This window comes from Ranitomeya imitator, chromosome 7, assembly GCF_032444005.1.
Source record: "Ranitomeya imitator isolate aRanImi1 chromosome 7, aRanImi1.pri, whole genome shotgun sequence".
Classification (NCBI taxonomy): domain Eukaryota; kingdom Metazoa; phylum Chordata; class Amphibia; order Anura; family Dendrobatidae; genus Ranitomeya; species Ranitomeya imitator.
Window position 1 is genome coordinate 215,573,694 of NC_091288.1, and position 131,935 is coordinate 215,705,628.

Below are 131,935 nucleotides of genomic sequence, written 5' to 3' on the forward strand. Positions count from 1 at the left end.
GGAGACCGGAAGGAGGGGGATAGTCGAGACCGGAAGGAGGGGGATAGTCGAGAGCGGAGACCGGAAGGAGGGGGATAGTCGGGAGCGGAGACTGGAAGGAGGGGGATAGTCGAGAGCGGAGACCGGAAGGAGGGGGATAGTCGAGAGCGGAAACCGGAAGGAGGGGGATAGTCGGGAGCGGAGACTGGAAGGAGGGGAGTTGTTGAGACCGGAAGGAGGGGGGGGGGGGGAGTCGGGAGCGGAGACTGGAAGGGGGGGAGTCGGGAGCGGAGACCGAAAGGAAGGGGGGGGGGGGAGAGTCGGGAGCGGAGACCGGAAGGAAGGGGGGGGGGGGAGAGTCGGGAGCGGAGACCGGAAGGAGGGGGGGGGGGAGTCGGGAGCGGACACCGGAAGGAGGGGGGTAGTCGAGAGCGGAAACCGGAAGGAGGGGGGTAGTCGAGAGCGGAAACCGGAAGGAGGGGGGTAGTCGAGAGCGGAAACCGGAAGGAGGGGGGTAGTCGAGAGCGGAAACCGGAAGGAGGGGGGTAGTCGAGAGCGGAAACCGGAAGGAGGGGGATAGTCGGGAGCGGAGACCAGAAAAGTGGGGCGTTGATTGTCAGGAGGGAGTGGAGGCCGGAGTTTGGGGTTGTCGGGAGGGAGTGGAGGCCGGAGTTTGGGGTTGTCGGGAGGGAGTGGAGGCCGGAGTTTGGGGTTGTCGGGAGGGACGGAGGCCGGAGTTTGGGGTTGTCGGGAGGGAGCGGAGGCCGGAGTTTGGGGTTGTCGGGAGGGAGCGGAGGCCGGAGTTTGGGGTTGTCGGGAGGGAGCGGAGGCCGGAGTTTGGGATTGTCGGGAGGGAGCGGAGGCCGGAGTTTGGGGTTGTCGGGAGGGGGCGGAGGCCGGAGTTTGGGGTTGTCGGGAGGGAGCGGAGGCAGGAGTTTGGGGTTGTCGGGAGGGAGCGGAGGCCGGAGTTTGGGGTTGTCGGGGGTGAGTGGAGGCCGGAGTTTGGGGTTGTCGGGAGGGAGCGGAGGCCGGCGGGGATGGTTGGAGGCCTCTTCTCGCATGATTTTGCCTTTTCTTCTCTCCCCTCACCTCCATTGCTCCCTCATCCGTCACCTCATCATCTTCTTACTGGGCCCCGTCTGTTCTTTGCAGGCCGAGACAGGGCCGACAGTAGAACGACCGTGTGTGAGGTTCCCCACCGCATCCCAGACTCGCCATCAAACCCCATCTCCATTGGAGCGAATGACTGTATGTAAGTGCTGGTCCTGACCATTCATGCCCCTCTGTGTCCCCCACCACCATCATCCCCCCGGCTGGGAAGGTGACACATTGCACACGCACAATCCGGGGGCCCCAACACCCCACTAGTGACAGCCACATATGTCCTCGCCTCTCGTTAAAGTGGTTGAATTACATCACGTGATCACCACCCCTTTAAGAAGCTACACATAAAGAATCAATACTCGTGACAGCTGATGGTTTGTTACAGTTGTAACCAGTCAGAAAAGTGTCACCCTGATACATTATAACATAGGTGGCCCCTTTAAGCCTAATGTGAAGCCATTATCCCCCCACCCCTTATTCTGTGGTGCCGCCATCTTGTAGGCGGAGTCTGTGCGTTATTAATTCAGGGCTACCTCCCTGATTGGTCGTTTTTTTTTCCCTTGCAGAGGCGGCCAGCAGCCGTAACCCTCCCCCGCTGCCTCCGCATCCATTATCCCGTCACCACAGCGCGGAGGGGACGCTGCAGCCCCCTTGGCCTCCGCTCAGCACCTCTCCCCCGGAGGAACCATCGGCCAGCAGTAGCAGACCCCCTCCAGAGCCCCCCGTCGCTCAACACGAGGAGGGTCCGTCGCCTGCTGAAGATCAGGAAGAAGCCGCCGTCCGCCTGCAGCAGCTCCAGCCAGGTAGCGCCACCTTGGAGGACCCCAGTGATCCCAACGCGGCCTCCAGGGCTCGGGCCGTAAACAACCAGTATTCCTTTGTATGAGCGGAGGTCGGGGGTCACACATCCGCGATGCTGGGGGGGCGGACGTGGGGGCTCCTGACCGGTGAGGCCGGTGGGTTTGTGACGCACGGATGTGTAACTCTTCCTTCTTTTTTGTATCTTTTCTTGATGGTTCCTGCCCCGACACACTAAAACGGAAGCCCAGCACTGGCCCCTGGGTGATCCTGGCAGCAAACACTACACGTAACGGTCACACTACAGGAGAGGGACGACGCTTTCCTTTAGGTTTGGCCCTCATCACCGGTACTTGGTTCTGCTCGGACCCCCAATAATCCTCGATGTCGCCCCTCTGTGTAGACGTTGGGGGGGATTGCGCTCTGATTCCTCCATAAAGGAGGTCACTGACCACAATAGGAAATGTGGGATTGTCTCTTGGCCGCCTCATGGTACGGAGCAGAGGCGACATGGGGCACGTCCGGGCAGAGCCCCCCACCACACGGGTGCGCTATATACAGGGGACTGATTACTGTGCGCCCACCCATTAACCCCCGCGTTGCTGAGAAGCGAGGTACGGCCCGGGGATGCCCAAAAGGTACTGGGACGGGACCAGCTATAAGGACATTTCCACGTCACTTCATGCTGAGATTCATTGATTTATACTGACCTGTGTTTCTCATCCTCTAGTCACAGCTAGAGCTGCATTCATAATTCTGCCTTCCCGTCTGATCTTGGGGGGTGGGGTTAATATCTCATCACCGGAGGTGAGCGCTCCGCCGTGACAGGGTGACGGATGCCGCTGCAAAGCGTCCATTAAAAGTTTTCTTTTTTTTAACCAGCAAATATGAGAATTTGGCAGTGGAATTGCGACCGCAGCTTTGGATGTTACCAGAGTACTTTGGTACAAGAGAAAACGAATCGTCTTACCCTGTACGAGATCCTCGGGGGCGGAGTCTGCGGTTTCCACCAATGACTGCGACAGAAATGTAATCTTTTCAATTGTTAACGAAACGGTACGCGAGATAATAACGGGACGGCGGGGGGGTCCGCGGACCCCTCACTATAGGACGCTGCGACCTGAGACTTCACACCCTAAAGGGCCACATCCATTTTTTATTTTTTTATTTTCAGGCCAGTGTTAAAGGGGAAGTATCTCTTTTTATAAACTATAACCTACCATCCCCCCTCCGATTCTGGAGTATATACTTTCTATTTTTATTTTTTTAATACTTGCCCCTAATTCTTAGACAATGCCAACTCGCTATGTGATGAGCTGCAGCACAGGGCCCATACCAGTCACTGCCACTAGAGGGGGCACTATTCCAGGAGCAGAGATCAGGGAGGCACCAGGTTTCGGACGTCACCTGTGGCCCCTGGACCCTTTGATTTAGGATCTGATGGTCGCCGTGATGGGTAATCAATGACCCGATCCGTCTGCCCTTTCAGTGGGATGTGGAGTCTCCATTTTTTGACAAGGTGCGCATATACACCCCCCTCCTGGCCCCTGACACTACAGATATATACATATATCCCTCCCCCCCCCCCACTTTTTATTAATCCTTTTTTTTTTATTATTTATTTTTCTACTGTGTATTAGAATAGGATTTTTTTTTTTTTCTCAGAGGTTTTTCTGTTTGTTCATTTGGCATTTGTAAAGCGTATTTACCTTTTAAGATCTAAAATATATCTTTAAATTATTTATTATACCAAGAAAAAAAAAACAAAACGTTGTTGAATCAGTTTTAGATACAAAAACTAAAGAAAAAAAAAAAAAAGGAGAAAAAAAAAAAAGACATTTATTTCTCCAAAAATATAAAAAATTGTATTGTTTAACAAGATTAAAAACACTTAACTAAAAAGGGGTCGGCGTCCTGTGGTTACTTCACCGGTGGGGGGAAAGGTGGGGTTTAAAGGGGAAGAACGCACCTTGGGGGCGGAGACCCCGTAACGTTACGGAGCGGGGTGCCAAGGAGCCGAGGGCAGAAAAGTCGCCACCGCTCTGCTGACGCCAGACCTCCGGTATCAGCACAAACCCTGCGCCCCCCGCCAGGAGCTTCATGGCCGAGCAGCTGCCGTACATCACCAAGCACAAGGCCGAGCGTCGGATGGAGCGGTGTAAAGCCGCCATGTGATTAAACACCCCACAGACAGGTAAGTTTGGGCCCAAGTCCCTGCCGACCCCTGTACTGCTCAGGAGGGAGCCCACACAGCAACGCTGCTTGTCCACCCTTCCTGGGGGCATCTCAGCTGAGCTATGACCACATTAACCCCCGGAGGTTTTTTTTTTATTTATTTTTTTTTCGTTTTTCTCTCCCCTCCTTCCCAGAGCAATTTCTTTTTTTTTTTTTTTTCCCGTCAATATGGCCATGTGAGGGCTTAATTTTTGCGGGACGGGTTGTACTTATTGGTTTTTAACATATTGTGTACTGGGGAAAAAAAATCCAAGTGCGGTGAATTTGCAAAAAATAAAATAAAAGGGGCAATCCCATACTTGTTTTTTGTTTGGCTTTTTTTTACTAGGTTCATTACATGCTAACACTGACCGGCCATTGTGATTCTCCAGGTCATTACGAGTTCATAGACACCAAACATGTCTGGGTTATGTTTTATGTAAGTGGTGAAAAAAAATTCCAAACTTTATGAAAAAAAAAACAATTGCGCCATTTTCCGCTACCCGCAGCGTCTCCATTTTTCATGATCTGGGGTCGGGTTAAGCCGTAATCATCAACATTAACAGAAATAAACACGTGGAGTAGATCACTCTGTAATGACTATAGAATATAGGAGAAGAACTGAGATAAATTCACTTCAATTTAGTGCGAAGCCCCTATGTGTGTGTGTGTGTGTGTGTGTGTGTGTGTATACAGTGTGTGTGTATACAGTGTGTGTATATATATATATATATATAATTATATAATGTGCACAGGCTCCTACCATTAGTGACGGTCCCGCTCCCGGCATACTGACCCCACCGCCCCGGTCACTACTGATCCTGGACACAAAGTGCCGCAGATTCATCTCTACAACCTGAGATCAGGAACAGATCAGACATTTCTAGGACATTTCAGAACTTTCCTCATTTCCCGCACGTCCGGCGTTGTACTACTGCACCCACTGTGTGATACGATGGGAGTCGGAGTCGCTCCATTTTATACCGGACTCCACAGCTCTGGTTAAAAATAACAACAAAAAAAATCTCTATAAATCATAGAAGGGAACAGTCAGTGATGAAGAATAATCACAAAGAACAACAGCGAGGCGGAGACCGGGGACGTGAGAGAGGAACAGTGAGGACTCTCATCATCCACAGTGTAAGAGAGGACTCTCATCATCCACAGTATAGGAGAGGACTCTCATCATCCACAGTATAAGAGAGGACTCTCATCATCCACAGTGTAAGAGAGGACTCTCATCATCCACAGTGTAAGAGAGGACTCTCATCATCCACAGTATAGGAGAGGACTCTCATCATCCACAGTATAGGAGAGGACTCTCATCATCCACAGTGTAAGAGAGGACTTTCATCATCCACAGTGTAAGAGAGGACTCTCATCATCCACAGTGTAAGAGGACTCTCATCATCCACAGTGTAAGAGAGGACTCATCATCCACAGTATAAGAGAGGACTCTCATCATCCACTGTATAAGAGAGGACTCTCATCATCCACTGTATAAGAGAGGACTCTCATCATCCACAGTATAAGAGAGGACTCTCATCATCCACAGTATAGTAGAGGACTCTCATCATCCACAGTATAAGAGAGGACTCTCATCATCCACAGTATAGGAGAGGACTCTCATCATCCACAGTATAAGAGAGGACTCTCATCATCCACAGTGTAAGAGAGGACTCTCATCATCCACAGTGTAAGAGAGGACTCTCATCATCCACAGTATAAGAGAGGACTCTCATCATCCACAGTATAAGAGAGGACTCTCATCATCCACAGTGTAAGAGAGGACTCTCATCATCCACAGTGTAAGAGGACTCTCATCATCCACAGTGTAAGAGAGGACTCATCATCCACAGTATAAGAGAGGACTCTCATCATCCACAGTATAGGAGAGGACTCTCATCATCCACAGTGTAAGAGAGGACTCTCATCATCCACAGTGTAAGAGAGGACTCTCATCATCCACAGTGTAAGAGGACTCTCATCATCCACAGTGTAAGAGAGGACTCATCATCCACAGTATAAGAGAGGACTCTCATCATCCACTGTATAAGAGAGGACTCTCATCATCCACTGTATAAGAGAGGACTCTCATCATCCACAGTATAAGAGAGGACTCTCATCATCCACAGTATAGTAGAGGACTCTCATCATCCACAGTATAAGAGAGGACTCTCATCATCCACAGTATAGGAGAGGACTCTCATCATCCACAGTATAAGAGAGGACTCTCATCATCCACAGTGTAAGAGAGGACTCTCATCATCCACAGTGTAAGAGAGGACTCTCATCATCCACAGTATAAGAGAGGACTCTCATCATCCACAGTATAAGAGAGGACTCTCATCATCCACAGTATAAGAGAGGACTCTCATCATCCACAGTATAGGAGAGGACTCTCATCATCCACAGTATAAGAGAGGACTCTCATCATCCACAGTGTAAGAGAGGACTCTCATCATCCACAGTGTAAGAGAGGACTCTCATCATCCACAGTATAAGAGAGGACTCTCATCATCCACAGTATAGGAGAGGACTCTCATCATCCACAGTGTAAGAGAGGACTCTCATCATCCACAGTGTAAGAGAGGACTCTCATCATCCACAGTGTAAGAGAGGACTCTCATCATCCACAGTATAGGAGAGGACTCTAATCATCCAGAGTGTAAGAGAGGACTCTCATCATCCACAGTGTAAGAGAGGACTCTCATCATCCACAGTGTAAGAGAGGACTCTCATCATCCACAGTATAAGAGAGGACTCTCATCATCCACAGTATAGGAGAGGACTCTCATCATCCACAGTATAGTAGAGGACTCTCATCATCCACAGTATAAGAGAGGACTCTCATCATCCACAGTATAGGAGAGGACTCTCATCATCCACAGTATAGGAGAGGACTCTCATCATCCACAGTATAAGAGAGGACTCTCATCATCCACAGTGTAAGAGAGGACTCTCATCATCCACAGTGTAAGAGAGGACTCTCATCATCCACAGTATAGGAGAGGACTCTCATCATCCACAGTGTAAGAGAGGACTCTCATCATCCACAGTGTAAGAGGACTCTCATCATCCACAGTGTAAGAGAGGACTCATCATCCACAGTATAAGAGAGGACTCTCATCATCCACTGTATAAGAGAGGACTCTCATCATCCACTGTATAAGAGAGGACTCTCATCATCCACAGTATAAGAGAGGACTCTCATCATCCACAGTATAGTAGAGGACTCTCATCATCCACAGTATAAGAGAGGACTCTCATCATCCACAGTCATCCCCTCTATATACTGAGCACAACCGCCATAGAGAAGAGCAGCTTTATTCCTCCACAGCAAGAGCGTCTCCCGTCTCTATGGTAGGTGGGAGGAAGGAGGCCATCAACATGGCGGCGTGCAGAGCAGAGCAGGGGGGAAAGGTGAGAAAGGAACGAAGCGTCAGCGGTGTATGGAGGGAGGTAATATGTCCTATGTATACATACTTCTGAGGAAGGTATCACACAGGATAGGATTAGATACACGGCTCAGCAGTCAGTATCACACAGGAGAGGATTAGATACACAGCTCAGCAGACAGTATCACACAGGATGGGATTAGATACACAGCTCAGCAGTCAGTATCACACAGGATAGGATTAGATACACAGCTCAGCAGTCAGTATCACACAGGATAGGATTAGATACACGGCTCAGCAGTCAGTATCACACAGGATAGGATTAGATACACAGCTCAGCAGTCAGTATCACACAGGATAGGATTAGATACACAGCTCAGCAGTCAGTATCACACAGGATAGGATTAGATACACAGCTCAGCAGTCAGTATCACACAGGATAGGATTAGATACACAGCTCAGCAGTCAGTATCACACAGGATAGGATTAGACACACGGCTCAGCAGTCAGTATCACACAGGAGAGGATTAGATACACGGCTCAGCAGACAGTATCACACAGGATAGGATTAGATACACGGCTCAGCAGTCAGTATCACACAGGATGGGATTAGATACACGGCTCAGCAGTCAGTATCACACAGGAGAGGATTAGATACACGGCTCAGCAGTCAGTATCACACAGGAGAGGATTAGATACACGGCTCAGCAGACAGTATCACACAGGATGGGATTAGATACACGGCTCAGCAGACAGTATCACACAGGATAGGATTAGATACACGGCTCAGCAGTCAGTATCACACAGGATAGGATTAGATACACAGCTCAGCAGTCAGTATCACACAGGATAGGATTAGATACACAGCTCAGCAGTCAGTATCACACAGGATAGGATTAGATACACAGCTCAGCAGTCAGTATCACACAGGATAGGATTAGATACACAGCTCAGCAGTCAGTATCACACAGGATAGGATTAGACACACGGCTCAGCAGTCAGTATCACACAGGAGAGGATTAGATACACGGCTCAGCAGACAGTATCACACAGGATAGGATTAGATACACGGCTCAGCAGTCAGTATCACACAGGATGGGATTAGATACACGGCTCAGCAGTCAGTATCACACAGGAGAGGATTAGATACACGGCTCAGCAGTCAGTATCACACAGGAGAGGATTAGATACACGGCTCAGCAGACAGTATCACACAGGATGGGATTAGATACACGGCTCAGCAGACAGTATCACACAGGATAGGATTAGATACACGGCTCAGCAGTCAGTATCACACAGGAGAGGATTAGATACACGGCTCAGCAGTCAGTATCACACAGGAGAGGATTAGATACACGGCTCAGCAGACAGTATCACACAGGAGAGGATTAGATACACGGCTCAGCAGACAGTATCACACAGGATATGATTAGATACACGGCTCAGCAGTCAGTATCACACAGGATAGGATTAGACACACGGCTCAGCAGACAGTATCACACAGGATAGGATTAGACACACGGCTCAGCAGACAGTATCACACAGGATAGGATTAGATACACGGCTCAGCAGACAGTATCACACAGGATAGGATTAGATACACGGCTCAGCAGTCAGTATCACACAGGAGAGGATTAGATACACGGCTCAGCAGTCAGTATCACACAGGATAGGATTAGACACACGGCTCAGCAGTCAGTATCACACAGGAAAGGATTAGATACACGGCTCAGCAGTCAGTATCACACAGGATAGGATTAGATACACGGCTCAGCAGACAGTATCACACAGGAGAGGATTAGATACACGGCTCAGCAGTCAGTATCACACAGGATAGGATTAGACACACGGCTCAGCAGACAGTATCACACAGGATAGGATTAGATACACGGCTCAGCAGACAGTATCACACAGGATAGGATTAGATACACGGCTCAGCAGACAGTATCACACAGGATAGGATTAGATACATGGCTCAGCAGACAGTATCACACAGGAGAGGATTAGATACACGGCTCAGCAGACAGTATCACACAGGAGAGGATTAGATACACGGCTCAGCAGTCAGTATCACACAGGAGAGGATTAGATACACGGCTCAGCAGTCAGTATCACACAGGAGAGGATTAGATACACGGCTCAGCAGACAGTATCACACAGGAGAGGATTAGATACACGGCTCAGCAGACAGTATCACACAGGATGGGATTAGATACACGGCTCAGCAGTCAGTATCACACAGGAGAGGATTAGATACACGGCTCAGCAGTCAGTATCACACAGGAGAGGATTAGATACACGGCTCAGCAGACAGTATCACACAGGAGAGGATTAGATACACGGCTCAGCAGACAGTATCACACAGGATGGGATTAGATACACGGCTCAGCAGTCAGTATCACACAGGAGAGGATTAGATACACGGCTCAGCAGTCAGTATCACACAGAAGAGGATGTGGTGGATTTGTACTGTCAGGGTCTCAGTTACCCCGGGGGCAGTGTCAGGAGCTCGGTTACCCCGAGGACAGTGTCAGAGGCTCGGGGGGCAGTGTCAGGAGGTCAGGGGGCAGTGTCAGGAGCTCGGTTACCCTGGGGGGCAGTGTCAGGGGCTCGGGGGGCAGTGTCAGGAGCTCGGTTAGTCTGGGGCAAAGTGTCAGGAGCTCGGTTACCCCGGGGGCAGTGTCGGAAGCTCGGTTACTCCAGGGGGCAGTGTCAGGGGCTCGGGGGGGCAGTGTCAGGAGGTCAGGGGGCAGTGTCAGGAGCTCGGTTACCCTGGGGGGGCAGTGTCAGGGGCTCGGGGGGCAGTGTCAGGGGCTCGGGGGGCAGTGTCAGGGGCTCGGGGGCAGTGTCAGGAGCTCGGGGGGCCGTGTCAGGGGCTCAGGGGGCAGTGTCAGGAGCTCGGTTAGTCTGGGGGGCAGTGTCAGAAGCTTGTTACCCCGAGGACCGTGTCAGGGGCTCAGGGGGCAGTGTCAGGGGCTCGGGGGCAGTGTCAGAAGCTCGGTTACTCCAGGGGGCAGTGTCAGGGGCTCAGTTACCCCGGGGGCAGTGTCAGGGGCTCGGGGGCAGTGTCAGGGGCTCGGGGGCAGTGTCAGGGGCTCGGGGGCAGTGTCAGGGGCTCGGGGGGCAGTGTCAGGGGCTCGGGGGGCAGTGTCAGGGGCTCGGGGGGCAGTGTCAGGGGCTCGGGGGCAGTGTCAGGAGCTCGGTTACCCTGGGAGGCAGTGTCAGGAGCTTGTTACCCCGGGGGCAGTGTCTGTGGCTCGGGGGGCAGTGTCTGTGGCTCGGGGGGCAGTGTCAGGGGCTCGGGGGGGCAGTGTCAGGGGCTCGGGGGGGGCAGTGTCAGGGGCTCGGGGGGCAGTGTCAGGGGGGCAGTGTCAGGGGCTCGGGGGCAGTGTCAAGAGCTCGGTTACCGTGGGGGGCAGTGTCAGGAGCTTGTTACCCCGGGGGCAGTGTCAGGGGCTCGGGGGGCAGTGTCAGGGGCTCGGGGGGCAGTGTCATGGGCTCGGGGGCAGTGTCAGGGGCTCGGGGGGCAGTGTCAGGGGCTCGGGGGGCAGTGTCAGGGGCTCGGGGGGCAGTGTCAGGGGCTCGGGGGCAGTGTCAGGGGCTCGGGGGGCAGTGTCAGGTGCTCGGGGGGGCAGTGTCAGGGGCTCGGGGGCAGTGTCAGGAGCTCGGTTACCCTGGGGGGCAGTGTCAGGAGCTTGTTACCCCGGGGGCAGTGTCAGGGGCTCGGGGGGCAGTGTCATGGGCTCGGGGGCAGTGTCAGGGGCTCGGGGGACAGTGTCAGGGGCTCGGGGGGCAGTGTCAGGGGCTCGGGGGCAGTGTCAGGGGCTCGGGGGGCAGTGTCAGGTGCTCGGGGGGGCAGTGTCAGGGGCTCGAGGGGTAGTGTTAGGGGCTCGGGGGGCAGTGTCAGGGGCTCGGGGGGCAGTGTCAGAAGGTCGGGGGGCAGTGTCAGGGGCTCGGGGGGGCAGTGTCAGAAGGTCGGGGGGCAGTGTCAGGGGCTCGGGGGGCAGTGTCAGGGGCTCGGGGGCAGTGTCAGGGGCTCGGGGGGCAGTGTCAGGGGCTCGGGGGGGCAGTGTCAGGGGCTCGGGGGGCAGTGTCAGGGGCTCGGGGGGCAGTGTCAGGGGCTCGGGGGCAGTGTCAGGGGCTCGGGGGGGCAGTGTCAGGTGCTCGGGGGGGCAGTGTCAGGGGCTCGGGGGGTAGTGTTAGGGGCTCGGCGGGCAGTGTCAGGGGCTCGGGGGGCAGTGTCAGAAGGTCGGGGGGCAGTAGCGCTGGTTCTGGCTGTTCTCTTTTCTCACTGTCTCTTTTTCTTGTAGTGGATTTTCCACCATGGCGTTCGCTCCTCATTTTTCTGGATTTCTCGCCGCGCCCTCAGCTCTTCCCCGTGTGATGAAGAGACAGCGCACTACAATGTGGTGGTGGTGGGAGGAGGACACGCGGGCACTGAAGCTGCTGCAGCCGCGGCGCGGGCCGGAGCCAGGACCCTGCTGCTCACACACAAGGTGGAGACAATAGGTAACGGCTCCCGTCGCCCTCGCAGTCTGGCGTCACCGGCCATCGCAGCACCCTGATCGGGGTGCTCTGTACGCTCCATGTGTAAGCCTCATGTCTGTGCGCCCTGCAGGTCAGATGTCCTGTAACCCGTCCTTTGGGGGCATCGGCAAGGGTCACCTGATGAGAGAAGTGGACGCCCTGGACGGAGTTTGCGGGAGGATTTGTGATCTCTCTGGGATCCACTACAAGGTCTTAAACCGACGCAAGGGTCCAGCGGTTTGGGGGCTGCGAGCACAGATAGACAGGAAGTTATACAAGCAGAACCTGCAGGTGTGCGCTGCTCCCCAGGAGATGGCAGTATATATATATATATATATATACCCTGTGTACATGACTATCCGTATCCTCTGCAGAAAGAGATCTTGGACACGCCGGGCCTCACTGTGGCAGAAGGATCTGTAGAGGACCTAATCCTGGACCCCCCAGACTCCATGCACCCTGGGAAATGTCAAGTCAGCGGCGTCATTCTGGGTATGTATTGTCCACGTCTTCACACTGCTGCACAGCGTGGCGGGAGCAGGGGTAGCCTACTGCAGAAGCGTCCAGCAGCACAGTGTGTTTCCGCACAATATCCTCCATTATTTCTTTCTCCAGCGGACGGCAGTAAGATATCTGCCAGCAGTGTGGTGCTGACTAACGGTACGTTTCTGCGTGGAATGGTGCGGGTCGGTACGGAGCATATACCCGCTGGCCGCTGGGGTGAAAACCCGTCCGTGGGTCTGGCACAAACGCTGGAACGCCTGGGATTCGCCGTTGGGAGGTTGAAGACCGGGACCCCTCCTCGTATCGCCAAGGACTCTGTGGACTTCAGTGCTGTGACGAGACACGAGGCTGATGACCCCCCTATTCCCTTCAGCTTCATGAACGACCGGGTCTGGATCAGGGTACGGTATAAACAGTGCATCGCCCACAGCGCAGTACAGGCTCCGAACTAGCAGGGGGTGATGAGAACTCGCCATGTGTTTTTAGCCTGAAGACCAACTTCCCTGTCACTTGACGTACACGACCGCTGCCGTGGAACGGATCATTCAGGAGAATCTACACCTGAGCAGTCACGTGAAGGAGACCAGCGCCGGCCCCAGGTGAGGCCGGACAGACTCGAACACCGCCTGATCCATTACTGACACCTGTCGTGATCGCCCGACCTTCTCCTTCAGGTACTGCCCCTCCATTGAGTCGAAAGTCTTGCGTTTTCCCGGGCGTAGACACCAGGTCTGGCTGGAACCCGAGGGCCTGGACTCCGATGTCATCTACCCCCAGGGTCTGTCGGTGACACTTCCGGCCGAGGCTCAGGAGAGGCTTCTGCGGGAGATCCCTGGACTGGAGAAGGCTCGTATGCTGATGCCCGGTGGGTGCTTGTACCGAGCTGCAGAATATGGCGGTGCTCTATGGAGCTGCCCATCATTCTGATTCTGCTCTCCACCTTCTCAGGGTATGGGGTGCAATACGACTTTCTGGACCCTCGGCAGCTTCGCTCCTCTCTGGAGACGTTTCTGGTCCAGAGACTCTTTTTGGCCGGGCAAATCAATGGCACCACTGGGTACGAGGAGGCGGCTGCTCAGGTATGTAACGGATGTCCGCTCAGGTACAGTGGCATGTGAAAGTTTGGGCACCCCTGGTCAAAATTACTCTTATTGTGAACATGTAAGCAAGTTGAAGATGAAATCATCTCTAAAAGGCCTAAAGTTACAGATGACACATTTACTTTGTATTTTTGACTAATAAAAATTGTCATTTTTTTACATTTTAAAATTACAAAAGGAAAAATGGGCCGATGCAAAAGTTTGTGCACCCTTGGAGATTTATGTGCACAGATAACTTTGACCAAGGTTTCAGGCCTTAATTAGCCTGTTAGGGTAATGGCTTGTTCACTATCATCGTTAGGAAAGGCAGGGTGATGCAAATTTCCGGCTATAAAAACCCAGCCTCCTCTAACCTTGTGCCAAAACCAGCAGCCATGGGTTCTTCCTCGCAGCTGCCGAGCGCTCTGAATATCAAAAAGGTGGAGGCTCGCAAAGCAGGAGGAGGCTATAAGAAGATAGCAAAGCGTTTTCAAGTTGCCCTTTCCTCAGTTTGAAATGTAATTAAGAAATGGCTGTTACCAGGAACAGTGGAGGTCAAGATAAGGTCTGGAAGAACAAACAAAATTTCAGTGAGCTGTTCATAGGATTGTTAGAGAGGCAAATCAGAACCCCAGCTTGACTGCAAAAGACCTTCAGAAAGATTTAGCAGACTATGGCGTTGTGGTACATTGGTCTATTATTCAGAGACACCAGCACAAACAAGAGCTTCATGTGAGAATCATCAGAAGAAAACCTCTCCTGCTTCGTCACCATAAAATTCAGCATCAGAAGTATGCAAAAGAACATCTAAACAAGCCTGATGCATTTTGGAAACAAGTCCTGTGGACCGATGAGATCTCTGGCCACAATGATCAAAGGTGGAGAAAAAAGGGCACAGAATTTCAGGAACAGAACATCTTGCCAACCGTTAAGCATGGGGGGGTCAATCATGCTTTGTGGAGGTTCTGCAGCCAATGGCACAGGGAACATTTCACGGGTAGAGGGAAGAATGGATTCAATTAAATTTCAGCAGATTCTTGATGCAAACATAACACCATCTGTAAGAAAGAGGAAGGTGAAGAGGATCGTCACAATCCACAATAGATGACCTCAAAAGGTGCAAGATGAAAGTTTTACAATGGCCCTCACAGTCCCCTGATCTGAACATCATTGATAATCTGGCTAGACCTCAAAATAGCAGATGAAGCAAAACGGCCCAGGAATCTCACAGAACTGAAGGAATTCTCCAAGGAAGAATGGAGGAAAATCCCTCGAACAAGAATTGAAAGACTGGCTGACTACAAAAAATATATTTTACAGTTTAGAAATTACAAAAAGGAAAATGGGTTGATGCAAGTTTGTGCACCTTGCATGGTTAGTACTCAGTATCTCCCACTTTTGAAAGTATCACAGCTTGTAAATGCTTTTTTTTTGCCTAAACTACAAAAGAAATGTGTCATCTGTAACTTTAGGCCTTTTAGAGATCATTTCGTCTTCAACTTGCTTAACTGTTCACAATAACAGTCATTTTGACGAGGGGTGCCCAAACTTGCCACTGTACGCAGCGGGTGACTCCTCAGGTACGCAGCGGGTGACTCCTCAGGTACACAGCGGGTGACTCTTAAGGTACGCAGCGGGTGACCCATCGGGTACGCAGCGGGTGACTCCTCAGGTACGCAGCGGGTGACTCCTCAGGTATGCAGCGGGTGACTCCTCAGGTACGCAGCGGGTGACTCAGGTACGCAGCGGGTGACTCCTCAGGTACGCAGCGGGTGACCCATCGGGTACGCAGAGGCTGACTCCTCAGGTATGCAGCGGGTGACTCCTCAGGTTCGCAGCGGGTGACTCCTCAGGTTCGCAGCGGGTGACTCCTCAGGTATGCAGCGGGTGACCACCTCAGGTACTTAGCGGGTATCCCCTCAGGTGCGCAGCAGCGGGTGACCCCTCAGGTATGCAGCGGGTGACCCCTCAGGTAAGCAGCGGGTGACCCCTCAGGTACGCAGCGGGTGACCCCTCAGGTACGCAGCGGGTGACCCCTCAGGTACGCAGCGGGTGACCCCTCAGGTACGCAGCGGGTAACCCCTCAGGTGCGCAGCAGGTGACCCCTCAGGTATGCAGTGGGTGACCCCTCAGATGCGCAGTGGGTGACCCCTCAGGTACACAGCAGATGACTCCTTAGGTACGCAGCAGGTGTCCCCTTTGGTACGCAGCGGATGTCCCCTTAGGTACGCAGGGGGTGACCACCTCAGTTACGCAGCGGGTGACTCCTCAGGTACGCAGCGGGTGACTCCTCAGGTACGCAGTGGGTGACTCCTCAGGTATGCAGCGGGTGACCTCTTAGGTGCGCAGCGTGTGACCTCATGTGTGCAGCGGGTGACCTCTCATGTGCGCAGCGGGTGACCCCACCTGCCCTCTGTGACTTCTTTACCTCCCATTTCTTCATTGTGTTTAACTCTTACCTGTCCTTTCAGGGGATCATTGCAGGAATAAATGCCGCCCTCAGGGCTGCAGGTCGTCCTGCCTTCACCGTGAGCCGCACGGAGGGATACATCGGGGTCCTTATTGATGACCTGACGACGCAGGGTACGCGGGAGCCGTACCGCATGTTCACCAGCCGCGCAGAGTACCGCATGACGCTGAGACCGGACAATGCGGATACACGACTCTCGCTGAAGGGTGAGCAGGAGGAGGTGGCGGGCGATGGAGAAGGGGTCTCATGATTAACCCCTCCTATAAGGGAGGGTCATGTGCAAAATTGAAAATTCTGCGTCTTTCTAATATATGCCGTTTACTTGCCGTTTCTTCTTGCTGTCAGTGACTAGAACCATCATCGCTTGATACTAGTCACAGCTGAGGGTTTGCTGCAGTTGTGACCAGTGTAGATCAGGGTTGGCTGATCTTCATGGTTGTCACGTTCTTGTATTTTCTCAGGGTATGAAGTAGCGGGCTGTGTCTCTCGGGAGAGGTATGACCGCGCTCGGACCACCAGGGAAGCTTTGGATGACGGGCTGGCTGCTCTCCGCTCCCTCCAGTTTTCATCTGTCAAGTGGCAGAAGTTGGTTCCGGAGGCGGCCATCAGCAGTACCCGGGCCAGCGCTCTCAGGTACATGACCTACAGGGGTCCTGGCCGATGTATAGACTGAGCAGTGAGCCGGACCCCTCCAGACACGGCGCTCACATGGTGGTCTCCTCCTCTAGTGGCGTGGAACTGCTGCGATACTACGGGGTGGAGGTCCGGACCCTCGCCGCGCTGTTTCCTGACCTTCTGCGCAGGTTTAGTGAAAAGCAGGATGTGGCGCAGCGTTTACGGATAGAAGGTAAATCCAGGGGTGGTTATGGGGGGCTGCTGGGGGCCACGCTGCCGAAATCTGCATAGAGTCCTGCCCTTTCTTACCTCTCACTTCTTTATAGATTTTTATTTCCTTGTTAAAGATCTTTGCTCTCAGTCAATGAATATTGTTGTCATGGCTAAAATACGGCCTCAACTCGGGACACTCCGAGATCTGATTCCTCCGCGCCGCTAGATGATACGGGTTCTGTATTGCAGCTTTGTATGAGCTATACGTCACCTACCAACACAAAGAGATCGCGGAGGTCCAGAGGGACGAGTCATTAGTATTACCCGAAAACCTGGACTACATGAGCCTCGATGTCGCCCTATCTAATGAAGTCCGGGAGAAACTATCAGTGAGTCGCCCTGAGACGGTAAGAATTATACATGAGGAAATGTAATACTGCCCCTGTGTACAAGGATATAACTACTATAATACTGCTCCTATGTACAAGAATATAACTACTATAATACTGCTCCTATATACAAGAATATAACTACTATAATACTGCTCCTATGTACAAGAATATAACTACTATAATACTGCTCCTATATACAAGAATATAACTACTATAATACTGCCCCTATGTACAAGAATATAACTACTATAATACTGCCCCTGTGTACAAGGATATAACTACTATAATACTGCCCATATGTACAAGAATGTAACTACCATAATACTGCCCCTATGTACAAGAATATAACTACTATAATACTGCCCCTATGTACAAGAATATAACTACTATAATACTGCCCCCTATGTACAAGAATATAACTACTATAATACTGCTCTTATGTACAAGAATATAACTACTATAATACTGCCGCTATGTACAAGAATATAACTACTATAATACTGCTCCCTATGTACAAGAATATAACTACTATAATACTGCTCCCTATGTACAAGAATATAACTACTATAATACTGTCCCTATATACAAGAATATAACTACTATAATACTGCTCTTATGTACAAGAATATAACTACTATAATACTGCTCTTATGTACAAGAATATAACTACTATAATACTGCTCCTATGTACAAGAATATAACTACTATAATACTGCTCCTATGTACAAGAATATAACTACTATAATACTGCTCCTTTGTACAAGAATATAACTACTATAATACTGCTCCTATGTACAAGAATATAACTACTATAATACTGCTCCTATGTACAAGAATATAACTACTATAATACTGCCCCCTATGTACAAGAATATAACTACTATAATACTGCTCCTATGTACATGAATATAACTACTATAATACTGCCCCTATGTACAAGAATATAACTACTATAATACTGCTCCTATGTACAAGAATATAACTACTATAATACTGCCTCCTATGTACAAGAATATAACTACTATAATACTGCTCCTATGTACATGAATATAACTACTATAATACTGCTCCTATGTACAAGAATATAACTACTATAATACTGCCCCTATGTACATGAATATAACTACTATAATACTGCCCCTATGTACAAGAATATAACTACTATAATACTGCTCCTATGTACAAGAATATAACTACTATAATACTGCTCCTATGTACATGAATATAACTACTATAATACTGCTCCTATGTACAGGAATATAACTACTATAATACTGCTCCTATGTACATGAATATAACTACTATAATACTGCTCCTATGTACAGGAATATAACTACTATAATACTGCTCCTATGTACATGAATATAACTACTATAATACTGCTCCTATGTACAAGAATATAACTACTATAATACTGCCCCTATGTACAAGAATATAACTACTATAATACTGCTCCTATGTACAAGAATATAACTACTATAATACTGCCCCCTATGTACATGAATATAACTACTATAATAGCACCTGATGCTGTGACTGGTGATTTTCTGGTGCTTCTTTCTCCCACAGATCGGCGCTGCCTTCCGTGTTCCTGGAGTGACTCCTGCCGCCATTCTGAATTTATTGCGCTATGTCAGATCCGGCATCCGCTCCTCTGAGGCCAGTAAATGGCGCGGTGTTCGCTCTGAGGATGAGCGGCGGTCGCTTCCCGAGGGCCGGACGTGGCAGCAGCAGCGCACGCTGTAGGACCCGGCTCCGGGCTGTGACACGTTGCGGCTTCTTTCCTCTCGGTTTATAAATAACTGAGGCAGATTTGTGATTTATTTATTTTTTACTATTTTTAGTTTTACATTTTTTTTGTTATTTTTACCCTTTACCAGAAAGTGGTGACCGGGGGAATTCTCCAGTTTATTCCCCTCCGTGCTGTTCTTTCTTTGGGCGTCAGACCCCGCAGTGAATAACTTGTTACCATCTTGTTCTCGCTTGTTTTCATTATATGCAACTTTACAAATTATTTTATATTTTCTTCTCCACTCACATCCAAATCTGCTGTCAAATTTTTGCCAGTTGCCTAGGAAACGGTCAGCTTCCTGCCTGTCACCTGCTGTCAGTCATGTGACTTGGCCTCTGCCTCCTCGCCCCTGCCCGCACAGCTCCCTGTACATCTGTCTGGACGTCCACTCTTCGACCCGAGCCCCCTGGTCTGGACTTGACACCTTTCTCTCTACCAATCACAGTGCGAGCAGTTTGTGATGTCACACACCAGAACCAATCAACTGCTGACTTGTGGCGTCGGTGTGTGAAACGTCCTGGCAGGTCACTAGTGAAGCTTCTACAGACTTTTTGTACAAATAAACCCAGTGTGATGATTATATTTTCTGCGTCTTATTGTTCTTCACCAGCGCTGATCCCTCTGTGTTGTCATAAGGGGCAAAGCAGAACTTCTCATTTCAGATCCAGGTTTATGTTTTACTAGCTGAAGAGCCCGGCGTAACTAACTGTGGTTAGTTATACCAAATTATAATGATTATCCTCCATCCCATAGTCCTGTGCCCATACACCCATCACACATATCCTCCATCCCATAGTCCCGTGCCCATATATCCATCATACACATCATCCATCCCATAGTCCCGTTCCCATATACCCATCATACACATCATCCATCCCATATTCCCGTTCCCATATACCCATTATACATAACCTCCATCCAATAGTCCCGTGCCCATATATCCATCATACATATCCTCCATCCCATAGTCCCATTCCCATATACCCATCACACATATCCTCCATCCCATAGTCCCGTGCCCATATATCCATCATACATATCCTCCATCCCATAGTCCCGTGCCCATACACCCATCACACATATCCTCCATCCCATAGTCCCGTGCCCATATACCCATTATACACATCATCCATCCCATAGTCCCGTTCCCATATACCAATCATACATATCCTCTATCCCATAGTCCTGTGCCCATTTACCCATCATACATAACCTCCATCCCATAGTCCCGTGCCCATACACCCATCACACATATCCTCCATCCCATAGTCCCGTGCCCATATACCATATGTGGGAATAAAAGGACTAGAAATAGGAAAAACCCAATGTGGCTAAACAAAGAAGTAAGACAGGCAATTAACAGTAAAAAGAAAGCATTTGCACTACTAAAGCAGGATGGCACCATTGAAGCTCTAAAAAACTATAGGGAGAAAAATACTTTATCTAAAAAACTAATTAAAGCTGCCAAAAAGGAAACAGAGAAGCACATTGCTAAGGAGAGTAAAACTAATCCCAAACTGTTCTTCAACTATATCAATAGTAAAAGAATAAAAACTGAAAATGTAGGCCCCTTAAAAAATAGTGAGGAAAGAATGGTTGTAGATGACGAGGAAAAAGCTAACATATTAAACACCTTCTTCTCCACGGTATTCACGGTGGAAAATGAAATGCTAGGTGAAATCCCAAGAAACAATGAAAACCCTATATTAAGGGTCACCAATCTAACCCAAGAAGAGGTGCGAAACCGGCTAAATAAGATTAAAATAGATAAATCTCCGGGTCCGGATGGCATACACCCACGAGTACTAAGAGAACTAAGTAATGTAATAGATAAACCATTATTTCTTATTTTTAGTGACTCTATAGCGACAGGGTCTGTTCCGCAGGATTGGCGCATAGCAAATGTGGTGCCAATATTCAAAAAGGGCTCTAAAAGTGAACCTGGAAATTATAGGCCAGTAAGTCTAACCTCTATTGTTGGTAAAATATTTGAAGGGTTTCTGAGGGATGTTATTCTGGATTATCTCAATGAGAATAACTGTTTAACTCCATATCAGCATGGGTTTATGAGAAATCGCTCCTGTCAAACCAATCTAATCAGTTTTTATGAAGAGGTAAGCTATAGGCTGGACCACGGTGAGTCATTGGACGTGGTATATCTCGATTTTTCCAAAGCGTTTGATACCGTGCCGCACAAGAGGTTGGTACACAAAATGAGAATGCTTGGTCTGGGGGAAAATGTGTGTAAATGGGTTAGTAACTGGCTTAGTGATAGAAAGCAGAGGGTGGTTATAAATGGTATAGTCTCTAACTGGGTCGCTGTGACCAGTGGGGTACCGCAGGGGTCAGTATTGGGACCTGTTCTCTTCAACATATTCATTAATGATCTGGTAGAAGGTTTACACAGTAAAATATCGATATTTGCAGATGATACAAAACTATGTAAAGCAGTTAATACAAGAGAAGATAGTATTCTGCTACAGATGGATCTGGATAAGTTGGAAACTTGGGCTGAAAGGTGGCAGATGAGGTTTAACAATGATAAATGTAAGGTTATACACATGGGAAGAAGGAATCAATATCACCATTACACACTGAACGGGAAACCACTGGGTAAATCTGACAGGGAGAAGGACTTGGGGATCCTAGTTAATGATAAACTTACCTGGAGCAGCCAGTGCCAGGCAGCAGCTGCCAAGGCAAACAGGATCATGGGGTGCATTAAAAGAGGTCTGGATACACATGATGAGAGCATTATACTGCCTCTGTACAAATCCCTAGTTAGACCGCACATGGAGTACTGTGTCCAGTTTTGGGCACCGGTGCTCAGGAAGGATATAATGGAACTAGAGAGAGTACAAAGGAGGGCAACAAAATTAATAAAGGGGATGGGAGAACTACAATACCCAGATAGATTAGCGAAATTAGGATTATTTAGTCTAGAAAAAAGACGACTGAGGGGCGATCTAATAACCATGTATAAGTATATAAGGGGACAATACAAATATCTCGCTGAGGATCTGTTTATACCAAGGAAGGTGACGGGCACAAGGGGGCATTCTTTGCGTCTGGAGGAGAGAAGGTTTTTCCACCAACATAGAAGAGGATTCTTTACTGTTAGGGCAGTGAGAATCTGGAATTGCTTGCCTGAGGAGGTGGTGATGGCGAACTCAGTCGAGGGGTTCAAGAGAGGCCTGGATGTCTTCCTGGAGCAGAACAATATTGCATCATACAATTATTAGGTTCTGTAGAAGGACGTAGATCTGGGGATTTATTATGATGGAATATAGGCTGAACTGGATGGACAAATGTCTTTTTTCGGCCTTACTAACTATGTTACTATGTTACTATGTTACCCATCATACACATCATCCATCCCATAGTCCCGTTCCCATATACCAATCATACATATTCTCTATCCCATAGTCCTGTGCCCATTTACCCATCATACATATCCTCCATCCCATAGTCACGTGCCCATATACCCATCATACACATCCTCCATCCCATAGTCTCGTGCCCATATACCCATCACACATATCCTCCATCCCATAGTCCCGTGCCCATATACCCATCATACATATCCTCCATCCCATAGTCTCGTGCCCATATACCCATCACACATATCCTCTATCCCATAGTCCTGTGCCCATTTACCCATCATACATAACCTCCATCCAATAGTCCCATGCCCATATACCCATCATACACATCCTCCATCCCATAGTCCCGTGCCCATACACCCATCACACATATCCTCCATCCCATAGTCCCGTGCCCATATACCCATCATACATATCCTCCATCCCATAGTCTCGTGCCCATATACCCATCACACATATCCTCCATCCCATAGTCCTGTGCCCATATACCCATCATACATATCCTCCATCCCATAGTCTCGTGCCCATATACCCATCACACATATCCTCCATCCCATAGTCCCGTTCCCATATACCAATCATACATATCCTCTATCCCATAGTCCTGTGCCCATTTACCCATCATACATAACCTCCATCCAATAGTCCCATGCCCATATACCCATCATGCACATCATCCATCCCATAGTCCCATTCCCATATACCAATCATACATATCCTCCATCCCAGTCACGTGCCCATATACCCATCATACACATCCTCCATCCCATAGTCTCGTGCCCATATACCCATCACACATATCCTCCATCCCATAGTCCTGTGCCCATATACCCATCATACATATCCTCCATCCCATAGTCTCGTGCCCATATACCCATCACACATATCCTCCATCCCATAGTCCCGTTCCCATATACCAATCATACATATCCTCTATCCCATAGTCCTGTGCCCATTTACCCATCATACATAACCTCCATCCAATAGTCCCATGCCCATATACCCATCATACACATCCTCCATCCCATAGTCCCGTGCCCATACACCCATCACACATATCCTCCATCCCATAGTCCCGTGCCCATATACCCATCATGCACATCATCCATCCCATAGTCCCGTTCCCATATACCAATCATACATATCCTCTATCCCATAGTCACGTGCCCATATACCCATCATACACATCCTCCATCCCATAGTCTCGTGCCCATATACCCATCACACATATCCTCCATCCCATAGTCCCGTGCCCATATACCCATCATACATATCCTCCATCCCATAGTCTCGTGCCCATATACCCATCACACATATCCTCCATCCCATAGTCCTGTGCCCATATACCCATCATAGACATCCTCCATCCAATAGTCCTGTGCCCATATACTCATCATACATATCCTCCATCCCATAGTCTCGTGCCCATATACCCATCACACATATCCTCCATCCCATAGTGCCGTGCTCATATACCCATCATACACATCCTCCATCCCATAGTCTCGTGCCCATATACCCATCATACATATCCTCCATCCCATAGTCCCGTGCCCATATACCCATCATACACATCCTCCATCCCATAGTCCCGTGCCCATCATACACATCCTCCATCCAATAGTCCCGTGCCCATATATATACCCATCATACACATCCTCCATCCCATAGTCCCGTGCCCGTATATATACCCATCACACATCCTCCATCCCATAGTCCCGTGCCCCTATACCCATCATACACATCCTCCATCCCATAGTCCCGTGCCCCTATACCCATCATACATATCCTCCATCCCATAGTCCCGTGCCCATATACCCATCATACACATCCAATAGTCCCGTGCCCATATATATACCCATCATACACATCCTCCATCCTATAGTTCTGTGCCCCTATACCCATCATACATATCCTCCATCCCATAGTCCCATGCCCATATACCCATCATACACATTCTCCATCCCATAGTCCCGTGCCCATATACCCATCATACATAACCTCCATCCCATAGTTCCGTGCCCATATACCCATCATACACATCCTCCATCCAATAGTTCCGTGCCCATATACCCATCATACACATCCTCCATCCCATAGTCATGTTCCCATATACCCATCATACACATCCTCCATCCCATAGTCCAGTGCCCATATACCAATCATACACATCCTCCATCCCATAGTCCCGTGCCCATATACCCATCATACACATCCTCCATCCCATAGTCTCGTGCCCATATACCCATCATACACATTCTCCATCCAATAGTTCCGTGCCCATATACCCATCATACATATCCTCCATCCCATAGTCCAGTGCCCATATACCCATCATACATATCCTCCATCCCATAGTCCCGTGCCCATATACCCATCATACACATCCAATAGTCCCGTGCCCATATATATACCCATCATACACATCCTCCATCCTATAGTTCCGTGCCCCTATACCCATCATACATATCCTCCATCCCATAGTCCCATGCCCATATACCCATCATACACATCATCCATCCCATAGTCCTGTGCCCATATACCCATCATACACATCCTCCATCCCATAGTCCAGTGCCCATATACCAATCATACACATCCTCCATCCCATAGTCCCGTGCCCATATACCCATCATACATAACCTCCATCCCATAGTTCCGTGCCCCTATACCCATCATACATATCCTCCATCCCATAGTCCCATGCCCATATACCCATCATACACATCATCCATCCCATAGTCCTGTGCCCATATACCCATCATACACATCCTCCATCCCATAGTCCAGTGCCCATATACCCATCATACACATTCTCCATCCCATAGTCCCGTGCCCATATACCCATCATACATAACCTCCATCCTATAGTTCCGTGCCCCTATACCATCATACATATCCTCCATCCCATAGTCCCATGCCCATATACCCATCATACACATCATCCATCCCATAGTCCTGTGCCCATATACCCATCATACACATCCTCCATCCCATAGTCCAGTGCCCATATACCAATCATACACATCCTCCATCCCATAGTCCCGTGCCCATATACCCATCATACACATCCTCCATCCCATAGTCTCGTGCCCATATACCCATCATACACATTCTCCATCCAATAGTTCCGTGCCCATATACCCATCATACATATCCTCCATCCCATAGTCCAGTGCCCATATACCCATCATACACATCCTCCATCCCATAGTTCCGTGCCCATATACCCATCATACACATCCTCCATCCCATAGTCCCGTGCCCATATACCCATCATACACATCCTCCATCCCATAGTCCCGTGCCCATATACCCATCATACATAACCTCCATCCCATAGTTCCGTGCCCATATACCCATCATACACATCCTCCATCCAATAGTTCCGTGCCCATATAGCCATCATACACATCCTCCATCCCATAGTCCCGTGCCCATATACCCATCATACACATCCTCCATCCCATAGTCCCGTGCCCATATACCCATCATACATAACCTCCATCCCATAGTTCCGTGCCCATATACCCATCATACACATCCTCAATCCAATAGTTCCGTGCCCATATACCCATCATACACATCCTCCATCCAATAGTTCCGTGCCCATATACCCATCATACACATCCTCCATCCCATAGTCTCATGCCCATATACCCATCATACACATCCTCCATCCAATAGTTCCGTGCCCATATACCCATCATACACATCCTCCATCCCATAGTCCCGTGCCCATATACCCATCATGACATCTTCGTCACCATGGCAACCATTATGACAACCATCACCATTGCAACCTATTATGACATCTTTGCCATGGCAACCTTTATGACATCATTGCCGCCATGGCAACCATTATGACATCATCATTGATACACATCCGTTTTTATATATATAGATTTTTTATTTTTATTTTAGATTTTTAAACAGTTTTTCATGTTTTTTTTGCGATGGAGGTTCGGACGATGTTTTGGATGATACAAGATGGAGCTTTCTGACATTAAAGCTGTTATCTATAGCAACCAATCACAATGCTGTTGAAAAATAAAACCCGTACTGTAATTGGTTGCCATGGACTGACTTTTAGACTGTTGAGTCAATGGCAACCAATCACTGCACAGCTTTCATTTCTTGTAGTGCCCTTGAAAACTGAAAGCTTCACTGTGATTGGTTGCCACCGACAACTTTTTAGACTTAGTCCACAACAACCAATCACTGCACAGCTTTCATTTTCTGGCGTGCCCTTGAAAGCTGCACTGTGATTGGTTACCACTGGCGCCCTGGTTTGTGGCTATTATTACTTTGAGTCCCCAGGAATCAGTCACGGATTACACAGGGTTTCGTTGTGGCCCATTCATCACCACAGGATACGACTGCTCTCCGCCATTACCCACCCTTCCCTGTTCTGACGTCACTAACAGTCACCGCCTACTTTACCGCCGTGACATTCCACCAATCAACAACGACTTCACCATTACCCAATCAGAGCGCAGATGGTGGGCGTGTCTTTATCCCACGCACACGCAACGGAAAGAGGCGTGGTCCGGATGTAAAGAAAAAAAAAAGTTCGAATTCCTCCGTCATCCTCAGCCAATCGGATCGGTCGCTTCTGGCTGACGCATGCGCGCTGCGTGCTCCGCCTCCATTCACAGAAGTATCGCCGCCGTCTCCGGGGAGAGGCCTTGTCGTGCGTACGGTGACGTCATTAGCCGGCGGAGCTCGGGACCGGCTGCACACGTGATCGCCTCCTACTCGGGACTGTTGCGGCTTTCACTGAGACCATGGGGGACGGAGAGAAGCTGAACCTGGACTCCATCATACAGCGGCTGCTGGAGGGTGAGGAGCGGCGCCTCGTGTGCGGTCTGTGCTGCGGGGTGGGCTGCTCTGCGTGGGGGCGGTCTGCTGTGCGTGGGGGCGGTCTGCTGTGCGTGGGGGCGGTCTGCTGTGCGTGGGGGCGGTCTGCTGTGCGTGGGGGCGGTCTGCTGTGCGTGGGGGCGGTCTGCTGTGCGTGGGGGCGGCCTGCTCTGCGTGGGGGCGGCCTGCTCTGCGTGGGGGCGGTCTGCTCTGCGTGGGGGCGGCCTGCTCTGCGTGGGGGCGGTCTGCTCTGCGTGGGGGCGGCCTGGTCTTCGTGGTGGCGGCCTGGTCTTCGTGGGGGCGGTCTGCTGTGCGTGGGGGCGGTCTGCTGTGCGTGGGGGCGGTCTGGTCTTCGTGGGGGCGGTCTGCTGTGCGTGGGGGCGGTCTGCTGTGCGTGGGGGCGGTCTGCTGTGCGTGGGGGCGGTCTGCTGTGCGTGGGGGCGGTCTGCTGTGCGTGGGGGCGGTCTGCTGTGCGTGGGGGCGGTCTGCTGTGCGTGGGGGCGGTCTGCTGTGCGTGGGGGCGGCCTGCTGTGCGTGGGGGCGGCCTGCTGTGCGTGGGGGCGGCCTGCTGTGCGTGGGGGCGGCCTGCTGTGCGTGGGGGCGGCCTGCTGTCTGCGTGGGGGCGGCCTGCTGTCTGCGTGGGGGCGGCCTGCTGTCTGCGTGGGGGCGGCCTGCTGTCTGCGTGGGGGCGGCCTGCTGTCTGCGTGGGGGCGGCCTGCTGTCTGCGTGGGGGCGGCCTGCTGTCTGCGTGGGGGCGGCCTGCTGTCTGCGTGGGGGCGGCCTGCTGTCTGCGTGGGGGCGGCCTGCTGTCTGCGTGGGGGCGGCCTGCTGTCTGCGTGGGGGCGGCCTGCTGTCTGCGTGGGGGCGGCCTGCTGTCTGCGTGGGGGCGGCCTGCTGTCTGCGTGGGGGCGGCCTGCTGTCTGCGTGGGGGCGGCCTGCTGTCTGCGTGGGGGCGGCCTGCTGTCTGCGTGGGGGCGGCCTGCTGTCTGCGTGGGGGCGGCCTGCTGTCTGCGTGGGGGCGGCCTGCTGTCTGCGTGGGGGCGGCCTGCTGTCTGCGTGGGGGCGGTCTGCTCTGCGTGGGGGCGGTCTGCTCTGCCATGGTGGTCTGCTGTCTGCGGGGGCGGCCTGCTCTGCGCAGGTGGTCTGCTCTGCCGTGGTGGTCTGCTGTGCATCAGGGAGGTCTGCTCTGCGCGGGGGCGGCAGTCTGCTCTGCGCGGGGTAGGCTGCACTGCCGGGGGCGAAGGGTCACTGCTGCTGTCAGTCACTTTCATTGTGGTGCTCCTGCTGAGCTTACTCTAGGGCCCCCTATGACTTGATGGTGGGGTGTGCGTTGGTTTCCATGGCAGCCGTGCACCTATAGACCCCGCAGCCGTCACATTCCTGACCCCACTACAGGCTGTGACTTGCCCCTGCACCCTGGTATAAGCCTCCGTCCTCACGTCCAGCCCCTCACCGGTGTCCGTCCGTTTCTTACCCCGTTCCAGACCATCCATTGGCTGTAAACTTCGGACCGTCCACCGGTTACTCTGCACTGACATTATAGAACAGCGGCCCGAGATCGTGCAGGAGCTCAGACACAACCGGACTCTCCGCAGGAAGGTTTCTTGCCGTCTCTGCCTTCCTCATCTCTGTGTGCCCAGCACTGACCCGGCCCTCGGATCACTGACAGTGCTTCCTCCTCCGGACCCCACACTCACAGCTGTGCAGCCGGGGCCGAGTCTCCCCTGTAACTAGGACTTATACACCTGTCGGTTACAGGGGAAATCTGCAATAGAGAGCAACGTATTAAAGGGATTGTCCACTGCCCGGACGACCACTTCTTGAATGCTGTATTGAAATTACACATACGCCGCAGGTGGTCTTCTGTTTCTGGGCTGGTGGCTGGTCACCTAGGCAACGAGCTGTAATCTATGGAATAAAATCTCCCTCCTTTCTTGGGATTAAATAGGATTTTTAATAAGAGGTAATGAGTGCAGCAAATTCACCACTGATGATGATGAGACCCCCATTAAGGGGTAAGATGACTGGAATCAGAGGTTGTGCGCTACTTATACATTGATGATTAATGTTCATCAGTGTCTGACTGGCCGGGGTCCGACACCCAGCCCCCCGCCGATCAGCTGGTGCCGGCTGAGGCCAGAAGTGCGATCACTGCACAGAACACGTCTCCTCCAGAGTCCAGTGATGGCGGCTTTACACCACTCCATCCGACGCTCGGCATTGTGCTTGGTGATGTACGGCTGTGTGCAGCCGCTCGGCCATGAAGCTCCTGGCGGGGGGCGCAGTGCTTGTGCTGATACCAGAGGAGGTCTGGACCCTGCAGTTATGGGGTCAGCAGAGCATTGGCAGCATTTCTTCACTCTGCCTCCTGCTCTGTAACGTTATGGGGGCTCCTCCACTTCAGGATGGGTCCGGAGGTTATAGACCGGGGAATCTGGTATTGAATGGTTGACGTGCGGCCCAGGAATCTCCCTTTCCCAATACTGTGGATCCTCGAGGTATGAGGCTTCTGTATTATATGGGGGTGTAGGAGGACGGCCCCCATATTTGTTTTGGCTTTGTGCACACTGAGTCTTTTTTTTTTTTTTTAGAGTTTTTGGAGCAGAACCTTGAGACTTTGAGAAACAAACCCTGTGGGCACACAGCCTTATGGTTTGGGGTCTCCCTCGTGGATGCAGGTGATTCCCCTGTGCCCGGATGGTGACCGCGGACCCCGTGGGGCTGCGTCCTCCCAGGCTCCGGGTCTGTGCACGGACCATTGGGGGATCCACAATCTGTAATCGGGAGCAATTAAAGGGGATGTCCAGGTTTCTTTTTGCACAGAATAAAGTAACCCATAATGTTTCCCATTTGATAACAGCCCGGTGGTCCCGCCCGGCTTCAGCTGTCCTGTGGTGATGATGTGCTGCCTGTAGCAGCCAATCACAGGCCTTGGCCACCCATGACTGTGGGGGATGGGCACAGGCAGTGCCCCTTTGCTGCAGGAAAATTAGGCCGACAGGACCACCGCTGCAGCGGGGAATCACTGGGTGGGCATGTTTTATGCTCTTGTGCTGTGGACAGTCCCATATTACTGTACTGTGCGGGGCGCGGGCCCTGCCGGGTCCGTAACTCCTCGGGCAGCCATGATGGATCAGTATATGGAGTTGGTCATTTCACGCTCCGGCTACAGACTGCGCTGCACGGACTGAACGCTGCAGCCTCCTCATATGTGCCGGAGAGGCCGCGGCGGTCCTGGTGCCGCACCGTAGTCGGACCGCCCGGCGCGGATGTGACTGTGATGTCCGCTGTGAGGGGCCGGCGATGTGAGCGCCTCTGTCTGCGTCCGGCTGCCACCGCACCCTGCCCCCAATGATTAATGTGCGGTTTGTGCCTCCTGCTGACGCAGTACAGGAGATCCCGGGGGCACTTACTTATTGCCACGTGTTGCATCAGTCTGCTCCGCACTCCTCTAGTTGACCCTTGGGTTTATTAGAAAATATCAGAAAAACGCCAAATATCCAGGGAGCAAAGACTGACGGTAGAGTGAAGAGGCTGCGTACACGAAGCGGGGGCTTGTAGGGGGCTGCACATAGGAAATGTTATTTTATTCCTCTGCTGGTTGGTGGTGAATGGAATGTGTACAGTTACATCCTGATCATTGCACCGGGGTCTGACACACTGCGACGAGTCCTGCACCTGTGACACTTAGTCTGTGCTTTCCACAATTGTATTTAGTCACTGACAGCAAGCAGAGCGGTGCCTCAAGTAAGATAGGCCGGACCCCGTGTAATCCCACAGATGGCGGAGGCCAGATCCCGGCCATGATTAGAACCTAGGGGCTCAGCCTGACATCCAAAAAGAGAAGGGCCCGGAGGAAATGCTGAGGGTTTCCTGTCACTAGGGAGAGGTTGTGTGTTCTTAGCACCTCGGCCTCGCCACCTCATTTGCCCCTCATTCCTCTGCCTCCTTTTCCCCCCTTGATCCTCTGCCTCCTTTTTCCTCCTTCCCCACCCTCATTCCTCTGCCTCCTTTTACATACATAGTAACATAGTAACATGGTTAGTAAGGCCGAAAAAAGCCATTTGTCCATCCAGTTCAGCCTATATTCCATCATAATAAATCCCCAGATCTACGTCCTTCTACAGAACCTAATAATTGTATGATACAATATTGTTCTGCTCCAGGAAGACATCCAGGCCTCTCTTGAACCCCTCGACTGAGTTCGCCATCACCACCTCCTCAGGCAAGCAATTCCAGATTCTCACTGCCCTAACAGTAAAGAATCCTCTTCTATGTTGGTGGAAAAACCTTCTCTCCTCCAGACGCAAAGAATGCCCCCTTGTGCCCGTCACCTTCCTTGGTATAAACAGATCCTCAGCGAGATATTTGTATTGTCCCCTTATATACTTATACATGGTTATTAGATCGCCCCTCAGTCGTCTTTTTTCTAGACTAAATAATCCTAATTTCGCTAATCTATCTGGGTATTGTAGTTCTCCCATCCCCTTTATTAATTTTGTTGCCCTCCTTTGTACTCTCTCTAGTTCCATTATATCCTTCCTGAGCACCGGTGCCCAAAACTGGACACAGTACTCCATGTGCGGTCTAACTAGGGATTTGTACAGAGGCAGTATAATGCTCTCATCATGTGTATCCAGACCTCTTTTAATGCACCCCATGATCCTGTTTGCCTTGGCATCTGCTGCCTGGCACTGGCTGCTCCAGGTAAGTTTATCATTAACTAGGATCCCCAAGTCCTTCTCCCTGTCAGATTTACCCAGTGGTTTCCCATTCAGTGTGTAATGGTGACATTGATTCCTTCTTCCCATGTGTATAACCTTACTTTTCTTCCTCATTCCTTTGCCTCCTTTTCCTCCTCATTCCTCTGCCTCCTTATTCCCCTGCCTCCTTTTCCTCCTCATTCCTGTCACCTTTTCCTCCTCATTCCCCTGCCTCCCTTTTCTTCTCATTCCCCTGCCTACTTTCCCCCTCATTCCTCTGCCTCCTTTTCCTCCCCATTTCCCTGCCTCCTTTTCCTCCTCATTCCTCTGCGTCCTTTTCCTCCTCATTCCTCTGCCTCCTTTTCCTCCTCATTCCTCTGCCTCCTTTTCCTCCTCATTCCTCTGCCTCCTTTTCCTCCTCATTCCTCTGCCTCCTTTTCCTCCTCATTCCTCTGCCTCCTTTTCCTCCTCATTCCTCTGCCTCCTTTTCCTCCTCATTCCTCTGTCCTTTGCCCCCTTTTCCTCCTCATTCCCCTGCCTCCTTTTCCTCCTCATTCTCCTGCCACCTCTTCCCCCTCGTTCCTGTCTCCTTTTTCCCCCTCGCTCCTCTGTCTCCTTTTTCCCCCTCGCTCCTCTGTCTCCTTTTTCCCCCTCGCTCCTCTGTCTCCTTTTTCCCCCTCGCTCCTCTGTCTCCTTTTTCCCCCTCGCTCCTCTGTCTCCTTTTTCCCCCTCGCTCCTCTGTCTCCTTTTTCCCCCTCGCTCCTCTGTCTCCTTTTTCCCCCTCGCTCCTCTGTCTCCTTTTTCCCCCTCGCTCCTCTGTCTCCTTTTTCCCCCTCGCTCCTCTGTCTCCTTTTTCACCCTCGCTCCTCTGTCTCCTTTTTCACCCTCGCTCCTCTGTCTCCTTTTTCACCCTCGCTCCTCTGTCTCCTTTTTCACCCTCGCTCCTCTGTCTCCTTTTTCACCCTCGCTCCTCTGTCTCCTTTTTCACCCTCGCTCCTCTGTCTCCTTTTTCACCCTCGCTCCTCTGTCTCCTTTTTCACCCTCGCTCCTCTGTCTCCTTTTTCACCCTCGCTCCTCTGTCTCCTTTTTCACCCTCGCTCCTCTGTCTCCTTTTCCCCCCTCGCTCCTCTGTCTCCTTTTTCACCCTCGCTCCTCTGTCTCCTTTTTCACCCTCGCTCCTCTGTCTCCTTTTTCACCCTCGCTCCTCTGTCTCCTTTTTCACCCTCGCTCCTCTGTCTCCTTTTCCCCCTCGTTCCCCTGCCTCCTTTTCTTCCTCGTTCCCCTGTCTCCTTTGCCTCCTCGTTCCCCTGCCTCCTTTGCCTCCTCGTTCCCCTGCCTCCTTTGCCTCCTCGTTCCCCTGCCTCCTTTTCCTCCTCGTTCCCCTGCCTCCTTTTCCTCCTCGTTCCCCTGCCTCCTTTTCCTCCTCGTTCCCCTGCCTCCTTTTCCTCCTCGTTCCCCTGCCTCCTTTTCCTCCTCGTTCCCCTGCCTCCTTTACCCATCAGCCGCGCCGTTTCCCTCGCCTCTCGTACCTTTCTGGGATGTGGCGGACAGATGCCTGGCTGCGGTTTGCTCTGGCCCAGTGGCCATGGTTGCGGTTCTGGTTTGTGTGGTGCTATGGCCGCACCTGTCCCATAATGACCCTGTGTGTAGCTGCCGGTTTGAGGTGTTTGTACGGCCGGACTGACCTTTCCAGCCCGTGGAGGTTTTCTCCTCCCGTCAGGCGCGGTTGTGCGGTCCGTGCAGCTGACGAGTCCTCTGCTGCGTGTTGTTGAATAGCGGCAGATTCAGGAGTCTGGCCATTAATCTGTGTGTACAGGGATATATATGGGGCTTGCTAGCGCCCCCTGTGGTTTGTGCACTTTGTCACCTTCTTCTTTTCTCCCCTCCGTTCAGTGAAAGGCTGTCGCCCCGGGAAGAACGTGCAGCTGACGGAGAACGAGATCCGCGGCCTGTGTCTGAAGTCTCGGGAGATCTTCCTCAGTCAGCCCATCCTCCTGGAGCTGGAGGCCCCCCTGAAGATCTGCGGTGAGCCTGTCGGGTTCTCCTAAGTATTCTCTTAAAGGGGTTGGATAAACATGGCTGCTTTCTTCTGCCGTTCACGTACCAGGGCAGATGTAGGGTGAGGTCGGGGTGCGGTTCCCGCCGCCATATGTCGGGGTGCGGTTCCCGCCGCCAGCTAACGCTCTCCCTTCTCTTCAGGCGATGTACACGGTCAATATTACGACCTCCTCAGACTGTTCGAATATGGCGGCTTCCCCCCAGAAAGTAACTACCTCTTCCTGGGCGACTACGTGGACCGCGGCAAGCAATCTCTGGAAACCATCTGCCTCCTGCTGGCGTACAAGATCAAATACCCGGAGAACTTCTTCTTACTGCGCGGGAACCACGAATGCGCCAGCATCAACCGCATCTACGGCTTCTACGACGAGTGTAAGTGGTGGACAAGACGGGCGTGACTGCTGGAGTCGTCCTGAGCACACCGACACCGTCGGTCTTCGGAGCTTCACCCCCTTAGGCTAGGTTCACATTGCGTTAGGGCAGTCCGTTTAGCGCATAGCGCTACGGACTGCGCTAACGCAATGTCCCAAAAGGGATCGTGTTTGCCGATCCCGCTAGCGCAGATACCCGATCTGCGCTAGCGAGGAACGGACTTTGGACGCTGCAAGCAGCGTCCGCGGTCCGTCCGAAACTAACGGGACATCGCTAGCGCGTGCCGAAAATGGCATGCGCTAGAAATCTGTTAGCACATTGAGATTAATGGGTGCGCTAACGGATCCGTTGCATGGCGTTAATTGCGACAATTTCGCCATGTAACGGAGTCCGCTAGCGTTAACCCATTAACGCAATGTGAACCTAGCCTTATAATGCTTCTTATTGTGCAGGTAAAAGGCGGTATAATATAAAGCTGTGGAAGACGTTCACCGACTGCTTCAACTGCTTACCTGTCGCTGCCATCGTGGACGAGAAGATCTTCTGCTGCCACGGAGGTGAGACGCGGGCGATGATGCCCCCAGTGCTGGGCCCGTCCCCTCCCGAGGAGCGCGGCCGACGCTGATCTCCGTGTTATCTTCCAGGTTTATCCCCCGACCTGCAGTCTATGGAGCAAGTCCGACGGATACTGCGGCCCACAGACGTGCCCGATCAGGGGCTCCTGTGCGACCTCCTATGGTCCGACCCCGACAAGGACGTCCTAGGCTGGGGTGAAAACGACCGCGGGGTGTCCTTCACTTTCGGGGCTGATGTTGTAGCCAAGTTTCTTCACAAGCACGACTTGGATCTGATCTGCAGAGCGCACCAGGTGCGTGACGGGCGCAACGCTCTGCGGCGATACCACCTGTCCCCGTGTCCCAACCCCCTCATCTAACCCTTCTCTGCCGGCAGGTTGTGGAGGACGGTTATGAATTCTTCGCAAAGCGGCAGCTGGTGACGCTTTTCTCTGCGCCCAACTACTGCGGGGAGTTTGACAACGCCGGGTCCATGATGAGCGTGGACGAGTCGCTGATGTGCTCCTTCCAGGTGAGTCCCGGCCTCCATTTCCCTGCCTCCTGCAGGACTGTTACCAATGTCTCACGTTCTCGCCTTCTCTTTTCGTCCAGATCTTGAAGCCTGCTGACAAGAAGCTATTTGCTTACGGAGGGGTCAACCAGAGCCGCCCAGTCACCCCACCCCGAAACTCTGCTAAAAACAAGCAAAAGAAATGATGACCCCCTTCCTCTCCCTCCTTCCCCTACGTAGCCCCTTCCCCTTTATTTTCCCCCCTGACACACTGACATTGGCCTCTATTCCTCCTCGGAGGAGGACTCTGATGGGCTGGGAGACTTCGTGTTACCTTGCACTGACCCCCAGGGGCTCCAGGTGCATGGATGAAGACCACCTGCCGCAGGAGCCGTCTCTGCCTTAACCCCATGGACGCGGCGGGCAGGAAGCTGCCGGATGAGAGGTGCAGAGTCCATGCCTCCTCTTGGTGCCTTACTGCAGTGTGGTGACTTACGGCAGACGCAATCTCAGGGCTTTTCTTGCACCCAGACGCCATCGCGTTCCTCAGCCTTGTGTCAGCATTCATTTTACGTTGCCTTTTCTCTTTATTTTAATGTCTTGGAAACTGTGCCCGTCGTGGAGAGCGGCGGCTGAGGTCGGCACCCTGCGGCATTGCCAGTTTTAACCATTTAATGGCCCGGCTTGGAGCCACCGGGTGCCCACCTCTTTAGATCAGGTCTTTGTTCCTGGTGGTAAGGATTGCTCAGAGCAGCCCTGTCTGCCTCCGGCCCGGCCCGCTGTTCTACGTCTTGACCTCACTTGTTCTCCAGGAGTAAAAGTAAAACCACTTTGCTGGATTCATGTTTCCCCTCCGGTGACCCCACATGTGAGGCGTTTAATGTCTGCTACACGTGCGGGACCACCAGTGGGCCGGGTGGGGGGCTCGGAGAAGGTGGCATTGTACCCAGCTGTATGGGGACGGGGGTGAATCTTACTGCTGACATATCTTGCACTTGCGTCTGATTGTACGGATCCTATGTTTGGTGTCAGTCGCGAACCTGTAGGCCGGGTGATGCCCGCGGGGGGCCGGGGGTCCGTGACTGCACCAGTGAATGCTGGAGATACACAATCTGTCTACCTGAACCGCTGCTGGGAACGTTTTTTTTTTATTATTATTTTGGGGACCAGCTGTGCCCTCGGATCATGGCCTATAGTGAGGAAGGGGGAACTGTCCGAGTGCTGAAGTCGTGGCTACGGCAGGGACCAGCTGCGAGACTGGATTGTAGCAAGTAGGGGTGTCATGGGATTGTGGGGGGCTCGCTGCGTGCTTGGATTGGGTCAGGGGGAGTGCTGCATGCACAGATCATAGTAGACGGGGGGGCGTCTGTGCGCTTGGATCGTGGTATACGGGGGTCCTGGCAGCTCGCATGGATCGTGGCATGCTCGGATCCTGGCAGATGGGGACCAGCTGCTCGCTCGGTTCGCAGGATACGGGGGTCCCGACTGCTTGCTTGGATCGTGGAATGGGGGGGCTGGCTGCTCGCTTGGATCGCAGCATGCGGGGGTCCGGCTGCTTGCTTGGATCGCGGGGGTACGGCTGCTCGCTCCTATGGGTGTCACTTTTGCAAAGCTGAAATATTTGCTGGGAGTTCTGTTACTCGATCTGTAGACAATGTCGGCCATCCTCACTGCTCCTGCCGAGATTGATTTCCATGCATTCTGCTCCAGTCGCAACCAGAGCTGCACTCACAGTCCGACCTCCCATAGTGCACAACGGTTGAGACTTGCCCCTCGCCGAGATCCCATGATACTTTGCGCTTCATACTACTAGGCGGTCTGTAAACACTAAACGGCGGGGTGCAGTGCAGGACGGGCGCCCTTAGCATTCTGATTGCAGCTCTGGCTGTGAGCGGAGCATAAGCCGGGATGCAGCTCAGGATCTGTACATACGAATGATAACGATGTGAACCTACCGCTCAGGGACCAATAGATGCAATGTAGGGATCAGCGGGGGCCGGTGACAGTAGATGATGGGGGGTGTAGTCCTCGGTCTGTGGAGCCGCCCCAGAGTTTACATAGCGGTTCCTGTTAGGGCCCCGCAGGCAGCGGACAGGTGGGGGTGGGGCAGGATCGCCGTGTGTCTCTTCCCTATTGAAAAGCTGAATTTTGGCTTTTTAATGAGAACTTTTTATCTTGTCTGAAATGAAATGAATGTAGAAATAATGGCGGCTCCTGTCTTTCTTTGGATCGGGGGAGGGGAAGATGGCACCCTAAAGAGAAAAATACACTGTTAATGAACACCGCCCAAAGTACTGGTGGTGGAGGGATACAGGGCCTTGCAATAGTCTTCATACCCTGTGCACATTTCCACGTTATATCCACAACCTTAAATGTATTATTGTGATTTTCTGTGATACCGACTCGCGTATTTGTGACGTGAGGAGGAAATGATACTGTGGGTTTTCTAATTAATTTAGAAATATAAATCTTGAGAATTGGGCTGTGTATCTAACAGGTTTTCCTCCAGGATGGCCCTGTATTTAGCTCCATCCATCTTCCCATTACCTTTGACCAGCTTCCCTGCCCCTGCTGAAGAAAAGCCTCCCCACAGCAGGATGCTGCCTCCACTATGTGTGACGGTGTGGATGGTGTTTTCAGGGTGATGTGCAGTGTTAGTTTTCTGCCAACCATAGCCTTTTGTATTTAGCTGGAAAAGTTCTCCTTTGATCTTATCAGACCACAGCTCCTTTCTCCACATTGTACGGCTTTCAAAAGCGTCTTCTTGTCTCTTCCTTAAAGGCCAGATTTGTGGACTATACGACTAATCGTTGTCCTGTGGATCTCTGCAGGTCCTCCACAGTGACCATGGGCCTCTCGGTTCCTTCTCTAGTGCTCTCCTAGCTTTAGATGTCAGGTTAGGTGGACGGCCATGTCGTGGTAAGTCTGCAGTTCAGCCATACTCCTTCTGTTTTTGGCTGATGGATTGACCAGTGCTCGGTGAGATCTTTAAGAGCTTGGGATATTTTTTTTTATACAAAGAAAGTCCACCTCACCGTAGAAGACAACCCGTGGTGGTCGGAGCACAAAAACCGCGTCCGAGCGTAGGGCAGTTGAATAAACTGGAAAAGATCCAGCTCCACGGAATTGTGAACAAACTTTTTTGAGCGAGACAAGTTCCATGAGATGCGACATCGACGCGTTTTAGGTGACTGCGCCCCCTGAATCCTGATGTCAGACATTTTGGTGAGTAAAGGTTCCAGTGCGAACGCCGGTCTGCCTCCCCAGGACTCCGTCTCCCCCCGAATTTTCCGATTACGTCTCACATTTATCCATCGAATTGGCAAAATCTGAAAGGATTTTATAAGTTTGGCGCGACATTATGTAAAACTTGCAAATATTCTCACAAATGTCAACTTTTTACAGATTCCAACCACACAAACAGTTTTCCAATAAAAACGTTCCTCAACTGAAACCCAATAATGTAATTTACACGACATAGAGAATATCCAACTCCAAGAAGAGAGCGCCGCCTAGTGGGGGCTGCAGGGAGCACTTTACAGGTTGCAGCACGTGGTGCCTGGGATTGCGGAGGATTCTGCAGATAAAACCTCTTCATGGTGTAAAACTGACAACATTTATATAGAAAAATACTTTATTATGACGATTGCCATCACTTCTATACAAGCAGCGTCACCACTCCAGCCCCCTCCGGAGCCACTGATGAAGGTTCCCTGTGACCTCAGTGCTCAGCTGGTGGCCCTGGAGCGAGGGTTCGGGCCGCGTCTCGTCAGGTCAGTGAAGGTGACCCACGTCTGGAGAGCGGAGGTGTCGTTACACTGTAGAAGGGAAATGGTTGTCAGTACATAGCTCCACCCTGCGGGGTCACACCGGCTGCAGACATTCACGGCTCCACCCTGCGGGGTCACACTGGCTGCAGACACAGGGCCACCCTGCAGGATCACCCCAGCTACAGACACAGCTCCACCCTCCAGGGGTCACCCCAGCTACAGACACAGCTCCACCCTGCGGGGTCACACCAGCTGCAGACACGGCTCCACCCTGCGGGGTCACACCAGCTACAGACACAGCTCCACCCTCCAGGGGTCACACTGGCTGCAGACACAGGGCCACCCTGCAGGATCACCCCAGCTACAGACACAGCTCCACCCTGCGGGGTCACACCGGCTGCAGACACAGCTCCACCCTGCGGGGTCACACCAGCTGCAGACACGGCTCCACCCTGCGGGGTCACACCAGCTACAGACACAGCTCCACCCTCCAGGGGTCACACCGGCTGCAGACACAGCTCCACCCTGCGGGGTCACACCAGCTGCAGACACGGCTCCACCCTGCGGGGTCACACCAGCTACAGACACAGCTCCACCCTCCAGGGGTCACACCAGCTGCAGACACGGCTCCACCCTGCGGGGTCACTCCAGCTGCAGACACGGCTCCACCCTCCTGGGGTCACACTGGCTGCAGACACAGGGCCACCCTGCAGGATCACCCCAGGTACAGACACAGGGCCACCCTGCGGGGGTCACACCGGCTGCAGACAAGGCTCCACCCTCCGGGGATCACACCAGCTGCAGACACGGCTCCACCCTGCGGGGTCACACTGGCTGCAGACACGGCTCCACCCTGCAGGGTCACCCCGGCTACAGACAGCTCCACCCTGCGGGGTCACACCGGCTGCAGGCACGGCTCCACCCTGCGGGGTCACACCGGCTACAGACACGGCTCCACCCTGCGGGGTCACACCGGCTACAGACACGGCTCCACCCTGCGGGGTCACACCAGCTGCAGACAGGGCTCCACCCTCCAGGGGTCACACCGGCTGCAGACACGGCTCCACCCTCCAGGGGTCACACCGGCTGCAGACACGGCTCCACCCTCCAGGGGTCACACCGGCTGCAGGCACAGCTCCACCCTGCAAGGTCACACTGGCTGCAGACACAGCTCCACCCTGCGGGGTCACACCAGCTACAGACACAGCTCCACCCTGCGGGGTCACACCGGCTGCAGACACGGCTCCACCCTGCGGGGTCACACCGGCTGCAGACACGGCTCCACCCTGCGGGGTCACACCGGCTGCAGACACGGCTCCACCCTGTGGGATCACCCCAGCTACAGACACAGCTCCACCCTCCGGGGGTCACACCGGCTGCAGACAGGGCTCCACCCTCCAGGGGTCACCCCAGCTACAGACACAGCTCCACCCTGCGGGGTCACACCGGCTGCAGACACAGCTCCACCCTGCGGGGTCACCCCAGCTACAGACACAGCTCCACCCTGCGGGGTCACACTGGCTGCAGACACAGCTCCACCCTGCGGGGTCACACCGGCTGCAGACACAGCTCCACCCTGCGGGGGTCACACCAGCTGCAGACACGGCTCCACCCTCCGGGGGTCACACCGGCTGCAGACACGGCTCCACCCTGCGGGGTCACACTGGCTGCAGACACAGCTCCACCCTGCAGGATCACCCCAGCTACAGACACAGCTCCACCCTCCGGGGGTCACACCGGCTGCAGACAGGGCTCCACCCTCCAGGGGTCACACCGGCTGCAGACACAGCTCCACCCTGCGGGGTCACACCGGCTGCAGACACAGCTCCACCCTGCGGGGTCACACCGGCTACAGACACAGCTCCACCCTGCGGGGTCACACCGGCTGCAGACAGGGCTCCACCCTCCAGGGGTCACACCGGCTGCAGACATTCACGGCTCCACCCTGTGGGATCACCCCAGCTGCAGACACGGCTCCACCCTGTGGGATCACACCAGCTGCAGACACGGCTCCACCCTGTGGGATCACACCGGCTGCAGACACGGCTCCACCCTGCAAGGTCACACTGGCTGCAGACACAGGGCCACCCTGCAGGATCATCCCAGCTACAGACACGGCTCCACCCTGCGGGGTCACACCAGCTGCAGACACGGCTCCACCCTGCGGGGTCACACCGGCTGCAGACACGGCTCCACCCTGCAAGGTCACACTGGCTGCAGACACAGGGCCACCCTGCAGGATCATCCCAGCTACAGACACGGCTCCACCCTGCGGGGTCACACCAGCTGCAGACACGGCTCCACCCTGCGGGGTCACACCGGCTGCAGACACGGCTCCACCCTCCAGGGGTCACACTGGCTACAGACACAGCTCCACCCTGCGGGATCACAGCGGCTGCAGACAAGGCTCCACCCTGCGGGGTCACACCGGCTGCAGACAGTCACGGCTCCACCCTGCGGGATCACAGCGGCTGCAGACACGGCTCCACCCTGCGGGGTCACACCGGCTGCAGACATTCACAGCTCCACCCTGCGGGATCACACCGGCTGCAGACATTCACGGCTCCACCCTGCGGGGTCACACCGGCTGCAGGCACAGCTCCACCCTGCGGGGTCACACCAGCTGCAGACACTCACAGCTCCACCCTGCGGGGTCACACCGGCTGCAGACATTCACGGCTCCACCCTGCGGGATCACACCAGCTGCAGACAAGGCTCCACCCTGCGGGGTCACACCGGCTGCAGACATTCACAGCTCCACCCTGCGGGGTCACACCGGCTGCAGACATTCACAGCTCCACCCTGCGGGGTCACAGCGGCTGCAGACACGGCTCCACCCTGCGGGGTCACACCGGCTGCAGACACGGCTCCACCCTGCGGGGTCACACCGGCTGCAGGCACAGCTCCACCCTGCGGGGTCACACCAGCTGCAGACACTCACAGCTCCACCCTGCGGGGTCACACCGGCTGCAGACATTCACGGCTCCACCCTGCGGGATCACACCAGCTGCAGACAAGGCTCCACCCTGCGGGGTCACACCGGCTGCAGGCACAGCTCCACCCTGCGGGGTCACACCGGCTGCAGACATTCACAGCTCCACCCTGCGGGGTCACACCGGCTGCAGACATTCACAGCTCCACCCTGCGGGGTCACACCGGCTGCAGACATTCACAGCTCCACCCTGCGGGGTCACACCGGCTGCAGACACTCACCTGGACAAGCTGACACCTGAAGACAAACCGAGCCCCGACAACCTGGGACTGAGGATTGGACTGGAGGCCGACCCTCGCCCACAGGATCTGCATATGCAGGGAGGTGGGGATGAGACAGGCGGAGGCGCAGTCACCCTGAGGACAGAGGAGCGGCATCAGGATCATACACTACTCCAGTCACAGCCAGAGCTGCAATGACTGACATCACAGAGGTGCACTGTGGGAGATGCAGCATATTGCCATTGATGATGCCTGTTCTGGCACCACAAGTCTCGGCACACCCTGCCTGAATGCTGGCACTTGTGGTTAGCAGCAGCTATGTATGAGGGGTCACCTGGAGGCTGCAGTTCTGGTAGATGATGGTCGTCCGGTCCCCATCCTGTCCTGCGGTGACGTTCCCGAGCATGGCCAGGCTCCCCGGCGCTTGTCCCCCGAGCAGCAGCTGGTAGGCCCGGGCATGGAGGTCGTCGCAGGTCTCCGCATCTCTCCCGCTGTGGAGTGACACTGGTTACTACTTCATTACACATCGGGTAAGACCATGAAGGATGGAGCACTCACCGCATCACACAGCCGCTCAGAGCGTTCACCCCAAACTGCACGTCGCTGCGGCTGCAAGAGTCGCCCACCACAGACCGCAACATGGAGAGCTGCGGGAGTCAGGAGCAATAACGCCATGAGTACAGCGGGGGGCGCTGAAGAGCGGGGATGGGGCAGTGCCACATTGGGCAGGACTTGGGTACAAACATGGCACTGGGGTAATGAAGGATACGTGGCCGATATCACTCAGCACTGGGCGTCCAACCAGATATCCCGGGTTCCCGCTCCTCGACTGGGCAGGACCCTGCGACGCGGAAGCTGCCGGCTGTGGAAGAGAGAGAGACGTCACGGCGCACAGCAGAAGAGCAGCAAAGTGTCCAATACGGCCGTGATCTCCAACCTAAGGAACAACTACAAGTACCAGCATGACGGAGTGAACGGCTCTGTGTACGGCAAGCAGGACGCACCTTGTACACCACAGAGAAGGACTGGCGGAGGAGGGCGCTCCCCGCGGATACATTGCTGAGGGTGAAGGATACGCTCACGTCCGTGATGCCCTGCGTGCCATTGTATAGCACCGTGTAGATCACCTGGCACAGAAATAGAGAAGGTCAGGACCCTCGGGGGCCACATAGCTGTGGACAGGTCAGGCTGACCATCGGCCTATAGTGGTGCAATCACCTGGGTAACCACGTTATCACAGACGTCTCCTCGCAGGACGGGGGTCTCAGTCACGTCACTGGTGATGGGGACCTGAGGACAGAGCACAGAGCGGTGAGGAGGGTCTCAGGAGAACGACCCCCATCCTCCCAGCAGACCCTTCTCTGACCCTTATGGCCCCCTGATCAGTCGCATCCGCTGGGACCCTCAGTACAGCCGTGTCCTGGTGATAAAATGACGGCGACAAGGAGAGGTCGGTCTCACAGGCGGCGGCCACACTGCCGAGCGCACGGACACAGGACGTCACGTCATTCTGCAGGAACTCTGGGAAATAAACACATAATTATACAAGGACAGGATACAAATCGAGTCTGACAGGAGCAGCAGCTGCAGGGAAAACATGGAGGTAGATCCTCTCTGCAGCTGCACCGATCACTGCAGTGTGAGTGCGCTGTAATCACTGCTCTGCGCGCACTGCGGAGCAGGCGGTCAATCGATGTGCCGGGGAGTGATCACTGGAGGCAGCGGCTGCTGGGAGAATTCACCTTCATTTTCTTCCTGCAGCTGCTGCTCCGATAAATCAGCCGGACAGGATCTCACCGCTATCTATATCTACAGGTAATCTGGAGGTGACGGGTCCCTATAATTCGCGTGTCGTCCCTACCAGTCATATGAGGGTAGTCTCAGGTTGGGGGGATCACACGGAGGGGCCGTCTGTCCGGGACACGTCATCACTGGTGGTGACTGGCCCAGCGCTGCCCCTTACTGGCCACAAACTAGTAGCTTCCTGTCACTTATTAGCCACTTACTTGCCGGGTTGCCATCTGCACACAGACCCTGATTCCCCAGAGCCGCCGGCTGCCTCAATGCTCCCAACACCCCGGACGTGGAGACGGTGAGAACGGGATCACCGGCCTAAGAGGAGAATATAGGAAATGAGAGCGCGCTCGCACCCCGAGATGAGGGCGCCCGGACTGCGGAGGCTCCAGACTCACCCGATAGAAGGCGGAGAACACAGAGGTGGTGGCCGAGGCCGGAAAGAAGGACGCCCCTCTGAACGGGCCACTGACGGCGGCGAAGTTCTCTGCATCCACCCTCCGAGGGGCCACAAAGTAATTCACCGAGGCTGAAATCAGAGAGAACGTCACAGCGGGCGGCTGATACCGGGGGCAGGAACCAGCGGGCGGCTGATACCGGGGGCAGGAACCAGCGGGCGGCTGATACCGGGAGATATCGGAGGGTGGGAACCAGCGGGCGGGAGCACCGGAGGGCTGGAACCAGCGGATGGCAAATACTGAAGGGCAGGAACCAGCGGGCGGCAAATACCGGAGAGCAGGAACTAGCGGGCGGCGGACACCGGAGGGCAGGAACCAATGGGCGGGAGATATCGGAGGCAGGAACCAGCGGGTGGCGGATACCGGGAGACACCGGAGGGCAGGAACCAGCGGGCGGCGGATACCGGGAGATACGGGAGGGCAGGAACCAGCGGGCGGCTGATACCGGAGGGTGGGAAACAGCGGGCGCCGGACCGGGAGATACTGAGGGCAGGAACCAGCGGGCGGCGGATATCGGGGGCAGGAACCAGCGGGCGGCGGACACCGGAGGGCAGGAACCAATGGGCGGGAGATATCGGAGGCAGGAACCAGCGGGTGGCGGATACCGGGAGACACCGGAGGGCAGGAACCAGCGGGCGGCGGATACCGGGAGATACGGGAGGGCAGGAACCAGCGGGCGGCGGATACCGGGAGATACGGGAGGGCAGGAACCAGCGGGCGGCTGATACCGGAGGGTAGGAAACAGCGGGCGCCGGACCGGGAGATACTGAGGGCAGGAACCAGCGGGCGGCGGATACCGGAGGAATGAACCAGCGGGCGGCGGATACCGGGGGCAGGAACCAGCTGGCGGCAGATACCGGAGGGCGGGAACCAGCGGGAGGCGGATACCGATGGCAGGAACCAGCGGGAGGCGGATACCGAGGGCAGGAATCAGCGGGAGGCAGATACCGGAGGGCGGGAAAGAGCGGGCGGCGGATACCGGAGGACGGGAACCAGCGGGAGGCGGATACCGAGGGCAGGAATCAGCGGGAGGCAGATACCGGAGGGCGGGAAACAGCGGGAGGCGGATACCGAGGGCAGGAATCAGCGGGAGGCGGATACCGGAGGGCGGGAAACAGCGGCGCTGGATCGGGAGATACTGGGGGCAGGAACCAGCGGCGCCGGACTGAGAGATAGCGGGGCAGGAACCAGCGGGCGGCTGATACCGGAGGCAGAACCAGCGGGCAGCTGATACCAGAGGGCGGGAATCAGCGGGCAGCGGATACCGGAGACAGGAACCAGCGGGCGGCTGATACCGGGAAATACCGGAGGGCGGGAACCAGCGGGCGGCTTATACTGGGGGCAGGAACCAGCGGGAGGCGGATACCGGAATGCGGGAACCAGCGGGCGGCTGATACTGGGGGCAGGAACCAGCGGGAGGCGGATACTGGAATGCGGGAACCAGCGGGCGCCGGACCGGGTCCTTACCATCAGCCGAGGAGACGCAGAACAGCTGTGCGGGGGCCGCGCCCAGGAGGGCGGAGGGGTACGGGGTGTTATTTCGAAAGATCAGCCAGTTATAGAGACACGTCCAGCGCTCCGCCCTGCGGGAAATCACAGGTGACAGTGAGGACATCTACTGCTCTCTGGTATCAGCCAGGTGAAGTGATGAGGCTGACACTAGGCACAATGAATCTACTGCTTTGGTAGATTTGGGGCCGGGGCCTGTAATAAGTATCCAGGGGTCTCCTTACTTGGTGCTCCCGGGTAAACAGAAGGAGAAGACGTTTGTGGGGTCCCCGGACGCGCAGTCGGGGTCACAGCAGCAGTTAATGTCACAGCTCCCAGGCGACAGGTCACACGTGCAGATCGTCACACCTGACAGAACAGAAGAAACTTGCATTTACTTGGTATCTGCCACATCCCTTTAAGATGTGATGTCATGCACTTACCCTTTAAGAGATTGTCTTTTGTCTAGACTTTTGCTTAAAGATATGAAGTCAGACGGCTACTGCTTTCTCTTAAAGGGATAACATAAATCTTATATCTCCTCTTAAAGGGGGTGAGGTTATGAAGACACTATCCCTATAAGGGTGACGAACTCTACACACTATCCCTTTAACTTCAGGCATGGCGTCACGTAGACGCTTTCTCACTGACTGGACACGAGGTGACATCACTCTTCCCTTAAACGTGACGTCACGCAGACACGCCTCCTTTGCAGGTGACGTCACTTTCTCCCCTGTCCCGCCTCTTACCGGTTGCTGCTCCCGTGCAGCAATGTGCGGCCATGAGAAGCAACAGAGCGCCCGGCGCTACCATCTCCGGAGCCATTACTAGGCCAAAGCGTCCGGTTACCACAGAAACCGCCTAACATGACGTCACTCATGAGCGCCGGAAGTCTCTTCCCCAGGAACTTCCGCTGTCCGCCCTGTGCATGCCGGGAAATGTAGTTCTAGCACTGGTGAATGTGTACTCACCAGGGGGAGTCACAAGTGGGATATAACAGTGTAATAATCATATTCTCCTCACCAGTCACCTCCTAGAGCGCAGAGCTGACAGGAATCCTCAGCAATGTCGGATTTATTTTTCCCAATATCCGGCAGTGTTTACAGGAGGAATGTACACAATGCACAGCGCCCTCTCGTGTCTGTTCTCGGTACTGCAGCTCCACACTATTCTAGGTATCATTTTCATTTGGGTATGATGGATGAAAACTTTTTAAATCATTTTCTTTTTCACATTTTTTATTGAATTTTTATTCCTTTTTGCTTTATAAAACATTGTCAGTATCGAAGCTTCCTACCAAGATGTAAAAGTAATGAGCAGAATTATGAGGCAGGTGCCGTGGTCTCAGCCTAAATCAAAGCTGATCACATCGGGCTCTTTACAGCAGTCGTAAATCAAGACTCTGCTCGTTTACCAATTATCTTTGTTGCCATCTAGTGGTCAATTTGAAAACTGCAAGTTTTTTTTTTTTTAGGATTAAATTGTGATAACATAATGACTGTATTTGTGAGCTGTGATGGCGTCTCCTCTCTCTGACGCCGGGGCCTCGTCCTCATCCCTGACCGTCCAGTGCACGAGCTGCTGGAGTTACTGGATGTCAGTTTCAGGGCAGTAAAGTCGCCGTCTGCAGCCCGGGGACGTCCGTGGTCGATATCGCCGTCCTGCTCCATGGACGCAGCTCTGTGCAGACTGTCGTACTTGTGTATTCAGGTCCCGTCCTGCCCCCCATAGTCCGCACTGATGGCGCCCGTGCTGCCGCGGGGTCTCGTCTGCTCCTCACAGTCTGTGGGTTTCATAGGAAATGTAGAAGTCTCCATCTTGCAAAAGAGAAAAAAAAGTGAGAAAAAGCAGGAAAAAGTGTTAGGCCGGGGTCACACTAGTCTGTAATACGGACATGCGGGAAAAAATCTCACCATATGGATGAGAAAAAAACGCATCCTGGCATCGCACACGGATGAGGTACGGATTACAATGACAGCAGAAAGTGGGACTATATACAATGCCCATATAATACCGCCATACCGCGCCCAATTACTAGCACCAGTGCACAAAAGAATCTATATACAATGACCTAATAAAACCGCCATATGCTAATACCATAAAGTACACAATAGTATCAATATACAATTACCATGTTAGGCTACGTTCATATTTGCGTTGTTGGGCGCAGCGTCGTCGACGCATACCGATGCATGCGTCATGCGCCCCTATCTTTAACATGGGGGGCGCAAGGACATGCGCCGGTATGCGTTGTATTGCGTTTTACGACGCATGCGTCATATTGACGCACAGACAGGGCGCAGAGGACGCTACTGCGTTTTCCCTGCGCCGAAATTCCTGCTCTGTACGATCTTATGACAACGCATGCGTGGCAAAACGCTGCGTTGTGTACATGCGTTGTTGGTTGCTGCGCCCAACAATGCAAATGTGAACGTTACCTAATACCACCAAGTAATAGCACCATAGCAGCACAGTTATTTGAGCAGTGTATGGCGGTATTATTTGGCTAGCAGCACAGTCATTAGAGCAGTGTATAGTGGTATTATTTGCGTACTAGCACAATCGTTAGAGCAGTGTATGGCTGTATTATTTGGGTAGTAGCACAGTCGTTAGAGCAGTGTATGGCGGTATTATTTGGGTGGTAGCAGTCGTTAGAGCAGTGTATGGCGGTATTATTTGGGTAGTAGCACAGTCGTTAGAGCAGTGCATGGCGGTATTATTTGGGATGTAGCACAGTTGTTAGTGCAGTGTATGGCGGTATTATTTGGGTAGTAGCACAGTTGTTAGTGCAGTGTATGGCGGTATTATTTGGGTAGTAGCACAGTCGTTAGAGCAGTGTATGGCGGAATTATTTGGGTAGTAACAGAGTCGTTAGAGCAGTGTATGGTGGTATTATTTGGGTAGTAGCAGTTATTTGAGCAGTGTATGGGGGTAATAATTTGGGTAGTAGGACAGTTATTTGTGCAGTGTATAGTGGTATTATTTGAGTAGTAGCAGTTGATAAGGCAGTGCATAGTGGTATTATTTGGGTAGTAGCACAGTCGTTAAAGCAGTGTATGGCGGTATTATTTGGGTAGTAGCACAGTTCTTAGAGCAGTGTATGGAGGTATTATTTGGGTAGTAGTACATTTGTCAGACCAGTGTATGGCGGTATTATTTGGGTAGTAGCACAGTTGTTAGAGCAGTATATGGCAGTATTATTTGGGTAGTAGCACAGTTGTTAGAGCAGTGTATGGCGGTATTATTTGGGTAGTAGCACAGTTGTTAGAGCAGTATATGGCGGTATTATTTGGGTAGTAGCACAGTTGTTAGAGCAGTGTATGGCGGTATTATTTGGGTAGTAGCACAGTTGTTAGAGCAGTATATGGCAGTATTATTTGGGTAGTAGCACAGTTGTTAGAGCAGTGTATGGCGGTATTATTTGGGTAGTAGCACAGTTGTTAGAGCAGTATATGGCGGTATTATTTGGGTAGTAGCACAGTTGTTAGAGCAGTGTATGGCGGTATTATTTGGGTAGTAGCACAGTTGTTAGAGCAGTATATGGCAGTATTATTTGAGTAGTAGCACAGTTGTTAGAGCAGTGTATGGCGGTATTATTTGGCTAGCAGCACAGTCATTAGAGCAGTGTATAGTGGTATTATTTGCGTACTAGCACAATCGTTAGAGCAGTGTATGGCTGTATTATTTGGGTAGTAGCACAGTCGTTAGAGCAGTGTATGGCGGTATTATTTGGGTGGTAGCAGTCGTTAGAGCAGTGTATGGCGGTATTATTTGGGTAGTAGCACAGTCGTTAGAGCAGTGCATGGCGGTATTATTTGGGATGTAGCACAGTTGTTAGTGCAGTGTATGGCGGTATTATTTGGGTAGTAGCACAGTTGTTAGTGCAGTGTATGGCGGTATTATTTGGGTAGTAGCACAGTCGTTAGAGCAGTGTATGGCGGAATTATTTGGGTAGTAACAGAGTCGTTAGAGCAGTGTATGGTGGTATTATTTGGGTAGTAGCAGTTATTTGAGCAGTGTATAGTGGTATTTGGTATTAGTAGCACAGTTGTTGGAGCAGTGTATGGGGGTAATAATTTGGGTAGTAGGACAGTTATTTGTGCAGTGTATAGTGGTATTATTTGAGTAGTAGCAGTTGATAAGGCAGTGCATAGTGGTATTATTTGGGTAGTAGCACAGTCGTTAAAGCAGTGTATGGCGGTATTATTTGGGTAGTAGCACAGTTCTTAGAGCAGTGTATGGAGGTATTATTTGGGTAGTAGTACATTTGTCAGACCAGTGTATGGCGGTATTATTTGGGTAGTAGCACAGTTGTTAGAGCAGTATATGGCAGTATTATTTGGGTAGTAGCACAGTTGTTAGAGCAGTGTATGGCGGTATTATTTGGGTAGTAGCACAGTTGTTAGAGCAGTATATGGCGGTATTATTTGGGTAGTAGCACAGTTGTTAGAGCAGTGTATGGCGGTATTATTTGGGTAGTAGCACAGTTGTTAGAGCAGTATATGGCGGTATTATTTGGGTAGTAGCACAGTTGTTAGAGCAGTGTATGGCGTATTTGGGTAGAAGCACAGTTGTTAGAGCAGTGTATGGCGGTATTATTTAGGTGGTACATGGTGTGATTTCTTATCCCACATACCTTGTTCCTGTAGCTCCATGGACACTTTCTGTGGCTGATGGGTAGTGGAGTCCGCCAGATTTGCCGTCCTTCCCTCATTCTGGTCCTCAGAGAATTTGTGTGGGGGGCGAACACAGTCTGGTTGGGAGTACAGAGGAGTCTCCATGTTTTCATAGGAATCTGCATCTGCTATTAAGAGTGGACATAGCTGGAGTAGCGGTGATACATCTGGTATGGGGCGGTAATATTTATTACGTGGGCGGCTGCTCTGATTGGTGGATGTGATCACACTCATCACATGATCTCTTCTCCGACCTTTGGTCACAGAGTCTCCCCGGCTTTACAGTATCACACAGCCCCGCCCCTGCTGTCTCCTCCCCTTTTCTTCCTGACTCCGCCCATCGGCGGTTACCACAGAGCAGTGCATTGTGGGAGCTGGTCTGTAATACCACATGTCTGACAGCAGGTGTCGCTACACTGGGGCGATGGCTTCTCACCTTCGTCTCGTGTCGCCCCCTCGTCTGCAGGACCCTCGGCCTTCGCCCGGACACAGATGGATCCTTTCATGTCTTCATACGACTGGGACCCTGAGACACGAGAAGAACATGGATGAAGTGGCCCCATTCTTATATCACAGCATCTCCCACCCAAGCCCATGTCCTGCTGGTTCCTGGGCCGCACCCTCAGAGCCATCTTTAATTTCTTCATTGGTGTTCTCATAGCAGTCGCCATCTAGAAAACAGAAGAGGAGGCGTCAGCCATGTTACCTGCACCCGGGACAGAGCACGGACTTCACCCCCCGTCCCACCGTCACTTATAACAGTTTAATATAAACTTATACATTCACATTTGCTTTACTTTTTTTTATATTTTAGTTTTTTATGTAAATATTGTATTACCCTAAACCTGACACTAGTACTATCCTTAGTCAGCCCTAATCCTTGTCCTAGCCCTAACCAAAATCCTAATCCTAGCTTAAATCCTACAGTTATCCCTAGTCCTAGCCTTCATCAGAGGCCTAGCTCGTGGACTAATACTAACCCTAGTCTTAATCCTAACCCTACTACTAACTCTGTAGTCAGAACCCTAGCTCCAGTCCTAATTCTAATCCTAATCAGAACCCTAACCCCAGTCGTAATTCTAGTCCTATCCCTAACCAAAGTCCTAATCCCAAATCTAGTCCTAACTTTAACCCTAGTCCTTGTAATCGTAGTCCTTACTCTATCCCTAGACTTAATCCTAACTCTACTACTAACACCGTAGTCAGAACCCTAACTCCAGTCCAAATTCTAATCCTAATGCTAACTCTAATCACCCTAATCCCAGTCCTAATCATAGCCCTGTCCTAATCCTAAATCTAGTCCTAACTTTAAACCCTAGTCCTAATTTTAACCCTGGTCCTTACTCTAACCCTAGTCTTAATCCTAACCCTGGTACATAAACTGTAGTCATAACCATAACCTTAGTCCCAACTCTAACCCTAACTCTAATTCTAACCCTACTCCTAAATCTAACACTAATCCTAGCCCTAAATCTAACCCTAATCAGAACCCTAACCCCAGTCCTAATTCTAGTCCTAGCCCTAACCAAAGACCTAATCATAAATCAAGTCCTACTTTTAACCCTAGTCCACATAATCCTGACTGTGTGGCGTCAGCTGATCCCTAATCGCCGTGGCATGCGCTTAGGGATCAGCTGACGCCGCACAGTCTGAAGAAGGCGGAGGGAGATGAGTGACAGGCGAAGATATGCACAGCGCATGGCCATGAATCCCAGCCCCGCAGTGTGAATAAATCAGAAGACAGGGTCGTCCATCTGGCTAATCGTTACTCGGACGCGTCCGCTCTTCGCCAGTCATTACACTGGCTGCCCATTCATTACAGGATACAATTCAAAGTACTTGTTCTCACCCACAAAGCTCTCCACAGTGCGGCCCCCCTTACATCTCCTCCCTCATTTCTGTCTATCGGACTAACCGACCGCTGCGCTCTGCAAATGACTTTCGACTAACCTCTGCAGTAATCCATACCTCCCACTCCCGACTCCAAGACTTCTCCCGTGCTGCGCCAATCCTCTGGAATGCTCTACCCCAAGATATTAGGACCATCCACAATTTGCATAGTTTTAGGCGCTCGCTCAAAACACATTTGTTCAGAGCGGCCTACCACGTTCCCTAATCAAAGTCATTTTATGTTTGTGTGTGTGTGTAGCCCATTCACTATCTCCATCTATCCCCCACCCCCTGAAGATGGTCGGACCCTCATTGTAAATACATCATTGTAAATACACACCTGTACTTTGTATCTCCCCCACCTCATTGTAGATTGTAAGCTCTCACGAGCAGGGGCGGCTTATTGTGCTTTATTATTGTATTGTTAACGTTGTTACTTATGACTTTTGTGTTCGAAACTGTTAAACTGTAAAGCGCTGCGGAATATGTCGGCGCTATATAAATAAAGATTATTATTATTATTATTATTAATGGTGTTGCAGCCTCTATGTCCTTTCAGTAAAGGTGAAGTGTATATAGTGACAGACATGTGACACTTAGATCGCACACAGGTGGACGTTTTGTCACTACGCATGGGACTTATGAAGAGAATTGCTTCATCCCAACAGGAGTGAATACATATGCAAATGCCAATTTTTAGTTATTTCATCCCATAAATTTAATTTATGCCGGTATTTTTTTCTAATTTCACCAACTTCGACTACTTAGTGCTGATGCATCGCACACAAATCAGGTTACAAAAATATTTACACACAGGTTGTTATATAACAAAATAGCTAAAAAAAACCCAAGGGGTGTGAATACTTTTGCAAGCCATTGTACTTCTAACACTAACTGTCAGTAATATAACCCCTGTCCTAATCCTAGTACTAGCCCTAGTCCTAACTCCACTCAAACCCTACCCCAATCTTAATAATAGTCAAAAGTCCTAATCCTAAATATAGTCCTAACTTTAACCCTAGTCCTAACACTAGCCCTGAATAAGTCTAGTCCTAAATCTAACTCTAGTCTTAATCCCAACCCTACGTCTAACACTAACTATGGTCAGAACCCTAACCACAGTCCTAGCGCTAAACCTAGTCCTAACCCTAATCAGAGCCCTATCCCCAGTCCTAACTCTAGGACTATAACATGCAGATTATTATATACGTAGGGATTTTGTATTGTCTTCTTTACAGCTCACCCATTAGGTCACTGTCTATTCTCTCACAAAATTACAAGTGAGCGTTGAGGCGGGGAGCTGCGAAAAAGCACGGTGCAGCTTCTGTCATCTCAGTTGCTGCCTACGCAGAGCGCAGGAGTCAAGATGAGTTTGTAATTGGTTGCTGAGCTCTGCATAGCAAATCTCACGTAATTATACCGAGTGTTACCTATGCAGTCCTCATGGTCGTCCCGATCCTTGGTGGGGTCCTCATAGCAGCCGCTTGCTGGTGAGAGAGGGTATTACACGTGTATTTGTGAGGGGGCAAAAATTATGAAGGAAGAGCGGAGGAAGGAGCAAAAATCATAAGTAAACCGTTCTCACCGACGGACGCCTGATCCCCTCCTTCAGCCATCGGCTCCAAATAGGAATCACCGCCTGGAAATGACATCATAAAGCAATTAAAGGGGAAGTCCGGGGATCGGAACGCGTCAGGGAGTTGTGCTGCCGAGAATATAGCTCACAGAGGAATTTTTCTCAGTCACTGACAACAAGCAGAGGTCTTGAAAATAGTTTGGAATTAAAATGGAGTTGGAAAGTTGCAGAACCTTTGCAGCGCTCACGTCCCTTTAATGCGGCTGGTTGTTATAATGGTTATAATGGTTTCTAACTGAACTCTGGAGACGATCAGAGAAATGTTTTTGAGGCAAAGAAATTGGGGAAGCGTGACACAAAAACAAGAGCAGAAAAGAGAAAAAAAAAAGTCGTTTCCTCTTCTGTTCTGACTGTTCGGGGAGGATGGCGCTCAAATAACTTCACTGATGAAATTACTGATACTGGGGGGGGGGAGACAGAGAAATGGAGGACGGGGGGGGGGTCCAAGGTCTCATAAGTGACTCTAGACATGGAGACAACCGAGTCGGTGGATCCCGTGGAACAGAAATGGAGACTGAGAGGAGCACGACAAAACTGAGGCATGTGCTTCACTGTCATGGAGGGGCACAAAGAAGCCCCTCAGCCTACCCTTCAGGAACATGGCAGCAGACCCTTCTTCCCACCTGGACCTCTGCCGTTTGTCCACCATTCACCGGTCATTCCGCACTCGGCTCCACTAGAGATCCCCTTATCGCTAACCCCCTTAGAACCAGACGACGGGGAGCAACTTGAGAATGAGGCCTGTAAACATTAACTGCCCTGGACCCCCCGGGACATTACCATTACCAGATAACTGCCCCGGACCCCCCGGGACATTACCATTACCAGATAACTGCCCCGGACCCCCCGGGACATTACCATTACCAGATAACTGCCCTGGACCCCCCAGGGACATTACCATTACCAGATAACTGCCCCGGACCCCCCGGGACATTACCATTACCAGATAACGGCCCTGGACCCCCCGGGACATTACCATTACCAGATAACTGCCCTGAACCCCCCAGGACATTACCATTACCAGATAACTGCCCCGGACCCCCCGGGACATTACCATTACCAGATAACTGCCCTGGACCCCCCGGGACATTACCATTACCAGATAACGGCCCTGGACCCCCCGGGACATTACCATTACCAGATAACTGCCCTGGACCCCCCGGGACATTACCATTACCAGATAACTGCCCTGGACCCCCTGGGACATTACCATTACCAGATAACTGCCCTGGACCCCCCGGGACATTACCATTACCAGATAACTGCCCTGGACCTCTAGAGCTTTCCTGAGTTACTATTTAGGCATTATATGGCGGTGTTATTGTGATCCTGATTTAGTTCTTTTTTAGGGGACTTGATGGCATTATTACTTGGGCACCATGTGGAGGTATGTGGTGTGGGCACTATTAAGACATTAATATCTGTGTTAAAGGTATGCATCTAATTCACATTATACATACTGGTATGATTAAATGACCCAATAATGAGGAGCCCCATGTTAATACTCCCAGAATGACATTTTCTATTTAACCGCCATCTGGCTGCCGTCTGTTATCTGTGATTTCCATTTATCTAACATAATCTGCTCAATTTAACATGAAGCTGAGAATGTATAAAAGGCCTGAAGAACCAATCAGGAGGAGAACAGAGGTGAGGCCTGAAGAATCAGACAGGAGGAGACCAGAGGTGACGCCTGAAGAACTAATCAGGAGGAGAACAGAGGTGAGGCCTGAAGAAGCGGTCAGGAGGAGACCAGAGGCGAGCCCTGAAGAACCAGACAGGAGGAGACCAATGATGAGGCCTGAAGAACCAGACAGAAGGAGACCAGAGGTGAGGCCTGAAGAACTGGACAGGAGGAGACCAATGATGAGGCCTGAAGAACCAGAGGGGGAGACCAGTGATGAGCCCTGAAGAACCAGATAGGAGGAGACCAGTGGTGAGGACTGAAGAAACGGACAGGAGGAGACCAGAGGTGAGACTTGATTAATCGGACAGGAGGAGAACAGAGGTGAGGCCTGAAGAAGCGGACAGGAGGAGCCCAGAGGCAAGGCCTGAAGAACCGGACAGGTGGAGAACAGATGTGAGGTCTGAAGAACTGAACAGGAGGAAACCAGAAGTGAGGCCTGAAGAACCGGACAGAAGGAGACCAGATGTGAGGTCTGAAGAATTTACAGGAGAGACAAGAGGTGAGGCCTGAAGAACTGGACAGGAGGAGGTCAGAGATGAGGCCTGAAGAACCAGACAGGAGGAGACCAGATGTGAGGTCTGAAGAATTTACAGGAGGAGACAGGAGGTGAGGCCTGAAAAACTGGACAGGAGGAGCCCAGAGGCAAGGCCTGAAGAACCGGACAGGTGGAGACCAGATGTGAGGTCTGAAGAACTGAACAGGAGGAGCCCAGATGTGAGGTCTGAAGAATTTACAGGAGGAGGCAAGAGGTGAGGCCTGAAGAACTGGACAGGAGGAGACCAGATGTGAGGTCTGAAGAATTTACAGGAGGAGGCAAGAGGTGAGGCCTGAAGAACTGGACAGGAGGAGACCAGATGTGAGGTCTGAAGAATTTACAGGAGGAGACCAGATGTGAGGTCTGAAGAACTGAACAGGAGGAGCCCAGATGTGAAGTCTGAAGAATTTACAGGAGGAGGCAAGAGGTGAGGCCTGAAGAACTGAACAGGAGGAGACCAGATGTGAGGTCTGAAGAATTTACAGGAGGAGGTCAGAGGTGAGGCCTGAAAAACTGGACAGGAGGAGGTCAGAGGTGAGGCCTGAAGAAGTCACCGGCGCTCTGTAAATCTCCCAGTAACACATCGCCTGCTGCTCAGGCGTTCGAGCGCTACCCAGGATCCCGGACATGTAATGAGACCGCGCTGCACTCACCCAGAGACAGGAAGGAGCTCTTGTCTGAGTAACAATCATTACCAACAACTTTCGATGGAGACACGTTCTGGTAGGTGAAGTCCTGATCCTTGTGGGCGACGTCTGATCGGTGGTGGCACAAAGAATAAAAAGATGATGGTAATTATTAGTATTGTTGGTGTCATCATCATAGACACGAAGAAAAAGAGGATGTGAACTAAAAAGTGGGAAATTACAAAAAAAGAAAAATAGGAAGAAAGGAAAAAAGGAGAAAACGAAGACAGGAAATAAAAAAAGGAAAATACAAAGAGATAAAGAAGGCAGGAAATAAAAAAAGGAGAACGCAAAGAAGGAAAAACACGAGAAAAACAAGATGAGAAAAAAAAGTAAAATGCAAAGAAAAGAAGAAAGAAAATGTAAAAAAAAAGGAATGTGAAATATGTAGACGGAAAAAAGGGAGAAGAGAACGAGGAGGGATTGATTGGGAGCAGTCGTGGGGTCTCCCAGCACGTGGCGGTACCTGTCTGGGGGCTGATGGAGTCTGCGTAGAGGTTCCTGGCGGCTGAGCTCATCTTGAAGAAACTGATGAGGAGAGAAAATTACTTTGTGGGTGATAGATAAACCCGCTGACATCACAGAGAGAGGACGTGTCCCAGAGATGGCGCCGTACAAGGGGCACAATCCGGTGCCCCCTCCCCTGTGTCCGGAGCACCTCACGTGGTCGTCCTGCCCCCACACAGTAAGAGAAGCTCAATATTTCTATTACAGGGGAGAGGAAATAAAGGGAGATCCGGAGATGGCGGATGCAGCGGCACCACTGATAGCTGCAGGATCTCGTACGTGGCAGCGGCACCGCTGATAGCTGCAGGGTCTCGTACATGGCAGCGGCACCGCTGATAGCTGCAGGGTCTCGTACGTGGCAGCGGCACCGCTGATAGCTGCAGGGTCTCATACGTGGCAGCGGCACCGCTGATAGCTGCAGGGTCTCGTACGTGGCAGCGGCACCACTGATAGCTGCAGGATCTCGTACGTGGCAGCGGCGCCGCTGATAGCTGCAGGGTCTCATACGTGGCAGCGGCACCGCTGATAGCTGCAGGGTCTCGTACATGGCAGCGGCACTGCTGATAGCTGCAGGGTCTCGTACGTGGCAGCGGCACCGCTGATAGCTGCAGGGTCTCGTACGTGGCAGCGGCACCGCTGATAGCTGCAGGGTCTCATACGTGGCAGCGGCACCGCTGATAGCTGCAGGGTCTCGTACGTGGCAGCGGCACCGCTGATAGCTGCAGGGTCTCGTACGTGGCAGCAGCACCGCTGATAGCTGCAGGGTCTCGTACGTGGCAGCGGCACCGCTGATAGCTGCATGGTCTTGTACGTGGCAGCGGCACCACTGATAGCTGCAGGGTCTCGTACGTGGCAGCGGCACCGCTGATAGCTGCATGGTCTCGTACGTGGCAGCGGCGCCGCTGATAGCTGCAGGGTCTTGTACGTGGCAGCGGCACTCACCTGTTCTTGGCGCGTCTCCTCGCTCTCCTTCCTGTAATAAGACATGGAGTATAATGGTCACTCGCATTTCCTTGGATTGTTAGCGGTAAATCTGACTCTGTGAATCGCCACCATTACTGCGCCACTAAGCACCATATTCGGCAGCCATATTGGTTGTCACAAAAGCAATTCACTCATATTTCTGAATAGTATCTCTTAGGCGATGTTCACACTGAGATTTTTTTTTAGTAATTTTGTTTTAAGTCAGATTGTCGCCCAAAAAAACACTTGGAAAACTCTCATTCATTTCTTTGGGAAATCCTCTTTTCTGGTCAGATGAGGAGGTTTTAAGGTTTTTTTTTTTACCTGAAGAGATGTGGAAAAAAACAAAACAGATGTTAAAAAAAATGGTCTGGGAAGTGGAATCTGATGGAATCCACTCCATACTGGGCACTATCCAATCAGAAGGCTGCAAAAAAAAAAAAAACGAAAACAAAAATTTTCCAGAAATGAAAAAAATTGCTTCAAAAATTCCTTAAAAAAGAGCGCGTAAAAGACTCGTCATTTCAAAACGCCTCAAAAAACCTCCGTGTGAACACGGCCTTAGAATACGCTACAGCAGTGATCACATTCATCTGACACAGACTTGTTACAGGAAAACGCTCCGATACACTGCAACGAACCCCACACTTTTGCAAGCAAGAGATGATGGAGATTGATTTTGAGGCCCGTGAGCGCGGACATTGTGTCCGTTCACTGACAACAAGCAGAGATTTTGAAACTGGAAGCACAAAGCCTCCAAGAAAGTGACGTGTGGGAGTTTTCTGCTGCGGGGTCATGATAACATATCGATTCCCGGGTACGGTGACACGCACTGTGTCTTATGCTTACGAAGCCGCCCGCGAGCAGCAGGCCGAGCAGCGCAGAGGACGATGCCACCGCCATGACGATCCAGTATCGCTCCTTCAGGAACAGCTGCCATCCTGCCAGGAGGAAACAAGACAAGTCAGCGAGCTGCGGGGTCTCCACCGTCGTATCCCATATGTGTGGTTTATGGGAATCACCACATCAGGACTCCATCATGGCGCCCTGGTCGGCCCCCACGGCCATCCCTGAACCACACGGCAGCCCGTCCGTCCAGTTATCTCACCTGTCGCGTTGCCGTGCGGAGGCGACCATCGACATGTCGCGTTTAACATCTTTGTCATATTGCTACCCCCAGAATCCTCGTCAATGATGGAGGTGATGATGAACGATGGCCCCTTCCTCATCACCTTGACGCTCAGCTGAGGCCCCGCTCTTTGCACCATGGCAATCACCTCGTCACCTCTGGACCATTGCACCCTGGTCCAGGTCCTCGGGGCGCGGCAGGCGATCCGCTGCTCCTCCACATCATCCAGCTCACTATCTGTGGGGAAGAAAGAGGAGCTGTGGGGCGGAGAAAGTGCCGGGGCCAGGAATACGGGACAACAGCGATGGAAGCGACGACAGCACCAAAGAGGCCGTCATCACCGGGCAACAGGGCGAAAGGCCCCACATGTTATGGACCATAGCCCCCCAACAGGCTCACTCTTACTGCCCCAAACAACTTTATTAATCATCATAAGAACAACAAGAATCTCCACCATCATCAAATAAATCTAATGAAAAGCTCCACACACTGTGGGACCACCGCACACAGAGATATCGGCAGGAGCATCCCACCCACAGTGACACTCCCCCGACAGGCGGTGTCAGGGGCAAGAAGGACCAGGCCGAACAGTACAACACCCGATCATTTTGTTGTCATGGAGGATTAGCCCCTGTCAGGGGATAGAGGAAAATGGAGGGGACAGAGGAGTCTGGAGGAGGACAGAGGAGGACAGATGAGTGTGGAGGAGGAAGACAGAGGAGTCTGGAGGAGGAAGACAGGAGTCTGGAGGAGGAAGACAGGAGTCTGGAGGAGGAAGACAGGAGTCTGGAGGAGGAAGACAGGAGTCTGGAGGAGGAAGACAGGAGTCTGGAGGAGGAAGACAGGAGTCTGGAGGAGGAAGACAGGAGTCTGGAGGAGGAAGACAGGAGTCTGGAGGAGGAAGACAGGAGTCTGGAGGAGGAAGACAGGAGTCTGGAGGAGGAAGACAGGAGTCTGGAGGAGGAAGACAGGAGTCTGGAGGAGGAAGACAGGAGTCTGGAGGAGGAAGACAGGAGTCTGGAGGAGGAAGACAGGAGTCTGGAGGAGGAAGACAGGAGTCTGGAGGAGGAAGACAGGAGTCTGGAGGAGGAAGACAGGAGTCTGGAGGAGGAAGACAGGAGTCTGGAGGAGGAAGACAGGAGTCTGGAGGAGGAAGACAGGAGTCTGGAGGAGGAAGACAGGAGTCTGGAGGAGGAAGACAGGAGTCTGGAGGAGGAAGACAGGAGTCTGGAGGAGGAAGACAGGAGTCTGGAGGAGGAAGACAGGAGTCTGGAGGAGGAAGACAGGAGTCTGGAGGAGGAAGACAGGAGTCTGGAGGAGGAAGACAGGAGTCTGGAGGAGGAAGACAGGAGTCTGGAGGAGGAAGACAGGAGTCTGGAGGAGGAAGACAGGAGTCTGGAGGAGGAAGACAGGAGTCTGGAGGAGGAAGACAGGAGTCTGGAGGAGGAAGACAGGAGTCTGGAGGAGGAAGACAGGAGTCTGGAGGAGGAAGACAGGAGTCTGGAGGAGGAAGACAGGAGTCTGGAGGAGGAAGACAGGAGTCTGGAGGAGGAAGACAGGAGTCTGGAGGAGGAAGACAGGAGTCTGGAGGAGGAAGACAGGAGTCTGGAGGAGGAAGACAGGAGTCTGGAGGAGGAAGACAGGAGTCTGGAGGAGGAAGACAGGAGTCTGGAGGAGGAAGACAGGAGTCTGGAGGAGGAAGACAGGAGTCTGGAGGAGGAAGACAGGAGTCTGGAGGAGGAAGACAGGAGTCTGGAGGAGGAAGACAGGAGTCTGGAGGAGGAAGACAGGAGTCTGGAGGAGGAAGACAGGAGTCTGGAGGAGGAAGACAGGAGTCTGGAGGAGGAAGACAGGAGTCTGGAGGAGGAAGACAGGAGTCTGGAGGAGGAAGACAGGAGTCTGGAGGAGGAAGACAGGAGTCTGGAGGAGGAAGACAGGAGTCTGGAGGAGGAAGACAGGAGTCTGGAGGAGGAAGACAGGAGTCTGGAGGAGGAAGACAGGAGTCTGGAGGAGGAAGACAGGAGTCTGGAGGAGGAAGACAGGAGTCTGGAGGAGGAAGACAGGAGTCTGGAGGAGGAAGACAGGAGTCTGGAGGAGGAAGACAGGAGTCTGGAGGAGGAAGACAGGAGTCTGGAGGAGGAAGACAGGAGTCTGGAGGAGGAAGACAGGAGTCTGGAGGAGGAAGACAGGAGTCTGGAGGAGGAAGACAGGAGTCTGGAGGAGGAAGACAGGAGTCTGGAGGAGGAAGACAGGAGTCTGGAGGAGGAAGACAGGAGTCTGGAGGAGGAAGACAGGAGTCTGGAGGAGGAAGACAGGAGTCTGGAGGAGGAAGACAGGAGTCTGGAGGAGGAAGACAGGAGTCTGGAGGAGGAAGACAGGAGTCTGGAGGAGGAAGACAGGAGTCTGGAGGAGGAAGACAGGAGTCTGGAGGAGGAAGACAGGAGTCTGGAGGAGGAAGACAGGAGTCTGGAGGAGGAAGACAGGAGTCTGGAGGAGGAAGACAGGAGTCTGGAGGAGGAAGACAGGAGTCTGGAGGAGGAAGACAGGAGTCTGGAGGAGGAAGACAGGAGTCTGGAGGAGGAAGACAGGAGTCTGGAGGAGGAAGACAGGAGTCTGGAGGAGGAAGACAGGAGTCTGGAGGAGGAAGACAGGAGTCTGGAGGAGGAAGACAGGAGTCTGGAGGAGGAAGACAGGAGTCTGGAGGAGGAAGACAGGAGTCTGGAGGAGGAAGACAGGAGTCTGGAGGAGGAAGACAGGAGTCTGGAGGAGGAAGACAGGAGTCTGGAGGAGGAAGACAGGAGTCTGGAGGAGGAAGACAGGAGTCTGGAGGAGGAAGACAGGAGTCTGGAGGAGGAAGACAGGAGTCTGGAGGAGGAAGACAGGAGTCTGGAGGAGGAAGACAGGAGTCTGGAGGAGGAAGACAGGAGTCTGGAGGAGGAAGACAGGAGTCTGGAGGAGGAAGACAGGAGTCTGGAGGAGGAAGACAGGAGTCTGGAGGAGGAAGACAGGAGTCTGGAGGAGGAAGACAGGAGTCTGGAGGAGGAAGACAGGAGTCTGGAGGAGGAAGACAGGAGTCTGGAGGAGGAAGACAGGAGTCTGGAGGAGGAAGACAGGAGTCTGGAGGAGGAAGACAGGAGTCTGGAGGAGGAAGACAGGAGTCTGGAGGAGGAAGACAGGAGTCTGGAGGAGGAAGACAGGAGTCTGGAGGAGGAAGACAGGAGTCTGGAGGAGGAAGACAGGAGTCTGGAGGAGGAAGACAGGAGTCTGGAGGAGGAAGACAGGAGTCTGGAGGAGGAAGACAGGAGTCTGGAGGAGGAAGACAGGAGTCTGGAGGAGGAAGACAGGAGTCTGGAGGAGGAAGACAGGAGTCTGGAGGAGGAAGACAGGAGTCTGGAGGAGGAAGACAGGAGTCTGGAGGAGGAAGACAGGAGTCTGGAGGAGGAAGACAGGAGTCTGGAGGAGGAAGACAGGAGTCTGGAGGAGGAAGACAGGAGTCTGGAGGAGGAAGACAGGAGTCTGGAGGAGGAAGACAGGAGTCTGGAGGAGGAAGACAGGAGTCTGGAGGAGGAAGACAGGAGTCTGGAGGAGGAAGACAGGAGTCTGGAGGAGGAAGACAGGAGTCTGGAGGAGGAAGACAGGAGTCTGGAGGAGGAAGACAGGAGTCTGGAGGAGGAAGACAGGAGTCTGGAGGAGGAAGACAGGAGTCTGGAGGAGGAAGACAGGAGTCTGGAGGAGGAAGACAGGAGTCTGGAGGAGGAAGACAGGAGTCTGGAGGAGGAAGACAGGAGTCTGGAGGAGGAAGACAGGAGTCTGGAGGAGGAAGACAGGAGTCTGGAGGAGGAAGACAGGAGTCTGGAGGAGGAAGACAGGAGTCTGGAGGAGGAAGACAGGAGTCTGGAGGAGGAAGACAGGAGTCTGGAGGAGGAAGACAGGAGTCTGGAGGAGGAAGACAGGAGTCTGGAGGAGGAAGACAGGAGTCTGGAGGAGGAAGACAGGAGTCTGGAGGAGGAAGACAGGAGTCTGGAGGAGGAAGACAGGAGTCTGGAGGAGGAAGACAGGAGTCTGGAGGAGGAAGACAGGAGTCTGGAGGAGGAAGACAGGAGTCTGGAGGAGGAAGACAGGAGTCTGGAGGAAGACAGGAGTCTGGAGGAAGACAGGAGTCTGGAGGAAGACAGGAGTCTGGAGGAAGACAGGAGTCTGGAGGAAGACAGGAGTCTGGAGGAAGACAGGAGTCTGGAGGAAGACAGGAGTCTGGAGGAAGACAGGAGTCTGGAGGAAGACAGGAGTCTGGAGGAAGACAGGAGTCTGGAGGAAGACAGGAGTCTGGAGGAAGACAGGAGTCTGGAGGAAGACAGGAGTCTGGAGGAAGACAGGAGTCTGGAGGAAGACAGGAGTCTGGAGGAAGACAGGAGTCTGGAGGAAGACAGGAGTCTGGAGGAAGACAGGAGTCTGGAGGAAGACAGGAGTCTGGAGGAAGACAGGAGTCTGGAGGAAGACAGGAGTCTGGAGGAAGACAGGAGTCTGGAGGAAGACAGGAGTCTGGAGGAAGACAGGAGTCTGGAGGAAGACAGGAGTCTGGAGGAAGACAGGAGTCTGGAGGAAGACAGGAGTCTGGAGGAAGACAGGAGTCTGGAGGAAGACAGGAGTCTGGAGGAAGACAGGAGTCTGGAGGAAGACAGGAGTCTGGAGGAAGACAGGAGTCTGGAGGAAGACAGGAGTCTGGAGGAAGACAGGAGTCTGGAGGAAGACAGGAGTCTGGAGGAAGACAGAGGAGTCTGGAGGAAGACAGAGGAGTCTGGAGGAAGACAGAGGAGTCTGGAGGAAGACAGAGGAGTCTGGAGGAAGACAGAGGGGTCTGGAGGAAGACAGAGGGGTCTGGAGGAGGACAGAGGGGTCTGGAGGAGGACAGAGGAGTGTGGAGGAAGACAGAGGAGTGTGGAGGAGGACAGAGGAGTGTGGAGGAGGACAGAGGAGTGTGGAGGAGGACAGAGGAGTGTGGAGGAGGACAGAGGAGTGTGGAGGAGGACAGAGGAGTGTGGAGGAGGACAGAGGAGTGTGGAGGAGGACAGAGGAGTGTGGAGGAGGACAGAGGAGTGTGGAGGAGGACAGAGGAGTGTGGAGGAGGACAGAGGAGTGTGGAGGAGGACAGAGGAGTGTGGAGGAAGACAGGAGTGTGGAGGAAGACAGGAGTGTGGAGGAAGACAGGAGTGTGGAGGAAGACAGAGGAGTCTGGAGGAGGACAGAGAAGTATCGATGGGAGAGAGGGTTCTGGAGGGGACAGAGGAATCTGGATGGGACTGAAGGTTCTGGAGGAGGACAGAGGAGTCTGATAGGAACAGAGGAGTCTGGAGGAGGATAGAGGAGTCTCGATGGGACAGAGGGTTCTGAAGGAGGACTGAGGCATCTGACAGGAACAGAGGAGGACACAGGTGTCTGGAGGAGGACAGAGGAGTCTGGATGGGACTGAGGAATCTGGATAGGACTGAGGCTGCCGTCACACTATCAGTATTTTACATCAGTATTTGTAGCCAAAACCAGGAGTGGGTGATAAATACAGAAGTTGTGCAGATGTTTCTATTATACTTTTCCTCTAATTGTTCCACTCCTGGTTTTGGCTACAAATACTGATGTAAAATACTGCGAGTGTGATGGCAGCCTAAGGTTCTGGAGGAGGACAGAGGCGTCTGAGGGAGGACAGAGAAGTCTGGAGAGGACAGAGGGGTCTGTTGGGGAAATGTTGCAGAATTTTACAAATATATACTGTATGTAACACAAGAACCTGATTTAATCCCTTGGTCACCATCTGTTGACGTTCTCCTTGAACCCTCCTCCCCTTATTGCCACTTATGCTGAGTAGTTGGACAGACTGGTGATGGACACATTGCCTGACAACCCCCACACACAGCACTGTAGTTGTCGGCTTCTGTATAGCGCACTGTCCGTCCTGTCTCGGATTCTTCCCGACATGGCGGAGTGCACAGAGGACACCGCTGTTCGGTCACTTTTCGCTTTATCAGAATTTGGAGATGTGAAAATCGTGTATTAGACCTGTAACCGCCCGAGATATTGATAACCCACAAGCCAAAAAAACAGACAAAACTATGATTTTATCATTAAAGTGCGGAAAAGCGGGGCGACAACCAATAAAGTGCTAATATAACGTCCGCAGTTGTCACACAGCTTTCCCTGATTCCTGAATGACAGATCTGCGTATGATTTCATGGTGGTTGTCCATTCACGATACTGGAGCAGAGCTGCAATACCAGACACAGCCTGAGGGCAGTGGTGGTGCTGTTTACGAGGTGGTAGTTGTGCCGAGATCGCTTCCCATGGCGGTCAGGGGGATTATTACCTACCTGACAGGTGAGCATCGCCGGGAGCGTCGTCCGCGGAGCAGGAGTAATTGCTGGACGTGTTGTCAGGAGCGAGCCGTACCGTCAGGACGTTGGTATCTAACATGAGGATGATGGGAGTCATCCCCAGCAGCACCCACGAGCCGTTGCTGCGCTCCTCCATCTGCAGCTTCAGCACCAGCGGGACGGGAGCGGAGGAGTGATGTCCGCAGGGCAGAAAGGTGGAACCTGCAGAGACGGGAGCAGATCATTTACACAATTACACAATGATCATTCCGCGCCAAGAATTGTATTTGCAGCTTCGGATGTGAGCGGAGGATATAAAATGACGGAACTCGAGATCCTACGTCCTACGTACCATCATACGACAGCGACACCCTATTCTGTGGGGGGACGTATTCGTGAACGTATTTCTTACATGTTAAATAGGGAAACCATCAGCAAGCTTGAAACTGATTTAGGTTCTTATTCCAGCTGTGACCTGTAGAAAGTCCCAGAAGAGCCCAGGTCGTGTGAAAGGGTCGAGGACAACACACTGATCTCTGGGGACCCCCAGAAATCTGGAGAATGGGGCTCGGGGTCCTGCATACTCGACCACCGCTCCGATCATGGTGTATGGGGTTGTTGGAAGTAGCGGAGCGCTGCGCATTGTCCCATACAAAGGCTTCCAGGATCCAGGGCCGCTGGACGTCACTGTGTAACCCCCTATACTATGTATATTTGCTAACTTTTAATTTATGGCATATCCCTTTAAGATACAAGTAGCCCCGAACAGGACACGCAAGGGCCACATGATTCTGCCCGGACTATCAGCCCATCAGATCCACATCTATTCCCGGCAGAATACACTCAAATTCCTAAAAACAGAAGCAGATCTGTCAGCACCTGCTTGCTGATGGTTTCCACTTTTTCGAACATTACACAAAATAAAGAAAATTTATAGAAAACCAGGAGGCAGATGAAGATGTTACAAGAAGAAAAATAACCTTACCCAGATCACCCCAAATTCCCAGGATAGGGATCGTTAGGAAAGTGATGTCAGAGCGAATCCTAGATTATGGGAGAGAAGGGATCATACCAGCATACCATAGGAAGCAAGACAGAGTAGGGATCATTGTAGGGATCATTAGGAAGGTGATGTAATAGTTCTTGTTTAATTTTTATTTTGGAGAGTAGTGATCATTGCAGAATGTCACGCTGAGCATGACAGCATAGGGATCACTACGGGGGTAACTAGGCAGGCTCTCCATTATGGAGAGTAGGGATCATCACAGATTACCGCAGAGAATATGATAAAGTAGGGATTGTTGACCAGATGATGTCAGGAATAGTCTTAGGTTATAGAGAGTAGGGATTATCAAAGAATAAAACTGTAAGCATGACAAGGTAAGAATTATTACTGGGTTGATTAGACAGATGAGTACAGAGAGTAGGGATCATCCTATCATACCATAGAAAGCAGGACAGGATAGGGATCAATAAGGTGATGGGCGTAGGGATCATTGCAGAATGCCACACCGAGCATGATCGCATAGTGACCATTAGAGGGGTCACTAGGTAGATGATGGTAGTAATAGTTCTACATTATGGAAAGTAGGGATCATCCCAGTATCTTTAAAATAACCAGAAAGTAAAGCCCATAATAATGTATACTGTTTATTTATTTATTTTTACAATGCAAAGCGTGGAAAGAGTAGGGATCATAGGGTGGGCAGAAAAAAAGGGACCTGGACTTTGTAGGAAGAGTAGGGAACACCGTAGGCAATACATCACATAGGGTTTTACAGATTATCATAGAGTAGATAGAAAAAAGGGAGCATGATAAAGCGGGAAGAGTAGGGAACGCTGTAGGTAATGCGTAACAGCTTCATCTCCGCATATTTCTACAGATTGTTGCAGTGTAGGAAGAGTAGGGATCATCGCAGCATTGAAAGTGCACAGAATGGATCATTTCAGAATACAGAACAAAAAGAGAATAATATTGCAGGGGAATTTGAGATTGTTACAGAAATCAGGGAATTTGAGATTGTTAGGGATCGTCATCACATAGGGATCATTATGGGGACCACATCATGTAGGTCTATTAGATGGAATGAGAATCATATTTTATAGGCCAGCGATCCTATTAGTGTGGAGAGTAGGGATCATCATTTTGGAGGACGAGTAGGGAAGGATCATTGTGGGTTACCATGGGGAAAGGCAGAGTTATTACAGAGGGGTAATGATACTGTAACCAGAGTAGGGACTACCAAATAATTATTACAGTAGGGATCGTCATAGATTGTTGAATATGGATCTATAGGATGCGGGAAAGTTATTTCTACAATATCGAGGGCTGATTACTATAAAATGGAAATAACCATAGTAGGGATCAACAAAGAATCCTGAGAGTCGAGGATTGGAGCATTGGGCTTTTCAGTAGGGATCATCACTAGTAGATTTGGGCACATTTCTTACCTTCTGCAGGCACGGTGATAATCCCGCTGTGATCTGGATTTTCGGCTGAGCAGGGGATCCCAAGGTAGAGGACAAGGAGGAGCAGCATGGTGGCCCCAGAACTGACAGCGAGTAACTGAGGGCACCGCTCAGCGAGCCAGAAACACAAAGTCACAGGAGCAGAACATTCTCAACAACTGGGTCCCCTGGGAGGAGCGGCTGCACCTGCAGGGTGGGCTGCAACAAGAACTAAGGGCGTCCTCAAAAGTCTGAAGATCTCTCATGTGTCAGATTCTCAGCAGAAAACGAAACGAGAAGTTCTGGGAAGTTTAGTCAAATCTAAAGAACAAGACGCATAAGGGGAACATCACAGGGTAATAATAATCATGAGCTGCAGATCTCACACCGATCACTGAGCGCTAAAGTATCATCTTATAGGTTCCTTAGGCTCAGGCTCGGACTGGCCCACTGGAGAACCGGAGGATTCTCCAGTGGGCCCAGGCACTGACACCTGCTGGCATATTGGCCAGCAGCTGCCTAGGGCCTCCACTGCTCCAGGGGCCCCCCAGCCAGTGGAGTGTCGCTAATAGCGACACACCCAGCTGCTATGGGGCCCCTGAGTCAAGGGGGGCCCTTCTGGTGCCGGAGAGCAGCAGATGGACAGGAGCCTGTCCCCGCTGCTAAAGAGAAATTAATATTCACGCTTCCCCATGCCCCCATGGGCGTGGAGAGGCGTGAATACCATTTCACTTTAATGGCAGGCAGCGTTAGCCGCAGGCTGAGGCTAACACTGCCCGCCGCTGCTGAATGGGGGGCCCCAGAGGTGGGCACCTAAAGTGCGGCGATCCTTGATTGCGATCCCTGCAGCTTGGGACCAGAGCGGAGCTACAGGGATCCACGCCGTCCTCCTTCCTGCCCGGCACTTCCTGTCTGAATCAGCGCGGCTGGATGACGTCATCATTTCAGACAGAAAGTTGCCGGGATGTGCTGCGGCTGCTGGGAACGTGCGGAGAGGTGAGTGGGTGCTGTGTGTGTGTATGCGCAAGTGTGCCTGAATGTGTGCGGCTGTGTGTGTCTGTGTGTGTGCGTCTCTGCCTCCATGTGTGCAGCTGTGTGTGTGGGGGGGTGAGGCAACGATGGCGGCGCTGGAGGAATGATGATGGCGCTGGAGGCAATGATGATGGCGCTGGAGGCAATGATGATGGCGCTGGAGGCAATGATGATGGCGCTGGAGGCAATGATGATGGCGCTGGAGGCATTGATGATGGCGCTGGAGGCATTGATGATGGTGCTGGAGGCAATGATGGTGGTGGGGGCAATGATGATGGTGCTGGATGCAATGATGATGGCGCTGGAGGCAATGATGATGGCGCTGGAGGCAATGATGATGGTGCTGGAGGCATTGATGATGGTGGTGGGGGCAATGAGGATGGTGCTGGAGGCAACGATGATGGTGCTGGAGGCAATGATGATGGTGCTGGGGGCAATGATGATGGTGCTGGGGGCAATGATGATGGTTCTGGAGGCAAGGATGATGGTGGTGTGGGCAAGGATGATGGTGGTGGGGGCAATGATGATGATGGTGGTGGGGGCAATGATGATGGTGGTGGTGGTGGCGATGATGATGATGGTGCTGGAGGCAATGATGATGGTGGTGGGGGCAATGATGATGTTGCTCGAGGCAATGATGATGATGACGATGGGGCAATGATGATGGTGGGGAAGAAAGCAATGATGGCTGTGCTGTAAAGGACAAAGATGGTAGTGGTGGAAAGGACAATGGTGGTGGGGAAGGAGGCAATGATGGAGGTGGTAATGAGTACAATGGTGGAGGGGGAGAAAAATGATGATGGTGGAGGGGGCTGCATTATACCTTTTCAGGGGGGCTGCATTATACCCTATGAGGGGGCTACATTATAATTCTGTGGGGGCTGCATCATACTATATGAGGGGAGCTGCATTATGCCCTATGAGGGGCTACAGTATATTCTATGGTGGCCTGCCTTACGAGGGGTTGGCATTATACTCTGAGGGGGCTGCATTATATTCTGTGGAGGGGCAGCATTATTCTCTCAGGTGGCTACATCATACTATTTGAGGGGAGCTGCATTATGCCCTATGAGGGGGCTACATTATATTCTGTGGAGGGGCTGCATTATACCTTATGAGGGGGTTGCATTATATTTTGTGGGGTGCTGTATTATACCCTATGAGGGGGGCTGCATTATATTCCATGAGGGAGGCTACATTATATTCTATGAGGAATCTGCATTATATTCTATGGGGGGCTGCATTATATTCTGTGGGAGGCTACATTATATTCTATGAGGGGGGCTACTTTACATTCTATGAGGGGGCTACCCCAACCCCTGCTACATAATTAAGACATGTACTACCTTATATTATGCCCTGATATTAGTGTGTTTTACCGCACAATTGATGGTCTTGAATGTATTTCTATGTAGCTACATAGTGGGCCCCAAGAATGATTTTCTCTGGTGGGCCCAAGGTGCTCCAATCCGACGCTGGCTGAGGTTACAATAAAATATAACATATATATATATTTATAGTACAGGATCCTCCAATCACAACAGGCGAAGTCCCAGCTACCTCCGCCCTCTCTGCACAGCTCACCTCCTCCCACTATCTGTATAATGATCTCTGCACAACTCTTCTCCTCCCACTCTCTGTATAATGATCCCTGCACAGCTCACCTCCTCCAAACTCTCTGTATAATTATCTCTGCACAGCTCTCCTCCTTCCACTCTCTGTATAATGATCTATGCACAGCTCTCCTCCTCCCTCTCTGTATAATGATCTCTGCACAGCTCTCCTCCTCCCTCTCTGTATAATGATCTCTGCACAGCTCTCCTCCTCCCACTCTCTGTATAATGATCTCTGCACAGCTCTTCTCCCATTCTCTGTATAATGATCTCTGCACAGCTCTCCTCCTCCCATTCTCTGTATAATGATCTCTGCACAGCTCTCCTCCTCCCTCTCTGTATAATGATCTCTGCACAGCTCACCTCCTCCCACTCTCTGTATAATGATCTCTGCACAGCTTACCTCCTCCCATTTTCTGTATAATGATCTCTGCACAGCTCTCCTCCTCACTCTCTGTATAATGATCTCTGCACAGCTCTCCTCCTCCCACTCTCTGTATAATGATCTCTGCACAGCTCTCCTCCTCCCACTCTCTGTATATTGATCTCTGCACAGCTCTCCTCCTCCCACTCTCTGTATAATAATCTGTGCACAGCTCACCCCCTAGTGGTGGCTGCAGACAGGATCTTATCATGTATCTCTGTATACAGGGAGCTCCCCCTAGTGGTGGCTGCAGACAGGATCTTATCATGTATCTCTGTAGACAAGAAGATCCCTCTAGTGGTGGCTGCAGATAGGATCTTATCATGTATCTCTGTATACAGAGAGCTCCCCCTAATGGTGGATGCAGACAGGATCTTATAATGTATCTATGTATACAGGGAGCTCCCCCTAGTGGTGGCTGCAGACAGGATCTTATGTATCTCTGTATACAGGGAGCTCCCCCTAGTGGTGGCTGCAGACAGGATCTTATCATGTATCTCTGTATACAGGGAGCTCCCCCTAGTGGTGGCTGCAGACAGGATCTTATCATGTATCTCTGTATACAGGGAGCTCCCCCTATTTAGTCAGTCGCCAATTGTGCAAGTTCTCCCACTTAAAAACATGAGAGAGGCCTGCAATTGACATCAAAGGTAGACGACAACTATGAGAGTCAAAAGGAGAAAACAAATCCAGAAAACCAGTATTACATGAGGGCGTCGATACTTCCTAATGTGACCTTAAAGAAAAACATAACAGAAAAGCATAAAACAAACAAGTAAAAAACATTTGATAAAATAAATTGACAAAAAATAACAAAAATCAGAATAAAGGCGTGAACTGTGAAAAAAGTCATCAAACAAATTACCAAAAATAGTAGTAAAGTCATCGAAACCGACAATGTGAGGAGGAAATAATGCAAAAATGTACAAACATCAGAGTAATAATAATGTCCCAGCAAACAAGTCTCGGAGCAGGTGGCCTCAATGGTCTGGAAATGTTCATGGACTTCAGTAGGATAGTGTTGTGAGCATGCTCTTTGAGCTGTGCAGAGATCATTATACAAAGAGTGGGAGGAGGAGCTCCCTGTATACAGATATCTGATAAGATCCTGTCTGCAGCCACCACTAGGGGGAGCTCCCTGTATACAGATATCTGATAAGATCCTGTCTGCAGTCACCACTAGGGGGAGCTCCCTGTATACAGATATCTGATAAGATCCTGTCTGCAGCCACCACTAGGAGGAGCTCCCTGTATACAGAGATACATGATAAGATCCTGTCTGCAGCCACCACTAGGGGGAGCTCCCTGTATACAGAGATACATGATAAGATCCTGTCTGCAGCCACTACTAGGGGGAGCTCCCTGTATACAGAGATACATGATATGATCCTGTCTGCAGCCACCACTAGGGGGGCTCCCTGTATACAGATATCTGATAAGATCCTGTCTGCAGCCACCACTAGGGGGAGCTCCCTGTATACAGAGATACATGATAAGACCCTGACTGCAGCCACCACTAGGGGGAGCTCCCTGTATACAAATATCTGATAAGATCCTGTCTGCAGCCACCACTAGGAGGAGCTCCCTGTATACAGAGATACATGATAAGATCCTGACTGCAGCCACCACTAGGGGGAGCTCCCTGTATACAGAGATACATGATAAGATCCTGTCTGCGGCCACTACTAGGGGAGCTCCCTGTATACAGAGATACATGATAAGATCCTGTCTGGAGCCACCACTAGGGGGAGCTCCCTGTACACAGAGATACATGATAAGATCCTGTCTGTAGCCACCACTAGGGGGCGCTCCCTGTATACAGATACATTATAAGATCCTGACTGCAGCCACCACTAGAGGGAGCTCCCTGTATACAGAGATACATAAGATCCTGTCTGAAGACACAAAAGAGAATGGTAAAACCAAAAACACTCAGTTTGAAAAAATGTTTGCAGTAATCCGCAAGTGCTAGTAAAAGATGTAAATAACAGGGTATTTGGTTGATACGTTTTTTGCAAAAAATGTATACTAAGCTGCTCTACCAATCTTCACGGTATACCCATATCAGAGCAGTCCTAACTAATGTATGCAATCCCTATCTGATGTATTTAAAAACCTGATCATCTGTATATTACCTGTGTGAACAGGGTTCAGAGAGGAAAAATCCATGTGTGCATACAGGGTAGAACAGCTTTTGTGCAGCTAGCCCAAGAGGAGTGGTGGAACTCCCCAGTCTTGTAGACACAAGAGAACAATCATGGAAACAGGAACACATGGGCTACTTGCACAGTGAACAAGTCTGTAAGAACATGTTCACACACCACCAAGAAACCTGAAGGGGGGAGCTCCCTGTATACAGAGATACATGATATGATTCTGTCTGCAGCCACCACTAGGGGGAGCTCCCTGTATACAGATATACATGATATGATTCTGTCTGCAGCCACCACTAGGGGGAGCTCCCTGTATACAGAGATACATGATAAGATCCTGTCTGCAGCCACCACTAGGGGGAGCTCCCTGTATACAGATATACATGATATGATTCTGTCTGCAGCCACCACTAGGGGGAGCTCCCTGTATACAGAGATACATGATAAGATCCTATCTGCAGCCACCACTAGGGGGAGCTCCCTGTATACAGATATACATGATATGATTCTGTCTGCAGCCACCACTAGGGGGAGCTCCCTATATACAGAGATACATGATAAGATCCTGTCTGCAGCCACCACTAGGGGGAGCTCCCTGTATACAGATATACATGATATGATTCTGTCTGCAGCCACCACTAGGGGGAGCTCCCTGTATACAGAGATACATGATAAGATCCTATCTGCAGCCACCACTAGGGGGAGCTCCCTGTATACAGATATACATGATATGATTCTGTCTGCAGCCACCACTAGGGGGAGCTCCCTGTATACAGAGATACATGATATGATTCTGTCTGCAGCCACCACTAGGGGGAGCTCCCTGTATACAGATACATAAGATTCAGTATTAACACTGTGTGTGCCAGTTTGGAGCTGGTTGCTGTAGCAGAGGGCAGTGGGGTGTAGAGGGTGTTCCTCTCGCCCGCCGATCACACACGGCTGCATCCTGTTTGTCGCTCTCACATAGGGAGGATGTGTATTTTTCTACCGTCTTACTTCTTACTCAGTTATTGTAGCAAATGCTATAAAACCCAACCGAACCACGCACGAAGCCAGAACACAACATACATACAGTGGGGAAAAAAAGTATTTAGTCAGTCGCCAATTGTGCAAGTTCTCCCACTTAAAAACATGAGAGAGGCCTGCAATTGACATCAAAGGTAGACGACAACTATGAGAGTCAAAAGGAGAAAACAAATCCAGAAAATCACCTTGTCTTATTTGGTAAGATTTATTTTGCATATTATGGTGGAAAATAAGTATTTGGTCACCTAAAAACATGCAAGGTTTCTGGCTCTCCCAGACCTGTAACTTCTTCTTTAAGGCCACATTCACACTAGCAGTATTTGGTCAGTATTTTTCATCAGTATTTGTAGCCAAAACCAGGAGAGGAACAAATAGAGGAAAAGTATAATAGAAACATCTGCACCACTTCTGTATTTATCACCCACTCCTGGTTTTGGCTACAAATACTGATGAGAAATACTGACCAAATACTGATAGTGTGACGGCAGCCTTAGGCTACTTTCACACTGGCGTTTTTTTTAATACGTCGCAATGCGTCGTTTAGGGGAAAAAACGCATCCTGGAAAGTTGTTTGCAGGATGCGTTTTTGCCCCATAGAGTAACATTACCGACGCATTGCGACACGTCGCAACCGTCGTGCGACAGTTGCGCCGTGTTGTGGTGGACCGCCGGGAGCAAAAAACGTTAAATGTAACGTTTTTTGCTCCAGACGGACCGCTTTTTCCGACCGCGCATGCGCGGCCGGAACTCCGCTCCCACCTCCTTGCACCTCACAATGCGGCAGCGGATGCGCCGGAGAATGCATCCGCTGCACTCGTTGTGCGGCGCTAACAACGCTAGCGTCGGAATCTCGGCCCGACGCAATGTGACGGGCCGAATTCCGACGCTAGTGTGAAAGTAGCCTTAGGCTACTTTCACATTTCCGTCGGTAGTCGGCCATCACAAAGCGTCGGCGCGACGTACCGACGGACGTTTATGAAATAGTGTATATCGTGAGCAGCGGACGCAGTTTTTCAACGGGTCCGCTGTCCAGTGTAAAGTCCCGGGGAGGAAAGAGAGAGAGAGATTTCCTGCCGGGCATGCGAAGTCGGAAACACAGGATACAACATACGGAAAAACGTTCCCTTGAACGTTTTTTTTGCAAAAGACGGGCCGTCACATTTTGCAGGATTCAGTGCACGACGGACAAAACGTGACTCCATACGTCGCTAATACAAGTCTATGGGAAGATGCAGGATCCTGCATTTTCAAAAATCGACGTATTGCGACGGTAGCAGAAAGACGGAAATGTGAAAGTAGGCTATGAGGCTCCTCTGTCCTCCGCTCATTACCTGTAGTAATGGCTGTTTGACCTTGTTAACAGTATAAAAGACACCTGTCCACAACCTCAGTCACACTACAAACCCCACTATGGTGAAGACCAAAGAGCTGTAGAAGGACACCAGAAACAAAATTGTAGCCCTGCACCAGGCTGGGAAGACTGAATCTGCAATAGCCAACCAGCTTGGAGTGAAGAAATCAACTGTGAGAGCAATAATAAGAAAACGGAAGACTAAGGCCGTGTGCACACGATGCGGAATTTGTGCGGATCAACAGCGGATTTTTCCGCGCAGAAATGCTGCAGATCTGCACAGTGATTTACAGTACAATGTAAACCAATTGGGAAAAAAAAAGCTGTGCTAATGGTGCAGAAAAATCCGCATGAAAACCGCTGCGGAACAAAAGAAGTAGCATGCTACTTCTTTATTGTGGAACTGAAACGTTTCTGACCCCTTCTATAATAGAAATCCGCAGGGGTAAAAACCGCAGAAAATCCACGGCAAATCCACACCTGCGGTTTCTGTCGGGAGATGCGGATTTTGTGCGGAAAATTCTGCACCCCAATCCGTAACGTGTGCACATAGCAATAGAAGACCACTGAATCTCCCTCTATCTGGGGCTCCATGCAAGATGTCACCCTGTGGGGTCAAAATGATCACAAGAACAGAGAGCAAAAATCCCAGAACCACACGGGGGACCTAGTGAATGACCTAAATAGAGCTGGGACCAATGTAACAAAGGCTACCATCAGTAACACACTACGCCAGGGACTCAGATCCTGCAGTGCCAGACGTGTCCCCCTGCTTAAGCCAGTACACATGTGAGGTGTGCTAGAGAGCATTTGGATGATCCAGAGGAGTTTTGGGAGAATGTCCTATGGTCTGATGAAACCAAAGTAGAACTGTTTGGTAGAAACAAAACTCATCGTGTTTGCAGGAGACAGAATGCTGAGCTGCATCCAAAGAACACCATACCTATTGTGAAGCATGGGGGTGGCAACATCATGCTTTGGGGCTGCTTATCCGCAAAGGGACCAGGACGACTGATCCGTGTACATGAAAGAATGAATGGGGCCATGTATCGTGAGATTTTGATTGCAAACCTCCTTCTATCAGCAAGAGCATTGAAGATGAAACATGATGATGCCAAGCACACCGCCAGGGCAACGAAGGAGTGGCTTCGTAAGAAGCATATGAAGGTCCTGGAGTGGCCTAGCCAGTCTCCAGATCTCAACCCTATAGAAAACCTTTGGAGGGAGTTGAAAGTCCGTGTTGCCCAGTGACGAGCCCAAAACATCACTGCTCTAGAGCAGGGGTCCCCAACTCCAGTCCTCAAGGCCCACCAACATGTCATGTTTTCAGGATTTCCTTAGTCTTGCCCAGGTAATAATTGCATCACCTGTGCAATGCAAAGGAAATCCTGAAAACATGACCTGTTGGTGGGCCTTGAGGACTGGAGTTGGGGACCCCTGCTCTAGAGGAGATCTGCATGGAGGAATGGGCCAAAATACCAACAACAGTGTGTGCCAACCTTGTGAAGACTTACAGAAAACGTTTGACCTAACGTAGAGAGATAAACTGCCCTGATTTAAGCTGCTGCTTATCTCCATAAATTAAATTATCAGCCTTAATATATGTATAGTCCCTGCAGCCCACCCTGCAGTCTCCCGGGTCCCCCTGCAGCCCACCCTGCAGTTTCCCGGGTCCCCCTGCAGCCCACCCTGCAGTCTCCCGGGTCCCCCTGCAGCCCACCCAGCACTCTCCCCTGAGTCCCCCTGCAGCCCACCCTGCACTCTCCCGAGTCCCCCTGCAGCCCACCCTGCACTCTCCCGAGTCCCCCTGCAGCCCACCCTGCACTCTCCCGAGTCCCCCTGCAGCCCACCCTGCACTCCCCCGAGTCCCCCTGCAGCCCACCCTGCACTCTCCCGAGTTCCCCTGCAGCCCACCCTGCACTCCCCGAGTCCCCCTGCAGCCCACCCTGCACTCCCCGAGTCCCCCTGCAGCCCACCCTGCACTCCCCCGAGTCTCCCTGCAGCCCACCCTGCAGTCTCCCCAGTCCCCCTGCAGCCCACCCTGCACCCCACCCTGCACTCCCCGAGTCCCCCTGCAGCCCACCCTGCACTCCCCCGAGTCCCCCTGCAGCTCACCCTGCACTCCCCGAGTCCCCCTGCAGCCCACCCTGCACTCCCCCGAGTCCCCCTGCACTCCCCCGAGTCCCCCTGCAGCCCCCCCTGCACTCCCCCGAGTCCCCCTGCAGCCCACCCTGCACTCCCCGAGTCCCCCTGCAGCCCACCCTGCACTCCCCCGAGTCCCCCTGCACTCCCCCGAGTCCCCCTGCAGCCCCCCCTGCACTCCCCCGAGTTCCCCTGCAGCCCACCCTGCACTCCCCGAGTCCCCCTGCAGCCCACCCTGCACTCCCCCGAGTCCCCCTGCAGCCCACCCTGCACTCCCCCGAGTCCTCCTGCACTCCCCCGAGTCCCCCTGCAGCCCCCCCTGCACTCCCCCGAGTCCCCCTGCAGCCCACCCTGCACTCCCCGAGTCCCCCTGCAGCCCACCCTGCACTCCCCCGAGTCCCCCTGCACTCCCCCGAGTCCCCCTGCAGCCCCCCCTGCACTCCCCCGAGTTCCCCTGCAGCCCACCCTGCACTCCCCGAGTCCCCCTGCAGCCCCCCCTGCACTCCCCCGAGTCCCCCCGCAGCCCACCCTGCACTCTCCCGAGTCCCCCCGCAGCCCCCCCTGCACTCCCCCGAGTCCCCCTGCAGCCCCCCCTGCACTCCCCCCGAGTTCCCCTGCAGCCCACCCTGCACTCCCCGAGTCCCCCTGCACTCCCCCGAGTCCCCCTGCAGCCCCCCCTGCACTCCCCCGAGTCCCCCTGCAGCCCACCCTGCACTCCCCGAGTCCCCCTGCAGCCCCCCTGCACTCCCCCGAGTCCCCCTGCACTCCCCCGAGTCCCCCTGCAGCCCACCCTGCACTCCCCGAGTCCCCCTGCAGCCCCCCCTGCACTCCCCCGAGTCCCCCTGCAGCCCCCCCTGCACTCCCCCGAGTCCCCCTGCAGCCCACCCTGCACTCCCCCGAGTCCCCCTGCAGCCCCCCCTGCACTCCTCCGAGTCCCCCTGCAGCCCCCCCTGCACTCTCCCGAGTCCCCCTGCAGCCCACCCTGCACTCCCCCGAGTCCCCCTGCAGCCCCCCCTGCACTCCCCCGAGTCCCCCTGCAGCCCACCCTGCACTCCCCCGAGTCCCCCTGCAGCCCCCCCTGCACTCCCCCCGAGTCCCCCTGCAGCCCCCCCTGCACTCCCCCCGAGTCCCCCCTGCACTCCCCCCGAGTCCCCCTGCAGCCCCCCCTGCACTCCCCCCGAGTCCCCCTGCAGCCCCCCCTGCACTCCCCCCGAGTCCCACCTGCACTCCCCCGACTTCCCCTGCAGCCCACCCTGCACTCTCCCGAGTCCCCCTGCAGCCCCCCCTTCACTCCCCCCGAGTCCCCCTGCAGCCCACCCTGCACTCCCCCGAGTCCCCCTGCAGCTCCCCCTGCAGCTCCCCCTGCACTCCCCCGAGTCCCCCTGCAGCCCCCCCTCCACTCTACCCTGTAGCCCACCCTGCAGCCCCCGATGCTGCACAATCATCACCAGCAGCATTTCCACCTGCAGCTCATGCAGGACCGGTCTCCTCTGCCGGAAATTGCCGAACTCACTGATCTGAGACGACGGAAAGTCCCGAGCTGCCTCCAAGACAATAAGACGAGCGGAGCCGAGCGCTGCCGGAAATCACCGAGGTCCCTGCTGTCCTCAGAGCCGAGCGCTGCCGGAAATCACCGAGGTCCCTGCGTCCTCAGAGCCGAGCGCTGGCGGAGATTCCCGAGCGGATACGGAAACGTGTCCCATGCGGATGCGGATTTGCTTGGGAGGAAAGTTGGAGGTTTGGGAAGGAAAGTAGAAGTGTGTGCGCCCCCCGAAGGCTGCAGCCAAGGTGGGTGCAGGGTCTGCCTGTGTGATGTGCAGCAGAGCTGCCGGTACAATGTGTTATGTGAATGCAGCTGCATGCTGGGAGTTGTAGTCCCTCTTCTCTATGCAGGAAAGTCTGTGTGCATTAGTTCACATAATATATAAAAGTAATATCCAGGCCAGAGCGGCGACCCCAGGAGCTGACGATCTAATGACGCCAGCAGTGCAGGGGTTAATGCAATTAATGCTGCACGGGGGAGGGGCTTGTGGATTAATTTTGCCTAATTAATTATTCCGATCACAGGGAGTGAAGACGCTGGAAGGACAAGATGGCGGCAAAATGTTACCGCAGATTTATTTGTGACTTTGCTGATAAAATCCGCGGTTGCGGCGCCGTATTAATATCGGCTCTCGATTCTTCATTTATTTTTGTTTCTTGTCTGTGAACCGTTTTCTTAATGTCTCCTGGGGCTCAGGAAAGTGTTTTTAGGATTTTTTGGGGGTAAGAAGACGCTTGTGCTAAAGTTCTGCAACTTCTGAGACAACAAGTGTAAAATGATGAATCGGAAAAGTCAGAATAAAATGGCGAAGAAGCAGGAAAATAGGAGAAGTGAAATGCTGATGGTCGGGTGTGATCACTGGAGCCGGGATCTGGGCGTTCAGTCATGATGCCGTCAGCGCTGCAGCCAGTCATGGGCAGCAGCGGTCACCTGTGAATGGCGGCCATTACCCTTGATAGTTGGTCTCCATGCCCATTAATATGTACATTTCTTCCATCTCGTCCCCCAGGAAACCTCCGCGTGTTGATGTCTCGGTCAGAAGATGGCAGCTTTGTCCAGGACCCCCTCACGTCCTCTCCTGGGGGCCCCTGTGATGACCCCGAGCTCCTGGCCACCACTGAGGCCTTTGCCAGAGGCTTTGATTGCGTCTCCATTTCCTCTTTTTCGGGGGAGCGACTGATCCAGGGCCAGGAGGACACGGCCTCCATTATCTCTACGGCCACCCTGGTCCCCGAGTGCATATACATCCCCCCGGCGGGCTTCCAGCTACTGTCCGAGCAGGAGGTAACCATCCCCCCTGGCCGCGCTTCCGCCAGCCCCTTGGTCCATTGTGTCTTTCTGGTTAGAAAAAAAGCCGCATCTAAAGTAAAAATACCGATCTTTCCAAAAATCCTATAGCGATGTTTCCATAGTAACAGACTACACACAAGGCCTGCGTAGTCAGATAGCGCCGCCACATTCCCTAACACGTGTGCACTCCTCCTTCACTAGTTTTTTTGGAAAGACGTATGATTTTTTTTTTTGGTTTGTTTTTTTCGGTTACTAAGGCAACACAGATCTGTATACAGCTTCTATACAGACCTACGTGTTTCCCTGGCAACAGACTACGAGCAAACCCTGCGTAGTCAGATCCTACACAAGAAGGAAGGAATGTGACGTATCAGACTACACAGGTCTTGTTCATAGCCTGTTACCAAGGAAACTCATAGATCTGTATAGAAGTTGTCTAATGACCTGTGTTGCCTTAGTAACAGACTACAAACGAGGCCTATGTAGTCTGATCCGACACACTTCTTCCTTTGTTTTTTTTAGAAAGGAATATGACCACAGGGTCCGACTACACAAGGTTTGCTCGTAGTCTGTTACCATGGAAACGTATAGGAGCTCGATAGTTTAGGATATTTACACAGTTGCTTCACTTTTCAGACGCGTTAAGGCAATAAAAACAATAATACAAGAAACGCGTGAAGTGGTAGTGATGGCGGGGGGCATCAGTAGTAACATTTCTGTGTTTTGGGCCAGTGGGCGCAGCAGAAGGCGGCACTGCAGAGCGCCACGGAGCGGCTGGAGGTGGTGACCCAGGAGAAGGAGGCGCTGCAGGACGCCCTGAGGTGCAGCTCGGAGGACTGCGCTAACCAGGCGAGTCATTGTATAGACGTATGGCGCAGGTCTATGTGTGACCACCGTATGGACTCATCGCCCGCTGCCTCTCCTGCAGGTGAAGCAGTTACTGGAGCAGATAAAAAGCTCCGAGGAAATCCTGCAAGGTCTGCAGAGAACCATGGCTGACACCCAGCAGAAGACGTCCCAAAAAATGGTGAGTTATCACCATCCCTTCTTCATTCTGACCGTCCTAGCCTCCTCCTCACTGACGTGAAGCTTTACGCCAGCTGCCTGGCATTGAGCCGACCTTCCGGATCGGTGCATTTCTAGGTTTCGCTGTCAGATAATCAGGATTTATTCTAATAATGGAGCAACGGAACAACCGGGATCCCCTCCTCACATTCGGGCTTTCTTCTTTGTTTTCTTCCCAGGCCGCCCTGACGGCCTCCTTCAGCCGCATGTGTCAGGAGGTGAACGGTCTCGATGACGAGAGCGAGAAGCTGAGGACACTAAGTTTACAAGCGCCCCCTGCTGGTCAGAACGCGCAGCTCTCAACCCCGCAGGTATACAGAGACTTTATTACAGTGTGCACAGCGTCAGTCAGCAGCTGCTAAAGCCTGCGAGATATGTGTCTCTCTATGGTGTGACTGGTGCCCTAACTTCTGCTGATGACTGGGCACGCTACTCAGACAGAAAGTTACTTGGTATTTTAGGCTTTTTTTGTCATATTTTATACCATTTTTTTCCCCAGAGAGCGGCGCAGCACAGACAGGAGCGGTTGTGTATCGAGATCGTCTCTCTGCAAGAGGAGCTGAAAGGCGAACAAGTGGCGAAGCAAGAGGTGGAGGAGCAGCTGAGGAGAACGACGGACACCCACACCGAGGAGAGGGGTGAATGAGCTCAGTCTGGGGGGCGGGCGCCCGTCTATCCCTGCAGGCAGTCCCCTGCGCAGCACATGGACTGCTGGATGTCGCCATGATGCCCAGATCCGCTCCGCCGGTCACTGATGGGCGTCCTTCTTCCCCGTAAATGCCAACAAACCCGATCTCGTTAGGACCGTCCCACAGCCATGTGCGTTTAGGGGTCTTTCTATGATATTTTGGGAACAATCCTGGGGTTTGGTTTTAAGTGACCCAAATTTTGCCCCAGTTATAGTAGAAAATGGCAAAATTAAAAAAAATAATAAAATTTCCTCCTTTTCCCGCCCCAGAAGCCCTTTATGGCCTCATGGAGGTAAAAATTCAACCAGATTGTATTTAAAAATACATTAAATAAAATCAGATAATTAAATAAAATATTGTGCTCCGTCGCTGGAGCCCCATCCACCTGGAAATTAAATTAAAAAAATACTACATTAATATATATATTAAAAAAAAAAATAATAATAATAAAAAAAAAAAATCCTGGGGTTCTGCATACTGTGACATGTGGTGTATTTCCAGGGCATTACTGACTTTTTCCTCCTCTTCCTCGTGATGTCAGAGATTATGGAAGGTAGGTGCCGTGTTTTGGGTGGGGGGCTCGGCTCAGCTCTCGCCCCTCACCACTGGTCTCTGATCTTGCAGCCACGCTCTCCAGCCTGAGGACGGAGATGGAGCGGATACAGCAGGACCGGAAACAGGTGGGATAAGAGAGACCCCTTCATTCTCTGCCTTCTCAGTCCCTGATTTTCCCTGTAGTCGGACATGAGTCTGGGGACCGCCAAGTAGTGTTGGGTTAATGGAAAATGTTTATATCCTTTAAGGGGGTTGTCAACATTTGAGGACACTTTTTGTTGAGTATTTTTTTTTTTTTTTACTTAAATACATGTATTTTGATCTACGAAAAATTCTGTCACCGTTTCTTTTCTATGGCTTGTGTGTTACACAATCTATTGCAGGCGGAGTTAACTGAGAATCTGTCAGTGAGCTCCTTCTGAAAGTCAATTGATAAACTGAAGTCCAATCGCGCTTCTTTCCCTCCAGGCGGAGTTGCAGCTGCAGGAGTCGGAGGGTCAGGTGCAGAAGCTCTGGGAGTCTCTCGGGGACCAGGAGAAGGTTCTGCAGCAGGAGAAGGAGGAGAAGGTAGCGGCCCCTCGCTCAGTCTCCCCCGCGGCCCCTCGCTCAGTCTCCCCCGCGGCCCCTCGCTCAGTCTCCCCCGCGGCCCCTCGCTCAGTCTCCCCCGCGGCGCTCCTCCTGCTCCGCGTCGTCTCATCTTGTCTCTGTCCGCAGACGTCTCTGGATCTCGCTCTCGCCGATGAACGGAGCAAGGTCTCCAGGCTGCAGACGGAGCTGAGGACCAGCGAGGAGGTGCAGAGGGACTTTGTGCGCCTGTCACAAAAGCTGCAGGTAATCGGATGTCCCAATGACAACACTTCCGGTCCACAGCAGCTCACTGTTTAATAAAAGGGGTAATGTATATCCAGATCCCCATCAAAGTGCACACGTATACACTAACCCAGCCGATAATACACAACGTCCCAGAGCTTATGACCGGAAGTGTTGTCATAGGGAAGAAATGGTATACAGCTCTAATCTGGAAGGGTTTTCACTTTTTTTTTTTTTTTTTTAACAACCTCTGATCACACGACAGGTCAGCCTGGAGAAAATCCGACAAGCGACTTCCATGGAGGACGTCCACGACATCTTGGAGGGGACGCGTTTCACAGACGTCAGTCAGCTGAGCGACACCTGAGTCACGGGACTGCGGAGACTGAGATGGGAGCACACGCTGTATACCGTGTATATGGGGTGTAATATATCCGCTAATCAGTATCCTGCCGCCAAAAGGGGGCGCACTCTAATACTACTGATCCGCCTGTGGGAAACGAGTAGAGAGCGGAGGATTGTGTGCGACTAACGACCACTAACTGCTGTTACACTTTATTAAAGGCTCTTTTATATCACACCTGTCGTGTCTGTGATGCATAAATCGAAGACTGGAACGTCCCTTTAAGCAGCTTAATTTAACTGCAGCAGTTCACTTGCGACTATTGAAATGTCATTTTTCTCTGTCCCAACCACAATGCTTCCACGGGGGAAAAGGACCAACTATGACTCAGTCAGAAGTCGCTCAAAACTTTTCAACTATAGGAAAATATCGATGTCTTGGCACCTGACGTACACTGGTAGTGGTGTAACCCAGGCACCAAACTCTACAGCGGTGCAGGTAAAGATGGTACTAGGGTGGGGTTAGGATTAGAGCTAGGGTTGGGTTAGGATTAGAGCTAGGGTAGAGGTGGTACTAGGGTGGGGTTAGGATTAGAGCTAGGGTAGAGGTGGTACTAGGGTTGGGTTAGGATTAGAGCTAGGGTAGAGGTGGTACTAGGGTGGGGTTAGGATTAGAGCTAGGGTAGAGGTGGTACTAGGGTTGGGTTAGGATTAGAGCTAGGGTAGAGGTGGTACTAGGGTGGGGTTAGGATTAGAGCTAGGGTAGAGGTGGTACTAGGGTTGCGTTAGGATTAGAGCTAGGGTAGAGGTGGTACTAGGGTAGAGGTGGTACTAGGGTTGGGTTAGGATTACAGCTAGGGTAGAGGTGGTACTAGGGTGGGGTTAGGATTAGAGCTAGGGTAGAGGTGGTACTAGGGTTGCGTTAGGATTAGAGCTAGGGTAGAGGTGGTACTAGGGTGGAGGTGGTACTTGGGTTGGGTTAGGATTAGAGCTAGGGTAGAGGTGGTACTAGGGTTGGGTTAGGATTAGAGCTAGGGTGGAGGTGGTACTAGGGTGGGGTTAGGATTAGAGCTAGGGTAGAGGTGGTACTAGGGTGGGGTTAGGATTAGAGCTAGGGTAGAGGTGGTACTAGGGTTGGGTTAGGATAAGAGCTAGGGTAGAGGTGGTACTAGGGTGGGGTTAGGATTACAGCTAGAGTAGAGGTGGTACTAGGGTTGGGTTAGGATTAGAGCTAGGGTAGAGGTGGTACTAGGGTTGGGTTAGGATTAGAGCTAGGGTGGAGGTGGTACTAGGGTTGGGTTAGGATTAGAGCTAGGGTGGAGGTGGTACTAGGGTTGGGTTAGGATTAGAGCTAGGGTGGAGGTGGTACTAGGGTTGGGTTAGGATTAGAGCTAGGGTGGAGGTGGTACTAGGGTGGGTTAGGATTACAGCTAGGGTAGAGGTGGTACTAGGGTTGGGTTAGGATTAGAGCTAGGGTAGAGGTGGTACTAGGGTTGGGTTAGAGCTAGGGTGGAGGTGGTACTAGGGTGGGGTTAGGATTAGAGCTAGGGTAGAGGTGGTACTAGGGTTGGGTTAGGATTAGAGCTAGGGTAGAGGTGGTACTAGGGTGGGGTTAGGATTAGAGCTAGGGTGGAGGTGGTACTAGGGTGGGGTTAGGATTAGAGCTAGGGTAGAGGTGGTACTAGGGTGGGGTTAGGATTAGAGCTAGGGTAGAGGTGGTACTAGGGTTGGGTTAGGATAAGAGCTAGGGTAGAGGTGGTACTAGGGTGGGGTTAGGATTACAGCTAGAGTAGAGGTGGTACTAGGGTTGGGTTAGGATTAGAGCTAGGGTAGAGGTGGTACTAGGGTTGGGTTAGGATTAGAGCTAGGGTGGAGGTGGTACTAGGGTTGGGTTAGGATTAGAGCTAGGGTGGAGGTGGTACTAGGGTTGGGTTAGGATTAGAGCTAGGGTGGAGGTGGTACTAGGGTTGGGTTAGGATTAGAGCTAGGGTGGAGGTGGTACTAGGGTGGGTTAGGATTACAGCTAGGGTAGAGGTGGTACTAGGGTTGGGTTAGGATTAGAGCTAGGGTAGAGGTGGTACTAGGGTTGGGTTAGAGCTAGGGTGGAGGTGGTACTAGGGTGGGGTTAGGATTAGAGCTAGGGTAGAGGTGGTACTAGGGTTGGGTTAGGATTAGAGCTAGGGTAGAGGTGGTACTAGGGTTGGGTTAGAGCTAGGGTGGAGGTGGTACTAGGGTGGGGTTAGGATTAGAGCTAGGGTAGAGGTGGTACTAGGGTTGGGTTAGGATTAGAGCTAGGGTAGAGGTGGTACTAGGGTTGGGTTGGGTTAGGATTAGAGCTAGGGTGGAGGTGGTACTAGGGTGGGTTAGGATTACAGCTAGGGTAGAGGTGGTACTATGGTTGGTTTAGAATTAGAGCTGGGGTAGAGGTGGTACTAGGGTGGGGTTAGGATTAGAGCTAGGGTAGAGGTGGTACTAGGGTTGGGTTAGGATTACAGCTAGGGTAGAGGTGGTACTAGGGTGGGGTTAGGATTACAGCTAGGGTAGAGGTGGTACTAGGGTGGGGTTAGGATTACAGCTAGGGTAGAGGTGGTACTAGGGTGGGGTTAGGATTACAGCTAGGGTAGAGGTGGTACTAGGGTGGGGTTCGGATTACAGCTAGGGTAGAGGTGGTACTAGGGTGGGGTTAGCAAAAACTTGTATAAGAACAGCGAGCACTCACCATCTTCTTGTATCCAAACTTTATTATCGCATATTGACAATAGCAGGTATAGTCAGGGAGAAATGTGCTAGCCCAAGATGACAGCCGTTTCGCGCTCCTGCGCTTCCACGGTCGTCTTAGGCTAGCACATTTCTCCCTGACTATACCTGCTATTGTCAATATGTGATAATAAAGTTTGGACACAAGAAGATGGTGAGTGCTCGCTGTTCTTATACAAGTTTTTGCATGCACGATTGGAGTTTTTCAAGCTAGAGCACTGCACATCAGAAAAGGGCTTTATAGCGCTGATAGGAAAACGAGCGGGTGTGAGTGATTTTAACCAGCTGTTGGTGCTGCTTCTTTGTTTTTCTTTGGCTTCATAAATACTAGGTTTGGGTTAGGATTACAGCTAGGGTGGAGGTGGTACTAGGGTTGGGTTAGGATTAGAGCTAGGGTAGAGGTGGTACTAGGGTTGGGTTAGGATTAGAGCTAGGGTTGGGTTAGGAGTAGCGCTAGGGTAGAGGTTGTACTGGGGTTGGTTTAGAATTAGAGCTGGGGTAGAGGTGGTACTAGGGTTGGGTTAGGATTAGAGCTAGGGTAGAGGTGGTACTAGGGTTGGGTTAGGATTAGAGCTAGGGTTGGGTTAGGAGTAGCGCTAGGGTAGAGGTTGTACTGGGGTTGGGTTAGGATTAGAGCTGGGGTAGAGGTGGTACTAGGGTTGCGTTAGGATTAGAGCTAGGGTAGAGGTGGTACTAGGGTTGGGTTAGGATTACAGCTAGGGTAGAGGTGGTACTAGGGTTGGGTTAGGATTACAGCTAGGGTAGAGGTGGTACTAGGGTTGGGTTAGGATTATAGCTAGGGTAGAGGTGGTACTAGGGTGGGGTTAGGATTACAGCTAGGGTAGAGGTGGTACTAGGGTCGGGTAAGGATTACAGCTAGGGTAGAGGTGGTACTAGGGTTGGGTTAGGATTACAGCTAGAGTAGAGGTGGTACTAGGGTTGGGTTAGGATTAGAGTTAGGGTAGAGGTGGTACTAGGGTAGGTTAGGATTACAGCTAGGGTAGAGGTGGTACTAGGGTAGGTTAGGATTAGAGGTGGTACTATGGTCGGGTAAGGATTACAGCTAGGGTAGAGGTGGTACTAGGATTGGGTTAGGAATACAGCTAGGGGAGAGGTGGTATTAGGGTCGGGTAAGAATTACAGCTAGGGTAGAGGTGGTACTAGGGTCGCGTAAGGATTACAGCTAGGGTAGAGGTGGTACTAGGGTTGGGTTAGCAAAAACTTGTATAAGAACAGCGAGCACTCACCATCTTCTTGTGTCCAAACTTTATTATCACATATTGACAATAGCAGGTATAGTCAGGGAGAAATGTGCTAGCCCAAGACGACGGCCGTTTCGCGCTCCTGTGCTTCCACGGTCGTCTTAGGCTAGCACATTTCTCCCTGACTATACCTGCTATTGTCAATATGCCATAATAAAGATTGGACACGAAGATGGTGAGTGCTCGCTGTTCTTATACAAGTTTTTGCATGCACGATTGGAGTTTTTCAAGCTAGAGCACCGCACATCAGAAAAGGGCTTTATAGCGCTGATAGGAAAACAAGCGAGCGGGTGTGAGTGATTTATCCAGCTGTTGGTGCTGCTTCTGTTTTTCGTTGGCTTCATAAATACTAGGGTTGGGTTAGGATTACAGCTAGGGTAGAGGTTGTACTAGGGTTGGGTTAGGATTAGAGCTAGGGTAGAGGTGGTACTAGGGTTGGGTTACGATTACAGCTAGAGTAGAGGTGGTACTAGGGTTGGTTTAGAATTAGAGCTAGGGTAGAGGTGGTACTAGGGTTGGATTAGGATTACAGCTAGGGTAGAGGTGGTACTAGGGTTGGGTTAGAATTAGAGCTAGGGTAGAGGTGGTACTAGGGTTAGGTTAGGATTACAGCTAGGGTAGAGGTGGTACTAGGGTTGGATTAGGATTACAGCTAGGGTAGAGGTGGTACTAGGGTTGGGTTAGGATTACAGCTAGGGTTGGGTTAGGATTACAGCTAGGGTAGAGGTGGTACTAGGGTTGGGTTATGATTACAGCTAGAGTAGATGTGGTATTAGGGTTGGGTTAGAATTAGAGCTCAGGGTAGAGGTGGTACTAGGGTTGGGTAAGGATTAGAGCTAGGGTAGAGGTGGTACTAGGGTTGGGTTAGGATTACAGCTAGAGTAGAGCTGGTACTAGGGTTGGGTTAGGATTACAGCTAGAGTAGAGCTGGTACTAGGGTTGGGTTAGGATTACAGCTAGGGTAGAGGTGGTACTAGGGTCGGGTTAAGATTACAGCTAGGGTAGAGGTGGTACTAGGGTCAGGTTAGGATTACAGCTAGGGTAGAGGTGGTACTAGGGTTAGGTTAGGATTACAGCTAGGGTAGAGGTGGTACTAGGGTTGGATTAGGATTACAGCTAGGGTAGAGGTGGTACTAGGGTTGGGTTAGGATTACAGCTAGGTTTGGGTTCGGATTACAGCTAGGGTAGAGGTGGTACTAGGGTTGGGTTAGGATTACAGCTAGAGTAGATGTGGTATTAGGGTTGGGTTAGAATTAGAGCTAGGGTAGAGGTGGTACTAGGGTTGGGTAAGGATTAGAGCTAGGGTAGAGGTGGTACTAGGGTTGGGTTAGGATTACAGCTAGAGTAGAGCTGGTACTAGGGTTGGGTTAGGATTACAGCTAGAGTAGAGCTGGTACTAGGGTCGGGTTAGGATTACAGCTAGGGTAGAGGTGGTACTAGAGTTGGATTAGGATTACAGCTAGAGTAGAGCTGGTGCTAGGGTTGGGTTAGGATTACAGCTAGGGTAGAGGTGGTACTAGGGTCGGGTTAAGATTACAGCTAGGGTAGAGGTGGTACTAGGGTCAGGTTAGGATTACAGCTAGGGTAGAGGTGGTGCCTGCAGTCACCACTAGGGTGAGCACACTGCATACATGAAACTTAATGACAGTCTGCAGTGAGCCGCTGCCAATGGGACAATCTGACCCCCCCCCCCCCCTTACATACCGTAATTATTGAAAAATGTAAAAAAAAATTAAAAACAAAAATACCCAAACATAACATAAAAGTTGTCATCACCACGCTATTCCCCAAATACAAATAGTGAAATAAAATCTAAAAATATTTTGATAACCGTAATGGAGTGATGCTGTAATGCTGCGGACACCAGACATAAATTAAGTTGATCGAATCTGAGCAGCAATTCCACACACAACCTTTGGACAGGGGTGGCGCTGTTTTTTTAAAGGAGAACCAAAGATCAGGGACATATCACATGAACCACTGTATCTGAATTATGTGGTTTCCCTTTAAATGCATGGTTCTGTCCCCGAATAATCTGCTGATCTCTTCTCCGCCTTTTTTTCCAAAGTTACTTTCACTTTTGAAACTGAACGTATTGGAGCAGCTGCAGCTTTAGCTGACCATGTATTGTCCAAAGACCGGGGGGTTTAAGATGGCGAATGCGTCTTTATCTCCGTGGCAGATCGTTACTGAATACTACCCGGGTCGCACTTTGGGGAACATCAACAACGGAATCCAGAGAGTCCTCCTGCAAGTCTTCGGGATGCTCGGTCAAGGGAAATCGTCGCTCATTAATTCTTGCCTGTGTGTAATGAAGGGCGGAGGATACAACAACACGGCGCCTTCTGGCTCAAATCATGGAGGAATGACGATAGAGAGAAAGGAATTTGAACTGACAAACCATTTGGTGATGATCGATAACCGGGGGTTCAACAAGCTGAATCCAACGGAGGTGCTAGAGATGAGCGCCCAGTTCAGTAAGTATTCAGAAAGCGCCTAAAAGGGGTTAGGTGGCACCTCTCACATCCGCATCTGGAGGTGATACATGTTATACATGTCACATCTATAACTGGCAGGTATGTGCAGACGTCATGTCATCGTCACCACTCACTTCTACATCTGGAGGTGAGCAGCACCGATCATGTCACATCTACAGTCATGGCCAAAATTTTTAAAAACGACACCAAAATTCTATTTTCACATGATCTGCTGCCCTCTGGTTTTTATTAGTGTTTGTCTGATGTTTATATCACATACAGAAATATAATTGCAATCATATTATGAGTACCAATAGGTTATATTGACAGTCAGAATGAGTTAATGCAGCAAGTCAATATTTGCAGTGTTAACCCTTCTTCTTCAAGACCTCTGCAATTCTCCCTGGCATGCTCTCAATCAACTTCTGGACCAAATCCTGACTGATAGCAGTCCATTCTTGCATAATCAGTGCTTGCATTTTGCCAGAATTTGTTGGTTTTTGTTTGTCCACCCGTCTCTTGATGATTGACCACAAGTTCTCAATGGGATTAAGATCTGGGGACTTTCCAGGCCATGGACCCAAAATCTCTATGTTTTGTTCCATGAGCCATTTAGTTATCACCTTTGCTTTATGGCAAGATGCTCCATCATGCTGGAAAAGGCATTGTTGGGCGCCAAACCGCTCTTGGACGGTTGGGAGAAGTTGCTCTTGGAGGACATTCTGGTACCATTCTTTATTCATGGCTGTGTTTTTAGGCAAGACTGTGAGTGAGCCGATTCCCTTGGCTGAGAAGCAAACCCACACATGAATGGTTTCAGGATGCTTTACAGTTGGCATGAGACAAGACTGGTGGTAGCGCTCACCTATTCTTCTCCGAATAAGCTGTTTTCCAGATGTCCCAAACAATCGAAAAGGGGATTCATCAGAGAAAATGACTTTGCCCCAGTCCTCAGCAGTCCACTCCCTGTACCTTTTGCACAATATCAGTCGGTCCCTGATGTTTTTTCTGGAGAGAAGTGGCTTCTTTGCTGCCCTCCTTGAAACCAGGCCTTGCTCAAAGAGTCTCCGCCTCACAGTGCATGCAGAAGCACTCACACCAGCCTGCTGCCATTCCTGAGCAAGCTTGGCACTGCTGGGAGTCCGATCCCGCAGCTGAAACAGTTTTAAGATACGGTCCTGGCGCTTGCTGGTCTTTCTTGGGCGCCCTGGAGCATTTTTAACAACAATGGAAGCTCTCTCCTTGAAGTTCTTGATGATGCGATAGATTGTTGACTGAGGTGCAATCTTTGTAGCTGCGATACTCTTCCCTGTTAGGCCATTTTTGTGCAGTGCAATGATGGCTGCACGTGTTTCTTTAGAGATAACCATGGTTAACTGAAGAGAAACAATGATACCAAGCACCAGCCTCCTTTTAAAGTGTCCAGTGATGTCATTCTTACTTAATCATGACTGATTGATCGCCAGCCCTGTCCTCATCAACACGCACACCTGTGTTAATGGATCAATCACTAAAACGATGTTAGCTGCTCCTTTTAAGGCAGGACTGCAATGATGTTGAAATGTGTTTTGGGGGTTAAAGTTCATTTTCTGGGCAAATGTTGACTTTGCAAGTACAGTAATTGCTGTTAACCTGATCACTCTGACATTCAGGAGTATATGCAAATTGCCATTAGAAAAAATGAAGCAGTAGACTTTGGAAAAATTAATATTTGTCTCATTCTCAAAATTTTTGTCCATGACTGTATAACTGGCAGGTATGTGCAGACGTCATATCATCATCACCACTCACTCCTACATCTGGAGGTGAGCAGTACCGATCATGTCACATCTATAACTGGCAGGTATGTGCAGACGTCTTGTCATCGACACCACTCACTCCTACATCCGGAGGTGAGCAGTACCGATCATGTCACATCTATAACTGGCAGGTATGTGCAGACCTCATGTCATCAACACCACTCACTCCTACATCTGGAGGTGAGCAGTACCGATCATGTCACATCTATAACTGGCAGGTATGTGCAGACGTCATGTCATCGGCACCACTCACTCCTACATCTGGAGGTGAGCAGTACCGATCATGTCACATCTATAACTGGCAGGTATGTGCAGATGTCATGTCATCGACACCACTCACTCCTACATCTGGAGGTGAGCAGTACCGATCATGTCACATGTATAACTGGCAGGTATGTGCAGACGTTATGTCATCGTCACCACTCACTTCTACATTTGGAGGTGAGCAGTATGGATCATGTCACATGTATAACTGGCAGGTATGTGCAGACGTCATGTCATCGACACCACTCACTCCTACATCTGGAGGTGAGCAGTACCGATCATGTCACATGTATAACTGGCAGGTATGTGCAGACGTTATGTCATCGACCCCACTCACTCCTACATCTGGAGGTGAGCAGTACCGATCATGTCACATCTATAACTGGCAGGTATGTGCAGACGTCATGTCATCGACACCACTCATTCCTACATCTGGTGGTGAGCAGTACCGATCATGTCACATCTATAACTGGCAGGTATGTGCAGACGTCATGTCATCGTCACCACTCACTTCTACATCTGGAGGTGAGCAGTATGGATCATGTCACATGTATAACTGGCAGGTATGTGCAGACGTTATGTCATCGACCCCACTCACTCCTACATCTGGAGGTGAGCAGTACCGATCATGTCACATCTATAACTGGCAGGTATGTGCAGACGTCATGTCATCGACACCACTCATTCCTACATCTGGTGGTGAGCAGTACCGATCATGTCACATCTATAACTGGCAGGTATGTGCAGACGTCATGTCATCGTCACCACTCACTTCTACATCTGGAGGTGAGCAGTATGGATCATGTCACATGTATAACTGGCAGGTATGTGCAGACATGATGTCATCGTCATCACTCACTTCTACATCTGTACTGTTGATGTCGTATGCACAATCATCAGGTAAGTAAAGCAGAAACTCTCCAAAATCCTCCTAAAAAATGCAGTTTCCCCCCAGTTTCCGCTCCATAAGCTCTGCAAAAACTCACACCCTTAGGCTATGTGCAAACTGATTTTTTTTTTACGTAATCAAAAATGTCAAGTTTTTTTATGTGAACAATTTTAGAACACTCTCTTCTGAAGAGTCAAAAAAAACACCGGTGGGGAATAGCGCAGAACCCACCACTTCCACTAATTTGTCAGGGAGATGTTACTTAGCTGCCTCCAATCAGGACAATTATGCAATTGACTGATGAGTGATGGACTAGGCCAGGGCTGGTTCCACTACTAGGCCGGTGTTTGGGAAACTCACAGTGAGCATATGGTATATACACCTCCAATTCCAACACAAGGAATATATACATACATGCCCCGCTACGGTCACTGCCAACTCTGCAATAACAGAAAGAACTACTCGCTGCCACCACCAATCATTTATACAGGCTGATTGGAAGCCTGTTATATGTAGCGTATGGCTTCAGGGGTGCGGTTTACAGAGCAAGAGGAACAAAACTAATACATTTTATATCTGTAATCCGGAAAAGTAGGCAGCGTTTATAAAAAAATATACAAAGATGATATAAAATGGGAAAAAAACAATGCGGTATATACAATCACATGCAATAAAAGGGATGACAAAAGAAAAGTACTAAACCTCTGTCACAGAAATAGATCAGCGCTTAGTGGAGGGAGGTACTCCTTAGGAAAATGGACAGAACCTACAGCAAGCTATACCTTAGCCTAACTAATGACCAAACTCAAACTCTGATTTTTATTAGATCAAGGTTACGCCCACATACCTCCCCTTGGTGAACTCATATGGGGGCTGGTCGTCGGATGTGCTTGGTCTTTTGGAAGTTTATGAGATGCTCAACTTTCAGGATATCTTCACCCCTGAAGGTCCCAGGCAGGAGATATGGTTGTCATGTTTCTTATCACCATTTTACCTTTCTATAGAGATGAAACATGCAAACCATAGCATCATCCATCTGGTCAATATTAAGTTAGAAGTGTTAGAATGGCCTTACAGTGATGTAAGTGATTGTTCATCATTTCACTACGACACAGAAAATATATCTCCTATAAATATCAGATCGATGCAAACCCCAATATTCATCATTGGCCCAGAAGGTCTGAGATAATTACTTTGAACAGGGGAAGCTGATTCCTTTGAAGAGAGGAAGCCGCTGTACTTTTCTGTCTATGAGTATACGAATCCTAGGCTTGTTGGCTGGATCTCATCAGATCCCCCTGTGAAGTCTCAGCTCTTTCTCACTTCCCCAGTTTAAACTAATCCATTATGATCAATGTGAGGGTATTTTGTCCGCTCTCTGGAGATGTCTTTGTGAATTTTACTATATTTTCTCTACGACATTGAGTTTTTGGAGGAAATGTTAGATTTCTGAAGCAGTTTTGAAAAGATTATATTTTTCCTGAAGTGTTTTTGCAGCTTTTTAGTTGGACAGTGCCTAGTTTGAAGCTACTTCAAAGAAGTGACCTGCAGTTCCTATTTTCCCAACAGGCATTTTTCAAAACCTAAAGTGAAAAAAAACCTCAAAAGACTGAACATGTGACCAGAAAAGTGGTTGTACTATAGAAACCTATGTGCACATGGAGCTTTTCAAGCAGAAACTGATAGAAAACTCCAAATTCTCATCTAAACCACAAAACTCCTCAAAAACGTTGAGTTTGCGCTCAGTTTCTGCTCCAAAAACTCAACAATTTTTGAGCAATTTTTCAGGCATGATTTTGGAGTGGACTCTCAAAAAACTCTGTGCACATAATTTTAGGGTGCAGAACTGTCAAATTTGCTTGTAAATTTGTTGTGTCCAAAGTTGGCCTTGTATTCAGGGAAACCCCAGTAACATATAGGAAAGCTGAAGACCAGCTCTGCTATCAGACGGGTATTGGAGAGTGGCCGATAACTCGTCACTAATGTAGAAGAAAGTTGACTCCGACATCACCTGTCTATTCTCCCATTAGGGCATCTTCGGGAATTGGGGAAAGTGACCTGGACTGGAATATCCATAAGAGAAGCTTACAGAGTATATAAAGAAGAGCAAAGAAGAGAACCCACAGATCTTGTGGTCCCTGTGTTTGTACATAGGTAAGTTTTTTTTTTTTGCAATAATCAAATTTTTTTACTTTTATTTTTTTACTCAATGAACGGAGACATAGTGAATATCCAGAATAATCCCACACTGTAAGAAACAGGTGAGAATCACAGACCAGGATGTTATTATTATACATTTTTAAAGCCGCTGTTCACACTTTTCTGATTCTGATTGGAATGTGTCATTAGAAAATAATTGACTGTTAGGGTTTTGTGTTTCTTTTTTTTTTTAACATTTCTGGCAATTTATTTTATTATTCTTAATACTAGATGGTGGCCCGATTCTAACGCATCGGGTATTCTAGAATAGTATATAGCACAGGCCACGTAGTATATAGGAGCCATGTAGTATATAGCAAACAAATACTACATGGCCTGTGCCATGTGGCTGCTATATACATACATATTGTAGAATACCCGATGCGTTAATACAGGCCACGCAATATATAACAGTGGCCACACAGTATATAACACAGCCCACACAGTATATAGCAGCCACGCAGTATATAGCAGCCACGCAGTATATAACACAGGCAACGTAATATATTGCACAGCCTACGCAGTATATGGCAGCCACGTAGTATATAACACTGCCCACGCAGTATATAGCAGCCATAGTATATAACACTGCCCACGCAGTATATAACAGTGGCCACGTAATATATAGCACAGTCCACGCAGTATATAACACAGCACACGGAGTATATAACACTGCCTATGTAGTATATAGCAGCCATGCGGTATCTAACACAGCCCACGCAGTATATAACACAGGCCACACAGTATATAACACTGGCCACGTAATATATAGCACAGCCCACGCAGTATATAGCAGCCACGTAGTATATAACACTACCCGCGCAGTATATAACACAGCCCACGGAGTATATAACACTGCCTATATAGTATATAGCAGCCACGCGGTATCTAACAGCTCACGTAGTATACAGCAGTGTGGGCACCATATCCCTGTTAAAAAAAAAATTATTAAAATAAAAAATAGTTATATACTCACCCCCTGGGATCCACCGAAGCTCTGGCGATACGGGCGTGGCTGACGCCATCTTCCGTTCCCAGGATGCATTGCGAAATTACCCAGATGACTTAGCGGTCTCGTGAGACCGCTAAGTCTTCTGGGTAATTTCGCAATGCATCGCCGGGAATGGAAGATGGCGGCAGGCGCGAGCGGCTCGGCGGACTACGGAGGGTGAGAATAGCAGGTTTTTTGTTTTTTTATTATTTTTAACATTACATTTTTTTTACTATTGATCCCGCATCAATAGTAAAAAGTTGGGGACACACAGGTTTTTGTTTTTTTTTGATTCAAAAAGATTTTTATTAAGAATAACAATATAATTGACATATTACATTCTTGTTTTCAATAGGGGACACACAGGGTTAATAGCAGCGGTTACGGAGCGTGTTACCCGCGGCATAACGCGGTCCGTTGGGGAGTATGCGGTCATCGGGCACTGACTGCGGGGAGTAAGGAGCGGCCATTTTCTTCCGGACTGTGCCCGTCACTGATTGGTCGCGGCTGTTTTGCTGCGACCAATCAGCGACTTGGATTTCCATGACAGACAGAGGCCGCGACCAATGAATATCCGTGACAGACAGACAGAAAGACGGAAGTGACCCTTAGACAATTATATAGATTATTAAAATGCACATTAAAATGCACAAATTTGTATCCTTGCAATTATCACATTGGCCACTGGGGCAATTTTAGAATGATACTTCTTGACTTTTCAGAAGTCACATTGTCATTAAAGGCAGGATTACAATGGCAGGTAACACCTTTATACACAGGATCCACCAATCACAATAGGTGGTTACAGCTGATGCTTCACAATGAACTTTGCACTTGCTCATTAGATGCTTCAATACAAAAGATAGGGGCGGAGTCTCCTCATTGCTGCTAATTTAAATGTGCATTTCCTGAAACAGCAAGAAGTTAGAGCAGTGTTTCCCAAACTCCAGTCCTCAAGGACCCCACAGGTCATGTTTTCAGGATTTCCTTAGGATTGCGCAAGTAGTGGAAGTTTCATCAAGGCATCAGGAATTGATTCATCTGTGCAACACTATGGAAATCCTGAAAACGTGACCCGTGGGGTCCGTGAGGACTTGAATTTGGGAACTACTGAGTTAGACAATAAAAAAAAAGTCCCAGTGGCCGGTGCGAGAACTGCAAGATTTTGACTTAAAAAAAATATATTTTTGTGCTAAATCTTATATATTTCAAGAGTAGGCCATTTCCTAATTATAAATTCCCTTTAAGTTACATTTAGACGGGACCATTTTGGCCCATAACAAGCACCAGCAGGCTACAGTATATACGTACTGATTAGCACTTATTGGCAGAGGAGAAATTATGGGAACATATTGGAACCTAATATGATCATTCTGCGCTCATATAGCACCATTTTATCGGCAGCACATCCTCTGTGTATACCAATAATCATGATTTTTATGCCACATAAACCATCCAATCACCTGATAAATGAGTGTTTTGACCTTTTCGTCAGGTGATCGCTGACTTGATCAATGATCAGGAACTAGCACTCTTACGAAAGCTGGTTTGGCAATTGTAGTCTCAGGTTGTCGCACCTTTAGTTCTATGTTCTACGCCGTTCTCGCACTCATCCCGCAATGTTCTCGCGCTGCAGACGCCTTTCCTGAATTACGGTTATTTATGAGAAGTGATTCGCTCCTCGGTTATTTTTTTTTAGCATATTTTACTTTGATTGAGCAGAATGTGTCTGAAAGGAAACATTTTATTTCAGCTGCAAAACGGTCTGGGATGAAAATGCTGAGAAGTTACTAGCAGAGGTTTACAGCATCACGGGTAGGTGACCACTTTGCGGTTTTTGGTTAGACCTTCTTAGTAGATGGAGTGACGGTCAATATCACAGGTAGGTGTCCAAAACTCGATGATGCCATACAACATGGCTGCCAGAATGCAACATTGCACTACATCCCTCATTTCCAACTCCTCATATATCTAGGATTACTTCTTCTTCATAACCAGTAGGGTCTATATTCATAGGAATACCTATAACCATGGAATAATTTTTTTCCTGGTGATTTCTTTGTAGTTTTGATTAATTTCTGAGATAGGAAGTAGCCGGCTGATATCTACCGCTATCAGCCATATAAACTTTTTATTTTAGCGGCCGTCTTCGGCTCGGTCTCGAACCATGGCGACTTGATGAAAGAAGAATCTGTAGGAAGATCGATCTTGTGCAGCCTAGATAGGTCCACCAGGGTCTTCTCCGCTGTTATCTTGATAGTTTTCAGCCATCGGATTGCTGGTGTTCCTCTTCGCCGTGCTCCTTCTATTCTTCTGACCATGATGTCCTTCTCCAGTGATTACGCTATAAGCTACAAGGACAAATTCCTCTGTCACTCGGCCACCCAGAAGTTCTTCTCTGTTCCTTTCTTCAATTCTGCCTGGCAGTCAAGCACAGTGATAAAACTGCACGCTTCCTATAAAGCACTGCCAAAGAACAAGAGAAGTGTTGTCTGGGGGAAAAAAAAAAGATCTCGACAGAGGGAGGAAGGAGCTAACTTCTCGTCCTACTGGTTCTCAAGAGAAAAATAAACAGAAATAACTGTATTGGAAGGGCGTAAAACAACGGGACCTTTATTGGGGGGTGTAGTATGCAGACATTGACCCCATATCATAACTTAGAGGTCCTAGTCCATCACGATTGCTAGTTAGTGAGTCTAGAACAAGAAATATTTTTCATTTTGTCTTTTCTTCCTTTCATTGGTTTCCCAATTATTTGTTCATCCCAGTAATTTACCTGATCTCCATGGAGGGTAGGATGGTCCCAATTATCTTTATAGGTATCGTATTTTTACTCTTCTTGAAGCCAGATCCATTCCACTATGAGATTTTTTTTGTACTTACAGGAATTCACCCAATCATTGTCATCACACACTCGTCCTCCAAGAACTGTGGCGAATTTATTGAAAAGTTGAAAAAGTTAAAGTCAACTCACTTTATCACGTTGGAAAACTACACTGAGAAAAACCCAAAACCAAACCCCGAAATTGATGGCAAAATCGTGGAGTTCCTACAGACGTGCATTAAAGAAGCAGAGTCCAGAATTAAAAAGATGTCGGAAGAAGATCCATCTCAGAGAATAGTTCAACAGACAACTCAGCAGGTTAATGAGGAGGCAGCAAAAGTGAAGGAATCACGTGATCGACTGCAGAAAGTTCTGAGGAAATAGAGAAGTTCTGAAGGAACAGGTTATAAACCAGAGAAGCTAAGATAGCGGAAAAAAAGGACATTGAGCTTTTGCCTGTTGCAAGTGAGGCTTTATTTGTAGCTCGCTGTTGTGATACTTTCCTAGTCTTTTTCGCCAATTGTAACTTTTGATTCTTTTCTTTGCAAAAAATAAAACAAAACATTCACTTTTGGCCAAGATTTGTAGCCTTTAATACTTATCTTGGAGAGCATATCTTCTTTTCGATGCGACGCCATCAGTCTCCACCACCAGCTAGGTCCTGTTCAGGTTTGTGTGTGTTTTTTTACACTGCTGGACGTTTACATTTGTATGTCACAAAAAAGGTGTTCAAACGTAATCATTGGCGCAAAGGTGGTTAAAAAATGATTACCGTCGACTAGGTTTGATTTAGACATATGCTTTTTTTTTTAGAGAACACGCAGTAAATGCACCAGTCATGCATTATTCTCAGGATCTATCTTCAGGAGAGCACCGCTCCTCTGCCTCCTGCTTGCCGGGAGTCAGTGGGCTTCGGATGACTGACAGTTCGGCTATACGGCAAGGTTGAGCCGTTGGTCCAAACAGTGCACCCTTCCATGCTGCAAGAAAACCCCTTTAACTGTCTATGGCATATTTCCCTGGTGTTACATCACACATGTTCATTGTCGCTTGGCAGAGCCGTCTGCATTGATACAATGGGAATTTTCTTCCTGTAGTTTCCCCTTAAGTCCAGGGGAAAAACTTCTGCTCTTAATGTATATTTAGTACAGAGAAGCTTTCACTATAATCCCAAATTTTTACAATCCTTGATGGAACTGTACAATGGATGTGACAAGAGGAATGATATTTAGAAGAACAGATGATGAGCACCTGTAGAACAGAGAAGAAGGGGTAAATGCAGAGGTACCAGATCATTTTCACTTTCGCTCTGGATGTTTCCAGTAAATATATTTGTGGAATTTGTTCTGGGTGTGGTGGCAAGATAAAGGGCGTTATAAAAAAATATCTGCAGGTTGCGGTCAGACTTCTACAATTCTGTTTCTGGAGAAGCTGGGTGGCCAACAGCACAAAGAATAATAAGCGGAAAAATCCCTACATTTTTTTTATGAATCCTATAAAAAAATTAATGAAATCAGCACTTTGAAGTCGAAGAAGTACAATTTGGCCTTGGTCTCCCTACTGCTGGACCCCATGGCGGTGCCCATCACTCTGATCTCCAGCCTATATATATCACTGTTGTAATGTCATTTTCTAATGAAGACTTGTCCAAAATGTAAGATAGTTAAATTCCAAGTCAATCTGTGTCTCAACCAAGAGCAAAACTACAACTTCCAGCAGATCCTGGCAGCCTATGGTTGTACATTATATTAAAGGGAATAACTAAATGAATGACAGTTAGCTCCCGGTGTCTTCTGTGGTGATTTTCATCGGTCAACACTAAATAGGAAGATGATGATGAAACTCATGGTTTACAGGAATCAAATATATAACATTCAGAAGGTAAAAATACATCAAAGGCTATAGCCAAATAATACTGCCTGCTGTGCACAAGGATATAATTATACTGACTCCTGTGGACAAATATTGATACTTTAATACTGGACACAGATATAGCTACAATAAAATAATTGCTTATGACGTTATTCTCTTGTATATCAGGGGCAGTTTTATAGTAGTTATATTCTTGTACACAGGGTCATTATTATAGTAGTTATATTCTTGTACATAGGGGCATTATTATAGTAGGTATATTCTTGGACATAGGGGGAGTATTATGGTAGTTATATTCTTGGACATAGGGGCAGTATTATAGTAGTTATATTCTTGGACATAGGGGCAGTATTATAGTAATTATATTCTTGTACATAGGGGCAGTATTATAGTAGTTAAATTCTTGTACATAGGGGCAGTATTATATTAGTTATATTCTTGTACATAGGAGCAGTATTATAGTATTTATAGTCTTGTACATAGGGGCAGTATTATAGTAGTTATAGTCTTGTACATAGGGGCAGTATTATAGTAGTTATATTCTTGTACATAGGAGCAGTATTATAGTAGTTATATTCTTGTACATAGGAGCAGTATTATAGTAGTTACATTCTTGTACATAGGGGCATTATAGTAGTTATAGTCTTGTACATAGGGGCAGTATTATAGTAGTTATAGTCTTGTACATAGGGGCAGTATTATAGTAGTTATAATGTACATAGGGGCAGCATTATAGTATAGTCTTGTACATATGGGCAGTATTATAGTAGTTATATTCTTGTACATAAGAGCAGTATTATAGTTATATTCTTGTACATAGGGGCAGCATTATAGTAGTTATATTCTTGTACATAGGGGCAGCATTATAGTAGTTATATTCTTGTACATAGGGGTAGTATTATAGTAGTCATATTCTTGTACATAGGAGCAATATTATAGTAGTTATATTCTTGTATATAGGGGCAGTATTATAGTAGTTATATTCTTGTACATAGAGGGCAGTATTATAGTAGTTATATTCTTGTACATAGGGGCAGTATTATAGCAGTTATATTCCTGTACATAGGGGCAGTATTATAGTAGTTATATTCTTTTACATAAGAGCAGTATTATAGTAGTTATATTCTTGTACATAGGGACAGTATTATAGTAGTTATATTCTTGTACATAGGGACAATATTGTAATGGCTTTCTACGTAGGGCTACTGTCACTGGGTTACCGCAATGGAGCGGAGCCAGAAGACCGCGTCTGGTTGCTCCTACTCCACTGCTGAGAAAAAGCACTTCTCCGGTTTAAATAAATGTGTTTATTTCTTCCAGCAGGACAGGGGTTAGTCAGCCATGTTGGAAATCCCTGTGTTCAGCTGTGATCGGTTAGCCACTCCTTTTCTCTAAAATGTGGCCTCTAATACCAAGTCCTTGTCAGAGTTAGCTCTTGATGCATTACAAAAGGAGAGAGAAGTTGATACTGTAAGAGGAGAGCTGGAGGAGCTAGAAGCGACTGATGTTTGGTTTGTGGGCTTGACAATTCCTTATCCTTCCCTGTTTTGCTTTCTTCCTCTTCCTGCACACCCCGGTGGATTCCTCTGTTATATGTGAGTGAATATTTTGTGTGTGGAGTTTTCAGTTACCCCATGTCTTTGTTGATCTGTTTGTCGGGTTGGTGTACTGCGGTGCACAATAGCGCCCCCTCTTCCCTGGGTGGAGGAAGGGGACAGACGAAGGGCCCTGGCATCTTTCCCATCTGAAGTATCCCCAGGAACAGGGCGAGCTACGGCGCCTCAGAGTGTAGGGCCAGGAAAGGAGCCCATGGTCCCAGGTCACTCGACAGCTGTGTCGTGACACTTACATTAAGAGGCAAAGTACAATGAATCTGTACCTGTTCCTCTAACATATCTTTATATATTTTCATCCCATTCTTGTAAACAGCAGGAAGAATCTTGTAATTACACACAGTCTCAGGAACTTTGCCATTTTTTTATTACCTTTCATGCAAATTCTACCTGCATATTATCTGTGCTTCAGCAGTACCTGAGGGCTGTTGAGTTCTCTCGGAAGGCAGCTAGGTCCACGTTGTATGCAGCTACATTATTTCTATATTAAAATGGATTATTTTTGTTGGGTTCGGTGGATTTTATTCCTCATGTTTCTTTGAAGTTTAGTGCACCAGCTGTTGTGGGACTACAACTCACAGCATATCCTTACAGTCTATCCAATCAAATCTTGGAGACTGAACTTTATTTGTTAAAGTGCATGGGCTCAGAATATTATAACATGTAATTTCCATTAAATGTGACTTTGGTATTATGCCTAATAAGTGTAATAAATATTTTGTCGGTTTTTATGTCTTTTCTTGTTGCTTTTTTGCTTAGAGAGATGGTGGACTCGATAAGCAATGACTCATCACTGCAAAGGCTCCATGATTACAGCCCGGAATCTAAGTATGAACAGGTCAGCCTGCAATTATTTGGGATGCAGGGGTACGGAAAATCCTCTTTTATTAACACGTGCATGAATATTGTCCACGGAGGAACTTTTACCAATGTGGCTGGATCTGGGAAGTCTGACAAACCTATCACTATGGAGAGAATGGACTATAACCTGTCATCTAAAGTGCTCATCACCGATAACTGAGGGCTTGGCAAAATGAGCCCGGAAGAGCGGGAAGAGATGGCCGCCCAGATGGGTATGTCTGCTAACCCTCTTGTCTATGTTAGGGGGCATTGCCACGTGCCAATGCTCTTGTCAATTTACATTGTAAAAATTATTTGCAACGTTTGCCTGTGATTCCTACTATCAAATCCTGTAAATACATCTGCCAAATTTTTGCTATATGGGAAAGTACCCTAAAGGGAAGCTCTACCTTTACGGTAACTTTGGCCATGTCACAGTTGTGTTGGCAGAGACCACCCTATGCCGCTTTTAGACTCAGCATATTGATGTTGATTGGAGTTGCCTTGATTTGCAAAAAGTTGGATTTTTTTGCAACTTGTTTTTGGTGCGGTAGCAGTACCTTATGGGTCACAATGTGACCCCATGCACCTGCGTTATGTGACTATGTAACCCCGGTGGTGTCACCATTAGTGATGAGCAAGCATGCTCCGATAAGGTGGTATCTGAGCATGCTCTTGTGATAAGTGTCTTCTGCATACGCAAATATTATGTTTGAGTCCCCGCAGTTGCTATCAAACAGCCGCAAGCCATGCAGCCACGGAGACTCGAACATAGTATTTGAGCATGCCAAAGACACTTAATTATCACAGTCAGTCAGCTGAGCGACACCTGAGTCACGGGACTGCGGAGGCTGAGATGGGAGCACACGCTGTATACCGTGTATATGGGGTGTAATATGTACGCTAATCACAGTGTCCTGTCGCCAGAAGGGGGCGCACTCTAATACTACTGATCCGCCTGTGGGAAACGAGTAGAGAGCGGAGGATTGTGTGCGACTAACGACCACTAACTGCTGTTACACTTTATTAAAGGCTCTTTTATATCACACGTGTCGTGTCTGTGATGCATAAATCGAAGACTGGAACGTCCCTTTAAGCTGCAGTTCACTTGTGACTATTGAAATGTCATTTTTCTCTGTACAAATCACAACCACAATGCTTCCACGGGGGAAATGGACCAACTATGACTCAGTCAGAAGTCGCTCGATATTTTCCTATAGTTGAAAAGTTTTGATGTCATGGCATCTGACGTACACTGGTAGTGGTGTAACCCAGGCACCAAACTCTACAGGGGTGCAGGTAAAGATGGTACTAGGGTTGGGTTAGGATTAGAGCTAGGGTAGAGGTGGTACTAGGGTTGGGTTAGGATTAGAGGTGGTATTAGGGTTGGGTTAGGATTACAGCTAGAGTAGAGGTGGTATTAGGGTTGGGTTAGGATTAGAGCTAATGTAGAGGTGGTACTAGGGTTGGGTTAGGATTGCAGCTAGAGTAGAGGTGGTACTAGGGTAGGTTAGGATTAGAGCTAGGGTAGAGGTGGTACTAGGGTTGGGTTGGGATTAGAGCTAGGGTAGAGGTGGTACTAGGGTTGGATTAGAATTAGCGCTAGAGTAGAGGTGGTACTAGGGTAGGTTAGGATTAGAGCTAGGGTAGAGGTGGTACTAGGGTTGGGTTGGGATTAGAGCTAGGGTAGAGGTGGTACTAAGGTAGGTTAGGATTAGAGCTAGGGTTGGGTTAGGATTAGAGGTGGTACTAGGGTTGGGTCAGGATTAGAGCTAGGGTAGAGGTGGTACAAGGGTTGGGTTAGAAAAAGAGCTGGGGTAGAGGTGGTACGAGGGTTGGGTTAGGATTAGAGCAAGGGTAGAGGTGGTACTAGGATTGGGTAATGATTAGAGCTAGGGTAGAGGTGGTACTAGGGTAGGTTAGGATTAGAGCTAGGGTTGGGTTAGGATTAGTGGTGGTACTAGGGTTGGGTTAGGATTACAGCTATGGTAGAGGTGGTACTAGGGTTGGATTAGGATTACAGCTAGGGTAGAGGTGGTACTAGGGTTGGGTTAGGATTACAGCTAGGGTAGAGGTGGTACTAGGGTTGGGTTAGGATTACAGCTTGGGTAGAGGTGGTACTAGGGTTGGATTAGGATTACAGCTAGGGTAGAGGTGGTACTAGGGTTGGGTTAGGATTACAGCTAGGGTAGAGGTGGTACTAGGGTTGGGTTAGGATTACAGCTTGGGTAGAGGTGGTACTAGGGTTGGATTAGGATTACAGCTAGGGTAGAGGTGGTTCTAGGGTTGGGTTAGGATTACAGCTAGGGTAGAGGTGGTACTAGGGTTGGGTTAGGATTACAGCTAGGGTAGAGGTGGTACTAGGGTCGGGTTAGGACTACAGCTAGATTAGAGGTGGTACTAGGGTTGGGTTAGGACTATAGCTAGAGTAGAGGTACTAGGGTTGGATTATGATTACAGCTAGGGTAGAGGTGGTACTAGGGTTGGGTTAGGATTACAGCTTGGGTAGAGGTGGTACTAGGGTTGGATTATGATTACAGCTGGGGTAGGGATGGTACTAGGGTCAGGTTAGGATTACAGCTTAGGGTAGAGGTGGTACTAGGATCAGGTTAGGATTACAGCTTAGGGTAGAGGTGGTACTAGGGTTGGGGTAGAGGTGGGGGTAGGATAGAGTTAGGTCTATAGTTAGGGTGGTAAATAAATATGTGTATCTTTTATGTCTGCAGCAAAAATCAGAATAATTTACAGCGCCATAGAGCAAAGTATAATCCCTTCAGCATTTTCTTAAAATACACTCCATGTTCTTGGGCTATAAGGGGTTCAGTACTGGATTGGTGCTGTGGATTCGGGGTGCGCTATTTAATCGGGAAAATACAATTTTCCTGCCACAGACCTGGTGATCCGTCCTATCCTACTGGTGACAGATGATCAAACATTCTGGATTAGACAGAAGTAAATAATTATAGCCATATGTTTGCGGTTTTCCTCATTTTCACTGCATTTTCTCACACCTCAGCTCTTTTTTCAGATTCTGTCCACCTTTTAGAGGATGTGGTGTTGTTGTTTTTTTTAGAATATAAATGGATGTATAAGAAAATAGTCAGTGCTGCTTTGTTCAGTGATCGATCTTTATTGCAGTTGCAGCTCCATTTTTTGGACACAGAATCTTAAAGTATAATTTTTTGTGCCTGCAGTCACCACTAGGGGGAGCACACTGCATACGTGAAACTTAATAACAGTCTGCAGTGAGCAGCCGCCATTGGAACAATCTGAACCCCCCTTACCTACCGTAACTATTGAAAAATGTGAAAAAAAAAATTAAAAACAAAAATACATAAACGTAAAAGTTTTCATCATCATGCTTTTCCCCAGATGCAAATAGTGAAATAAAATCTAAAAATATTTTGATAAACGTAATGGAGTGATGCTGTAATGCTGCGGACACCAAACTTAAATTAAGTTGAACGAATCTGAGCAGCAATTCCACACACAACCTGTAGACAGGGGTGGCGCTGTTTTTTTGAAAGGAGAACCAAAGATCAGGGACATGGCATATGAACCACTGTATCTGAATTATGAGGTTTCCCTTTAAATGCATTTTTCTGTCCTCGAATAATCTGCTGATCTCTTCTCCGCCTTTTTTTTTCCAAAGTTACTTTCACTTTTGAAACTGAAAGCATTGGAGCAGCTTCAGCTTTAGCTGACCATGTATTGTGCGAAGATGGGGGGGTTTAACATGACGAATGCTTCTTCATCTCCGTGGCAGATCATTACTGAATACTACCCGGGTCGCACTTTGGGGAACATCAACAATGGAATCCAGAGAGTCCTCCTGCAAGTTTTCGGGATGCTCGGTCATGGGAAATCGTCGCTCATTAATTCTTGCCTGTGTGTAATGAAGGGCGAAGGATACAACACGGCGCCTTATGGCTCAAATCACGGAGGAATGACGATGGAGAGAAAGGAATTTGAACTGACAAACCATTTGGTGATGATCGATAACCGGGGGTTCAACAAGCTGAATCCAACGGAGGTGCTAGAGATGCGAGCCCAGTTCAGTGAGTATTCAGAAAGCGCCTAAAAGGGGTTAGGTGGCACCTCTCACATCCGCATCTGGAGGTGATACATGTTATACATGTCACATCTATAACTGGCAGGTATGTGCAGACGTCATGTCACCGTCACCACTAACTTCTACATCTGGAGGTGAGTAGTATGGATCATGTCACATCTATAACTGGCAGGTATGTGCTGACGTCATATCATCGTCACCACTCACAGCCGCATCTGGAGGTGAGCAGCACGGGTCATGTCACATATATAACTGTGTTGTGAATTCTGTGGCAGAGCTCCCTCCTGTGGTCACAAGTGGTACTTCGGCTGATTCTCTCTGGGAGCTTCCGTTTGTGGAGGAAAGTGGTACAGCGGCTTCTGAGTTTCCTCCCTCAGGTGATCTGGTGAGGTCGTTAGGTGCTTCTCTACTTAACTCCACCTAATGCTTTGATCCTGGCTTCCTGTCAATGTTCCAGTGTTGGACTTGCTTTTCCCTGGATCATTCCTGTGGCCTGCTGCTCTGCATAGCTAAGTTCTTCTTTGCTATTTGTTTGCTATTTTTTCTGTCCAGCTTGTCTAATTTGTTGCTGGAAGCTCTGGGACGCAAAGGGTGTACCTCCGTGCCGTTAGTTCGGTACGGAGGGTCTTTTTGCCCCCTTTGCGTGGTTTTCTTTAGGGTTTTGTGTAGACCGCAAAGTTACCTTTGCTATCCTCGCTCTGTTAAGAAAGTCGGGCCTCACTTTGCTGAATCTATTTCATCTCTACGTTTGTCTTTTCATCTTAACTCACAGTCATTATATGTGGGGGGCTGCCTTTTCTTTTGGGGTATTTCTCTGAGGCAAGGTAGGCTTATTATCTATCTTCAGGCTAGTTAGTTTCTCAGGCTGTGCCGAGTTGCATAGGCAGAGTTAGGCGCAATCCACGGCTGCCTCTAGTGTTGTTTGGAGAGGATTAGGGATTGCGGTCTGCAGAGTTCCCACGTCTCAGAGTTCGTTCTATGATTTTGGGTTATTGTCAGATCACTGTATGTGCTCTGACCGCTATGTCCATTGTGGTACTGAATTGCCTTTCATAACAGTACAGGAAGCCAAAAGTACTAATGATTCTCAATAGAGGGAAAAAAGAAGTTCTGAGACCATTTTTTTTTTCTTTACACTGTGTTTTGCCTTTTTTTCCCCCTAGACATTTGGGTGGTTCAGTACACAGGTGTGGTGATGGACATTAGAAGTCTGTCTTCATTTGTGGATCAGCTTGACATCTTCCGAGAGTACCTGGATAAATTCCTGATTGTGTACTTGGATGACATTTTGATCCTCTCGTACGATTGGGAGTCTCATGTGAAGCAGGTCAGAACAGTTTTTCAGGTCCTGCGTGCTAATTCTTTGTTTGTGAAGGGATCAAAGTGTCTCTTTGGTGTGCAGAAGGTTTCATTTTTGGGGTTCATCTTTTCCCCTTCTACTATCGAGATGGATCCTGTTAAGGTCCAAGCCATCCATGATTGGACTCAGCCGACATCTCTGAAAAGTCTGCAAAAGTTCCTGGGCTTTGCTAATTTTTATCGTCGCTTCATCTGCAATTTTTCTAGTATTGCCAAACCATTGACCGATTTGACCAAGAAGGGTGCTGATTTGGTCAATTGGTCTTCTGCTGCTGTGGAAGCTTTTCAAGAGTTGAAGCGTCGTTTTTCTTCTGCCCCTGTGTTGTGTCAACCAGATGTTTCTCTTCCGTTCCAGGTCGAGGTTGATGCTTCTGAGATTGGAGCAGGGGCTGTTTTGTCGCAGAGAGCTTCTGATTGCTCAGTGATGAAACCATGCGCTTTTTTTTCCAGGAAGTTTTCGCCTGCTGAGCGAAATTATGATGTAGGCAACCGAGAGTTGCTGGCCATGAAGTGGGCATTCGAGGAGTGGCATCATTGGCTTGAAGGAGCTAAGCATCGCGTGGTGGTATTGACTGATCATAAGAACTTGACTTATCTTGAGTCTGCTAAGCGGTTGAATCCTAGACAGGCTCGTTGGTCGCTGTTTTTTGCCCGTTTTGACTTTGTGATTTAGTACCTTCCGGGCTCTAAAAATGTGAAGGCGGATGCTCTGTCTAGGAGTTTTGTGCCAGACTCTCCGGGTTTGTCTGAGCCGGCGGGTATCCTCAAGGAAGGAGTAATTGTGTCTGCCATCTCCCCTGATTTGCGGCGGGTGCTGCAAAAATTTCAGGTTAATAAACCGGATCGTTGTCCAGCGGAGAGACTGTTTGTCCCTGATAGGTGGACCAATAAAGTTATCTCTGAGGTTCATTGTTCGGTGTTGGCTGGTCATCCTGGAATCTTTGGTACCAGAGAGTTAGTGGCTAGATCCTTTTGGTGGCTGTCTCTGTCGCGGGATGTGCGTGCTTTTGTGCAGTCCTGTGGGATTTGTGCTCGGGCTAAGCCCTGCTGTTCTCGTGCCAGTGGGTTGCTTTTGCCCTTGCCGGTCCCGAAGAGGCCTTGGACACATATCTCTATGGATTTTATTTCTGATCTTCCCGTTTCTCAAAAGATGTCAGTCATTTGGGTGGTCTGTGATCGCTTTTCTAAGATGGTCCATCTGGTACCCTTGTCTAAATTGCCTTCCTCCTCTGATTTGGTGCCATTGTTCTTCCAGCATGTGGTTCGTTTACATGGCATTCCAGAGAATATCGTTTCTGACAGAGGTTCCCAGTTTGTTTGAAGGTTTTGGCGAGCCTTTTGTGGTAGGATGGGCATTGACTTGTATTTTTCCTCGGCTTTCCATCCTCAGTCTAATGGCCAGACCGAACGAACCAATCAGACCTTGGAAACATATCTGAGATGCTTTGTTTCTGCCGATCAGGATGACTGGGTGTCCTTTTTGCCTTTGGCTGAGTTCGCCCTTAATAATCGGGCCTGCTCGGCTACCTTGGTTTCGCCATTTTTCTGCAATTCTGGGTTCCATCCTCGTTTCTCTTCAGGACAGGTTGAGTCTTCGGACTGTCCTGGTGTGGATACTGTGGTGGACAGGTTGCAGCAGATTTGGACTCATGTAGTGGACAATTTGACCTTGTCCCAGGAGAAGGCTCAACGTTTCGCTAATCGCAGACGCCGTGTGGGTCCCCGACTTCGTGTTGGGGATCTGGTTTGGTTATCTTCTCGTCATATTCCTATGAAGGTTTCCTCTCCTAAGTTTAAACCTGGTTTCATTGGTCCGTATAGGATTTCTGAGGTTCTTAATCCTGTGTCTTTTCGTCTGACCCTTCCAGATTCTTTTTCCATACATAACGTATTCCATAGGTCATTGTTGCGGAGATACGTGGCACCTATGGTTCCATCTGTTGATCCTCCTGCCCCGGTTTTGGTGGAGGGGGAATTGGAGTATATTGTGGAGAAGATTTTGGATTCTCGTGTTTCTAGACGGAAACTCCAGTATCTGGTTAAATGGAAGGGTTATGCTCAGGAAGATAATTCCTAGGTTTTTGCCTCTGATGTCCATGCTCCCGATCTTGTTCGTGCCTTTCATGTGGCTCATCCTGGTCGGCCTGGGGGCTCTGGTGAGGGTTCGGTGACCCCTCCTCAAGGGGGGGGGGGTACTGTTGTGAATTCTGTGGCATAGCTCCCTCCTGTGGTCGCAAGTGGTACTTCGGCTGATTCTCTCTGTGAGCTTCTGTTGGTGGAGGGAAGTAGTACTGCGGCTTCTGAGTTTCCTCCCTCAGGTGATCTGGTGAGGTCGTTAGCTGCTTCTCTACTTAACTCCACCTAATGCTTTGATCCTGGCTTCCTGTCAATGTTCCAGTGTTGGACTTGCTTTTCCCTGGATCATTCCTGTGGCCTGCTGCTCTGCATAGCTAAGTTCTTCTTTGCTATTTTTTCTGTCCAGCTTGTCTAATTTGTTGCTGGAAGCTCTGGGACGCAAAGGGTGTACCTCCGTGCCGTTAGTTCGGTACGGAGGGTCTTTTTGCCCCCTTTGCGTGGTTTTCTTTAGGGTTTTGTGTAGACCGCAAAGTTACCTTTGCTATCCTCGCTCTGTTAAGAAAGTCGGGCCTCACTTTGCTGAATCTATTTCATCTCTACGTTTGTCTTTTCATCTTAACTCACAGTCATTATATGTGGGGGGCTGCCTTTTCCTTTGGGGTATTTCTCTGCGGCAAGGTAGGCTTATTTTCTATCTTCAGGCTAGTTAATTTCTCAGGCTGTGCCGAGTTGCATAGGCAGAGTTAGGCGCAATCCACGGCTGCCTCTAGTGTTGTTTGGAGAGGATTAGGGATTGCGGTCTGCAGAGTTCACACGTCTCAGAGCTCGTTCTATGATTTTGGGTTATTGTCAGATCACTGTATGTGCTCTGACCGCTATGTCCATTGTGGTACTGAATTGCCTTTCACAACATAACTGGCAGGTATGTGCAGACGTCATGTCATCGTAAACACTCACAGCCGCATCTGGAGGTGAGCAGCACGGGTCATATCACATCTATAACTGGCAGGTATGTGCTGACGTCATGTCATCATCATCACTCACTTCTACGCCTGGAGGTGAGCAGCACGAATTATGTCACATCTATAACTGGCAGGTATGTGCAGACGTCATGTCATCGTCACCACTCACTCCTACATCTGGAGGTGAGCAGTACCGATCATGTCACATCTATAACTGGCAGGTATGTGCAGACATCATACTATCTTCACCACTCACTTCTACATCTGGAGGTGAGCAGTACCGATCATGTCACATGTATAACTGGCAGGTATGTGCTGACGTCATGTCACCGTCACCACTCACTCCTACATCTGGAGGTGAGCAGCACAGGTCATGTCACATGTATAACTGGCAGGTATGTGCAGACCTCATGTCATCAACATCACTCCTACATCTGGAGGTGAGCAGAACCGATCATGTCACATCTATAACTGGCAGGTATGTGCAGACGTCATGTCATCAACACCACTCACTTCTACATCTGGAGGTGAGCAGAACCGATCATGTCACATCTATAACTGGCAGGTATGTGCAGACGTCATGTCATCTTCACCACTCACTTCTACATCTGGAGGTGAGCAGAACCGATCATGTCACATATATAACTGGCAGGTATGTGCAGACGTCATGTCATCAACACCACTCCTACATCTGGAGGTGAGCAGCACAGGTCATGTCACATGTATAACTGGCAGGTATGTGCAGACCTCATGTCATCAACACCACTCCTACATCTGGAGGTGAGCAGAACCGATCATGTCACATCTATAACTGGCAGGTATGTGCAGACGTCATGTCATCAACACCACTCACTTCTACATCTGGAGGTGAGCAGAACCGATCATGTCACATCTATAAATGGCAGGTATGTGCAGAAGTCATGTCATCAACACCACTCCTACATCTGGAGGTGAGCAGCACAGGTCATGTCACATGTATAACTGGCAGGTATGTGCAGACCTCATGTCATCAACACCACTCACTTCTACATCTGTACTGCTGATGTCATATGCACAATCGTCAGGTAAATGAAGCAGAAACTCTCTAAAGTCCTCCTAAAAAATTCTGTGTTTTCCCCCAGTTTCCACTCCAAAAACTCTGCAAAAAGGCTCACACCCTTAGTCTATGTGCAAACTGATTTTTTTTTTACGCAATCGAAAATGTCAAGTTTTCCTGTGTAAACAATTTTCGAAAACTCAAACAGGGAAATAGGTACCGCGCTAGAATTATGGCCCAAACCAATATTGTTCACAACTGTCCCTCGTGGTAATATATCACAATCAAGGCTGCTAAGTCATAACTTCATAGACAATCTAATAAAGGAAGCAGCTGTAAAGCACCACTGTAATGCTGCGTATAAGTAACACTAAATGACTTATGGACTATGTTTGGACAGCCCCTAAATACAAATGTACATAGGTGTTAGCACTAGATAGTACCGCGGTTATCCCAAATGCCTGCGTATAGTGACTATGCCCTTGATTTCACTGCCAATGCCACATAAACTTCTAGGCAAAATGTCTGCAGCAGAGCCAGTGTTTTACCTACTTGGCAACAAGTCAGGTCAGGCATTCGGACCTTGTGTCTTCTTCATAAAGCCCAGGTAGTGCGCAAATGGTCGTATTCCTCACTCCAGAGTCTGTACGATGAGTGCACAGAGCCGTGCAGTGCCAGAGACGCCCCGGCTGGCGCTACCGCTGGATTCTCGGAGAAAAAAAGGCGGGGAGGAGCGGCCGCTTACAGCGTGTGATGTCACTAGGCAAAGGAGCTTCGCTGGAGCCCTAAAATATATTTCCTATAAATATCGGATCGATGCATACCCCGATATTGATTACTGACCACTGGCCCCGAAGGTCTGAGATAATTCGTTTGAACAGAGGAAGCTGATTCCTTTGAACAGAGGAAGCCCCTGTACTTTTCCGCCTCCGATTATAGGAATCCTAGGCTTGTTGGCTGGTTCTCATCAAATTACCTATTCACAGCAGGAGATCTTACTTCAAGGAGGGTTGAAGTCTCAGCTCTTTCTCACTTCCCCAGTTTTAGCTAATCCCTTATGTTCAATGTGAGGCTATGTGCACACGTACAGTTTTTTTCACGTTTTTTCGCGCTGAAAACGCTATAAAAACTCATTAAAAACGCATACATTATGCATTCTATCATTTAGAATGCATTCTGCATGTTTTGTGCACATGGATGCGTTTTTTTCCCGCGAAAAAAACGCATTGCGGTAAAAAATGAGCATGTTCATTATTTTTGCGGATTTTCTGCGTTTTTCCTCGCAATTCTATGCATTTGGGGAAAAAACGCGTCAAAATCGCGGTAAAAACGCATGCGGATTTCTGGCAGAAATGTCCGTTTTTTGTCAGGAAAATTTCTGCAAGAAATCCTGACGTGTGCACATACCCTAAGGGTATGTGTCCACGTTCAGGATTGCATCAGTATTTGGTCAGTATTTTACATCAGTATTTGTAGCCAAAACCAGGAGTGGAACAATTAGAGGAAAAGTATAATATAAACATATGCTCCACTTCTGCATTTATCACCCACTCCTGGTTTTGGCTACAAATACTGATGAAAAATCCTAACCAAATCATGATGCAATCCTGAACGTGGACACATACCCTTAGGGTAATACCTGAGGGTAATTTGTCCACTCTCCAGAGATTTCTTTGTGGATTTTACAATATTTTTCTCTACAGCATGGAGTTTTTGGAGGAAATGTTAGATTTCTGAAGCGGTTTTGAAAAGATTATAGTTTTCCTGAAGTGTTTTTGCAGCTTTTTAATTGGGCAGTGCCTAGTTTGAGGCTACTTCAAAGAAGTGACCTGCAGTTCCTATTTTTCTATTTTCCCAATGGACATTTTTCCAAACCTAAAGTGGAAAAAAAAACACTCAAAAGAATGAACATGTGACCAGAAAAAGTGGTTGTACTATAGAAACCTATGGAGCTTTTCGAGCAGAAACTGATAGGAAACTTTGAGTTTGTGCTCAGATTCTGCTCCAAAAACTCAACAATTTTTGAGTGATTTTTCAGACATGATTTTGGATTCTTAAAAAACTCTGTGACCACATCATTGTGAACTGTCAAATTTGCTTGTGAATTTCTTATGTCCACATCATTGCTAGTAGGCCTTGTATTCAGGGAGGCCCCAGTAACATATAGAGAAGCTAAAGACCAGCTCTGCAATAAGACGGTTATTGGACAGTGGCCGATAACTCGTCACACACGTAGAAAAAAGTTATTAGTCCGACCTCACCTGTCTATTCTCCCATTAGGGCATCTTCGGGAATTTGGGAAAGTGACCTGGACTGGAATATCCATAAGAGAAGCTTACAGAGTGTATAATGAAGAGGAACGAAGAGAACCCACAGATCTCGTCGTCCCTGTGTTTGTACATAGGTAAGTTTTTTTTTTTGTTTGTTTTTTTGCAATAATCAAATTTTTTTACTTTTATTTTTTTGCTCAATGAGCGGAGACATAGTGAATATCCAGGATATTCCCACACTATAAGAACCAGGCGAGAATCACAGACCAGGATTTTGTTATTATTATTACACATTTTTAAAGCCGCTGTTCACACTTTTCCGGTTCAGATTTAAATGTGTCATTAGAAAATAATTGACTGTCAGGGTTTTGTGTTTCATTTATTTTTTTTAACATTTCTGGCAATTCATTTTTATTATTACTATAATGCAAAAATTTGTATCCTTGCAATTTTCACACTGGCTGCTGGGGCAATTTTAGAATGATACTTATTGACTTTTCAGCAGACTAATTGTCATTAAAGGCAAGATTACAATGGCAGGTAACACCTTTATACACAGGATCCACCAATCACAATAGGCGATGTTACAGCTGATGCTTCACAATGAACTTTGCACTTGCTCATTAGATGCTTTAATACAAAAGATAGGGGCGGAGTCTATTCCTTGCTGCTAATGTAAATGTGCATTTCCTGAAACAGCAGGAAGGTAGAGAATAAAAAAAGTCCCAGTGGCCGGTGCGAGAACTGCAAGATTTCTACTTGAAATATATATAAGATTTAGCACAAATATATATATATTTTTAACAATAGGGGTAGGCCATTTCCTAATTATAAATTCCCTTTAAGTTGCATTTAAACGGGATCATTTTGGCTCATAACGAGCCCCAGCAGACTACAGTATATACGTACTGATTAGCACTTATTGGCAGAGGAGAAATTATGGGAACATATTGGAACCTAATATGATCATTCTGCGCTCATATAGCACCATTTTATCAGCAGCACATCCTCTATGTATACCAATAATCATGATTTTTATGCCACATAAACCATCCAATCACCTGATAAACGAGCGTTTTGACCTTTTCATCAGGTGATCGCTGACTTGATCAATGATCAGGAACTAGCGCTCTTACGAAAGCTGGTTTGGCAATTGTAGTCTCAGGTTGTCGCACCTTTAGTTCTGTTTTACGCCGTTCTCGCACTCATCCCGCAATGTTCTCGTGCTGCAGACGCCTTTCCTGAATTACGGTTATTTATGAGAAGTGATTCTCTCCTCGGTTATTTTTTTTAGCATATTTTACTTTGATTGAACAGAATGTGTCTGAAAGGAAACATTTTATTTCAGCTGCAAAACGGTCTGGGATGAAAATGTTGAGAAGTTACTAGCAGACGTTTACAGCATCACGGGTAGGTGATCACATTGCGGCTTTTGGTTAGACCTTCTTAGTAGATGGAGTGACGGTCAATATCACAGGTAGGTGTCCGAAACTTGATGATTCCATACAACATGGCTGCCAGAATGCAACATTGTACTACATACCTCATTTCCAACTCCTCATATATCTAGGATTACTTCTTCATAACCAGTAGGGTCTATATTCATAGGAATACCTATAACCATGGAATAATTTTTTTTCCTGGTGATTTCTTTGTAGTTTTGATCCTTTTCTGAGATAGGAAGTAGCTGGCTGATATCTACCGCTGTCAGCCATATAAACTTTTTATTTTAGCGGCCGTCTTCGGCTCGGTCTCGAACCATGGCGACTTTATAAAAGAAGAATCTGTAGGAAGATCGATCTTGTGCAGCCTAGATAGGTCCACCAGGGTCTTCTCCGCTGTTATCTTGATAGTTTTCAGCCATCGGATTGCTGGTGTTCCTCTTCGCCTTGCTCCTTCTAATCTTCTGACCATGATGTCCTTCTCCAGTGATTATGCTATAAGCTACAAGGACAAATTCCTCTGTCACTCGGCCACCCAGAAGTTCCTCTCTGTTCCTTTCTTCAATTCTGCCTGGCAGTCAAGCAGTGATAAAACTACCCGCTTCCTATGAAGCCCTGCCAAAGAACAGGAGAGGTGCTGTCTGGGGGAAAAAAAGATCTTGACAGAGGGAGGAAGTAGCTAACTTCTTGTCCTACTGGTTCTCAAGAGAAAAATAAACAGAAATAACTGTATTGGAAGGGCGTAAAACAACGGGACCTTTATTGGGGGGGTGTAGTATGCAGACATTGACCCCATATCATAACCTAGAGGTCCAAGTCCATCACGATTGCTAGTTAGTGAGTCTAGAACAAGAAATATTTTTCATTTTGTCTTTTCTTCCTTTCATTGGTTTCCCAATTATTTGTTCATCCCAGTAATTTACCTGATCTCCATGGAGGGTAGGATGGTCCCAATAATCTTTGTAGATTTCATATTTTTACTTTTCTTGAAGACAGATCCATTCCACTATGAGATTTTTTTTGTACTTACAGGAATTCACCCAATCATTGTCATCACACACTACTCGTCCTCCAAGTACTCTGGAAAATGTATCGAAAAGTTGAAAAAGTTAAAGTCAACTCACTTTATCATATTGGAAAACTACACTGAGAAAAACTCAAAACCAAACCCCGAAACTGAGGGCAAAATCGTGGAGTTCCTACAGATGTGCATTAATGAAGCAGAGTCCAGAATTAAAAAGATGTCGGAAGAAGATCTATCTCGGAGAATAGTTCAACAGACAACTCAGCAGGTTAATGAGGAGGCAGCAAGACTGAAGGAATCACGTGATCGACTGCAGAAAGTTCTGATGAAATAGAGAAGTTCTGAAGGAACAGGTTATAAACCCGAGAAGCTAAGATAGCGGAAAAAAAGGACATTGAGCTTTTGCCTGTTGCAAGTGAGGCTTTATTTGTAGCTCACTGTGGTGATACTTTCCTCGTCTTTTTCGCCAATTGTAACTTTTGCATCTTTTCTTTGCAAAAAAAATAAAAATAAAACTAAACATTCACTTTTGGCCGAGATTTGTAGCCTTTAATACTTTTCTTGGAGAGCATATCTTCTTTTCGACGCGACGCCACCAGCTAGGTCCTGTTCAGGTTTGTTTGTTTTTTTTCACTGCTAGACGTTTACATTTGTATGTCACAAAAAAGGTGTTCAAACGTAATCATTGGCACAAAGGTGGTTAAAAAATGATTACCTTCGACTAGGTTTGATTTAGACATGTTTTTTTTAGAGAACATGCACCAAATGCACCAGCCATGCATTATTCTCAGGGTCTATGTTCAGGAGAGCACCGCTCCTCTGCCTCCTGCTTGCCGGGAGTCAGTGGGCTCCTGATGACCGACAGTTTGGCTATACGGCAAGGTTGAGCCGTTTGTCCAAACGGTGCACCCTCCCATGCTGCAAGGAAACCCCTTTAACTGTCTATGGCATATTTCCCTGGTGTTACATCACACATGTTCTTTGTCGCTTGGCAGAGCCGTCTGCATTGATATAATGGGAATTTCCTTGCTGTAGTTTCCCCTTAAAGGGACACTGTCACCTGAATTTGGAGGGAACAATCTTCAGCCATGGAGGCGGGATTTTTGGGTGTTTGATTCACCCTTTCCTTACCCGCTGGCTGCAATATTGGATTGAAGTTCATTCTCTGTCCTCCGTAGTACACGCCTGCACAAGGCAATCTTGCCTTGTGCAGGCGTGTACTACGGAGGACAGAGAATGAACTTCAATCCAATAATTGCAGCCAGCATGCAGCCAGCTGGTAGGGAAAGGGTGAATCAAACACCCCAAAACCCCGCCTCCATGGCTGAAGATTGTTCCCTCCAAATTCAGGTGACAGTGTCACTTTAAGTCCAGGGGGAAAATTTCTGCTCTTAATGTATATTTAGTACAGAGAAGCTTCCACTATAATCCCAAATTTTTACAATCCTTGATGGAACTGTACAATGGATGTGACAAGAGGAATGATATTTAGAAGAACAGATGATGAGCACCTGTAGAACAGAGAAGAAGGGGTAAATGCAGAGGTACCAGATCATTTTCACTTTCGCTCTGGATAAGTTTCCAGTAAATATATTTGTGGAATTTGTTCTGGGTGTGGTGGCAAGATAAAGGGCGTTATAAAAAAATATCTGCATGTTGCGGTCAGACTTCTACAATTCTGTTTCTGGAGAAGCTGGTTGGCCAACAGCACAAAGAATAATAAGCGGAAAAATCCCTACATTTTCTTTATGAATCCAGTAAAAAAATTAATGAAATCAGCACTTTGAAGAAGTCGAAGAAGTACAATTTGGCCTTGGTCTCCCTACTGCTGGACCCCACGGCGGTGCCCATCACTCTGATCTCCAGTCTATATATATCACTGTTGTAATGTCATTTTCTAATGAAGACTTGTCCGAAATGTAAGATAGTTAAATTCCAAGTCAATCTGTGTCTCAACCAAAAGCAAAACTACAACTTACAGCAGATCCTGGCAGCCTATGGTTGTACAATATATTAAAGGGAATAACTAAATGAGTGACAGTTAGCTCCTGATGTCTTCTGTGGTGATTATCATCAGTCAACACTAAATAGGAAGATGATGATGAAACTCATGGTTTACAGGAATCAAATATATAACATTCAGAAGGTAAAAATACATCGAAGGCTATAGCCAAATAATACTGCCTGCTGTGCACAAGGATATGATTATACTGACCCCTGTGGACAAATATTGATACTTTCATAATGGACACAGATATAGCTACATTAATAATAAAAATAATTGCTTATGCCAAAGGAGCAGTTTTAGTCATTATTCTCTTGTATATCAGGGTATCAGGGGCAGTTTTATAGTAGTTATATTCTTGCACACAGGGGCAGTATTATAGTAGGTATAATGTTGTACATAGGGGCAGTATTATAGTAGTGATATTCTTGTACATAGGGGCAGTATTATAGTAGGTATAATGTTGTACATAGGGGCAGTATTATAGTAGTGATATTCTTGTACATAGGGGCAGTATTATCGTAGTTATATTCTTGTACATAGGGGCAGTATTATAGTAGTTATATTCTTGTACATAGGAGGCAGTATTATAGTAGTTATATTCTTGTACATAGGGGCAGTATTATAGTAGTTATATTCTTGTACATAGGGGCAGTATTATAGTAGTTATATTCTTGTACATAGGGGCAGTTTTATAGTAGTTATATTCTTGTACATAGGGGCAGTACTATAGTAGTTATATTCTTGTACATAGGAGGCAGTATTATAGTAGTTATATTCTTGTACATAGGGGCAGTATTATAGTAGTTATATTCTTGTACATAGGGGCAGTATTATAGTAGTTATATTCTTGTACAAAGGGGCAGTACTATAGTAGTTATATTCTTGTACATAGGAGCAGTATTATGGTAGTTATATTCTTGTACACAGGAGCAGTACTATAGGAGTTATATTCTTGTACACAGGGGCAGTATTATAGTAGTTATATTCTCGTACATAGGGGCAGTTTTATAGTAGTTATAGACTTGTACATAGGGGGCATTATTATAGTACGTATATTCTTGTACATGGGGCAGTATTATAGTAGTTATATTCTTGTACATAGGGGCAGTATTATAGTAGTTATATTCTTGTACATAGGGGCAGTATTATAGTAGTTATATTCTTGTACATAGGGGCAGTATTATAGTAGTTATATTCTTGTACATAGGGGCAGTATTATAGTAGTTATATTCTTGTACATAGGGGCAGTATTATAGTAGTTATATTCTTGTACATAGGAGGCAGTATTATAGTAGTTATATTCTTGTACCTAGGGGCAGTATTATAGTAGTTATATTCTTGTACATAGGGGGCATTATTATAGTAGGTATATTCTTGTACATAGGGGCAGTATTATAGTAGTTATATTCTTGTACATAGGGGCAGTATTATGGTAGTTATATTCTTGTACACAGGAGCAGTACTATAGTAGTTATATTCTTGTACACAGGGGCAGTATTATAGTAGTTATATTCTTGTACACAGGGGCAGTATTATAGTAGGTATATTCTTGTACACAGGGGCAGTATTATAGTAGTTATATTCTTGTACATAGGGGCAGTTTTATAGTAGTTATATTCTTGTACATAGGGGGCATTATTATAGTAGGTATATTCTTGTACATAGGGGGCATTATTATAGTAGGTATATTCTTGTACATAGGGGCAGTATTATAGTAGTTATATTCTTGTACAAAGGGGCAGTACTATAGTAGTTATATTCTTGTACATAGGGGCAGTATTATGGTAGTTATATTCTTGTACATAGGAGCAGTATTATGGTAGTTATATTCTTGTACATAGGAGCAGTATTATAGTAGTTATATTCTTGTACATAGGGGCAGTTTTATAGTAGTTATATTCTTGTACACAGGGGCAGTATTATAGTAGGTATATTCTTGTACACAGGGGCAGTATTATAGTAGTTATATTCTTGTACATAGGGGCAGTTTTATAGTAGTTATATTCTTGTACATAGGGGCAGTATTATAGTAGTTATATTCTTGTACATAGGAGCAGTATTATATTAGTTATATTCTTGTACATGGGGCAGTATTATAGTAGTTATATTCTTGTACAAAGGGGCAGTATTATAGTAGGTATATTCTTGTACATAGGGGCAGTATTATAGTAGTTATATTCTTGTACATAGGGGCAGTTTTATAGTAGTTATATTCTTGTACAAAGGGGCAGTACTATAGTAGTTATATTCTTGTACATAGGGGCAGTATTATGGTAGTTATATTCTTGTACATAGGAGCAGTATTATGGTAGTTATATTCTTGTACACAGGAGCAGTACTATAGGAGTTATATTCTTGTACACAGGGGCAGTATTATAGTAGTTATATTCTCGTACATAGGGGCAGTTTTATAGTAGTTATATTCTTGTACATAGGGGGCATTATTATAGTAGGTATATTCTTGTACATGGGGCAGTATTATAGTAGGTATATTCTTGTACATAGGGGGCATTATTATAGTAGGTATATTCTTGTACATAGGGGCAGTATTATAGTAGTTATATTCTTGTACAAAGGGGCAGTACTTTAGTAGTTATATTCTTGTACATAGGAGCAGTATTATGGTAGTTATATTCTTGTACATAGGAGCAGTATTATGGTAGTTATATTCTTGTACATAGGAGCAGTATTATAGTAGTTATATTCTTGTACATAGGGGCAGTTTTATAGTAGTTATATTCTTGTACACAGGGGCAGTATTATAGTAGGTATATTCTTGTACACAGGGGTAGTATTATAGTAGTTATATTCTTGTACATAGGGGCAGTTTTATAGTAGTTATATTCTTGTACATAGGGGCAGTATTATAGTAGTTATATTCTTGTACATAGGGGGCAGTATTATAGTAGTTATATTCTTGTACATAGGAGCAGTATTATAGTAGTTATATTCTTGTACATAGGTGCAGTATTATGGTAGTTATATTCTTGTACATAGGAGCAGTATTATAGTAGTTATATTCTTGTACATAGGGGCAGTTTTATAGTAGTTATATTCTTGTACATAGGGGCAGTATTATAGTAGTTATATTCTTGTACATAGGGGCAGTATTATAGTAGTTATATTCTTGTACATAGGGGCAGTTTTATAGTAGTTATATTCTTGTACATAGGGGCAGTACTATAGTAGTTATATTCTTGTACATAGGAGGCAGTATTATAGTAGTTATATTCTTGTACATAGGGGCAGTATTATAGTAGTTATATTCTTGTACATAGGGGCAGTATTATAGTAGTTATATTCTTGTACAAAGGAGCAGTACTATAGTAGTTATATTCTTGTACATAGGGGCAGTATTATGGTAGTTATATTCTTGTACATAGGAGCAGTATTATGGTAGTTATATTCTTGTACACAGGAGCAGTACTATAGGAGTTATATTCTTGTACACAGGGGCAGTATTATAGTAGTTATATTCTCGTACATAGGGGCAGTTTTATAGTAGTTATAGACTTGTACATAGGGGGCATTATTATAGTACGTATATTCTTGTACATGGGGCAGTATTATAGTAGGTATATTCTTGTACATAGGGGGCATTATTATAGTAGGTATATTCTTGTACATAGGGGCAGTATTATAGTAGTTATATTCTTGTACATAGGGGCAGTATTATAGTAGTTATATTCTTGTACATAGGGGCAGTATTATAGTAGTTATATTCTTGTACATAGGAGGCAGTATTATAGTAGTTATATTCTTGTACCTAGGGGCAGTATTATAGTAGTTATATTCTTGTACATAGGGGGCATTATTATAGTAGGTATATTCTTGTACATAGGGGCAGTATTATAGTAGTTATATTCTGGTACAAAGGGGCAGTACTATAGTAGTTATATTCTTGTACATAGGGGCAGTATTATGGTAGTTATATTCTTGTACACAGGAGCAGTACTATAGTAGTTATATTCTTGTACACAGGGGCAGTATTATAGTAGTTATATTCTTGTACACAGGGGCAGTATTATAGTAGGTATATTCTTGTACACAGGGGCAGTATTATAGTAGTTATATTCTTGTACATAGGGGCAGTTTTATAGTAGTTATATTCTTGTACATAGGGGGCATTATTATAGTAGGTATATTCTTGTACATGGGGCAGTATTATAGTAGGTATATTCTTGTACATAGGGGGCATTATTATAGTAGGTATATTCTTGTACATAGGGGCAGTATTATAGTAGTTATATTCTTGTACAAAGGGGCAGTACTATAGTAGTTATATTCTTGTACATAGGGGCAGTATTATGGTAGTTATATTCTTGTACATAGGAGCAGTATTATGGTAGTTATATTCTTGTACATAGGAGCAGTATTATAGTAGTTATATTCTTGTACATAGGGGCAGTTTTATAGTAGTTATATTCTTGTACACAGGGGCAGTATTATAGTAGGTATATTCTTGTACACAGGGGCAGTATTATAGTAGTTATATTCTTGTACATAGGGGCAGTTTTATAGTAGTTATATTCTTGTACATAGGGGCAGTATTATAGTAGTTATATTCTTGTACATAGGAGCAGTATTATATTAGTTATATTCTTGTACATGGGGCAGTATTATAGTAGTTATATTCTTGTACAAAGGGGCAGTATTATAGTAGGTATATTCTTGTACATAGGGGCAGTATTATAGTAGTTATATTCTTGTACATAGGGGCAGTTTTATAGTAGTTATATTCTTGTACAAAGGGGCAGTACTATAGTAGTTATATTCTTGTACATAGGGGGCATTATTATAGTAGGTATATTCTTGTACATGGGGCAGTATTATAGTAGGTATATTCTTGTACATAGGGGGCATTATTATAGTAGGTATATTCTTGTACATAGGGGCAGTATTATAGTAGTTATATTCTTGTACAAAGGGGCAGTACTTTAGTAGTTATATTCTTGTACATAGGAGCAGTATTATGGTAGTTATATTCTTGTACATAGGAGCAGTATTATGGTAGTTATATTCTTGTACATAGGAGCAGTATTATAGTAGTTATATTCTTGTACATAGGGGCAGTTTTATAGTAGTTATATTCTTGTACACAGGGGCAGTATTATAGTAGGTATATTCTTGTACACAGGGGTAGTATTATAGTAGTTATATTCTTGTACATAGGGGCAGTTTTATAGTAGTCATATTCTTGTACATAGGGGCAGTATTATAGTAGTTATATTCTTGTACATAGGGGGCAGTATTATAGTAGTTATATTCTTGTACATAGGAGCAGTATTATAGTAGTTATATTCTTGTACATAGGTGCAGTATTATAGTAGTTATATTCTTGTACATAGGGGCAGTATTATAGTAACATAGTAACATAGTTAGTAAGGCCGAAAAAAGACATTTGTCCATCCAGTTCAGCCTATATTCCATCATAATAAATCCCCAGATCTACGTCCTTCTACAGAACCTAATAATTGTATGATACAATATTGTTCTGCTCCAGGAAGTTATATTCTTGTACCTTGTTTATATTCTTGTACAAGAATATAACTATATAGTAGTTATATTCTTGTACATAGGGGGCAGTATTACAGTAGTTATATCCTTGTACATAGGAGCAGTATTATAGCATGTGTGGGGGTCGCACGCATTCAGCTAAGCATTGCATTAGCTAAGCATCAAGTTATAGCAGTTATCTATCCACACCAGGATGTGTTGAGCAGCTGTCCCTAATTTATAACTAACCAGCTCCCATAATCCCACTGTCCTCTCCCTGCACTGGGGGCCTATAAATTTAGACTAATTCTTAGGGGTGCACGCATGTGTGGGGTCGCACGCATTCAGCAAAGCATCGCATTAGCTAAGCATCAAGTTATAACAGCTATTCCATGGCAGTTGGGCAGGAGTCAGGTAACCCACACTATGCTCTCCCTTCTATCCATGTGCTTTATTCCTATCCTCCTATGTTCCCTTGCAATCCACATCCACCACCCAATCTCCCCTCCATCACAACTCATATACATCAACCCCTCTATACTTCCCTCTCCCATGTACAGCTCCCATGCACTTCTTACCATCCTGAAAAACCTCAGTCTATCTTGCCAAAACACACTGCACAAAAAACTTCTTACTCTTCCAAAAACTTCTTGCTTTTTATCTTCCTACTCCTACTGATTTCAGGGGACATCTCCCCCAACCCGGTCCACCATCCACCAACCTCAACCCCTACCCTACCTCACATCAAAACCATTCTAACCTTATTAATATTACTTGCACTCCCTTCATCTCCTTCTTTTAATTGTTCCCTTTGGAATCCATGTTCTGTATGTAACAAGCTTCCTTTCCTGCACAACTCTCTGAATCTATTGGCCCTCACTGAAACCTGGATCCAGGATTCTGACACGGTCTCCCCTGCTGCCATTTCCCATGGTGGCCTACAATTCTCCCATTCCCCAAACAGACCTGGTGGTGGAGTTAGCATACTTCTCTCCCCACAATGCACCTTCCAGGTCATCCCACCAACTCCATCACTCTCATTCCCTTCTTTTGAGGTCCACACCATTAGGCTCTTCCGTCCCCTCTCCCTCAGAGTAGCGGTCATATACCGGCTCACCCACTCACTTCCTGGACCAGTCGCTGACTTTCGGCAAAGTCGGGTTTCATGAAACCCAACCCGATCCTAGTGTGGGATCGGCCATGCGGTCGGCGATCTTCGCGCCAAAGTCGCGTTTCGTATGACGCGTTTGGCGCCATTTTTTCAGCCAATGAAGGAGCGTGGGCAGCGTGATGACATAGGTCTTAGGGGCGTGCACGCCTATCGCCATCTTCTCACTTGTGCGCTGTAGCGATTTGCAATGTGTAATACCAGCATTTCTGTGCAGGGACGGAGGAGAGAGAGAAGAGAGAGGAGAGAGAGATTTCCCATTGACTTTGCATTGGGTTTCGTGTTTCGGTCGATCCCCCACTTTTCGTGATAATTGGCCGATTTCACCGGACTCGACTTTTGAGAAAGTCGGGTTTCGTGAAACCCGACTCGACCCTAAAAAAGTAAAAGTCGCTCAACCCTACTCACAACCCTTATCCTGGGAGACTTCAACATCCCCATAGACAGCCCCACTTCTACATCTGCATCCCAGCATCTATCACTAACCACTTCACTCAGCCTCTCACAGCTCTCAACCTCTGAGACACACAAGAACGGTAACACCCTTGACCTGGTCTTTGTCCGGCTGTGTTCAATCTCCTACCTAAATAACTCACCACTTCCCCTCTCTGACCACAATATTCTCTCCTTCATGCTCACAAATCCTCGCTCACCCCAGCATCCACCTACCTACCATTCAGTCAGAAGTCTACAAGCCATAAACCCTCATACACTTTCAGACTCCCTACGCTCATCATTGTCCCCAATCTCCTTTTTCCTGTCCTGATCTGGCGGTATATCACTAAATGACACTCTTAGAAGCACCCTTGACCAAGTAGCTCCTCTCGCCCTCAGAACCTCTAAACACAGAGTGAAACAGCCCTGGCTCACATCACAAACCCGATTTCTCCAGCGATGCGCTAGGAGTGCTGAACGCTTATGGAGGAAAACTCACACACCAGAAGACTTCATACACTTCAAATTTATGTTAAAAACCTATAACTCTGCCCTTCACATCGCCAAACAGACCTACTCACCACCCTAACCCTCACTATCCAACAACCCCAAGAAACTTTTTGACACATTTCACTCCCTCCTCAGGCCAAAAGCTCAAGCCCCAAAACAAAAGGAGGATTAGCATACATCCAAAACCAGGCAACAGTCTCAGATAAATCCACCAATTGCCTTCTCAAACAACAACCACAAACTACCATCTCCTAACTATGCAGCATGAAGTGTTATGATCCGGTGACCTTGGAGCAGCATGAAAACTTTCACTGGAGTAGGTGGTCACTATACTGACCGCAAATCCTGATCTTAATACCGCAACTAGAAGTAGCCGTGGAGTGTACCTAACCAAACCTAGACACCTCGTCACAGCCGGAGGACTAAATACCCCTAAAGATGGAAATAGGAATACTATCTTGCCTCAGAGCAGATCCCCAAAGGATAGACAGCCCCCCACCAATATTGGCGGTGAGTAGGAGAGGAAAAAACATACACAGGCAGAAAAACAGGATTTAGCACAAGAGGCCACTCTAGATAAAATAGGACAGGATAGGACAGAGTTCTGTGCGGTCAGTATTAAAACCCTTCAAAAATATCCACAGCAGAATATACAAAAACGTCCTACATCTAACTAAAGACGTAGGAGCGCATATCTGCAACTCCAGCGAATCCTACAATCAAAGCAGGAATACAATTAAATACAAGCACACAGCCTGTGTGCCAGAGAAAAAGAAACAGACACTTATCTTTGCTGAAATGGCCGCAAAGCAGGAGAAGCCAGACAGAGATCCATCATGTCCCAAAAAACATTGACAACTGGCAAGGACTAATGAGTCCTGCAAGCCTAAATACCCCAGTCAGAACTGCAATTAGCAGATACACCTGTCCAAAACTGCAGCCCAGGAACACTTGCATTACCATCAGCTACCACCAGAGGGAGCTCAAAAGCAGAATTCACAACAATGAAGCTAGCTCTGGTAATAAGTGCTTACCCAGAATATATGAGATGGGAGCAGCTAACAGTGAACAGCTGAGCCAAAATGCAGGAAAGCTTCCAGGAGCTCTCAACTGAGCAGATTAACCCCTGCACTGCTAAAAGAAACCTGCACCGAATAATATGAAGGTGACGTGCTTTTAATCAGTGTAGGAGTGGAAAAAATCAGACGATGCCGTCTTCTGGCTCCTCTCTGTCGCGGTAAACTCGTGACAATATGAGTGTCTAGGTGTTTGAGGCTTCTGCGATGCTGTGATAGCTGTTGGACATGGGAGATAGGCGAGGAGGTCAGGGATGAGAAAGAGTAGACTGTGGTCAGACAAGAGGTGAGGTTGCAAAATTAGATAGGGAGCAGAGGCAGATGAGGACCACAGACTAAATGATGAAGGGCGAAATAAAAGCTACCCTAACCTGGTTAATGTTGGCTCCAGAGGATCTGCGAGGGAGAGTGTAGCCACTAGTCTGTTGAGAGAACCTTGAGACAAACAGGGAAGAAACTTGGAGAATTATGTGTCTGCAGGATTGGTGTTTCTTATGGAGTGCGGGTATAACCATGTTCACTCCTTTTTCCAGTGCTGAAAGTTTACTCACTAAAGAGTGATATACGGAGATAGAATCTTTCATCCGAAAAGCTCACAGAATCACAGGTAAAGTATACAAGACGCCCCCACGGATCTCCCACAGTAGCCCTTATTATCCAGCAGTAAAGGATGTTTTATCACTACATAACTAGGCGGTCATAATAATAATAATCAATTAATCTTTTTTCTGCTTTAAAATCGAAATACATTTCTTGTAGATATATATCCCATCATCGTCCTCACCAAGGTCGCAGCTCACCAACCTATGACTGCCGACTGTTACTCTAATTTTAAGAAGATTGGAGCCATCAACATCTTCCAAGTAGAGAACTACACGGTGGAAAAACATGAGCACAACCCCGAGACACAGGCGGAAATCCTGAGATTCCTGGACATCTGTCTGCAGCAGGCGGATGAAAATGTTAGGAGGGCAAGTAAAGATCCCAAGAACGAATACGTGCGGCATGCTATGGACCAAGTTTACAACATAGTAAAGAAAGAAAGTGAAAACACTACGGAGAAATTCCAGAACCTGGAAGAAAAGTGTAAGGAAACCGGAGAAGAACTAAAACAATTAAGAAAAATGTATATGGATAAAGAACGAGAGCTGCAGGAAGTCCGACAGAGGAGGAGATCCAGGTGTAGTGTGATGTGAGCCAACAGATCCTCTATATCAGTGTTCCCCAAGTCCGGTCCTCGAGAGCCACCAACAGGTCATGTTTTCAGGATTTCCTTAGTATTGCACAGGTGATGGAATTATTACCTGTGCAGATGATGCAATTATCACCTGTGCAATACTAAGGAAATCCTGAAAACATGACCTGTTGGTGGCTCTCGAGGAGCAGAGTTGGGGAACACTGCTCTATATACTTCACCATACAAGAGAGCTAATAATTACATCGCTACTTGATAATCACATCATTAAATCATCTCACTTTTTAAGAATTATTGTGAAATGTGACAAAAGTAACTTATTTGAAGATGTTGATAAATGCATAAAACAAAGTTTAAGTTTTATATTATTATATAAATATACATGTATAAAGTGCATTGATATGAGTAAATGGAATATCTCTAGAAACTCCTCGACAAATGTTCTCAGAGGTCTCGTCCACATTTCCATACACAGAGCTTGTTTGTAGAGCACTGATGGGGCACGACAGGTTTCCCTCAGATCTACAACACTACAGGGACTCTGCAACACATTGCAAACCTTTCTGGTTCCTAGGGGGCGGGTGTTTTCATTCGATTGGCCTGGATATCCATTAGCGAGTCTGCGGGGGTGGAGCAATTGTTTTTTCAAAGTTTTCCCAAATTTTCTGACTGACCGACCTTAATTTCTTAAAGTAATGATGGCCACTCGTTTTTTTTTCCTTAGCTGCTTTTCTCTTGCCATAATACAAATTCTAACAGTCTATTCAGTAGGACTATCAGCTGTGTATCCACCAGACTTCTGCACAACACAACTGATGGTCTCAACCCCATTTATAAGGCAAGAAATCCCACTTATTAAACCTGACAGGGCACACCTGTGAAGTGAAAACCATTCCTGGTGACTACGTCTTGAAGCTCATCAAGAGAATGCCAAGAGTGTGCAAAGCAGTCATCAAAGCAAAAGGTGGCTACTTTGAAGAACCTAGAATATAAGACATAATTTCAGTTGTTTCACACTTTTTTGTTAAGTATATAACTCCACATGTGTTAATTCATAGTTTTGATGCCTTCAGTGTGAATGTACAATTTTCATAGTCATGAAAATACAGAAAAATCTTTAAATGAGGTGTGTCCACAAACGTTTGGTCTGTACTGTATATACCAGGATGAGGGATGTATATATCAGGATGGATAGTGTATATACCATGATGGGGCA

The 131,935-nt window shown here is 48.7% G+C and overlaps 10 protein-coding genes across 15 annotated transcripts in view; 8 read left to right on the top strand and 2 right to left on the bottom strand.

Annotated features, from left to right (window-relative positions):
- The window catches only part of SH2B1 (SH2B adaptor protein 1), a 13,292-nt gene extending 9,642 nt beyond the window's left edge, over positions 1–3,650 (top strand). For 2 of the 3 annotated variants that reach the window (XM_069734834.1, XM_069734833.1), the window contains exons 10-11: positions 1,132–1,231; positions 1,650–3,650. In XM_069734834.1, coding sequence (XP_069590935.1) covers positions 1,132–1,231; positions 1,650–1,668 — 119 coding nt within the window. In that variant the 3' untranslated portion in view covers positions 1,669–3,650. The remainder of the gene's footprint in view (positions 1–1,131; positions 1,232–1,649) is intronic. The other variant, XM_069734832.1, reaches the window with a different exon arrangement.
- A 3,681-nt stretch (positions 3,651–7,331) lies between these two features.
- On the top strand, positions 7,332–19,667 carry MTO1 (mitochondrial tRNA translation optimization 1). Its single transcript, XM_069734835.1, has 13 exons — positions 7,332–7,518; positions 11,804–12,002; positions 12,112–12,311; positions 12,395–12,512; positions 12,636–12,925; positions 13,011–13,123; positions 13,199–13,389; positions 13,473–13,603; positions 16,075–16,279; positions 16,535–16,706; positions 16,802–16,920; positions 17,151–17,308; positions 18,863–19,667. Exons 1-13 carry the CDS (start codon positions 7,456–7,458, stop codon positions 19,037–19,039), a joined length of 2,136 nt encoding a protein of 711 aa, XP_069590936.1. The 5' UTR covers positions 7,332–7,455; the 3' UTR covers positions 19,040–19,667.
- Positions 19,668–27,100: 7,433 nt separating this feature from the next.
- LOC138645482 (serine/threonine-protein phosphatase PP1-gamma catalytic subunit A-like) lies at positions 27,101–37,731 on the top strand. The gene is made up of 7 exons (XM_069734841.1): positions 27,101–27,310; positions 33,925–34,056; positions 34,231–34,461; positions 34,914–35,018; positions 35,106–35,329; positions 35,413–35,547; positions 35,628–37,731. The coding sequence occupies exons 1-7, from the start codon at positions 27,256–27,258 to the stop codon at positions 35,730–35,732; spliced, it is 987 nt and encodes a 328-aa protein (XP_069590942.1). The 5' UTR covers positions 27,101–27,255; the 3' UTR covers positions 35,733–37,731.
- A 1,116-nt stretch (positions 37,732–38,847) lies between these two features.
- On the bottom strand, positions 38,848–47,151 carry TCTN3 (tectonic family member 3). The gene is made up of 13 exons (XM_069734836.1): positions 46,999–47,151; positions 46,495–46,618; positions 46,229–46,344; positions 44,702–44,832; positions 44,516–44,621; positions 43,876–44,030; positions 43,728–43,799; positions 43,514–43,636; positions 43,279–43,371; positions 43,068–43,156; positions 42,844–43,000; positions 42,510–42,644; positions 38,848–39,344 (listed from the first exon to the last, which is right to left on the bottom strand). The coding sequence occupies exons 1-13, from the start codon at positions 47,072–47,074 to the stop codon at positions 39,255–39,257; spliced, it is 1,467 nt and encodes a 488-aa protein (XP_069590937.1). The 5' UTR covers positions 47,075–47,151; the 3' UTR covers positions 38,848–39,254.
- A 318-nt stretch (positions 47,152–47,469) lies between these two features.
- CD19 (CD19 molecule) lies at positions 47,470–69,053 on the bottom strand. Of its 3 annotated transcripts, none has more exons than XM_069734839.1 (13): positions 68,769–68,981; positions 66,315–66,539; positions 59,938–60,195; positions 59,663–59,770; positions 58,809–58,839; positions 57,826–57,887; positions 57,327–57,428; positions 54,401–54,454; positions 54,246–54,302; positions 51,546–51,596; positions 51,362–51,451; positions 50,886–51,050; positions 47,470–48,066 (listed from the first exon to the last, which is right to left on the bottom strand). In XM_069734839.1, exons 1-13 carry the CDS (start codon positions 68,854–68,856, stop codon positions 48,026–48,028), a joined length of 1,332 nt encoding a protein of 443 aa, XP_069590940.1. In that variant the 5' UTR covers positions 68,857–68,981; the 3' UTR covers positions 47,470–48,025. The 3 variants fall into 3 exon arrangements, with proteins under 3 accessions (XP_069590940.1, XP_069590938.1, XP_069590941.1); XM_069734837.1 differs by having other exon boundaries at positions 47,722–48,066; positions 50,886–51,053; positions 68,769–69,053; XM_069734840.1 differs by having other exon boundaries at positions 47,894–48,066; positions 50,886–51,053; positions 57,369–57,428; positions 68,769–68,982.
- An 853-nt stretch (positions 69,054–69,906) lies between these two features.
- On the top strand, positions 69,907–79,921 carry LOC138646200 (uncharacterized). Its single transcript, XM_069735664.1, has 2 exons — positions 69,907–70,044; positions 77,978–79,921. The coding sequence occupies exons 1-2, from the start codon at positions 69,907–69,909 to the stop codon at positions 79,919–79,921; spliced, it is 2,082 nt and encodes a 693-aa protein (XP_069591765.1).
- An 18-nt stretch (positions 79,922–79,939) lies between these two features.
- LOC138646202 (rab GTPase-binding effector protein 2-like) lies at positions 79,940–83,053 on the top strand. Its single transcript, XM_069735665.1, has 6 exons — positions 79,940–80,297; positions 81,062–81,336; positions 82,075–82,191; positions 82,271–82,369; positions 82,587–82,718; positions 82,907–83,053. Exons 1-6 carry the CDS (start codon positions 79,940–79,942, stop codon positions 83,051–83,053), a joined length of 1,128 nt encoding a protein of 375 aa, XP_069591766.1.
- A 458-nt stretch (positions 83,054–83,511) lies between these two features.
- Positions 83,512–85,041, top strand: LOC138645483 (rab GTPase-binding effector protein 1-like). The gene is made up of 5 exons (XM_069734842.1): positions 83,512–83,649; positions 83,721–83,776; positions 84,120–84,218; positions 84,366–84,482; positions 84,727–85,041. Exons 1-5 carry the CDS (start codon positions 83,631–83,633, stop codon positions 84,826–84,828), a joined length of 393 nt encoding a protein of 130 aa, XP_069590943.1. The 5' UTR covers positions 83,512–83,630; the 3' UTR covers positions 84,829–85,041.
- Positions 85,042–90,888: 5,847 nt separating this feature from the next.
- LOC138645485 (uncharacterized) lies at positions 90,889–100,839 on the top strand. The gene is made up of 4 exons (XM_069734843.1): positions 90,889–91,299; positions 96,282–96,405; positions 99,195–99,256; positions 100,327–100,839. The coding sequence occupies exons 1-4, from the start codon at positions 90,945–90,947 to the stop codon at positions 100,647–100,649; spliced, it is 864 nt and encodes a 287-aa protein (XP_069590944.1). The 5' UTR covers positions 90,889–90,944; the 3' UTR covers positions 100,650–100,839.
- A 3,853-nt stretch (positions 100,840–104,692) lies between these two features.
- LOC138645486 (uncharacterized) lies at positions 104,693–119,367 on the top strand. 2 transcript variants are annotated; one of them, XM_069734845.1, is made up of 5 exons: positions 104,693–104,823; positions 108,357–108,648; positions 116,376–116,499; positions 117,714–117,775; positions 118,840–119,327. In XM_069734845.1, the coding sequence occupies exons 2-5, from the start codon at positions 108,438–108,440 to the stop codon at positions 119,163–119,165; spliced, it is 723 nt and encodes a 240-aa protein (XP_069590946.1). In that variant the 5' UTR covers positions 104,693–104,823; positions 108,357–108,437; the 3' UTR covers positions 119,166–119,327. The 2 variants fall into 2 exon arrangements, with proteins under 2 accessions (XP_069590946.1, XP_069590945.1); XM_069734844.1 differs by lacking the exon at positions 104,693–104,823 and having other exon boundaries at positions 108,251–108,648; positions 118,840–119,367.
- Positions 119,368–131,935: the final 12,568 nt, after the last annotated feature.

Bases quoted from the DNA above. Each gene is read 5' to 3' on its own strand.
- LOC138645483 (XM_069734842.1), top strand. The intron at 83,777-84,119 runs GTGGGATAAGAG...CTTTCCCTCCAG, and splicing joins TACAGCAGGACCGGAAACAG to GCGGAGTTGCAGCTGCAGGA. The intron at 84,219-84,365 runs GTAGCGGCCCCT...CTCTGTCCGCAG, and splicing joins AGCAGGAGAAGGAGGAGAAG to ACGTCTCTGGATCTCGCTCT.
- LOC138645482 (XM_069734841.1), top strand. From the start codon at position 27,256: ATGGGGGACGGAGAGAAGCTGAACCTGGACTCCATCATACAGCGGCTG. The intron at 27,311-33,924 runs GTGAGGAGCGGC...CCCTCCGTTCAG, and splicing joins CATACAGCGGCTGCTGGAGG to TGAAAGGCTGTCGCCCCGGG. The intron at 35,019-35,105 runs GTGAGACGCGGG...GTTATCTTCCAG, and splicing joins GATCTTCTGCTGCCACGGAG to GTTTATCCCCCGACCTGCAG.
- LOC138646202 (XM_069735665.1), top strand. From the start codon at position 79,940: ATGCTGCACAATCATCACCAGCAGCATTTCCACCTGCAGCTCATGCAG. The intron at 80,298-81,061 runs GTGGGTGCAGGG...CTCGTCCCCCAG, and splicing joins CCCCGAAGGCTGCAGCCAAG to GAAACCTCCGCGTGTTGATG. The intron at 82,192-82,270 runs GCGAGTCATTGT...CCTCTCCTGCAG, and splicing joins CGGAGGACTGCGCTAACCAG to GTGAAGCAGTTACTGGAGCA.
- CD19 (XM_069734837.1), bottom strand. From the start codon at position 68,856: ATGCTGCTCCTCCTTGTCCTCTACCTTGGGATCCCCTGCTCAGCCGAA. The intron at 51,597-54,245 runs GTAACACTCGGT...TCTGTTTTCTAG, and splicing joins CGACCATGAGGACTGCATAG to ATGGCGACTGCTATGAGAAC. The intron at 51,452-51,545 runs GTGCGGCCCAGG...CTCGTGTCTCAG, and splicing joins AATTAAAGATGGCTCTGAGG to GGTCCCAGTCGTATGAAGAC.
- LOC138645486 (XM_069734844.1), top strand. From the start codon at position 108,297: ATGTATTGTGCGAAGATGGGGGGGTTTAACATGACGAATGCTTCTTCA. The intron at 108,649-116,375 runs GTGAGTATTCAG...TTCTCCCATTAG, and splicing joins AGAGATGCGAGCCCAGTTCA to GGCATCTTCGGGAATTTGGG. The intron at 116,500-117,713 runs GTAAGTTTTTTT...ATTTTATTTCAG, and splicing joins GTCCCTGTGTTTGTACATAG to CTGCAAAACGGTCTGGGATG.
- MTO1 (XM_069734835.1), top strand. From the start codon at position 7,456: ATGGTAGGTGGGAGGAAGGAGGCCATCAACATGGCGGCGTGCAGAGCA. The intron at 12,312-12,394 runs GTGTGCGCTGCT...TATCCTCTGCAG, and splicing joins TATACAAGCAGAACCTGCAG to AAAGAGATCTTGGACACGCC. The intron at 13,604-16,074 runs GTATGTAACGGA...CTGTCCTTTCAG, and splicing joins ACGAGGAGGCGGCTGCTCAG to GGGATCATTGCAGGAATAAA.
- LOC138646200 (XM_069735664.1), top strand. From the start codon at position 69,907: ATGGCGCTGGAGGCAATGATGATGGCGCTGGAGGCAATGATGATGGCG. The intron at 70,045-77,977 runs GCAATGATGGTG...ATATATGTATAG, and splicing joins CATTGATGATGGTGCTGGAG to TCCCTGCAGCCCACCCTGCA.
- LOC138645485 (XM_069734843.1), top strand. From the start codon at position 90,945: ATGTATTGTCCAAAGACCGGGGGGTTTAAGATGGCGAATGCGTCTTTA. The intron at 91,300-96,281 runs GTAAGTATTCAG...TTCTCCCATTAG, and splicing joins AGAGATGAGCGCCCAGTTCA to GGCATCTTCGGGAATTGGGG. The intron at 96,406-99,194 runs GTAAGTTTTTTT...ATTTTATTTCAG, and splicing joins GTCCCTGTGTTTGTACATAG to CTGCAAAACGGTCTGGGATG.
- TCTN3 (XM_069734836.1), bottom strand. From the start codon at position 47,074: ATGGCTCCGGAGATGGTAGCGCCGGGCGCTCTGTTGCTTCTCATGGCC. The intron at 46,345-46,494 runs GTAAGGAGACCC...GATTTCCCGCAG, and splicing joins TGTTTACCCGGGAGCACCAA to GGCGGAGCGCTGGACGTGTC. The intron at 43,637-43,727 runs GTGATTGCACCA...TTTCTGTGCCAG, and splicing joins GTGATAACGTGGTTACCCAG to GTGATCTACACGGTGCTATA.